This window comes from Rattus rattus, chromosome 5 (genome assembly GCF_011064425.1).
Source record: "Rattus rattus isolate New Zealand chromosome 5, Rrattus_CSIRO_v1, whole genome shotgun sequence".
Taxonomy (NCBI): domain Eukaryota; kingdom Metazoa; phylum Chordata; class Mammalia; order Rodentia; family Muridae; genus Rattus; species Rattus rattus.
Genome location: NC_046158.1, coordinates 80,842,484 through 80,986,662, shown reverse-complemented (window position 1 = coordinate 80,986,662; position 144,179 = coordinate 80,842,484). Strand labels below are relative to the sequence as shown.

The 144,179-nt window shown below is 41.1% G+C and overlaps 2 protein-coding genes and 1 non-coding gene across 4 annotated transcripts; 2 read left to right on the top strand and 1 right to left on the bottom strand.

The window, feature by feature from the left end:
* The first annotated feature begins 39,693 nt into the window (after positions 1-39,693).
* Positions 39,694-39,800, top strand: LOC116902464. Its single transcript, XR_004388082.1, has one exon. It is a non-coding gene; the product is annotated as a U6 spliceosomal RNA (small nuclear RNA).
* Positions 39,801-50,088: 10,288 nt separating this feature from the next.
* Positions 50,089-76,269, bottom strand: Apip (APAF1 interacting protein). Of its 2 annotated transcripts, XM_032903805.1 has the most exons (7): positions 76,059-76,269; positions 58,795-58,895; positions 55,393-55,441; positions 53,858-53,975; positions 53,014-53,149; positions 50,623-50,790; positions 50,089-50,268 (listed from the first exon to the last, which is right to left on the bottom strand). In XM_032903805.1, exons 1-7 carry the CDS (start codon positions 76,110-76,112, stop codon positions 50,169-50,171), a joined length of 726 nt encoding a protein of 241 aa, XP_032759696.1. In that variant the 5' UTR covers positions 76,113-76,269; the 3' UTR covers positions 50,089-50,168. The 2 variants fall into 2 exon arrangements, with proteins under 2 accessions (XP_032759696.1, XP_032759697.1); XM_032903806.1 differs by lacking the exons at positions 55,393-55,441; positions 76,059-76,269 and having other exon boundaries at positions 58,795-58,883.
* A 122-nt stretch (positions 76,270-76,391) lies between these two features.
* On the top strand, positions 76,392-130,102 carry Pdhx (pyruvate dehydrogenase complex component X). Its single transcript, XM_032903807.1, has 11 exons — positions 76,392-76,608; positions 91,084-91,161; positions 103,881-103,981; positions 107,840-108,045; positions 109,059-109,157; positions 115,209-115,383; positions 116,894-117,041; positions 119,744-119,802; positions 121,163-121,321; positions 126,974-127,038; positions 128,872-130,102. The coding sequence occupies exons 1-11, from the start codon at positions 76,449-76,451 to the stop codon at positions 129,128-129,130; spliced, it is 1,509 nt and encodes a 502-aa protein (XP_032759698.1). The 5' UTR covers positions 76,392-76,448; the 3' UTR covers positions 129,131-130,102.
* The last annotated feature ends 14,077 nt before the right edge of the window (positions 130,103-144,179 follow it).

Genomic DNA, 144,179 nt, shown 5'->3' with positions numbered 1-144,179 from the left:
ACGGCATCAAAGCCACCCCAGGAGTGTTTAGTGGGTGGTTCAAGTTAAAAGATTCTTGTTTCCTTTTTTTGTTTTTGTTTTTAAGGAAAAAAATACAACAGTGAAAGTAGCCATTCATACACAGATTCATAATGATTCTCATGAGGTTTGTCCACCAAGCAAAGAACATCCCTCCCCCTCTTTTGGAAACCTCTCCCTTCCACAGTTCCCATTGTGATTCGAGTGACCTCCCTCTGGAGCTCAAGGTATCATCTAGGCCCAGTCCATCAAGTCAACTGCATCTGGTAGACACACTGACTAGAGTCACTGTCTTGTGAACAGGCATTGTTCTAAGCTAAGCTAATGACCCTACAGTGTAGGGCTTTCACCAAAATGATTGAGGAAGGGAACTGTCTGTCTGTCAGAAGGGTTAAGCCACTGAAAGGTAGTACTAGACCAGCTAGTGACTTCCTTGCCTGGGAGGGGAATAAACTTAGAGGAATATAGAAAGAGAAACTACAGAGGAGCATATTCATGTAGACCTTAGCCAAACACCTAGTTCTGATTACATCAAAGACCAATCCAACTTCGGGCATTTAGTAACATAAAAGAAACTCCCTCCTTCCTGTATTCTTTTTGGCAGTTTGGGTTTCAGATGTAACAGAATAAGGTCGTTGTATAGCAATGACTTTCTGACAGTCCACAATAGCACCAGTCTTCAGCTAGCAGTCTTGGTCTTCTACACATGATTCTGCAAGGTTCTGGTGAACTTGGCTCAAATATGGACATTGATGTACCTATCATTTAAGTAGGGACTTCAGTGGAATAGATAGGAGGGAGGGAGAACTACAGATAAGAGAAACACTTTGATCTCCCTGGAAGAAACACACTGTAGAAACATAAGAGTCTTATATGGATGATAGTAGACTAGCAATTTTGGAATACAGAAGATTCTGGAACCTGAGCACTCACTCACAGTGAGGTATTCATACCAGCAATAAACATAGTCTAGAACTGTTCAGAAGTGTAGGACCTTAGCCATGTCCTAGGCACTAACAAGAACTTCGATTTTTCAGGTGGCCTTTAAGGGATTTGTGTGAATGTAAACAGTTTCTTCCTGTTCCAGAACCTTAGGAGCATGGGTCCTAGAGACATCACCGTCTGTTTTGTATCTGGCAGTATTGTGTATGGACCAGGGGAAAATAGGTTCCTTTACTTTCAAAACTTTTGCAAGTTAGTTGTGGGTGGTGATACACATCTATAAGTCCATTACCTGTGAGGAAGATAGAGGAAGATCTCTGTGAGTTCCTTGCTATCCAGGACTATTTGATAAGACCATGTTTCAAGAAACAGAAACAGAAACTGACAAACAAAAGCTCCCAAACCCCGCAAAGTTTGAAAATCCCTAACCTAACCAGTGTCCGTACTTCACAGGGGATGAATTAAGGGCCTGTGTAGGATGAATCAACTGACAACTCAGGACAAAAGCAGAGACTCCGGAAACCTGTGACCTTGGGCAAGATTCCTTAAAGCGATTCACAAAAAAAAGAGCAAGAAACCTGATAGCTTGCTCTACGGAAAAACCAAAAGCATTCTGAGACTAACAGAGTTTTAAACAAACTTTAAAAAAGTGTAGGGCATGAAGATTTGTTATGATGGAAGAAATCAATCTACAACAAAGACATGGATGCATGAAAATGCCCTAATGAAACCTCTTATTTTCATGTTAACAAAAGAATTTAAAACAATTTAAATCTTGTTCTTCGATATAAAGAAAAGGCAAAGTGTAGACTAGTTGAAGAAACAATAACAAAACATATTTGATAAGGGACTTTTATCTTCTCAAAACTCAACAATAATAAAGCTCATGACCTAATTAAAAGTGAGGAAAAGATTTGACTAGATACTTCACAAAAGAATTACAGGGATGGAAAAATAAACACATGAAAAGATGTTATTAGTTGTTAGTAAGGTGAAATCTAAAACCTCAAAGAGATAGCTGAGCATGGCTAGTAGGTTGGCAAACCCTAAGAAAAAAAGCCCACCATTGAGCACCATGAGATCTGAACGAGAGACGTGGTCACCCATTGCTGGGAGAAACACAGGAATAGAATGGCTGCCTTGCAAATGGCTTGGTTGTTTCTTACAAATTTCCACATATATTTATCGTATGATCTAGGGATCCCACCCCTAGGTATTTGCCGAACAGAAATCAAAACATGTACTCACACCCAAAAATTGCATACACGAGCATTTACAGAAGCATTAGTTACAATAACCAAAACCTGGACATGATCCAAATGTCCTTCAACTGGTGAATGGATAAACAAACTCTATATCTATACAATGGGATACTTCTTAGCAATGAAAATCATTGAAAAAAAATGTGTGGGCGAATCTTAAAAGGGCTACACTGTATGAAAGAAGCTAGATTCAATACTACATACAATATGTCTGTGATTTCATTCCGAACAATGCAAAAGTATAGAGTGAAAAATACAGAAGAATAACTCCCAGGTTAGAGCCAAAGGAGGTGAGTGATGACAAAGGTATTAGATGCTAGTTTCCTGGACTGTTGTAACAGAGTACCACAAACGAGGAGGTGAGGCAACAGGGATTCATAATATCATAGATCTGGAGGCTGCGAGTTCATGCTCAGTGACTTGGCTTGTGGACATTATGGGATGGTCTGTTTTAGGGCCCTCTTCTTAGCTCGTAGATCACCAAGTTTACATTTGCAAGAACTTCTTCCTTGGGTTTGGTCCCCAGCCCCGAAAAAAAAAAAAAAAAAAAAAAAAAAGAACTTCTTCCTTCATGTGTCTGTCTACAAACTTAGTTCTTCTTTCCATGTCAGGGTGTTGTTATAGAACCCACAGTAGCCTTGAACTTCCCAACCCATCTTCCCAAGGGCTTGGATTACAGACAAATCCTAATGACCTTGCTTAATTTTACTATCCCAGTATAAATTGATCCGCAAATAAAGTCATTTTCTGTCATTCTGAAGGCTAGGACTTTAACATATGAATTGGCAGTGGTGGGTGGTGGGGGAAGGTGGTGGTGTTGAGAGGGTACAGTTCAACCTGTAAGAGGCACGAGGGAATCTCAGAAGGCTAGGAATGCACTATTACAGTTCCTTCACAGTGTGGGCTCATGCACTTGAGTGGGTATGAAATGTTTCTTTCCTTCATGTAACACAGCTGAATATTTTAGCTATAAAAAAGAAAGTGGGAGGACTGTGTGGGCAGGGCATAACTCAGTGAAGTGCTTACTGGGCAAAATAAAGGCATGAGTTTGATCACCAGACTCTATTTTTAAAAACAAAACAGACAAACAACAGCAACAACCAAAACAATGGCGGTGAGTGCTGAGAGATGATGAGAGCACCGGTTTCTTCTGCAGAGAACCAAGGTTCAATTCTTAGCACTCACATGGTGGCTCAGAGCTGTACTTCCAGCTCCAGGAGATCCAACGCCCTCCTCTGGTCTCCACATATACCAAGCATGCAAATGGTGCCCAGATGGGCATGCAGGTGAAAAACACTGGCACACATAAATAATAAAATAAAATAGATAAAAAATGAAAACTGTGGAGCATGGTAATTCATACCCATAATCCCAGCTCTAAGAAGGCCAGACATGTAGATCCCAGACAGGTGGATCCCAGACAGGTGGATCCCAGACAGGTAGATCCCAATCATCAGCCAACCCAAGCTATTTGGTGAATTCCAGGTCAGTAAGAGACTCAGCCTCCAAGAAAAAGATGTATGGTGCCTTGGAAATGATAACAGAGATTGTCCCTTGACCTCCACATATAGGTGCGCACATGTGCATATACACTGGCATACAGAATGCACTGTTTCCTCAGAAACTGAGACCAACTGCAGGGTTCTATAACATATTCCCATACCCTCAGAGACACTTAGCATGTATGCTACAGCCAGGAAAGCTCAGTAGACCAGAAAAAGACAGGGTAGTCATCTGTGGAACCAAAGTTTCAAATTCCCACTCCATTTTCTGTGTGTATATGCAGGTGCACTCTGCTTTGTGAATCCATCGGTCAGCAGCATTCAGTGCTTTCATAAAGCACCTTCCCTGAGTGGGAGGAAGCACGAAAGTGAGGACTAACTGGAAGAATCCAGTTTGCGACTTGCTGAAGTTAGCTGAAGTGGGCTCAGCTCCCAGACGCTGTGTGTTTCTCCTAGGAGTCCCTGTCCTGTCAGCTCCCATCTGAGGCCACTCAGAGGTCACCTACAGAAGGAGAGAGGAGATCAAACAGCTCATCAGCCACACTCAGAAACACAGGAAAGAACTCAGGAGGTGACCTCATCCTCAGGGGAGGAGAATGAGGCGGTGAACCCGTTCCACACACTTCATGTGAGGGGTATAGGTAGGTCAGCCACTTACAGAGGTTGCTTCACCAGGGCCAGGGCGGAGACGTGTTCAAGGGGCCAAAGATAACAAAACTTTGGAGCCTCTCTCCTCCCCACTCCCATGGCAGCCTCTCCTGTCCCTAAGCTTTCTTGCCTGTCTTATTCTGCCCCCATCTGACTTATTGCCATTTTGCAGGTCACTGACTGTGCCTGCTCAAGCCAGATACAACATCTTGACCAGCAGTAAGGAGCGGAAGGAGCAGTCTGAAGCATGGGCTGGGCACATGCTGATTTTCTGACCTCTATCTTCCTTCAGGACAATATTATTTGTAGGCAGGGCCCTCTGAATTATCTAACTACATTGGTCTGCCCCGGAATGGGTGGCAAAGCCTGGAGACTAGGCGGAGAACCAACTGGGAAGAAGGGAACCACAGAATTAATCCGGTCAAAGGACCAGATAGAACGCTCTCCCCTGAGGGGGTGGGGGGCAGATAGAGCTGGCATTAAGAGCTGGTAGCACAGCTGGTGTGGGGGCAAATTGCTTGGCAAAGGCAGGAGTGGGGGCCTTTGAGGTCTTTGACTACATGGCTTGGTACTTTCCAGTTATCTGCCAGCAATGAGGTCACTGTTTTGGTAACCTTGTCACCCTTCCGATTCCTGGGGATGCTCTGTCTAGCATCTAGTCCACTTGACTCTGCTTCACTCCTACACCAAATGTTTAAAAAGAAATCTTCCCGTTAATTTAATTTCATAAACTAAAACACACACACACACACACACACACACACACACACACACACACACACACACACAACCAACCTCAACCCTTCCATTTCATGCATTAGCCTTCTTGACTATAAAGCAGAAGTAAAGGAAGACTTAGGAAGGCAAAGAGCAGGAGATACAGATTTGGGGGATCTTTGTTTTCAGGAAGTATTTCCTGTTGTTTTCTTAAAGACTTCTAAAAATACTGCTCTTGACAAGCCTCTCTCTGTCTGTCTCTGCCTGTCTCTTTCTCTGTCACTGTCTCTCTGTCTCTGTCTCTCTCTCTGTGTTTGTGTGTGTGCATGCGTGCATGCGTGTGTGTGTGTGTGTGTGTGTGTTTCTCTCTCTGTCTCTGTCTCTGTCTCTCTGCGTGTGTGTGTGTGTGTGTGTGTGTGTGTGTGTGTGTGTGTGTGCGTGTGTTTCTCTCTCTGTGTCTAATAACCCAATGAGATATAATCACTATCCCCACTTGTCTTTGGTTTTTCGAGCTGCCATAACAAAGCACTACAAGCCAGATAGATAGAGTTGTACATGGTATCAGTGAGGCAGGCATGGGGCATGCTCCCCTCCATACACAGCTAGCTCTGGGTGGCATGCAGAGCTTCTCCTCAGACATCCTGACACCGGAGTTTCCATTCTTAACTGTAACTTCCTTCTGTTTCCAAGTCAGCTATGCGACCTCCTTTTCCCTATGATGGACCCTCCGAACTTAACCCTTCTCTAGCAAATGGAGAGAGAGATGGTGAGTCACTCAGCAAGAAAGCTGTTTGGGCCAAGGAGAGGTCAGCCATGAACAGGAGCTTTGCTTTTACACTCTTCATGGGCCTCTTTCCTTGCCCCCAAACTTATGCTGCCTTTTCCAGAACATCCTAAAGAACAAAAGCTAAGACTCTGGAGAATGCATTACTTGCCCTGTGCTGCACTGAGCATGTGGCCTGTGTTGCTTCACCTGCCTTTCATTTAACCTCACAACAACATTGGAAGGCAGGTGTTACAATTATCCCCATTTGACAGGTGAAGGGGAGGCACAAAGAGGTTGAGTAACTTGCCCAAGTTCACACAGCCAGTCGGTGACTGCAAAGGTGCTAGTCAACAATGCGGCCTTTCTGATCCATTCTATTGCCCAATGCGTGCTCGGCTAAGAGAGGTGTTGGGGTAATTGTATGGCTGAAATTGGAGGCGTCTTGAAGGTGCTACCCACAAGTAAGAACAAGAATTTAAGGTAGGAGAGTACTCTTAGTTGGGGGGGGGTGTCTTTTTTTTTTCTTTTTAAAATTCAAACTTCTCATCATTTTTCCAGCCATTCATAACATTGGTCAATACAGAATGACTTTAAATATATCTTTAAATAGATGAAAGATGTCTAACATAAAACATTGAGTGTGCACATCTAGATATATGAAGATGTAAGCACAGTGAGCTGGTTGAATACTCAGACTATGGGGTATTTCAAACTCAAATGCAAAAAAGAAAAAAAAATCCCATGGCTGCTGTCATTTAGATATTGGACTGCCACTTTTAAATCTCTACTTAGCATTGTACCTGTCATAGACACAGAGTTCCTAATGAACTGTTTGAAGTAGCTGAGTATTTCCTAGACACTTTTTTCCATGGTTCACGAAGATTCTGAATTATATCCTGCAAAGGGAGGAGGAGCCCAAGAAATGAAGGGAATGGTCTGAGACTGGCTATTCTAGACTAAGAGCGAGTCCCATGATGCCAGCAGTCACAGATCCACACATCTCCAGGTAGGTAAATGCAGGAATATGAAGCAACCTCCTGACAACTGAATTGTCTAGCAGATGTAGAGACATGTTCTGCCTAGAGACAGTCACATTCCAGAGTCTGAAACCATCACTCAGGGAAATAATAAATAGCAAGTAAAACAAATGGGAACAGCTTAGCCTGGTACAACATAGTTTGTGGAATTACAACAACAACAACAACAACAACAAGACAGATAAATGGCACAATGAACCAAATGTAAGTAAAGACTGAGGCTTAGCTGTCAATAACATGAGAGGGCAACGTTAGAAGTTAGGAGGGGCGGATAGGAACACATTGTTTAATCTTTACAACTTTTTATAAATCTAAATCCTTCCAATGTAATACATTTATTTATAAACATTTTATACCTTCAGATAAAGTCAACAGTAACAGTAGCTCTCACACAGATATGGGGCTTACAATGTATAAGAATTTCCTATGTTATTCTTCATGACAACTCACTCTCAGGTATGTAGACATGTTACCTTCTTTCTGTGGATCAGGAAAAGAAAGCACAGGTCGTGTATCTTGTCCAAGGTCACATGGTCACTATGTGGCAGAACCAGATTCCCACTCTAAACCACATTGCTTCTCTTTCATCGCCACAAGTCAAAAATGAAAAGTCATATCAGGATCAGAGCTTGGCGGGTGAGGATTTGGATCAATGACTGGGCCCAGAGAGAATCAAGTGAGACCCCCCTCAGCTGCAGAATTGGAGGGACAGTACTACCTCATACTTATTAGGGTGGCTACAGAAAACAGATAAAAGGCAAGGGAAAAGACAGGAACATGTGTTGGTATAGATGGAAAAACTAGAATCCTTGCTGTCCACTGGTGAGAACATAAAATGACACAGTTGTGATAAAAAGCCATTGGAGAAAGTGAAAATATAGCAATTTCTATTTTGGGAATGAATTGAGAGCAGGATTTCAAACTGAAGCTTTTATGCTCCTGTTCATGGCAACATTATTCACTATTGGCAACAGATGGAAGCAAGAATCCTTGAGTGGATAAATGAATCACACACACACACACACACACACACACACACACACACAGAGTGGGGAAGGGGAGAGGAAGGGGGAGGGGAGGGGAGGAGCAGGGAGAAAGGGAGGAGGGAGGGAGAGAGGGAGAGAGAGGGGGGAGAACACCCACACATACACAGAAACACAGAAAACCATAATTACATAAAAAATACACACACATACATACACAGAGAGAGAACACAAAACACTCACATAAACACACAAAACATAGTTACACAAAAACACACACAAATGCATACATACTTACACACATATATAATTTTTTCATTCTTAAAAAGGAAGTAAATTCTGACATATTCTACAACATGGATAACTCTTGAGGACACTATGTTAACTAGGACAAGCCAGCCATAAAAATACCGCATGCATCTACTTATGTGAGGTACCGAGGGTTGTCACATTGGTAGAGACAGAAGTCAGAGTGGTGGTTTTTCTGAGAACCAGAAGAGTGGGAAATGGGAAGTTAGAGTTTAATGAGTGTAGAGTCGTCTTTAGGGAAGCGTTTTGAAGATGGACTGTGATGATGGTTGCATAACAATGTAAATGTACCTAATGCCTGAATGATATAAAGATGGGTAAGATTGTAGTTTATAAGTCTGTGTATTTTTTGTCACAATTCAGAATAAAATAAAATTTAAGGGACACTAAAAATCTTCATTCACCAAAATAGATATCTGAGTGATTATATATTTACACACACATGTAACTTGCTGGAAACCAAAACCAAGTCATCATCCATGTTAGAAAAGTACTCAGCTATATCCCCAGCCTAAACATTACGGTTAAAACAATCAAAATTAGGGCAAAAAGAAGTCCATGAAGAAAACATTGAAAAAATTTAGATTAAGACTATCAGGGTCAATGTCTTACCAAACAGTAATAGAGCCTAAAGCAACAGGAAAACCTGGGGCTTCGGAACTAGCACACACCCTGGAGAGTCTGTGGGGTTGTTAGGAGTGCGGACTTGGTTACTTACATCGATGATGCTCACTAGACGTTCTAATATCAGCCTCCCACTCCCAACACTGAAGCAGAACGATGCTAACACCATTGGGTAGTAGAAGCTGGGTACCACAGGGTCCTCAGCTATCCAATGACCCGGAGGAGGGATGGCTGGGAACCTCATGGCAGGGAAGGAGTTGATTGGAAGCAGGGGGCCCTGGCACCTGTTCCAGGGCAGCTCTACACCTTCACTCATTTGTAGGTGCTCCTCAATACACCAAGCCTACATCTCTCCTAACAGACTTCTCTCTCTCTCCCTCCCTCCCTCCTCCCCTCCCTCCCTCCTTTCCTCCCTTTCTTCCTTCCTTCCTTTCTTCCTTTCTTTCTTTCTCTGATTTTAAAATGAGCTTCAGACCCAATCACCCAGCAACCTGCTTCTCTTTGCCAACTGGCTTGGGCAGTTCCAGAAGGGGAGGCAGCGGCAGGACAAGTCTCTGCAGCAACACTGGAGGGCCAGGTACTACCATTAACAATGCAAATACTGGGGAGTGTCTGCTGACTTATGGAATGAAGCCCATAGAGGTTAATATGTCACCCTCTCATTGGCCCTGGGAAATGCCAGATGGATGGGCTACATGTAACCGCCCAAGGCCATTGGACATTGACGTTATTTTAGAGCTCTGGACTTAGGGATGCCTGCTTATTTTTCTAAATCCCAGTGATTCCATCCAGGAGACCCTGTCATTACAGTTGGAGATTCCCACCCTCACCCTGTCCTGTTTTCTTTTCCAGGAAGAAGGCAATTTGCTTTCTTCTTTCTCAGCCTGTGGGTCTGGCCCTTTGGTTAGCCTTACCCAGGCCATCTCTAAGCTCCAGGGACATAGCTTTCTTACCCGTGCCCTCTGCTAATACAATTTCATTATGTTTTTCCTTCCCACCCTTCTCTACTCAGGCACCTTGCCCCTTCCCCCAGCTCTGTTGAGTCCCAGCTGGATTTTGCCCCACAGGGACATTTGGCAACTAGATTGGCACAACTAGAGCTCAGGTGGGGGAACTACTGACATCTAGTGGGTAGAAGATCAAGACTGAGTCTCAAGATGCTACAGTGTATGAAATATTGCTCCTTGCCATGCACTGTCTCCCTGCTCCAAGTAATGGAGTACTTACTGAGTTTAAAAATTCTTCCAGGTGACCAGATCCATCTGCCCAAGCTCATCATGTCTTCTGGAGAAGTGGGCTTTGATATGCTTCCCTGCCACCCCACCCCCACCCTCCAAATCTACCATACCTTAAGCCATATTCTCAGAACTTCCTTTCTTTCCTTCAAGGTGCTTACTTTAGTTTGTCACTCTATCTCTGTGGCATTGCTTGAGTATTTGCTCTCATGTGCGAGGTTCATGAAGTCAGAGACAGTCTGTGCTCAGATAGCTGTCTGATGAACTCTTCTACCTTTCTCAAAAAATAAAAATATATTGAGCCTCTATTATGTGCAAGGACCTTTTATATGTCACACACTGCCATGCACAAGGTGAACTTGACTTCAACATTTAACCTTCTGAAAAACCAATAAAAGATGTTATTATAGGTGTGATAATGTTCCAAAGGGCAAGGAATGGGACTGAGTTCTGGGATCAAATTCAATTCTGTGTGTTTGCATGGTAAAGCACTTTACCAGCAGAGTCATAGCCCCAGGTATTGGTTTGAATTTTTCCTTGGGGATATGTGTGACAGTAGGTACTCTGGAAGCTGATTCTTGTATGTAATGCTGAAGGAAGATTTATTGGGGTCAGGTCTCATACGCTATACCTGCATGATCATAAGGAAGGCGGGCTGGGAGTAGAAGAGGAAGCCAGCCAATGTGTACATCCTCATCTGGGGTAGCCTTGTGTATTGGTCCTGAACCGAGGTCAAGGAGCCCAACCTTCATAGCTTGTCACAGGCTCAGGGAAACATGCTGGGAGGCTCTGAACTAGATTGAGAAGTTTCTGATCAGGAGTATAGGACTAAGGAAAGAGCATATCTACTCTAAGGAGAGCATCTAGGCAGAGCACTTCACTATGCCCACCACTAGAATTCACCCCTCCAGTAGTACATGTGAATCTCTTGAATGCAATACACGCACTCACACATACATCTCATGCCCCTAAATGTTATGTGATAAAACCAAGTCTAGTGGTGATCACCTTAGAATACGGTACCTAGTTTTAAAAAAGAAGATCCATTTTTATTTGCTCACCCCAGACTTCTGCATTATGGATTCTGTGGATTAAAACAAAACCACACATGTGTACACACAGACACACACAGACACACACACACACACACACACACACAAAGCACACAAATGATCTTCTAGACTCCTTTATCTTGCAATTAGTAAAAGTTAAAAATAATTTTGGATGAGAGGATTTAAGGAACCATCCGACCTAATCTGCTGTGCTCTTCTGACACCACTGCATTTTGGTTATGTGTGGCCAGTAGGCTTGGAGCCTTGTGCTTCAGCATCAGATCGACTTCTACTATCTGCTCATGAGAAGTTGAGCAAGCTTGCCAGTTTGTCTCATGTTTGTTTCCTCAGCTACAGGACACGGGTAGCACAGCGCTTGCTTCCTGGGATTGTTATGAGGATTAAATGAACTAAGGCGTGTAAAGTGCCTCAGACAGGCCTGAGACATAGCAAACATTTAAAAGATGTTACTCAACACCATTAGGCTCCATGAACTTTTTTTTCCCAGGGAACTGAAAAACATAGGCTTTTGAACCTGCTCCAGGGCAGCTTGTTAAATGTCACCAGCTGTTATGGCAATGCCATAGTCTTCAAAGCCCAAGAATTCTCCTAGAGTTTTATTCTGTTATCTATAACATCAAGGTCCCATCTCAAGGATCAGTATAACTTCTCCAGTCCCAGGCAGGATATGTGAATTTGCAACTCAGTGTGTGAAAGAAGCAATTACTTTACCTTTAGCATTTTATAAAATTTTTACATCTATCTCCATATCCATGGTATACCAGGATTTAGTCCTATGACTAAGTTTAGATGAAAGGAAAGTTGGAAAATGTAGTCTTTATCTAGGGCAGCCAAATACTGAGCTGAAATATGGGGGTTTTCATTGCTGAGGAAGAAGGAGAGAGGGAAGGCTAGAGACCATTGGTAGTCTAGTCCCATTAGATGTCCCAGTATAGCTGTTGAGTTAGGGAGGGCAGGAAGGTACAGTCCACCACCCAAGCGATGTCACCACTGACTGCCATGAGACATCGATTCAGAAGGATGACTGGGATATTTTTTTTCTGGTTGGCAGCTGGCAGCTTGGTCTCCAGAGCCCACCATATAGAGTCTGGAATAGGTCCTGACTGACTATGGATACTCTATCAGCAGAACTAACCTCAGCCCTTGTGGACTTTGAGCTGGCTCCCAAGTCCTTCTACATACTCGTCCATGACAACCTTTCCACCCTCATTACACTGGCTTAACCCAAGCTGTCTTTAGATTCCAATGTTCAGATTATCTGACCTGGCTGAAGGGGTAGAGGCCTCCAAGGAGCTGTGTCTCAAGGGGTGGGGCCTAGGTGAGCCAACCACTGGCATATTCAGATGCTGGTGATGTTCATCAGACAGACAGACGGAGTTATCTCTGTAAAAAGCTGCTTCCTAAAACCACTCTTATTTTACAAGAAGACTGTATTTTGAGCTTTGAGGGTTTTGTTTTTGTTTTTGATTTTGTTTATTGTTTTGTTTTTCTCTCCCCAAATTCCTCTTGTTAAACTAGCTTGGCAGAAAAAAGGGTGGAGGGTGTCTCACTTTGTCTTTGGAAAAGTTCCCTCACTTCTCCCTTCAGGGACCCTGAAGACTCCTGCTAGGAGTTTATCACTGGGCACTAGGGAGATCCAAGTTATTCAGGTAACTTTAGAGAAAACTAGCCTGCATTCTTTTAAAAGGCAAACCATTTGTTTAGCCCCTCTGAAACCTGCTACTGTAATTCTTTTCTACTGAAAGGAAGAAAGAAGACACAGTTACTAGACAAGTACCTCATGCTGGGAACTGCACTAGGGACTTAAATTGAGTCATTAAATCCCCACAGCAGCCCTGTGAGACAGAGGATTTTAGCTTCATGTTACACATGAGGAAACTAAGGTTCAGAGAGACTGGGTGACTCCCCAAGGCTATAGATTTAGAATGTGGTAAAGCAGGAACAGAACCTGGAACTGATTTTTAGAACCCATAAGCATTGCCTCCTATTAAGTACACTGAGTCATCAGGGATATGGGTAGTGAGGATATAGAGACACATCATTGTTATCATTGTCATCATCACCATCATCATCATTATCCCCACTACCAGCACCACCATCACTATAACAACAACAGCAACAATGAATCCAGCCCCTCCAGGAACATCAGATTAGCTAGAAAGACTCAGAGACACAAGTCATTTTATTTGTAAAAAAGATCCACAGCCTGCAATATTATGGAATCACAGTAGAATAATCCTTATCTAGCAAGGAAATGAAGGGGGAGTAGATATGATCACAGATGATCAAGTGTTTTTGGCTACATAGTGAGTTCAAGGTTAACCTAGGCTATATTAGACTCTGTCCCAACTAAAGAGAGGTGCTGTGACCAACACCAACTATGAATATCAAGATCTCATGCACTGAACATGACCCATTAGGTAGCCACCCTGTTTAGATGATAAGTTCTGCTGTCTCATGTTCTCCTTCATTTCACATGTGGTGAATTGATGTAGTGTGTCTAATGACAGCACAGACACAAACAGAGACCAAAATGACCATGGGTTGTTTGTGTTTGTGTGCCTGTATTAGTGCAGAATTCTATCAGACCTAATACTGATACTGTCCAAACTATTCCACAAAATAGAAACAGAAGGAACACTACACAATTCTTTCTATGGAGCCACAATTATGTTTATACCTAAACCACACAAAGAGCTGATAAAGAAAGAGAACTTTAGACCAGTTTTCCTTATGAATATTGATACAAAAATACTCAAAAAATTCTCACAAACCAAATCCAAGAACACATCAAAATAATCATCCATGATGATCAAATAGGCTTCATCCCAGGGTTGCAGGGATGGTTCAATATACAGAAATCCATCAACATAATCCACTATATAGAAAAACTCAAAGATAAAAACCACATGATCATCTCATTAGATGTTGAGAAAGCATTTGACAAAGTTCAACATCCCTTCATATTAAAAGTCTTGGAGAGACCAGGAATTCCTAAACATAGTAAAAGCAATATACAACAAATCTGTAGCCAACATCAAACTAAATGGAGAGAAACTTGAAGCAATCCCAATAAAATCAGGGACTAGACAAGGCTGCCCACTCTCTTCCTACCTATTCAATATAGTACTCAAAGGCCTAGCCAGAGAAATCAGACAATGAAAGGATGTCAAAGGGATACAAATTGGAAAGGAAGAAGTCAAAATATCACTATTTGTAGATGATATGATAGTATACTTAAGTGAGCCCAAAAATTCCACCAGAGAACTCCTAAACCCAATAAACAACTTCAGCAAAGTGGCTGGTTATACTCAAACAAATGAGTAGCCTTACTCTACTCAAAGGATAAACAGGCTGAGAAACAAATTAGGGAAACAACACCCTTCACAATAGTCACAAATAATGTAAAATACCTTGGTGTGACTCTAACCAAGCAAGTGAAAGATGTGTATGAACAGAACTTCAAGTCTCTGAAGAAAGAAATTAAAGAAGCTCTCAGAAGATGGAAAATCTCCCATGCTCATGGATTGGCAGGATTAATATGTAAAAATGGCCATCTTGCCAAAAAGAATCTATAGATTCAATGCTATCCGCATCAAAATTCCAACTCAATTCTTTATAGAGTTAGAAAGAGCAATTTGCAAATTCACTTGCAATAACAAAAAACCCAGGATAGCAAAAACTATCTTCAACAATAAAAGAACCTCTGGGGGAATCACCCTTCCTGACCTCAAGCTGTTTTACAGAGCAATAGTGATAAAAACTGTATGGTATTGGTACAGACAGGCAAGTAGATCAATGGAATAGAATTGAAGACACAGAAATGAACCCACATACCTATGGTCACTTGATCTTTGACAATGGAGCTAAAACCATCCAGTGGAAAAAAGACAGCATTTTCAACAAATGGTGCTGGTTCAACTGAAGGTCAGTATGAAGAAGACTGCAAATGGATCCATTCTTATCACCCTGTACAAAGCTCAAGTTCAAGTGGATCAAGGACCTTCACATAAAACCAGATACACTCCAACTCATAGAAGAAGTAGGGAAGAACCTCGAACACATGGGTACCAGGGAAAATGTTTTGAACGGAACACCAATGTCTTATGTTTTAAGATCAAGAATCGACAAAATGGGACTTCATAAATTGCAAAGCTTCTGTAAGGCAGAGAACACTGTCATTAGGACAAATCAGTAGCCAATAGATTGGGAAAAGATCTTTACCAATCCTACACCTGATAGACAGCTAATATCCAATATATATAAAGAATTCAAGAAGTTAGACTCCTGGGAATCAAATAACCCTATTAAAAATGGGGTACAGAGTTAAACAAAGACTTCTCAACTGAGGAATAGTGAATGACTGAGAAGCACATAAAGAAATGTTCGGCATCCTTACTCATCAGGGAAATGAAAGTCAAAATGACCCTCATATTCCACCTCACACCAGTCAGAATGGCTAAGATCAAAAACTCAGGTGACAGCAGATGCTGGCGAGGATGTGGAGAAAGAGGAACTCTCCTCCATTGTTGGTGGGATTGAAAACTGGTACAACCACTCTGGAAATCAGTCTGGAGGTTCCTCAGAAAATTGGACATTGAACTACCTGAGGACCCAGCTATACCTCTCTTGGGCATATACCCAAAAGATGCCCCAACATATAACAAAGACACGTGCTCCACTATGTTCATAGCAGCCTTATTTATTATAGCCAGGAGCTAGAAAGAACCCAGATGTCCGTCAACAGAGGAATGGATACAGAAAATGTGGTACATCTACACAATGGAGTACTACTCAGGCATTAAATACTTCGTGAAATTCATAGGCAAATGGATGGAACTAGAAAATATCATCCTGAGTGATGTAACCTGATCATAACAAAACAAAACAAAACAACCCACACACATGGTATTCACTCAATGATAAGTGGATATTAGCCCAAAAGCTTGGATTATGCAAGATACAATCCACAGACCACATGAAGTTCAAGAAGAAGGATGACTGAAGTGGGGATGCTTCAGTCCTTCTTTAAAGGGGGAACAAAAATATTCATAAGAGGAAATACTGAGACACAGTTTGGAGCAGAGACTGAAGGAAAGGCCATCCAGACACTGCCCCATGTAGGGATCTAGCCAATACCAACCAACCAGAGCTCCCAGGAACTAAACCACCATCCATAGAGACCCATGGCTCTAGCTGCATATGTAGCAGAGGATGGCCTAGTTGGGCACCAATGGGAGGAGAAGCCCTTGGTCCTGCCAAAGCTGAACCTCCCAGTGTCGAGAAATGTTAGAGTGGGGAGGCCGGAATGGATTGGGGGGCAGGTGGTGAACACCCTCATAGAAGCAGGGGGAGGGAACATGGGAGAAGGGCCTATGGACAGGAAACCCGGAAAGGGAATAACATTTGAAATATAAATAAAACATACCCAATAAAAGAAAAAAAAAGTGATAGAAACACCAATCTGCTTGGGAGCTTGTAGAGCTGTTGCAGAGGAAGGGGTTAAGAGTCAGAAAAATGAGTGTGTTAGAATGTCAGTTGCATAAGACTGGAAAGCCCATCAGATGACTGTTCCTCCATTTATCGAGGTGAAAAGGAATTTTCCAGGAGGGGTTAAGGGTGGGTACTAGAACTACTGAGAAGCTTTGCAGAGGCTGTTGTCTTTAGGTTGGGGCTGACAATAGAAGATGTGGTTCCGGAAACTGGTTCCCAGTATCAGTGAGACTAATAGAGTACTAGACAGTAGAGGCCAGGAGATAGCTCAAGCCTTGGAAGCCACATGAACAGGATTACTGTCAGCAACATTAGCACCCAGACAAATCTGACCTAACGAATCACTTAAAATGCCGAATGAGAAAGCTTGTTTCTAAGGACAAGAATGACTGTGGCCAATAAAACTATTTGCTTAGGGATGGGAAGATGGCTCAGTCATTAAAATGCTTGGCATACAAGCATGAAGACCGGAGTTTTGATTGCTAGCACCATGACAAATCTTGATATGGCCGACTATGCCTATAATCCCTCTGTTGGAAAGTAGAATGCTATGGTAAATATTATTTGGGGGTTTCTACCTTTGATCATTTATCTCCCAAATAAATGACTCAAAACCTTTATATTTACAAGAAACCTTTTAAAACACTACAGCTGAGCAAATATCAATTCTCTGTCTATCTATCTATCTATCTATCTATCTATCTATCTATCTATCTATCTATTCTGTCTACTTCGATGTTAATAATCTCAATATATCACTTGTCATGTCCCACCTAGGCCATCCCTACTCCATCAGGCTGGGCCACCCCTACTCCATCAGGCTGGGCCACCCCTACTCCATCAGGCTGGGCCACCCCTACTCCATCACACCCCTACTCCAACAGACTGGGCCACCCCTACTCTATCAGGATGGGTCACCCCTATTCCATCAGGCTGCTCTTTATGGCCATGCACTCATGATCTCCCTACTCCAAAGCAACATCTTCCTTCTTCCCCCCTCTCTTTTTCTCCTCCTTCAGGGTGTCTGCCTTAGAACTCAAGTCCAGGAATTGAAGCTTACCTATCTCTCTTCTGCCCAGTTACAGGCTGTAGACATCTTTATTCAAGCAATAGTTTTAAATTAAGGAGCAATGTTTGCACAACAAAAGCTGGAATAGATGAGAATTCACTCATCATGAGACCTTAGGATACAGATACAATACATAGCAACAGACCAGTCTTCAAAATAGATAGCATGAAGAACTCTAAGGGGTTTGTTGTCTGGCTAGTCTAGCAAAATTGGCTAACTCGATCCACTGAGACCTTCTCTCTCTCTCTCTCTCTCTCTCTCTCTCTCTCTCTCTATATATATATATATATATATATATATATATATATATACACACACACACACACACACACACACACACACACACACACACATATGTAATTAGGGAGACACTTGTCACAATCTAATCATCAGAGAGGAAGGAGCATCAATCAAGAAAATGTCTCTTTATGATCTAGCTATACTTAATTATTGATTGATGGAGGAAGAGCCAGCCTACTCTGGGTAGTACCATCCCCGGGCTAGTAGTACTGGGTTCTATAAGATAGCAAGCTGAGGAAGCCATGTGAAGCAAGCACCCCTTTATGGCCTTTGTATCAGCTCCTGCCTAATAAATTGTTTCCTACCCAACTTCTTTTTGGTCAAGGTGTTTTGTTGTAGTAATAAAAACCCCACGGCAACACTTAAAATGAACTTCTGGTCTACACACAAACACCATGTGCTGTACACACCTGTATATCACACATGCATGAACACATATACATACACACAGAACATTTGCCCACTGTGTAAGAGTAAATAAGATTGAGGATGGAGGAACAGAAGGAATAGCCACTACAGTAGAATAACCACTACAGTAGAAAATTAGGATCTCTTGCTCTTTCCAGATCCGAGTCAGTCCTCAGGTTTGGTATTTACTGAGTACAAGAATGGTTGTCTTATCCCATTTTATGTGCTGAAACATCACAGCCTATGTCTTGTCACAATTCACCCAGTTCTATGCCAATGTAAATCATAGGTATTTGCAAAAGTAGCTATGTACCAAGGAAAGAGGAATCTCTGCTTTTCCAAGTCCTATTTGACCCAAGATCCAAGATTATCCTGACCTGTGAGAGTGTCACCAGGTAGGAAGTGGAGTTCTGAGAATGTCTCAGGACTGTCCTGAATCCATGTATGCTTGCAATTATAATTAAAAGGGTTGAGGAAAATCTTCTTGCACCCATTGTTCAACACAGACTAGCAAAGGACTCTGTATCCCCAGGCAATGGCAGATTGCCGTAGTCATCATGTAGTATGTAGGAAATGACGTGCTCATAACATTCCTGTAGAGTTTATCAGAGCAGCTCATGGAAAGCTAAATGCTTAAGGGACCGGAGTATTTACTGTAAATTTAACCAGGCAGTACCCCCAGGTATAGCTACTTTTCACTAAAATAAATAGATCCCTGAATATGGAGAACTTAGCTTAATAACCAATACGCTTGCCTAGCACGGATTCATCCTCAGTTCCATAAAACAAGCAGAACCCCCAAATTACAAGACAACCATCAAAACAAAAAGTAAAACAAAACAAACAAGCAGACCTCAGAAGGAGCGGGAGTTGTTGCCATGCAGACATGATGGCCTACAGCTTAGACATCTACAGTTTTGTCTCCGGGATGCTTTTGTGTCCACTTTTCTGTGTAATCCCTAAGTATCTAAGCTACATAGTGACGGTGATACGTATCCACAGCGTGGTAATGAGGACATGTGACAAAGTGGTATGGTTTTTGGATGTCTTGGCAAGCTACAGATATTTTCAAGGCATGGAAGATGATGCCCACCGCATGATGATGTTCTTGGGAGACCAGTCAACTAGGACATGTGGAATTGTTTCACGAAGCCTCTGTTCGTGTACCTTATGCAATTAAGGGAGAAACACAATGGCTCATTTAAGTGCTGATAGCACATCTGCATCACCTCCCTTGCAAAGGCTCAGGGTCCACTGTGGAAGAGGAAGTGCAAAGGATGTATAAGCTGGAGGGTTGGAGGGTGCTGGGAAATGATGTCTTTTGGACCTGACGCAGTGATAACACTCATGAGCTCACCACAACTATTGTAACATGCCCAACATCAAGCCAATAGGATCGGCTAGCATTCCTGTGGACGTCAATGGTTAGACGCAATAGGTTTCATTAAAACAAAACAAAACAAACAAAGAGAAAAAGAAGGAGGGTGGAAGGGGATGTGCTGAGTGGGACTGTCAGGGGAAGAGTGGGATGGAGAGAGGGATATGATCAAGATACTATGTATACAGATCCGTATACATAGTATACAGATAACTGAGATCATCAAATAATGAAAGATAGAAAGGGACACAATGCTTGGTAGATGTCTCTGGGTTTAAGAAGCAGAAAGGCTGTGCTAGAGCATCAGTCTTTTTACAGACTGAAATAAGAGAAGCCTAGATGAAAAGGAGTCTAATATTCACTCTATAAATCTAAATTATCTTTCTTCTTAGGCTCTGCTTCTGGGGAAGCTGCCCTGACACAGGCACCTCAGAAGAGGTCAGGCTGTTCTGAGCTGGGAGACAACACCTGGATCTTAGAATTTCTTCCATCTGAGATCCAGACATGTTGGGCTACCTCTTCGGGCCTCCGTGTTCTCAAGTGTAAAACATGAAGTTTGTGTTGATTCAGCACTTCTTAGCCTCCTCCAATCAGATAACAGACATGACAGATAAGATTTACACACAGGACACACTCCCAAGGGTGTGCACCTTGGCACCCATAATAGAGGCTGCATGTTACGTACAATTCCCAGCAGGCAGGTAATGACCTCACCTCTCCCTCTCGGGTCAAGAAAAGATCCTCAGAGTGCAGGGCAGAAAGGTGGGACAATGAGACAGAGGACTCAGCAGTGCTGTTCCGACTTGTTAAAACATGGCTCCAATTCTGCCCTGGTTGAATGTGCTTTCACCGAGTTACTTTGAACAAACTGCACAATGGACCTATCTTTACATGGTTCAGAACCTGGAATTTAAACCTCTGGAGGAGTGGTTTCTGCTTCTAATGCATGAAGCTCTGAAAATAACTTCCTTGGGAAGGAATTCTAAAACCTTTGTCTAATGTCAGTGTCTCCATGATGCTTGACACGAACACACTTTTCGTAGATGTGTGAGTGTAAGCTATCGACAGAACTGATGGGAGCTATATCCAGTCACTCATTTTCTGTTTACTGAGAGCCCACTCCCAATGCTGTTTTCGAAGATTCTAGAGTTTTTAAATGTGGTGTGTTGGCTCCATTTTTCTGACTTCCTTTCTTGTAGAATTTTGAAGCGTTCAGGTTAACAAGTGTCAAAGAAGAGAGGGGATCTCTAGTCAAAGCAGTGTGGAGGGACTAAGCTTCATTAGCTTTCTGGGTTGCAGAATTTCTCAGGCCTTTTAATTTACTAGGGTTTCTTAAGGTTGCAAATCTCTGGCAAAGAAACTAAGTTCACAATGTTTCCCCAAGAGTTTGAACATGTAATCAGTGTGTAAAACAAATGCTTTAGAAAAACTAACCTGACAGTAAACTGCTCCAGGGAAGGCTCAATGGTTCCTGAGTAGTTTGAGATAATTCTGGGATACTATCCATGCTTGCCTTCCCACCAGCTGGAGAATTACGCTGCTGAGTGACTCGAGGTGGCATCTACTAAATATACTGCCCTTCCCTCCACTACTTCCTTCCTGGATTATTTTAGAAAAGACGGTGGCTTCACTGCAAAGAGTATACTGTTACCGCTCTGAGGCACTCACAGGTTATTTGTGAGCTTCATAGACCAACAATCAAAAGATCCATCTCTGGGCCTTCCTCTAAGTAGTAAGGTGGCATGAAGAACTGTGTTAATGAGATACAATAATCCAAACTAAAAGGAGTTATGTTTGCGATCTGAGATGATGTTTTAAAATGTTGTTTAGTCATGACTGGCAAGAGGCCTCGGCAGCCGGCAAAGATGGCTGCAGGATAACCTGGCCAAGTGGAGTTTGATCCCCAGCACCCACATGGTGCAAGGAAAGAACCAAAGAGCTGGCTTCCCTAAGTTATCCTCTGACTTCCGCATGGATGCCATGGTCCCTGTCCATGCCCACAACCTTCCCCGGTACCACAATAAATGAATTAAAAATTAAATATGTCGACTAAAATTTAAAAATAAAGCATAACACCGTTGAGAGACATTTGCAGAGTAAAATGAAGCCCTCCCACAGCTCTAAGCTCAGGGCTCATAAGCATCTTGAAGTTGAGAGCCTGGAAAGTAATACAGACGTTTCAGTTAAGCTGTCGGATCTTTGCTTATACGCCTCCTCCCCCAAAATGACTTTTATAATTATCCTATTGCGAATAAGCTGCCTGTTATCCTCTGGGCCCTAATCATGCTTTTCACAGTTCAGAATTTGTCACCACCCAACATTATTCTTTTGTTGGTTATTGTCTGTCTCCCCCGCTGGAATTTTAGTCTGTATAGTCAGAGCTTCGTATCTTTTTTGTATTTACATCTAGAACAGTGTATACAACATGCAGGTCCTTGGTAAAGTATTTTATACAGGGGAGAAATAAATGTATGATCTCAGGAAATTCTAAACGCCCTGTGAGCAAAGTCCTATTATTATCTCCATTTGGTAGGCCCAGAAGAGGCCAAGTCACTTGCTCAAGGACATGATGCTCAATTAGAAAGACAGTGTTAATTAGGCTCCTTTTGAATGAGCAAATCTGCCAGTAAAGAGAGACACAGCCTTGGCCCAGATTCTGGAATTGTCTGGGAAGGCGAGACAGCAGCAGAGAGGCCAGGGCTGTTTGCAAATCCTATGGGACACCATCTGTGCACTCACGGAAAGCCTTGAAGGGTAGGCAGAATTTGCTAGGGTGGAATGCTTTGTGAAAGTAAGCCCTGTGATAGCTGCTGACATTTGAATTGTTAATATTACAGTGTTTATAATCATTCTGTTTCCTCCCCTTGCCAGGTCCTGAGTCTCTGTGGTTTTGCTCCCTGCGTCCATGATGATGTACTGAGCATCCACACCACGGTAAGCCAGAAGGCAAGACCCAAGACCCAAGTGCAACATTTATCATTTCTTAATTTCTAAGTGTGTGTGTGTGTGTGTGTGTGTGTGTGTGTGTGTGTGTGTGTGTGTGTGTGTGTGTGTGTGTGTGATTTTGTTTTGATTTGGTTTTGTTTGGAGGGCTATGGAAGGAGGGCTAGATTCTCCCACCTATCCCATCTCTAGACATGGGTGACCACCAGAGAAAGAAAACGATTCCTTTGTCTTTCCAAGCCAAGTATCTTGTATTCCACACAGTGTCCCAGGACATGGGGTTGGGGGAGCTTTCTGGAGAGGCCCCTCTGGTCTCGCCCAGCCACTCCTTTATTTACATATGGGTTAGGTGAGGTACACCCACTCTGATTATGAAATACCATTCATTGTTTTTAGTGAGTTGCTGTTTAGGTGTGGGCAAGAAGTCTTCATTCTGAGGGCTTTCCATTCATTGAAAAGGGTTTCACAGCAATGCCAGCCTTATAGATGTGCACTTAAGTAAAACCACTGACTCAAGAATGCTCCCAATAAATGAGGTAAATAATTAAAGAAGGGGCTGTGTTTCGTTACACAAATCACAAGACACTGACTGTGAGCTAAACTCCTGTTAGCCCTTACACAGTCCTCACAGATATAATGGCTTAATCACTAAGAGTAGGTTCCAGGTCTGCAGAATAGAACACGTCTGTCCTTTACATGCCATTGGGTAACAGAAACTAGATTGCATTGGGAAAAGACAGCTTTCCCAGTCTCTAGTCATTGGAAGCTTGGCTTGGTTTCAGGCCTGGAATTCTGGTTTTCCCCCCAATTCTCCCTAGCACTGGGTTATGCAAATCTTAGGTGTAGCAAGAATTGGGCATGAAATCAGCTGCAGGTTTTAGACTGTCCGTGGCTTACCTGTGACTTGGTAAAACATATATATGCTTTCTTTTTGCCCGGCCTGTTTTCTTTATTTCTCTGGAAACAAGAGTACAAGCGTGGCTTCAGGTTCCCAGATTTGCAGAACTCCAGGAACATCATACAGACGGATGCTCAGTGTCTTCCCCTAAAGGTGGGCAAAATACCTGATTCCCTCATAGGAACACATGCATATGGTTCCTCCCAAAACGATATGTCCGGGCCTGATATTCCATGTAGACAGTCTTTTCCCAGAACTTGAGAAGTGACTTTTTCAGCCTTGATGCCAAGGACAATGACAAGCAATGTCTCACCCAGTGATAACAGAGAAAAGTTTCTACGTGGCTTCAAAATGCTAGAACATTTTTCTTGTAGAAGATGTAAGAACCAGCTTTCTGGCTGTATATGTGTTATATAGCATATTACATATCATATAATATATAATACTAATACTATAATATATAATACATAATATATAATATTAATACTATATTATATTTAATATGTCTATATTTTTTGTTGTTATTTGAAATGGAGTCTTGCTATGGAGGCCAGGCAGGCCTTGAATTCAGAATCTTCCTTCTCAGCCTCTCCATTGCTGGGATGACAGGCATTCACTACAGTGAATTTCACCCAGCTAGAAAATAGTATTTTAGGTCCCAGCCTTGGTGTCTGAAGTTGAGCTGAAATGAGGGCATGGTGTTCTTGGCAAGTGATGAGAACAGGTAGTGTGTTCCCCACATTCCCCAGCCTAAATAGGTTTGTTTGTTCTTGTACCAGGCCTCTACTTATAAAGACAGTGGGTTCCCTTAACAAGTATGTACCCAGCTAACCCTCCACATGGATTCTTGGCTTCAGCAAAGACAATGGTTTGCCACATTCAGCGTAAAACTTGATTGTACTTGCCTTCGGGCCTTTGAGCAGGCTGAGCTTGCCTTACCTGTGATCATGGCTCTGCAGGCATAGTGCCTCGGTGAAAGCCCAAGAGCATTTCAAGACCCAAAAAGGAAAGGAAAGGAAACAAAGAAATGCTTAGTTTTCACTGCACATTGTGATATGTGAACTTAAACTATGTAGGGACATAGCTACATGTTATAACATCAACTTCATCAGCTATTAAATTTAATATTCACAGACATCTCATTAGAGTTAAAAACAATTTGTGGATATGCTTTTTTTTTAAACTTAAAATTTCTCATGGGTGCCTAGTGATTGCTGAAAGAAATCATTAGCTAATTATAAAATAATTAAAATAATTTAATTATTTAGAAATAATTACATAAAAATTGTAACCAATTATGAATCAAAAAGTACTAATATTAGAATCATTTCAAAAAAGCAAGGTAGAAAATATTTGGCACCAGAGTTATGTTTTCAGTATGTTTGTTGAGACTCAAGTAGCAAAGGGCTGCCTCAAGACCTAGGAACTCCTAGGCCCTTGGGGGTTATTTCCCTTTCTGAATACTCTCTTAGGACTTCTGCTATCTCTGTTCTTTCTCTACCTTTTATATCTGTAATAAACCCTCCCACAAACTCCTTTAATTCTGCTCTACTTATCTTCCTCCTGTATTTTCTTAACAATTTAACAAATACAGACTTTGTATTTACTTGTGTTAGATACAACATACATTCCTTTTTGTTTGTTTTGGAGGCTTTTCTTAAATCTATTTTACAGAACTGTCAGGTGTAGTCTGACCCTGTATTCTAAAATATCCAAGGGCTAGAAGGACAGCCAAACCAGGTCCAACTGCCTCTCGGAAGGCAATGCTGTTGCTGAGGCTGGCACTGAGCTCAACTTGGTTACATTTAGTTGTGATCCCATTTTGTGTGTCTGACACTATTTTAGCACAGGTACTGTTTAATGCTTTAGCAAGTATTAGCTTATTTAATTTTCAAAGAAGTCCCCCAGATGCTCCTGTTCGCCTCATTTTACAGCTGAGGATACTGAAGTTCACGGTCAAAGAGCAAATACATAACAGAAGCAAGATTTGGCCTGACTTCAGCACCCTCACTGTAGAGTATGACCTGAGCTATTGAAATTAGTAAGAAGTGCTGTAGAGCTGATCAGGGCCAGCAGGGACGACAAGCAGAGAAACCTCACAAAGAAGGGCTGCATTCATTGTTTTGCATGAAATACAAACTTGCTCAACAGACACGTTTCGGCCTTGAGACTGGAAAGGTATTCCAGGCAGAACGAAGGACCCATGTCAGTCCGTGTGGGTAAAGCAGGTTCTGTGATTTGTTGTAGGAGATACAAATCACTTATATGATTGGAATTTGATTTGCTTAGAGATGATTAATAGAGACAGTAATTGAAAGGGGACCAAGGAAAATAGAGTGCTCTTAACATGATGAGCTCTTTGGCTTTTGATCAGTTTTGGCTTTGGCAGGCTGTGACTGTTGATTCTCTCTCTCTCTCTCTCTCTCTCTCTCTCTCTCTCTCTCTCTCTCTTCCTTGAGAATTATGAAGGAACATCTTGATAAATGCAGCTATGTGAATAAACAAATAAATAAATGATAAAAAAAATTGGAAAAGGAAAGAAAAAGAAAAGAAAAAGGAAAATGAATCAAAGTCTCAATTTACAGGAAATGTTTTGCTCCCTATAGGAGCAATGCAGAGAAAAACACCAAGAGATCCTTGTTACCCTATGCGTGACAAAACTCAAAGAACTCGGAACACACTGGTCTGGTCAGTGTTTGGGAAACCAGCCTCACTCCAACCTTGCTATATCGAGAGTAAGTCAGCACAGCTCTTCTGAAAACACTAGCTAACATAGACATCTAACAGAGCTGTCCTGCTCCCAGGCATATTCAGACATGGATGAGTCTTTGTGCATGTAAAGATCTCCACATCACAGCATTATAATGAAATGTTGACTGGGCTCTAAAAGTGCCTGCTCTTAAAGCATTATATTTAGCATTTATCCTATCCTTTATTGTGCATATGTGTCTGCGTGTGGGTATCTATACTTGAGTGAAGATCCTCACCAAGTCATGAATTGTTGGATCAACAGAAACTGGAGTTACAGACAATTGTGACTTGCCTGACATGAGTGCTATTTGCACTCTCTAGAAGAGGAGTTGCACACTCTCAGCCACTGAGCTACCTCTCTAGCCCCCCTAAAAGCCCCTATTGGGGAACCGGTTGCAAGTCTTCTGCAGTGTATCTATAACCTGACATTCTCTGCTGTCTTATAAAGAGCAAGTCTCCCCTGTGTACTTCAGATTAGCAGACTCTCCAACAAATGATAAAAAAGAACAACCTTTGAGTTTGTCACTTGGCGGGCGGTGTGTGTGTGTGTGTGTGTGTGTGTGTGTGTGTGTGTGTGTGTGTGTGTGTGTGCGTGTACATGCATGCCATTTGAGCTATATACACATGGGCTAAAGTTCTTCTCAACCTATCGGTCATGATCCTTTTGAATTATTATACATCAGATATCCTGCATATCAGATATTTACATTGCGATTCATAATAGTAGCAAAATTACAGTTATGAAATAGTAATAAAATAATTTATGGTTGGAAATCACCACAACATGAGGAACTGTATTAGGAAGGTTGAGAACCACTGGGATAAAGGACATTAAATAGGCCAGTGTCAGCATGAAAAAGGAGATAGAAAGAGGGTCAGAGCCAGAGAGGATGGAGGACACCAAAATCCCCCAAAGTCCTCTAAAGCAACATGACCAAAGCTCTTGTGAACTCATGGTCTGAGACAGCATACACAGGGCCTGCATGGTCTGTACCAGGTCCTCTACATGTATCATATATCATGGCTTCCAGTTTAGTGATTTTAAAGGATTCCTGAGTATTCAAAGAGTGGGTCTCAGATTCTTGTGCCTTCTCTTGGCCTCTGTCTTTTCCTTCTGTTTGTCCTGTCTAACTCTGATGTGATAGGTTTTGCTCTATCTTATTATGTTTTATTTTTATATTTTGTTGTTATCTCAAGCCTGTTTTTTTCTAACAAGAGACAGCAAAGGAGTGAATGGGGGTGGGAGGAGAGGTGGGGAGGAACTGGAAGGATAAGAGAGAGGTAATCAGGTTACCTTATGTAAGAGAAGAATCTACTTTCAATAAAAGGGAAAACACAAGCTAGTAAGTGGTTCAGTGTCAGTGTGTGGCCACTTGTACACACACACACACACACACACACACACACACACACACACACACACACACACACACACACACACAATTTCAAGGAAGACTCATTAAATAAAAAGTCCAACGCTGCGGCCTCTAATGGCAGAAATCTTATCACTGAACAGAAAGAGAAAGCAAACATCTTCTTATTGTATGTTTTGAAGGTTTATTTTTATTTTAGTTTTTTTTGCCTCATATTATCCATCTTTAGTTCTGTTTTTTCTTTTGTCATACATCATCTGGATTGAAATGTTGGCTCACCCTTGTCACATTGTTCTCTGTTTGGTAAGCAAGTCAATTAATCTATGTCTCACAGATTAAACTTCCCATGAAACTCTCAGCCAAGACAGCTTCCCATGAGAGGGAGACGGCAAAGAGCCGGAGTACAGTCCGCAAGAGTTACAGGAAGAAGGTCTAATGCTTGGTACCTTTCCATGGCCGTGGCCTTCCTATGGCACAGGCAGCTGTGGCAGACACAGTATGTCTGAGGCACGGTGCTCGGCAGAGCTCCTGGGAAGACATTGGCTTACACAACCTTCAAACACTGTCCTAGTATTTTAACTCCGAGATGGAAGCTATGAACCTTCTGACTGGCCTCAGTTTGGATGACGTCCCTGTGTATGTTCCCTGACACATTCCAGCGCAGAAGTAATTTTTTTCACTGACCTTCATCAGTGTGACGTTCCGGCTTGCTGACAGGAATGATTTTTTGGCAAGTTACCCGCTATCAATCTACTTTGGTTTAAGATGCTTGTGCAACCTCAATGAAGACTGTAAGGATAGAAACAGAACAAGCAAGAGTCGCCCTAGAGTGCACTGTGCTTGGACCTCTCAGGAGGAGCTAATAAAGGAAACCAAGCATCAAAGACCATTTCCACTCACAGGACCAGGTCTTTCTTATTGCTGAAAACTGCCTGGTCGCTGCCATGCTGTGTTTTCTCTGCCAGAGACAACTCCTATCTGAAATGTCAGAGCGACTTCTTGCTGAGCTGGTTCTGGGATTAAGCAGTGTAATTTCATCTCTCTCAGGTGTGAGACACTTGTGTGTACAGTAATACGATTCTGTACTGTCAGAGAGACAGTGTGCCTTTGTCAGCACTGTTGATTGTTGAACCCCTGAATCATGACCTTACTCACAGGCAATCCCTCTGTGGGCCTAAGCCCCTGTGGTTACTGCTTGCCCTTCTGCCAGGAGGTGCAACGCTTTGGCTCCCTGCACATGATCATGTCAGTCAGCACAGTGGAGTCAATGCATGTCTCCAGCCAAGCTGGACCTAAGAAAGGCTTTTCTTTCTAATCCATTGGAGTCAGCTCTGAGGTGCTGAGTATCTGGTAAAAATTCTTAACACAATATTATTAAGAAATGGAGAAGACCAAAAATATTCCATAATTAATTTGCATTTTTTTTAAGATTTATTCTTTTATTATATATAAGTACACTGTAGCTGTCTTCAGACACACCAGAAGAGGGCATCAGATCTCTTTACAGATGGTTGTGAGCCACCATGTGGTTGCTGGGAATTGAACTAAGGACCTTTGGAAGAGTAGTCGGGTGCTCTTAACCGCTGAGCCATCTCTCCAGCCCCAATTTGCATTTGTTTTAGCTGGTAGTTTTGTCAATCACTTTTCTAATGCTTTGGTTTCCTACTGAAAGCGTGTATCTCTAAAATGCTTTATGTACTTCAGAATATACAATTTAAGCTAGATTTGGCAATCTTAACAACTCATGTTCACTGAATTCTGAACTAGAGACATGTACTATTCTACATACTTACATATACAGTTTACCATTATTGCCAAATACCAGGGATCGAAGTCAAGGTCTTAGCTATACTAGATGAGTACACTACAATGAAGCTGTAATTTTCATCCCTTTACAGATGTTACTGCACTTAATACAAGATGTTAGCTCATGCCCATTTTACAGATTAGAAAATGAAATATGGGTGAAGTTAAGTAACTTGACCAAGGCATTCATTCAAGCAAGCAAATGATCATGATAAAGACAATAATAATAATAATAACCTCCACATGTTCTGTATTTTATAGCTTGAGGTAATCTGTTCTTAAGTGTGAAGACTTTAGTTTCTTTATCAGAAAGCTATACAGACAACCTGAACCACATTCAATTGTTCCCCTCTTACAGCCAAAGAATGAATTATCATTGATTTCTACCCAGTACTTGTATATGTGTGTTTATGCAGTGTGAGTGTTCCCATGTTTGTGAGGGTGTGTAAATCTGTGTGCCTGAGTGTGTGTGGCAAGAGAACAAGCATGTGTATGTTGGGTGTTGTCCTTTAGGTGCCATGCTTTTTTTGTTTATACTTCACCTTCAACCCCTAGCCTTCCATGTGATCGTACTCAACAAACATGTTAAACCAATGGATGAGAACCAGACTCAGAACAAAATGCAATATGCTTATGGATTCCTGGCTACCTCATCCAGTTAAGCTAATGTTGTCCTATTTTTTACATTTAAATTCAAGTAGAGATAGGTAGAAGAAACCAATTTTACTGCTTTTAGAGGAGCCAGCCCGTAGCCTATACCAGGTAGTAATTATAGTGAGAATTTTGCTTTCTTTAAACATATAAATGTTATAAGATTTTGTTTTAATTCAAGGTGTGAGATATGGCTTTAGATTGTCCACAGCAGCAGACTGTGATTTGCCTCATGCACTGGAAGGGGCGTGACTTTGCCAGCTGCATATAGTTTGTGCAAGTGCATGATGTTTGGAATTCTGGGCAGTCTTGAGAAGTATAAAAATGCTAGAGCCCAGAAAGGGGCAGAGACTGCTGCTCCCCCTGCTGCTGCTGCTGTTTCTCTTTCTCCTGCTGCTGATATCTTCTGTTGCTAGTTGTTGGTTGTTGATTGCTGGTAGGAGATATCCTGATGATGAAGACCAAACTTGCCCCAAGAAACTCAATGTCTCTATTCATCAGGAAGATGCCTAACCAGAGTGATACCCCCATTCCCGTCTAGTCTTCTTTCTCTCCTACCTAGTGTTGGAAGGTTGGAAGGGATTGGGTGGAACATGATGGTAGAAAAAGGGAACCCAATAAAGTAGCCAAAAGTCTTGTACAAGTAATGTTTTCAAGAGTGCCAAGAGTTGACATTTGTCTGGTTGCAAAGCTAGTAATTAGACTAACTTAATGTGTGTATCAAGCTTTGTGAGGGAGGACTTTAAAATCCACCAATAACATAGCATTGTAAACATGCAAACACTGACTGCTGGCACAAACACCTTGAGAACCTCTAACCTCTCTGGCCAGCACACACAGCAAGGGAAAGCCCTGTAGTGGATGTAATGATGTGGACACTTACTGATTGGGGCCTCATTTTTTTTTTTAGGCAATGGGTACAGGACTTAGAGACAGACTTCTATGAGATACTTAATTCATGGGGCTATAAGGTGTTTGTTTAGTTTGGGTTAGACCTGGAACCAACTGGGCACAGTAGAGAGTGTGCTAGGACAGACTGAGGACATCAAGGTTGTTGAGCTAAACTAGAGACTGTGACTATTGTCATTGAGCAGTTTCTAAGAGGAAATGAGTTGACTCTAAAGTTCACCCAAAGGCTAGCTTTACACAGATTAGCCAGTGGGCCTCCCCACCTGCATCTCAGGTCCTGCTATCATACCTCATGTCTTTGCAGTCACTGTGACTTCTAGTGAATTCTGTATTTGCATAACCTAATGCATAGAGTGATTCTTCTACACCTGGGACCAGAACAAAACCTGATACTTTAACTGCTGTCTACTGCCTAAACAAAGATCATTATCTGCAGGTTGGGTGTGCTACAAAGAGGAGTCTGCCCCACTGACATTGCAGCAGAGATTAAGGCATTCAAATATGTACATGAAAAAATAGCTGAGGTGGACTGCTTGCTTGGTAAACCAACTCATCAAACAGGACATAGCTTAGATAGGTGGTTTGAGCTAAGCTTGAGTTGGTGGTGGGATAGCCAGAAATGGCTTTATCTTCATGACACACTTCTTCAGGGAGTGGCCTAGGCATATTCTTTAAGGCATTACCTCGTCGGTCCTGACATTAGGTCCTCTCTCCTGCTGGATCTGAGGCTGCTAGTACTTTCTACAATTGCCTCTGATGTTTCCCAAATGGTTCACTGCTTCTATCCTCATTGCCAAAGTCCAATTCAGGCAGAATAAAGTGAGTTAGGGTCCTGAGAACTTGAGTCGAAACACTGTTCTTCCACTATAAGGACTGGGAATGACAGAGTCCTAGCCACTGACAAGTTCAGAGTTGTGAGAACTGAGATGTATACTCTATTTAAATGTGTGGTTGAACACATTGCTCAGATAAGAGATCATAGATCCGAACCCCCCCCACAAATGAGGTCCTAAATTTTTATCAGGAAAGCCCCCTTTCACTGCCCCTCCTCTACTTCTTATCAGAGGGTGCAGGGTGGAAGACTGTTGCGTTGAAGTTGTATAGACACTGGAAGATTCTGTAAGAAAGAGCATGTTGGATTTAAAAGTTTTAGGAATTTAAGTAAATGTCCTTTAGCAATTACAGCCCCCTTTTATATTCTTGATTTTTTTAAAAGCAGGGTATGATGTTCAATCTTCCACCCCTTTTGAAATTCTTCTATATTAAAGATTTATTTCTAGTTTTTATTGTTTATTCTCTGTGAATCTGAGGATGTATGTGCCTACTGTGCAGGTGTCCATGAAGCCCAAAAGACAAGTCAGACCCTTTGGAATCACAGATGGTTGTGGGTCTCCAGATGTAGACGTTGGGCCTTTGCAAAAGCAGAAAGTGCTCTTAACTACTGAGCCATCTCTCCAGCCCTGTTAAGCCCTCTCATATCTTAACCTAATCACTGTACTCTTCTGGTTTCCCATATTACCTCTTTCTCTTTTGCTATAACTGATTTTTTTCTCTCTTATGCTCCCTCATTAACTTAGAGTTTCTCTATATCTTTGGAAAAATTATCACCACTCAAGGCCTCAGTCATCTTTTATCATCCTACCAGATTCCAAATTCTAGAACAATGAGAACCCAATCTTTGCTGCTTTCTGACAAAACTATAGTATCTTGAAGAATGTCTGACATATAGTAGGTGTTCAATAAATATTATTGAGTGAACAGGTGTATAACTAGACAAGTGATTCAATGATATACTGAAAATTCTTACTTTTTCCCCAAAGTCCAGACCCATACTTCTAGAAGCTATTAGGTATTTCCAACTTAGCAACCTACCACTGTTGTGAAGTGGTATGAAGAGTTTAGTAGAATATTGAAGTTTTCCATAGTTTTTAGGGCTTCAACATTAGTTGGGCCCCCAAGGCGGGGTATGGCCTTCCTTACTGGATTCCTAGCTTGAGTCTTCCAATGATATAGATCTGAGATCTTTTATTGAGGAGGGAGGTCCCAAAGAAGCAAGCTGTGTGACATTCTTGCTAAACAGACATGGAAGGAGGCTAATAGGCACATCTGAAACAACTGGTTGCTAATTTGAGGTGACAATATCATCACATTCATTTGGGCAAATGTGCCCTTGTATTGATTGCACAGAAGAAATCTAATTCTAGGTCAAGTTTAGACATGGGAGAATAATGAGCTCATAGCCATAAAGTCTTGATGCTATCAGGGCTTCCAGATCCATCTTTTGGTTGCCTCCTCTTGCTGCTCCTGCAAATTCTTTATGTACCCATAAAACCTGACTGGAGTGTCAAAGTTGGAGGTTGTCCTTAGTTGCTAGGTGTGTGGTCCATTGACGACTTGTGTGGTTTGCAATAATTAATAAAAGGAAGAGTTGAGAGAGAGAGAGAGAGAGAGAGAGAGAGAGAGAGAGAGAGAGAGAGAGAGAGATTGAGAGATTGAGAGATTGAGAGATTGAGAGATTGTTTGGAGACTGATGGCATCTCCTAGCTGATTCATCCTATCTACCCAATTGCTTCATATCTGTTCTATAGTATATGCCCTGTGGTGAGTATTACCATGATCCCAAGATCTTCAACACTCTGCATCCATGGATGATGTATCTGTCCTCTATGCTTCTATAGCAGGCTCTTCTTATTTGCTCTAAAGAATGAATTCATACTGATTTTATTTCTGATTTCTTCTTGTTAACTACAAGAAATCATATCCTGATTTCTTCAAAGAAATGTGCCTAACAAAAGTATATATGAACACACTTACGTTCTATCTATGTCACACTAATTTACCAACATCATTCTTCTGTGTACCCACACTGTACATAATGCATACAGAAGACCATGCTTTACAACAGGAAGGCAAGTATGGGTTCCATTTCATACAAGTGCACAGCATTTGGTTTGCCACATGACCGAGCACTGCATTCATTAGTTAATGTTACATAATAGTTAATTAGGCGTTAATGTATATTGTCATAGTAGCTATGAAAATGTTTATAACCATGAAAAGTGAGGTCATATTATGAAAGAAGCCATTTCAAAACAAGTCTAGAAAGAAGGGAACTTGAACACCACAGCTGCCTTATAGACAGTGCAGGAAATCTAAAGGCCTCTGCATCTAAGTACTGAATGACGGAGTTAAAACCAAGCCTTGTGCCCCAAGGCTGGGGAGTAGAGATCCCCAGACCCTTGGAGCTTGCTGGCCAGTAGCCCAGCATATTCATTAAATTCCAGGCCTTGTCTCAAAATAAGGTACTTGAGTAAACTCAGGGGACTGTCCTTTGGCATGCACGCACATGTGCACGGGCGCGCACGCACACACACAGACACACAGACACACACACACACACACACACACACACACACACACACACGCACACCTGTAAAAGTATGTCCTTTAAATCTCCTCTTTTCTAGCAATAACCACAGTTAATTATATGGCAGCACTCACCAGTTATTTTATCCTACAATAGAATCAATTAGCTCATTTCAGTAAGCATTAATTAATGCCAACACCAGCATTCAATATGTCTCCTAGAAATGTTCCAAAGAGACTCTTTCCCTCTTTCTAAATTCTACAGCCTATTTTGATCGTCTACTTTGCCTCCTACCCACCAAAATCAGAATTAAACTCTTACTTTGAGTTGTTCACTGCCTTGCCGCACAGGAATGGCATGCCTTGCTGCCCTGCATATCAGAGGCATATCGCTATATGCTTCAGGTAGTTTGATAACTGCTGTTCAGCATATGTAGTGTCTCTGGCTCATAAGTGTGATTTGAAATAAATGTCTCCGCTGCTGCTGTTAACCTTTAAAGATTCTATGGCACTAGCATGTCCTTCAAGTGTTCTTCCTACTTAAGAAGCAGATCACTGCCTGTAGTTCTGTTATGAAATAAGATGATGTTATCTTAAAACAAACCCATAATACATCTCACCACATCTTTCTCAACTGTCATTAAGGGACTCAACTTCCTACTACTTTTCCTGATCCCCAATTTCTTTCTTCCATATCTACTTACTAAGGGAAATCGTATTCATCACCATTTCACCTTTATTCTTTAGGCACATACCTCTTTTTAAATTCTTTCGTTGTCTTATGAACTTTTATTTCTTGGCATCTTGTTTTTCAGTAAATGTTATCATTTTAAACATGTTTACAATGATCTTAAGTAGAACCATTTCACCCTCTTCTCCTTTTTGGCTGGCATTAAGGGTCTTTGTTCATTCATTCCAGTCAATCTTCTATAATCATACTTCTTCAGTTCTTGGGAATTGATATGTACTAGTGGTAAGCTGTTGTTAATGACTGACCAATTCTCCTCCACTTTGTTGCTATCTCCTGAGTATCCTGCCTAACCTCTGGCTGCAGGTATAACACAAGACCCAGGCTTACAGATTATAACACACCTCTCTCTGGCCATGGGGGATTGTTCTAAATATTAGGCTTCTGACTAGCTCCTTCTGTCCTTCCAGGACTAGAACATCTGACTGTGGCCAAAGAGAACTGAATGGACACATAAAGAGAAGCATAGAAAGAAGGGCCGACATGTGGAAATAGATGATTTGTAGTGTGTTTGTATGTGTGGGGTGACACAAGTGTATGCAGATATACAAGAACTATAGAGGGAAAGCCAGGTGTGGTGGCCACACCTTTAATCCAAGCACCTAGGAGGCAGAGGCAGGCAGATCTCTGTGAGTTTGTGGCCAGCCTAATTAAAATAGTGAGATACTGTCTCACTAGCAAGAACTAGTGAAGCACTAGAAGAAGCAAACAAAAACTGTTGAAAATAGGGAAATAGTTGCTTATTTAATAGCATCCTAGAATTCTAACACTGCTATCAACCATCTGTATGAATATTGTTAAACTATGTATGCACTTTTACTGAAAAGTCTGAGAGAATATGCCTGAACTTTACACAAAGAATGAGAACAGGTAGGTCAACATGAATATGTCTCTACATGCATATTACCTTGAATAATTTAAAAACATCACTAACAAAATACATGCATCATTTGCTGAGAGAGATTTATTTCCTTGGGCTGAGTAAATGCCAGGGAATTTGGAAGCTTAAAACAAGTTCCCAGTTCTGTGGCTTCAGAGTTTCAGACAAATTAACCCTTCTAATCCTTTGTAACATGAGGGCTACTAAGAACAAAATATTTTTAAGTAGTCAACCATGAGTGGAGTGGACTCAGGGTTGTGGAAACAGATAGGACCCAGCCTTGAATTACAGAAGTGTGTGTTCTTTGGATGCTAGTGAAGATGACCGGAGAAGTAAAAATGCTTGCTAACCTGTAAGATTTAAGGCAATGATTATTATGGTTATTAATGTATTACATGACTTATGGCTGCTAATAGGAAGACTCATAAAAGTTAAAGACATCTAACAAAGATATCAGATAAGCTCCATTAGGTCAGTCAGATTTTATAACTCTGTTTCTCCAAATTTCTCCCTTTGACTTGTAATATTTTACTGATTTAGTTATAATCCTCCTCCTAATTCTGTTCCAACTAAGGATTAAAGCCTTTTCCAGTCTATTCCATTAACCACAATGGCCAATTATGTCATCATACATAGTGACAATGTTATTTTGTCTACATAAAAGTTAATATGACATGCCTTTTTTTCTAAGCTCAATTCTCTCAGAGTAAAATTGGGAGCAAGTAAGGTTGACATTTCATTTGATTCTTCCTTCTTTAATATTGCTGGAGGGCCAAGAGTCATCCATTCAATATTTACTGGCATCTGATTCTGAATATGATTCTTGGGGAAGGTGAGGTTGGCTTTCCAAGTTCACAGCAATATCATTTCCATCCAGTCTTGGGCAGGAACATTTGATGTTGAGGATGTCTATGCCATTCTCTTGCCCGTTGTCCAGGGCTATTTCTAGATCACTTACATTAGTGATCTTAAAAATTAGACCGATGAGCTTACAGATGATCCATCAGAGCTTTGATCTGGACACTTCATTTGACTTGACTTGACTTACATATTGTGTTATCTTGGTCTAGAGTATTTTTATTGATAGTGTTTTTAGAAAATAATGCAAGCTTAAATGAGCAAAAATTATATATACATACCACCAGCTTTACACTCAGCATGAGAAATGAGTATGAACAGAAAAGTATGCATAAAGTGATAGGGCCTTTATTACTAAAATAAACATGAAGAAGGGTAAATATGAATAAATATGAAATAGGTATTCAAAAAGTATACATAAAATAGAGGCAAGATAGCATTATAGTTATATTAAATAGTTAAAATCAGTTTCACGCAGATGAATAAAAATGAAAACCCAATGAACCTTCAATAAACCATTCCTGAAGTGGTTAATTTTGGGAACTATTGGGTCTCTAGGGTCAGCATGTTTCTTTGTGAAAACATAAAACATTCTCCTGAGTCCTAAGTCCCTAAGACCTATGATTGGGAGTTGTCTTAGTTAAGGTTGATAGCTTTAAATAGATGCTATGACCACAGCAACTCTCATAAAGGAGAACATTTAACTGGGGCTGGCTTACAGTTTCATAGGTTTAGTCCATTATTGTCACGGAGAGAAGCATGGTGGCATGCAGGCAGACCCATGGAGAAGGAGCTGAGAGGTCTACACCTGGATCAGCAGGCCTGGTGGTTTGAGCTTCTAAAAGCTCAAAGCCCATTCCCCAGTGACACTTCCTCCGACAAGGCCATACCCACTCTACAAAGACACACCTCCTAATAGTCCCACTCCCTATGGGCCGGCCTGTGGGGGCCACTTCCATTCAACCTCCACAGAAGCCAACAAGCTTTCAGAGCCTATTTGTGTTTACAGCTTCTAACCATAAAGGACGAAGTGGTCCAGTGGCCATCAGCCACACCTGATGCCTGAATTATAGATAGTTAAGTGGTGCTAAGCCTGGATTTGGTTGCTTTGATAAATACCTGAGAAGACGGGCATGGTGGCACATACCTTTAATCCCATCATTAAGGAAGTCTCAGAAGGTGGTTCTTCATGAGTTCTAGGCTAACCTGGTTTACACAGTGAGTTCCAGGCCAGGAAGGACTATGTATTTCAAACAAACAAACAAACAAACAAACAAACAGGTATTTACTTGAAAGAGATTGAGTAAGAAGGTGAAAAGGTTTACTTTGGCCCAAGGTTTCTTCTGTTTCCTTCTGTGTTTGGCTTGTTTTCATCATTGTGGGCCTGATGATGAGGAAGAACATCATGGACAGGAGTGGCAGAGCAAAGCTTCTCTCCTGCCTGTTGTTGGACAGGGGGCAGAAAAAGACAAACAGGAAGGACCAGGGCAAGATACCCATCAAAGACTTGCTCCAGACGGGCCTCCAATAAAAACTTAATTTGAATGGTCTCACCATTTATCAATAGTTCATTAAATCTTGAGCCCACTAATTTATCAATCTATTGATAAATTCTGGGCTCCATGACCCAATCATTTCCCTAAATCTCCACATCTGAACATTAGCTGCATCACAGACAAAGCCCTTAACACAGGAGCTCCTTTGTGGGGAGACTCCTAATATTTAATTATTGTTTCATTTTAAAGAACTTTGAGGAGAAAGCTAATCATGTCTTGAAGTGTTACCAATATCCTACCAGCCTACTTTGACCAGACCTGGCAGCTTTCTTTCTTGAAAGGGAAATATTCGATTAAATTGAACATAAGGCAAATCATTTTTTTAAGATTCCAAACAGTTCAATAGGATTAAAGGGCTCTAAAATAATTTGAGAAACACCTGGAAATCTCTTGAGTAAAACATTTGTCTTATTCGATTGGAAAGTGAATATGTGTACCACAGTTAACCAAATAAAACTTGGGTGGATTCAGGTCTCTCATCAGCTTAGTCTTACTTATAACCAACCGTTGGCATCTTATTTGAAGACGTAGTAGGGAGAAGAGCTCAGGGCCATGGGGAAGAATGCCCGTTACTGCCTCAAAGCACTGAACGGTGCCTTGCCAACACTGGGAATGAGTGCTCCTGGGCTATAATTTCATTCAGTTCAAGAATGGGTCCTATTATTTAAAAGAAAAAGGCAAAAGTGGTGAACATTCACCAGTTCTCCAAACGCCAAACCAGATTTACTGGAGATGTGCTGTTGCAAAGTGGTTCCCATGATTTATCTGAATATCAATGACCTTGAGGAGAGCTAGGGGTTCCTGGGAAGAAGCTAATATTTGAAGAGCACACCAAATACCTGACAGGTATTATGCTGAGATGTTTACATATAGTCCTTTGTTTATATTCTGTGTATTTATTTTCTGAGCTTCAATTTAATCTTAAACAGAAGAAATACCTATCTTGAAATATTATGTTGATCCCAAACACTTAATAAAGCAGTCTAAAAGAATACACTATTCTTATATTAAGTGGGATTTACAGAAAGGAAGGTAAACAAATATTAATTGAACAGCTACCATGAATTAAGCACTATCTTCTTGATCTTGTCCTTAGTCCCACTCTAAAAATATCACAAGTTAAAGTAAGCAGAAGTGACCCAAACTATGTTTCCCCAGTGGAGAGATCACCATCAAGAATTCAGAAAATGGTGTTCACTTCGGCAGCACATATACTAAAATTGGAACGATACAGAGACGATTAACACGGCCTCTGCGCAAGGATGACATGCAAATTCATGAAGCGTTCCATATTTTTGCTAAGACTGAACCCCCCAGTGAACGGGATTGTTGGGGGGAGGGCAGTAATGGGGGGATGGGGAGGGGAACACCCATATAGAAGGGGAGGAGGAGGTGTTAGGGGGATGTTGGCCTGGAAACCGGGAAAGGGAATAACAATTGAAATGTAAATAAGAAATACCCAAGTTAATAAAGATGGAGAAAAAAAAGTGAAAAAAAATTCAGAAAATGTGCATCGAGTACTTATGATATGGCAGGCATTTTGTTTTTTTTTGTTTTGTTTATAGTGACTAAAATAGATTCTACCTCAAAAGGAATTTTAGAGTACGTTTCTAGAAAAATGTCTGGAGAAGAAGTGAGATGACGAAATACAGAGAAGGAAAGTCAATGGCGCTGTGGGTAGAGTTAAGATGGTAGCATCAGCGAGCCAAAGGATGATGCTGAGGAGGGCTAGAGTATAACTGTCTGGAGTTGAAAGGAGGGGCTGAGGCTAGTGAGAAAACAGTACATGTTCAGCAGAGAGGCACTATTGAGAGCTATTCACTGAAGGACATTGTCTAGGAGAAAAGCATAAAAGAGGGCTATGATTAGGATCAGAAGTCTGACAGGGAAGAAGCCTGACCCAAAGGTAAATAGGGCAATACAGGCATTTGGAGTTATGGAAGGCTTGAGAAACACCTCCAAGAAGAAGCCACCACTAGTAACTCTATTGAGATGTGAAATACAGATCACTGACTTCAAGTTTTGAGAAAGGTGGTTGCATTCAACAAATATTTATTATCAACTATTTACCAAATATTGCTTGAGAGAGTAGGGATACAGATACATTGAGGAACAAATGTGAAGATTCCGCTTCTGGTTTCTGCCTGCACCCAGAGCTGACTGGGTCCCACAGCTCTCTGTACCCAAATCCGTGGGGGACAGAACTGGACTTTCAGAAATGTGGACAATCCTGAGAACTCAGGGGAGACCACTACTTCTGCTCACATTCCTGGCCCAAGAGGAACCCATCTAGAGCCCTCTGGACAGAGGAACCTAGGAGCAGTCAGGGAGAGAATCCTTACAGTCTCTGCCTCTGGCGAGAGCTGGAAGCCAGTCACCAGGAGTGCTGACATACCTGAGAGCAGAGGTAAGACCAACTCTTCTACTCCAAGCGACCCAACTGGAGCCCTCAGGATACATAAACCCAGGAACAGTCTGGGATAGGACCTTTCTAGTTTCTGACTGTGCCCAGAGCTGACCCGGTCCCACAGCTCCCTGTACACAGATTCTACTGGGAGAAAACAGGTCTTCAGGAGTGATGACACACAGGCTTAGAGGAGGGTTAAGCCATTGTCAGAGAAAGCAAGACCAGCTAACACTAGAGGCAACCTGATGGCTAGAGGGAAGCCCAGGAACCAAAGCAACAGAAACCAAGACTACTTGTCATCATCAAAGCCTAGTTCTCCCACCAAAGCAAATACTGGATATCTAAACACAACAGAAAAGCAAGATTTGGATTTAAAATCACATCTCATGATGATGATAGAGGACTTTAAGAAGGACATAAATAACTCCCTTAAAGAAATACAGGACAACACAGGTAAACAAGTAGAAGTCCTTAAAGAGGGAACACAAAAATCCCTTAAAGAATTACAGGAAAACAACCAAACAGGTGAAGGAATTGAACAAAACCATGCAGGAAATAAAAATGGAAGTAGAAACAATAAAGAAATCACAAAGGGAGAAAACCCTGGAGATAGAAAAGCTAGGAAAGAGATCAGGACCATAGATGCAAGCAAGCATCACCAACAGAATACAAGAGTTAAAGAGAGACAGGGGCAGAAGATACCATAGAAAACATTGTCACAACCATCGAAGAACAATTCTAACCCAATACATTCAGGAATTCCAGGACACAATGAGAAGATCAAATCTAAGGATAATAGTTATAGAAGAGAGCTAAGATTCCCAACTTAAAGGGCCAATAAATATCTTCAACAAAATTATAGAAGAAAACTTCCCTAACCTAAAGAAAGAGACACCCATAAATGTACAAGAAGCCTACAGAACTCCAAATAGATGGGACCAGAAAAGAAATTCCTCACATCATATAATACTCAAAACACCAAAAGCACAAAACAAGAAAATAATATTAAAAGCAGTAAGGGAAAAAGGTCAAGTAACATATAAAGGCGGACCTATCAGAATTATAACAGACTTCTCACCAGAGACTATGAGTCAGAAGATCCTGGGCAGATGTCATACAGACCCTAAGAGAACACAAATGCCAGCCCAGGTTACTGTATCCAGCAAAACTATCAATTACCATAGATGGAGAAACCAAGATATTCCATGAAAAAACCAAATTTACACAATATCTTTCTACAAATCCAGCACTACAAAGGATAACAGATGGAAAACTCCAACACAGGATGGAAACTACACCCTAGAAAAAGCAAGAAAGCAATCATCTTGCAACAAACCCAAAAGAAGAGAGCCACACTAACATAATTCCACCACTAACAACAAAAATAACAATAATCACTATTCCTTAATACCTCTTAACATCAATGGACTAGATTCCCCAATAAAAAGATATAGACTAAAAAACTGGATACATAAAGAGGATCCAACATTTTGTTGCATAAAGGAAAGACAATTCAGTGACAAAGACAGATGCTACCTCAGAGTAAAAGGCTGGAAAACAATTTTCCAAGCAAATGGTCCCAAGAAACAAGCTGGAGTAGCCATTCTAATATTGAATAAAATCGACTTTCAACCAAAAGTTATCAAAAAAGATAAGGAAAAACACTTCATATTAATCAAAGGAAAAATCCACCAAGATGAACTCTCAATCCTAAATATCTATGGTACAAATACAAGGGCACCTACATTCATAAAAGAAACCTTACTAAAGCTCAAAGCACACGTTGCACCTCACACAATAATAGTAGGAGATTTCAACACCCTACTCTCATCAATGGACAGATCATGGAAACAAAAACTAAACAGAGACACAGAGAAACTAACAAAAGTTATGAACCAAATGGATTTAACATACCTATAGAACACTTCATCCTAAACAAAAGAATGTACCTTCTTCTCAGCACCTCATGGTACCTTCTCCAAAACTGACCATATAATCTGTCACAAAACAGGCCTCAACAGATACAAGAAGCTTGAAATAATCCCATGCATTGTATCAGATTACCAAGGCTAAGACTGGTCTTTGATAACAATAAAAACAACAGAAAGCCCACATACACATGGAAGTTGAACAATGCTCTACTCAATAATAACTGGGCCAAGGAAGAAATAAAGAAAAATATTAAAAAGACTTTCTAGAATTTAATGAAAATGAAGTCACAACATATCCAAACTTGAGGGACACAATGAAAGCAGTGCTTAGAGGAAAACTTACAGCTCTGTTTGCCTCCAAAAAGAAACTGGAGAAAGCATACACTAGCAGCTTGACAGTACACCTAAAAGCTGTAGAACAAAAAGAAGCAAATATACCCAAGAGGAGTAGACGGCAGGAAATAATCAAACTCAGGGCTGAAATTAACCAAGTAGAAACAAAACAAAACAAAACAAAACAAAACAAAAACTGTACAAAGAATCAACAAAACCAGGAGCTAGTTCTTTGAGAAAATCAACAAGATAGATAAACCCTTAGCCATACTAAGCAGAGGGTACAAAGAGTATCCAAATTAACAAAATCAGAAATGAAAACAGAGACATAACAACAGAAACTGAGGAAATTAAAAAAAATCATCAGATTCTACTACGAAAGTCTATATTCAACAAATCGGGAAAATCTGGAGTAAATGAACAATTTTTTAGACAGATACCAAGTTAAATCATGATCAGATAAACCATCTAAACAGTCCCATAACCCCTAAAGCAATAGAAGCAGTTATTGAAAGTCTGCCAACCAAAAAAAAAAAAAAAAGTCCAGGACCAGATGAGCTTAGTAGAGAATTCTATCAGCCTTTCATAGAAGACCTAATATTAATACTGTCCAAACTATATCACAAAATAGAAATAGAAGGAACATTACCTAGTTCCTTCTAAGAAGCCACAATTATGCTTATACCTAAACCACACAAAGCCCCAACAAAGAAAGAAAACTTCAGACCAATTTCCCTTATGAATATCGATGCAAAAATACTCAATAAAATTCTCACAAACCGAATCCAAGAACACATCAAAACGATCATCCCTCCTGATCAAGTAGGCTTCATCCCAGGGATCCAGGGATGATTCAATACATGGAACTCCATTAACATAATCCACTACATAAAAAAACTCAAAGATAAAAACCACATGATCATCTCATTAGATGCTGAGAAAACATTTGACAAAATTCAACATCCCTTCATGTTAAAAGTCTTGAAAAGATCAGGAACACAAGGCCCATACCTAAACATAGTAAAAGGAATATACAGCAAACAAGTAGCCAACATCCAACTAAATGGAGAGAAACTTGAAGCAATCCCACTAAAAATCAGGGACTAGACAAGGTTGCCCACTCTCTCCCTACCTATTCAATATAGTACTCAAAATCCTAGCCAGAGCAATCAGACAACAAAAGGAGGTTAAAGGATACAAATTGGAAAGGAAGAAGTGAAACTATCACTATTTGCAGATGATATGATAGTTCCACCAGAGAACTACTAAGCCTGTTAAACAACTTCAGCAAAGTGGCTGGGTATAAAATTAACTCAAACAAATCAGTAGCCTTCCTCTATTCAAAGGATAAACAGTATGAGAAAGAAATTTAGGAAACAATTCCCTTCACAATAGTCACCAATAATATAAAATACCTCTTGGTGTGACTCTAACCAAGCAAGTGAAAGATAAGTATGAACAGAACTTCAAGTCTCTGAAGAAAGAAATTGTAGAAGATCTCAGAAGATAGAAAAACCTCCCAGGCTCATGGATTGGCAGGATTAATATTGTAAAAATAGCCACCTTGCCAAAAGCAATCTACAGATTTCAATGCAATCCCCACCAAAATTCCAACTCAATTCTTCATAGAGTTAGAAAGAGCAATTTGCAAATTCATTTGGAATAACACAAAACCAAGGATAGCAAAAACTATCCTCAAGTATACAAGAACTTCTGGGGGAATCACCCTCCCAGACCTCAAGCAGTATTACAGAGCAACAGTGATAAAAACTGTATGGTATTGGTACAGACAGGCAGGTAGATCAATGGAATAGAATTGAAGACCCAGAAATGAACCCACACACCTATGGCCACTTGATCTTTGACAAAGGAGTTAAAACAATCCAATGGAAAAAAGATATCATTTTCAACAAATGGTGCTGGTTCAACTGGAGGTCAGCATGTAGAAGAATGCAAATTGGTCCATTCTTATCACCCCGTACAAAGCTCAAGTTCAAGTGGATCAAGGACCTCCACATCAAACTAGATACACTCAACCTATTAGAAGAAAAAGTAGGGAAGAGCCTGGAACACATGGGCACTGGAGAAAATTTCCTGAACAAAACACCAATGGCTTATGCTCTAAGATCAAGAATCGACAAATGGGACCTCTTAAAATTGCAAAGCTTCTGTAAGGCAAAGGATACTGTCATTAGGACAAAATGGCAACCAACAGATTGGGAAAAGATCTTTACTAATCCTACATCTGGTAGAGGGTAATATACAATATATACAAAGAACTCAAGAAGTTGGACTCCAGAGAGTCAAATAACCCTATTAAAAATGTGGTACAGAGCTAAACAAAGAATTCTCAGCTGAGGAATGCCGAATGGCTGAGAAACACCTAAAGAAATGTTCAACATCCTTAGTCATCAGGGAAATGCAAATCAAAACATCCCTGAGATTTAACCTCACACCAGTCAGAATGGCTAAGATCAAAAGACAACCGATGCTGTCAAGGATATGGAGAAAGTGGAACACTCCTCCATTGTTGGTGGAATTGCAAGCTGGAATAACCACTCTGGAAATCAGTCTGGAGGTTCCTCAGAGAACTGGACATAGTACTTCCTGAGAACCCAGCTATACCACTCCTGGGCATATACCCAAAGGATGCTCCAACATATAACAAGGATACATATTCCGCTATATTCATAGCAGCCATACGGAAGCTGGAAAGAGTCCAGATACCCTTCAACAGAGGAATGGGCCCAGAAAATCTGGTACATCTACACAATGGAGTACTACTCAGCTATCAAAAACAATGACTTCATGAAATTCATATGAAAATAGATAGAACTAGAAAGCATCATCCTGAGTAAGATAACTCAATCACACACAGACACACACAGACAGACAGACAGACAGACACACACACACACACACACACACACACACACACACACACCCCACATGGTATGCACTCACTGATAAGTGGATATTTGCCCAAATTCACAAATTACCCAAGATACAATCCACCGACCACATGAAGCTCAAGAAGAAGGACTGAAGTGCAGATGCTTCCGTCCTTCTTAGATGGGGGAACAAAAATATTCATAGGAGGAGATATGGAGTCAAAGTTTGGAGCAGAGAATGAAGAAATGGCCTTTCTGCGTCTGCCCCAACGGGGGATCCAGCCTATATACATAGAGCCACCAAATCCAGACAATATTGCTGATGCCAAGAAGTGCATGCTGACAGGAGCCTGATACTGCTGTCTCCTGAGAGGCTCTGCCAGAGCATGACAAATACAGAGGTGAATGCTAGCAGCAAACCATTGGACTGAGAATAGGGTCCCCACTGGAGGATTTAGCAAAAGGATTGAAGGAATTGAAGGGGCTTGCAACCCCATAAGAATAACAATACCAACCAACCAGAGCTTCTAGGGACTAAACCACTACCCAAAGAGTACACATGGACAAACCCATGGCTCCAACTGCATATGTAGCAGAGGATGGCCTAGTTGGGCACCAATGGGAGAAGAAGCCCTTGGTCCTGCCAAGGCTGGACCCCTATTGTAGGGGAATATCATGGCGGGGGTCAGGAAGGGGTGGGTCGTTGGGCAGGGCAAACATCCTCATAGAAGAGGGGGGAGGGGCATAGGATAAGGGTTTATGGGCAGGAAAGTGGGAAAGAGGATAACATTTGAAATGTAAATAAAAAATATCCAATAAAAAAAGAAAAAGAAAAATGAATGAAAGGGAAATAGCTATGTAAAATCTTTTTGGAAAATGTAAAATTTTTTCTTATGACAAATGGTTTTAAACAACTTTTACAGATTTGCTGAATAGGTAAGCATCTGCAGTCTTCAGTGCATTGGGAACTTAGAGAGAACGTTTTATATTAATTTTTTTATCATTTAAGTATTTGTTTGACTCAGTAGAGATATTTTGTTAAATATGACATGGTTCACACAAACAGTTTGGGAGAAGCAAACTAATGAGAAATATTTTAGTATTCACCACAAAATGAAGCTCCTTAAAGCAATTTTATAATACTGAACTCTTCACTGAATAAATTTTAGATATAAAATAGGCTTTGCATAGAAACATGAATACAGTGAACAAAAGATATAATGATTTCATAAGAATATAAAGACCACAGTTTACAAATATTTCAATCTAGAACAATTATTATTATGTCACTAAACTTTATTAAAGATGATAAATGTCAATTAATAATCAAATTCTGCTGTGAAGCAACTTGAGCCTGGAAATCTAATTGTGCATATCTGCTCTGGGTATTTCCTTGCAATTACCCAGGTAATTACTCTCCTCACTTATTTCACATTGCCATTTCTGAGGAATTGCTTCCTTTTCTATAAGAAGTCAGTTTCACAGAAACAGTCCATGTAAATAGTAAACACCTGACTTGATACTGTTCCCCTAAGTAAATACAGCACATTGTACATAAAATTCCATGTAGTCTCTCTGTGTTAGAAGATGAATATCACAACATCAGTGTACATGTGAATTAAAATCACTTCTCTAATAGTTCAATCATCGTGACCCAACCATACAGCCTCTGATTCCCTGACTTCATCAACTTCAAATTTTATACTAGTAGAAGACAATGTATTTGTTGAGTCTATTAAACAGTACTGGTAAGGCATCTCAGTAGGTAAAACTGTTTGCTGACAAGGCTATGACGGTCCTTTCAGTTGCGTGATATGGACAAAGGTCCAGCCAAACTCTCAAGCCTGGGAAAGAAAAAGGATTGGGCAATGAGAGCAAACTTTTCTCTTGAAAAAGTCTGAAGCAAAGAGCAGAGGAAAGGTCAGTACCCCAAGTTCAGGGATTCTGAGATATCCATCAGCTCCAATGGCCAGCTTAAGCCCTGAAGTGAAGAATTAGTAGGAAGACCAAACTGATGATGCAGGAGACAGGAAATCGCTCAGTGATGACCTTGAACATGTCTGTAGGAGACGTGGTCCAAGGGGTCAGCAGGGCCATCAATCTGCAGAGGCAGAAAGCCCATGCCAGTTCTCTCTTGATGGTGTCTATTCGTTTCAGTGAAATAGCAGTCAAGGTCGTTAGCATAGAGTATGTAGGGAAATGTTTGAAGTTTGAGAAGAAACAGCTGTCTGGAAGGGGGTGTGGTGAATGAATGGGGACAATCAAGTTCTGCAGCGGCTTCTGAGGCTCACAGCAGTGTTTCTTTTGCCTTGCTAAGATGCACACACACAGAGCATGGCTGGAACTATTAGTAAAAGTTTGTGTTTTGATGTTCAGGGGATTCTTCATCCCACATCCAGGCCCAGTGATGAGAGGAAGCAGAAAGGAGCATCACTTCAACTTGAAGGGAAAGTCTTCAGGAAGAGACTGGTTTTATTTAAGGCATGGAAGGAAGAACAGCATTCTAAGGGTGAGCACACAGGGGGCTCTGTTGGTTAGAGCTATTCCAATAGTGTGGTGGTAGCTGACTGATCCAAGTGGGAGAAGGGAAAACAAGCTGAACAGTGGATAGGTGTTAGAGCTGGCTGAAGGCTGAAGGCAAGGGAGCACATGCCTGCATATGGTGCATGTGTTTTAAGAATCCTGGCAAAGGCAAAGGCAAAGGCCTTGGGAAGGTCAGAGGACAACAAGTCCAAGGTGCAGTGGAAAGATGAGAACACCCAGTAGAAGGAAGTGAAAAAGATGGCTATAGCCTGAGGCTGGCTGGCCTGTAGTGGGACTGCCAGATAGTTCTCTCTGGGATGTCTACTTGCTCTCTCCAGGAGTGAGGGGAGAGTTGGTAATGCTGGAAATCAGATGAATGAGAAGAGTGAGGGAACAGTGATGAGGTTGGAACAACACGTTTACTAGATACTTGGAATGTCCTGTTTGTCAGTACCTAGTGCTCACCAGAGCTATGTGGTCATAGGTCTGAGATGACATCTCAACATAGCTGTTAATTTGTCTTCATCAAGCCTTCTTACTTGGGTGCAGGTGCCAAGTAGGCAGCTTAACCAAGACGAAGGTCTTCCCAGGTGAATGTGACTGAGGTCAGGGGTTAAGATGCTCCCTGTGAATCTTTTTTTCATGAAGCAAGGATTTAAAGAAAGAATGGATAGAGACAGGGTCTGGAAGTCCAGGTAAGGTGAGGGAACGGATGAAGGGAATAATCCGGAAGCTGATGACCTGACAGGCTGGATAATGGTGGTGGTCATCTTCTCTCATAAGAAGCAGGATGGGGTGTGTAGTTCAGCAGTAGATTATTTGCCTACTCCACTGGAAACTCTGCACTGGGTATCATTCAATTTGAATCTTATAACTGATAGCAATGTACAGTAAGTGCCCTATATCATGTTGAGTGCTGAGATATAGGGATATTTGCAATATACAATGAGGTATCTCGGGGATGGGAACCAAGGATAAACATAGACTTCATTTGCTAGTTATTCAGACAACTTAGACTGGAGGGAATTTCACACAATGCTCTTATTGTTTTTGATGATGGGTACTCACTAAGCCTGTGTAGAAGAAGTACTACAGTATGTAAGGGAAATCAATACAATTATCTTTACATCAAGTAAGAAGGACACACTAATTTTAAATAGTTCATGTACATTTTATGCATCAACTTAAAATAAAATGGTTATCCCATAAATAAGTGGAAAATTTCAAGGAAATTCTATGATTACCAGTGCTTTAAAGATAAAAAAGAATTCTCTGAGAATGCACACAAAAGGAATTAACTTGAAGGCAAACATTTCTCTTATAATCTTTAAAATGAGAAAACACTAAATAAAATAAGTTTTTATTCCCCCCTTCCTGTCCCCTAAAACTGTAAGAATTTAAGCAAATATTTAAAGTTATGGGAGATTATCTGTAGTATTCAGTATATGAGACCATTGGTAGTATTCTGTGACAAATTAGTGACATCAAGAGAATTCCAACTCATTTAAAAGCAGCAGAGTTTTATTTAAGGCATAATTGAGTTTGTTTTATTGTTGGAGATACTTAGGCATCCACTTGGCTTACACGATTCCATGTTCTCCAACTGGGAACTGCGTTGGATCCAGCCCCATCTTCTTCATGGAGACAGCAATGTCAAACAGGTAATCATAACACTCACACCTGTAGAAGAAAGAGCAAAAGGCCTGCATGTGTGTGTCTGGACGGAGCTCTTTTGATCCCCATATCTCCCTACGTGAGCTTTGCCCTGCTCTTCTTACATTTTTCTCTTATCTTATACCAAAGGTTTTCTGTTTTGACCCCAACAATTTTCTAACTGAAAGCTGATTCAGTCACTACTCTTCAATGATTCAACAGAGTGAAAATCAGCTCTCCATAAACATAGATTACTGAAGTTGAAACATGTTAACCAACAATATGTAAAAGACTCATATTTCATTCTAAATCCTAAACCTGTTGAGTTCTTTCCACATTCTGAGTGTGATTTGTACCAAATATCCTCAGATTCGGTCTTACATGGTTTTTGCTTTCTCCCATGTTTCTCCCCACACGTACACCCCGTGACGCCTGACTAGAACTGCACAGGAGTCTGGGTACTCATTCATGGCACGAGCCATCCGTTCTTTGAGGTCCTTCTCTTCAGGAGTGTTCTCAATAATGGGTACCACTAATATATCATCGTATCTGTAAGACAGAACAAGACATTTTGCCCCATTAAAGTATCAATAATCTATTTCTGATTTTTCCCGTTAGTAACCAGTCAGAAACTCTTTATCTCTAAACAGCACTCCGATTTCTCCAACTTCAAAACAAGATGTTGCAAGAGTCCTGTATATCTTGTATAAACATCTATACCAAAAGACACCTTTGGAATTTGGCAGGCAGCCCTAAGTTTAGATGGCAGGAACTTGTACAGTATACCAGAACCTAACAAAGAAATCAAGATCATACAAGTATTTCCTTGAAGGGAAGATAATCATAACATTTTAAACATGAGATAGGAAATGATATACCTCACACACAGAAGTGCAGAAGGGAAGAGACACTGAACTGTCTATTAAACAACAGGAACATTTCCCAACAGTATAAAAAGAAATCATTATATTTCATCTCGGCAGAATCCTAAAATGTCTTGACAGGCAAACCAATCAATAGAGGTGTGGTTTGTGGCACCAGATTAGAAAGATCCTTCTAGCAACAATTACCACGGTTACGATAATCCTTTCAGAATAATCTCAAATCTGCTGTATTAGAACTTTCTACCTTTTTCCTCAATAAATACATGAAATAAAGTCAGAATATAACAAAGTTCAAGCAAGCAACTTTGCTATAAATAAAACTAAGCCTTTTCTTCAGTTCCCTTGTAACCAACGACAACTCAGACAAGTGTTCGTTTAGTCATGGATTTCTTTCAGGCTGCCTTCTCATCGAAGCAGTGAGTAAACTTAATAAGCATTCAAAGTGTTATCAGAAATGACCACTTTCAGGCTGGCACAGACTAGGGAGCTGTTGTGTGATTAATAATTTGGGCAACCATTATCATGGTAGTATAGACTTGCCCATGACTCCATTGTAGTTCAGACAGAAGTAATTATACAATATTCATTGTATAATTGGAAGGAGAGAATTGCTGGCCTTACATCTTTCCTGAAACTACCCAGAAGACTGGCAGACTTGTATTTTCCCATAGCATACACCACACAGTCAGAAATATTTCCAGGCACAAAATAATTTCAAAGCACAGTGAGACCAGAAAATAATTCAAGCCCATCCCTCACTTCACCAAGAGGATATCGATCCTCACAAGTTAAATACATGTGAAACAGAGCCACACAAGTCCTTTGACTGGCCCTCAGTATCCTTTGCACTCTAGCAAAGCACAGTGTTTCCACCGTGGACAGCAGCTACATTAACGCATGCGTACCTCACCTGGTAACAGGAAGTGTTTAATGCTGACTTTGTTTTGCTTGGCTCTGCTGCTGAGGACTGAACCCTGGGCCTTGTGAGTCCTCAGCTCGTACACCACTGCTTTAACTTTTACCTTTTCTACATAATTTTCAGAATGTCAAGGATGGCTTTAGGCACACAACAAATAGTCAAGGAAATCAAATCAAATGAATTTCCCAGCACACTGGTTTGAACAAGTCCAACCTGTTCCCTGTAGTCACAGTAAGACATATCACCTTCTTTACTTTAGTAACAGGGAGGACTCTCCTCTAAAGGGGAGGGGGAACAGGGTCTGTAGGAAATTAAGAAGAGTGAAGGTTCAGAAGAATGCTACCAACCAACAGCATGGCTCGACTTGTACCTGGGTTCCGGGAACCTGCTTCTTCAAGCCCCTCCAGTCTAGATTAATATATGATGACTACATTTTTGTAGACTGGTAGATTTATTTAAATTTAGAAAGTCATTGTTCTACAATTTTATGTTGGTTACATCACAAATTTTGAAATATAGTCATTTAATTAAAATGAATAGAAAGTTATTTTCTTTCTTTTCTTTTTTTTCAATGACCAGGAGCATATTCTAGAACTACATTAAGTCAATATGAACTCTAATGGTGGTCCCAGTTCAAGCTTCCTGAAGATAAAGTGGAGGTGAGGAGATCTTGCTTTCTTTTTCGGTGCTGAAACAGGCTACCCCACCCGTTTTGACAGACATTTCAGACCAGACTTTTGTTCACGTTAATAGAGCAAACGCTCCATAATTCATGTTGCTAATAATTCTCCAAGGGTGGGGAAGGGAGGAGGAGTCTGTCACTGAGAATGCGTGTGGACATAAAATGCTCAGTGGGGTATTACTGAATACAGATCCCACTGCAGCTCATTAGAAGCATAAGAGGATCACGGTCTGACTTATCAAAGAGAAGGAGAAACGCATGCCAAATAATTTAATAAGAAAGTATACCTGTAATACCCTCCAGAGGTACATTTCCTTATTCCTTTGATCATCTCTTGATGTGTAATTTTAAACTCCGGTCCTGGAAACAGAAGTGTGGCCATCACAGCAGCTTTAGAGTGGGTATGAATCACTGCGCCTGCTCCTGCAGGATGAAGGGGCAGATGCTCAGCGGAGAGAACTTCGGTCTTAGGAGAAAAATCATGCAGCTCTATGTACGCGTGTTTGGTTATGGACTTTTTCTATCTTAGGAACTGGTGGTAGATAAGACGGTCTCCCAGTTAGTTTCTGTTGCTATGATAAAATGCTGACCAAAGCCAACATAGGAGAGGAAAGAGTTTACTTGGCTTATATGTCCTGGGACACTGAGGGAAGTCAGAGCAGGAACTCAAGGCAGGAACCTGGAGGCTAGAACCAAAGCAAAGGCCATAGAAGAATGCTGCTGACTGCCTGGCCCTCATGGCCTGCTTGGCCTGCTTCCTTTTACAATCGGGGACTACCTGCCCAGGAGAGGCATCACCCACAGTGGGCTGGGCTCTCCCACATCAGTCACTGATCACAAAAATGTCCCCGCAGATCTGCCTACAGGCCAGTCTGACTGCAGCAATTCCTCCACTGAGGTTCCACTTTCCAGACGATTCTAGCTTGTGTCAAGTAGACAAGAACTAACTAGTAGGGAAGTGGCATAACACTGGACCCTCTTCACAGGCTGATGAGAGAGTGAGACAGGTTGAAACATTTCAAATTCTTGCATACAATGGCTACTCGGGAGCTGTTAACTGAAGTCATAATTACTTTGATTTAGGGAGGCCGACTCTGCAAGTGTTCTTTATACTGATTCCTTTCTGCATACCTCTCAGGGTGTAAGCGTTCATGAAAAGAGGCGTACACTGGCTTTTCTTAAGATTCTTAGATGGTGGAGGCCCACTTATGTCCTGCTCATTGATGTCACAAACAAACATGTCTTCTGGCTATTTACAGAGAGAGAAAAAGAAAAGAAGGGATTTGTTTGTTTACTTTTTAAAAAAGAACAATGCTTAAAATGTCTCTCCTGTGTACATTTATATATGCATATGCAAATGTGCTTAACATTCAAATTAAATGTTCATGTTTGTTTTCTACAACTTTAGTACTGGGAAAACGTTTTTTTAAAGTTTTATGCTGTGGCCAGAGTGGTGGCTCAGTGGTTAAGAGTACGGACGGCCCTTTCAATGGACCTAGATGCTGTTTTTGGCACCCACACTGGACTTTCAACCATCTAACTCCAGTCCCAGCAGGCCAGATGCCCTTTTCTGGTCTACATGGGAATTGCACACATACAGGGTGCACAGATATACATGCAGGAAAAAACACTGATACACGCAAACCAATAAAATTAAAAAATAAAGTTTTATACCATCAAAAACTTCTGAGTGTTAAAAATCATTTATTTTAGATTTTGAAGGATAAAATCAGATGTAAAAACCATTAGATAATGAATGATATTGCTGCTAGTTCAGGGGCTTAGGCCTGATGTTTCGCAACTATTTTTCAGAAAAAGCATATGAAGAAATCAACATTTGCAGGTGGGTGTCAGAATTTTCTTATCCCCTGAGAAACTTGGTAATGACATTATTCTTCAAGTATTCAGGAATGTATTAATCCAGCTTTCTAGAGTGATGTCTGCATATTTCTGATTTGAACTTTCAAACCCCAGGGCTTATCACAGACCACAGTATAAACTTTCATTAAGAAAGAAACTCTTCTTTTTTCTTGCCTTAAATCAATGTTTTATGTATTTGGTTTGATTTGAAGGGTATTATTATTCTAGCATTGATATTGAATGCCAGTTTTTAAAAATGAAACAAAATTTCCTCTCTTTAAATTGGAATAGCTTTGCCACTGAAAATATGAACCAGTTAGTGTGACCTGAGCCCCTCAGTGGCCTCACTAGTCTGATAAAGGTGGGATGACACCGTGTTTGCATGCATGTATACCCCATGAATTCCTGCTCCCCCGAGAGGTCAGAAGAGTGGCTTTAGATCCCCTGAAACTAGAGTCACAGGTAGTTGGGAGCCACTGCACAGGTGCTGTGAGCCAAACCCGGGTCTTCTGCAAGAGCAGAGGCTATGAGCCAGTGCTCCTAACCAGTAAGCAACTTCTCCAGCCCTGAAGAGATTTTAAAATTCACGCTGGTTATGTGGAACATACTGGCCACTTTACAAAAAAAAGGTCATAATTACTTAACAAATATTTAATAGTTATTTAGCAAATGTTTGTTGATTAGTTGTTTAAATGATTACAACAGAGCTACCCTTCCAAAGTAACACGACCTTTTAGAAGCAATTCTGCTTCATGGAGCAGCGGTTAAGGAGAGGGGGAGGGCTTACGAAAGATCCTTTAGCATACCTGAATGCGCTCCTTTTGCACGCCTGAGGGAGCAATGTAGATTTCATTGCTGGTAACAGAAATATAGAAATTGGTTTTTGTTTAGCTAAACTTTTGGTTTTGCACAAATAAAGTGTAGCCTTGCAGTCTAACCATTAATGTTCTTTATACACCCATGGCTGCTTGGTTGAGTGAAGGAGCTAGGTGCACAGAGTGAGTCCAAGACACTATAAACACTGGAAGCCAGAGCAAACCTGTGTTACCTACTTCTGTCCTTCCTGCTTTCACATATGTGTGTTTCTTTTCATGGCAGGTGCACACACACCACCACCACCACCACCACCACCACCACCACCACCACCACCACCACCACCACCACCACCACCACCACCAACAACATAAGGAGACAACTATCTAGTGGAAAGATAGATAAATCTGAATATGTAGTATTTAGCACTTTTTGGCATGGATGAACAGAATGTCAGTATCCTATGCAAAATATATTAACTCTGAAATTCAATTAGGCAAAATATATGTCTGATTAAGAACATTTCTGCATTGCAAAGAATGAGGTTTAAATTTTTTGCTTGAAGTCATGAAGTGCAGAGCCATCTGCTGGACAGTTTGCTAAATTACAGCATTAACACTGGGTAACTTTGTAGAAGCCTTTCCTATGACAAGCTTGTAAATCTTGGAGATTATTTGACAGTGAGAAATGCAGAAAGGGTATTGAATGAGTTGCATATGTCAATAATCACAGCACTTAGGAGGCTGCGCAAGGAGATCATGAGTTCAAGACTAGCTCGGGATATACAGTGAACAAATATCTGAAACAAAACGCACGTGTACACACACAAATGCACACACACACGAATGCACACATGAATGCACACACACAAATGCATACACACACAAATGCATACACACACACAAATGCATACACACACAAATGCACACACACACAAATGTACACACATACACCAACAACCTATACCAGAAGATAGACAGAGAGAGAGAGAGAGAGAGAGAGAGAGAGAGAGAGAGAGAGAGAGAGAGAGAGATTGAGATTGAGGAGGGAAGAAATGGCTTTTGTTATGGGTGTTAGATCTATCCTGCACCATTTTCCACAAAGACCTCTACGGTGCTTTCAAATCTGACTGGCAACATCTTTTCCAAATTGCCCCTACTTTCTCCATTCACAGAACGGTCCTCTGGCTCACATCAGTTTCAGTCGTCAGACCATATACATGAGCTGCCACAGAATGGAAACCATGGAGCCTGAGCACGGGACACGAGCTTCTGCCGTGGAGGCAGAGAGGCACTGTGGGCAGGAACCGCAGGCTCCCTAGTGAAGACGAGGATGGTCTATGGAGACTTGGGGCTGACAGGCACGTGGGTGAAATGAGTTTCTCGGTAAATTACAGTCTAGACAACAGAGGCCTGACAGGCCAGCAGAATCGGGGAGCTCATGTGTGCGTTAGGTTCCTGAAGCAGCCGAAGCACTCAGTCTCTGCTGCCAGAGGCGACAGTGTGGCAGCTCCCGCTCTGGAGCCACAGTAAGGGCAGGGACCACACTGCCCGGCCCTAGAGATCAGCTCGCCAGACCTGTGGACACAGAGACGTTCTAGCCGTGCTAAATCTGACTGTATTGTTGTCTTTGTAAATGGGAATTCATTTAGACTTTGATCAACTCTGAGTAATTCTAGGCCAAACTAAGTAAATTTTTGACATGTCAGTACCAACACAAAAGGAGAAATACGGAAAGAATAAAAACGGCAGGTTTTGCTTTAGGGGGTAACATATGCTTGGTTTTATAAGCCACAAATAAAACAAAATTTGAGGTTCCAGAGAATGAGTTCTGGAGTTTTCTTCTCTATACTTTTCCCGCTCTCTCATTCTCAACAAGAAAACAACAACAATAAACAAACAAACAAACAAACAAAAAAACCAACCAACAAAAACAGGAGTCCATACTACATCTGTGTCCAGGTTTGTCTGTTTTTATTCATTAAGATCACTGAAATATTGCACCTACATAGCTCATCTACAATATGTGCTAATCAAATATGATTCTAACAGCATGCAACTTGCTTAGTGTGGCTGGCACACATTGAGGAAAACAGGAAATGCTAAATCTAAACGTTACAGACCAAGTCAAAAGACACCGGCTACTGAGTGTCATGGACTTACTTTGATGACTCCTATGCCGGTGCTCAGTTTCAATCCCTATGTGTATCTTTGCTGTCACACACACACACACACACACACACACACACACACACACACACACACAATTAGTCAGGTAAGCTGAAGTGGTATTATCAGCCAAACTTTGAAACCTCCCAGCATTTCTATATTACTAACGAATCTACTGTTTGTTAACCTGTCAGTATTTCTTTATTCCCAAAGAATTTAGTTTGCATGATTCTAATACAATAACAACTATATTTAACATGTCTTTTCAACTTTATTTGCACCAAAAGTCTGACAGAGAAGACAAAACCATCACCAGAAACATGAAGATGAGTGGGTGAATAAAGTCACTTAAATATTAGGGATAAGATTCAAGGCCTTATTAAAAATGGCCATTTTAGTCTGTAAAGCAAACGAAGCCAAAGAAAGCCTTTCAATTCTGACTCTTCCCACTTGTGGCCCCTAGGGGGAGCTCCTTGCCTATTAAAAATATCAAAAAAACCCTACATATGATGCAACTTTCCTATAAATTGATTGTAGTGCTATAAAATTCATTACATATTAAGAGATGTGCCAATAAATGGTTTATGTTGGCCACACATAATCAGTTTGTAGAATAGTAAAGTTATTCTAGAAAGGAGTCCTGTACAATTTCTTGCTTTAAAAAATTCTCTTGAGTTTGCATTGTACTCTTTTTAACTTTGCTGTATACATTTTTTAAAAAGCCAGAAATGAGTATTTTAGCTCAGTTTGGTAGGAGCTCTATTATATACAAAGCCATTTTCTGCACTTGCAAATAAACAGTACTTAACTAAAGGCAGCATTTAGAAATAAATCATACATCAGGGAAATTAAATTACAGGCACTTGATTTCTTAAATAAAAACAAATTATGATAGTTTCAGGTATATTGTGCATAAGAAAACTTGAAAGTTTAGGCAAAACAATCTGAACTTTTGCACAAAGCTGAAGTGACACGTTAGTCATTAGGTGCATGGGGCACAGGAAGGGGAAGGTGCTGGGGGAGAGACACACATGGACATGCAGGCCATTGGGGAACATGCTTATCTGTGCTGAGAGAATTCTCATAGCCATGGTTGCATAAGCTGTTGACTAAGTCAAGTATAGAGCTTCAGTACCACATTAAACTGATTATCAGCTGGGTTTGGACACACCACCTGTGCCTGCTGAAACAGAGAACTCCCAGAGCTGAGATCAGCCAGAAACTTACCCATGCTTCAAGCTGATTCCTCCTCCAGTGCCAGTGACCCAGCCCAGATGGTAAAACTGTTTGCAAAGTTCTGGGATCAGGAATCTGGGATGTTCCTTGTCCTTAAACAGAAGATAGTGATTTTTAAATAGACTTTTTAAGTTGTGTATTCCAGCTGGCATTTCTCAAATAGTTAGAAAATGGACTTAATTATTTGACAACCTGGAATTGGTCAGTAAAGGGGGTCTAACTCTATGGAATGGGCTGTAAGAAGCAGAGACTGGAGGAAAGGCCATCTAGAGCCTGCCCCACCCAGGGATCCAGCCCATATGCATACAGCCACGAAACCTAGACAATATTGCTGATGCCAAGAAGTGCATGCTGACAGGAGCCCGATATGGATGTCTCCTGAGAGGATTTGGCAGAGCATGACAAATACAGATGCTAATCCTCACAGGCAACCATTGGAGTGAGAACTGGGTCCCCAATGGAGGAGTTAGAGAAAGGATTGAAGGAGCTGAAGGGGTTTGCAACTCCATAAGAACATTACCAACCAACCAGAGCTCCCAGGGACTAAACCACCATCCAAAGAGTACACATGCACAGACCCATGGCTTCAGCTGCATATGTAGCAGAGGATGGTCTTGTTGAAAACCAATGGGAGGAGAAGCCCTTGGTCCTGCCAAGGGTGCCTTCCCCCTAGTGTAGGGGAATGTCAGGGCAGGGAGGAGGGAAGAGGTGGGTGGGGGAACACTGCCATAGATGCAGAGGGAGGGGGGATGGGATAGGGGGTTTATGGATGGGAAACTGGGAAAGGGGATAACATTTGAAATATAAATTTAAAAAATTCCAATAAAAAAAAAAAAAAAACAGAACAAGGCAGGGAAATGCCAGGGGTCTATGGCAGTGTGAACAGAAAGGTAATAGACCCCAGTAGTAAAGAGAACACACAGCTAAGTGTGTTTGGCTACACAGCCAAGTGCTTTCCACACACACCCTGCTGTAACTGCACGTGAGACTTCGCTATAGGTATGTTCAATACAGTCTGCTGGGAGTTTCAATTTTATCTTAAAAATGGTCTATTTTCCAAAGTGATTTAAATATCTTCTTATTCAATTATAATAATTACTAAGACCACTAAAATCAAGCAAATAAGTCAATATTCAGATCCTACTCAAAAGCAGTCACAATCCTTTCCTATGAAGGCATTTTACGGGGCCATGTGAATAAAGGCCAGGAGGAACATCGAGCTCATCTACATGTCTAACGCCAATAACTACCTCTTAGGGAAAACGATGTTGTTGGCTTCCCCTGATTTCTCTTAGGAATTTAAACTAAAGGAAACGAGAAAAACCAGGAGCTAGTAATTCAAGTTCACAAACATTTCAAAAGAGAAAGTACAACTTCAGGGGCGTCCTCAGGCAAGTAAGGGATGTCTTGGGAGTATGGCGCTCCAAAGCCGACATTCACTTCCAGACACCTGCCAAAAAGTTCTGGGGTCTCTGAGCTTCGTTCTGACTATCTGGATGAGCATCAGAACTCTGAGATAAACACCACACAGGAAATCCCCGTATAAACTCAAGACTTGATGGGCTGCAGTCTCAAGGAAAATGCAAACAAGAAACCCTTGCTACAGAGAAAAGCACAGCAAATGACTGAGTACAGACGGTGGCCCTGGGTAGAGGGGGAAAATCAAGAGTCCAGAGGAAAATCATTATTTCAACAGACTTGATCCACCCCCTCCCTCCCTCCCTCCCTCTCCTTCCCTCACTGTTTGAATATGTGTGTCTCTCTCCGTGTGTATGTATATGGTTTTAGTAGTTGAATGATAGTTTGATGCAGTAGCCTTCAAAATATAAAATTCAGAGAATGAGAGAAAGGCAGACATTTTGTAAAGATCAACACAGGTGTAGGAGTTAGCAAAGAAGTCCAAACTACATTAATCCAATTCACTGTTTACAAGGTGCCCAACAGGTTGGCTAGTTTTTACATCAACTTGACACAAGCGAGAGTCATCTTGGAAGAGTGTATCTCAACTGAGAAACTGTCCCACCTGTGGGCTGTGGGCAGGCCTGTGGCGCATTTTCCTGATTGATGATTGCCATGGGCCTAGCTCACTTTGGGCAGTGCTGGCCCTGAGCTGGTAGTTCTGGGTTATCTAAGCCACGAGGAGCACAGCAGTAAGCAGCACACCTCCACAGTCTCTGCTTCAGATCCTGCCTTGGTTCTTGCCTTGTACTCTTACCCTGACTTGTCCGGATGATGGACTACAAGTTGTAAGCTGAAATTAATCCTGTCCCCTTGGTGCTTTTGCCCAGTGTTCTGCCACAGCAACAGAAATCTTAACTAAGACATTGAGCCTCACTTTTACTCAACTATTAAATAAGAACACTTTGAGGAGTAAATGAGATGAAATGAAGATAAAACACACGGCACAAAGCTTAAGAGATGGTTCAGCAGAACAGCATGTACTGTTCTGGGGAGAACCAAAGTTCAATTCCCAGCATTCACATCAAGTGGTTCACTACTATCTATAGCTCCAGCTCCAGGGTGTACCGAAGCCTCTGGTCTTCTTAGGCACCTGCATGTGCACCTACCTATTACCTACCCACCACCCATCTACTGCCCCCCCCCACCCACCACCCATCTACTACCCACCCACCTACTACCCACCCACCCACCACCACCTACCTACCTACCCACCTACCCACCACCTACCAACCTGCTACTACCTACCTACCTACCAACACACACACACACACATACACACACACACACACACACTATAAAATAAAAGTTGGGCTGGAGGGATGGTTCAGAGATTAAGGTTAGTACCGTCTTGCAGAAGCCTGGAGTTCAGTTCCTAACACCTACGTCAGACAGTTCACAATCAGTGCTACTCAGGCTCCAGAGGACCCAACGCCTCTGCTGGGGAGACCTTGGGCACCTACACTCATGTGCACACATCACACAAAGCTGCACACATATATACATATTTAAAAATAAAACTTAAAAGTCTCTACAGCGAAAACACTCCACAGAAAACCATGTGGCACAATACAAACTTCCTTCCACTTGGAAGAGTTAAAGGTTTTGAACACAAATTAATTACTTAAAGTTAATAATAAAATGGACTTCTTAACTTTTCTCAAGGAATCTAGCCAAAAAAAATTCTATGCCCCATATAATTTGCTATTTCCTTTTTGGGGGAACATAAATGATATTTTAATTACATATTAAATACAGCTAATGGGAAGACTCCTGCAGTGTTCCAATCATTAAGATCAATTTGCGCAACAAATTGCAAACATTACTGAAAATGGTCTATTATTATAGATCCCCTTTCCTTTTGTCTTTCCCCAGTATTGAGGTATTGGAACAATTAGCCAGCTTCCTGCTACAGCATAACAATGGTAGGGCAGTGCGCCATGATCTTCCTGTCATTCGGATCAGCAAGATACCAGTTGCAGGGAAGTAATGAGCCCTGGCAGCCGCACGTCTGCTGATTTTTTGGGTGCAGTCATTCAACCTTGCCGCCCAAGAGTGTACACATGTTATCTTCCGAACTGGCAAGGAGGAAGGCTTTTACCCACTGCACCCCTGGATGCCCATGGTATCTTTCAGCTGTTGTTACGCCTTGGCCCTCAGTGAGCATGACCCTATGACATGAAGCTAAAGACTCCACAATGAATAGAAGGGAAGCATGGTATGGTAGAGACAGACTCGGTGACATTCAGAACTCATCACAGACATGGAAGTGGGAATAGCTATCATCCCACTTTGAAGACATTTCCCCTTTGTCACAGAAATGCGAACTTATGACTAACAGTGGCTTCGAAGTCCTTTTCTTTCACCCTAAAATACCAGCATGTACCTGGACCCAGGCTTTCCTCTAGGAGGACTCTGACACAAACATAAAATAAACTTTCATGCAATGGGTGACATTCAGTGGTAAAGCGTATGTTTATTAGCATAAACAAGAGTCCACATCTGATCCTCAATACTGGCTCCAAAGGAGAAAGTGTTGAAGGCATTTAATTTAGCCAATTCGGAAAGCAGTAAAGGTGTGTTAGAATTTTTTCAAAACAGAATTCAACACACTAGGGCATGAATAATTAGGAACTCTGAATTTTCAAATAAAGCCAAATTGGACAAAATCCAAAGGGTAATGCTAAATAGAATGTGCAGTAGATACAACGTTCCAGTGCTGTGACTACTCCACAGTTTGCATAGCTGTGAACCGGCCTACAACCCTAGAACAGGCTTCCAGACAACCCTAGGACAGGCTTCCAGACAACCCTAGGACAGGCTTCCAGACAACCCTAGGACAGGCTTCCAGACAACCCAAGGACAGGCTTACAGACAACCCTAGGACAGGCTTACAGACAACCCAAGGACAGGCTTACAGACAACCCTAGGACAGGCTTACAGACAACCCTAGGACAGGCTTACAGACAACCCTAGGACAGCCCATCAAGGTGTGTGCTTGCCTCAGTCTTCCGCACTCTCCCCGAGGAGACTGGATCCAGGAAGAGAGAAGGTCCAGCAGCGTGACTTTACCTGCCTTCTGCCTGCGGTTTCGCCCGGTTCGGTTCTTTGCTGGTTTCTGTGCAATGGCACCTTCCCTCAAAGCCCTTTCAGAGGTTTCACCACCTTGGGAGGCTTCTTTCCATCACTCATACACTGACAGGAGTTCAAGGCAGAGCTCGCTCTCAGCTTTGTCCCCACTGGCAGGTCAGAGGTACTTTCTGGGGGTCAGTTTTCTTATATGGATCAGTGACTCCTAGACTTCTGAATCTCATTCCAGTTTTCATTATCATCAGGGCGAGGGCACAGTTGTGGAGGTCAAAGGACCACTTGGTGGAGTCAGTCTTCCCACCCCATTTCTAGTGGGCTCCCAAGAACAGGCTCAGGTCAACAGGCTTATGCAGCGGTGGCTTTGCCCACTGTCTCAGCTCACAGGCCCATGGGTAGTTTTATTAATTATAGGGAATGACCTATGGCTATTTTAACTATCTACTATCACTGTCTTCATTAAATCGTAAAAATGGTAAGGGAAATAACGTCAGTATAAATGGTAATCTTTTAACTTCTATGCAGTTAACTTGGGGAAATTTACATTTTCACTGCTTTCTCTTTGTAATTCCAGTAAGTGTTCCCAAGACTGACACTGGAGATAAGTTAGTTTTTCCTGTTTGATGTCCTTACTTGCATTTTCTTCTCCCCCAGTTCGTCCTCCATTCTACCATGATCACTAAACTAACACAGTACTTTGATCATTGAGCTGGGATCCTCAAACCAACAAATGTCCAAATACCACTTCCTTCATCTGTTATGTCCCTTTATGTCCTATTTACTTTTTAAGAATCTTTTTACTATTAGTTTATATAAATCTTGTCAAACTCTGTATTGGGTCAATTACAAGATGGTTCTCAGGGACCCCTGGACCCTGACAGTGCTGGGGTTGGACCATGTGTCAAGAGTCTCCGGCAGAAGTGGTGCTTGTGCTACTTCTCAGATGAGGCCGAGAGGTGTGCAGTTTCAATGTTGGATCTCGGAAATCTCTCTCTGGGATCACTTGTTCTTTTCTGAGCCAGCCCAGGCAGAAGGTCACCATGGCCTGAGAAGTCATGTGGGTGAGCAGACCTCCTTGTGCAGCCCATCCTTGAGGTGACTGTTGCTCTGGCAACAGCCTGCATGGCTGCCTCATGAGTCCTTGGGCCAGAACTTAGCCCAGCTGCTCCTCAATTCCTAATCTGAGCATCTATGGGACACAATCTGTTCTGTTTTCAGCTGTTCAATTTTGGGATGGTTTGCTGTGTATCGATAGGTAACTAAGTTATGTCTCTCTTCCAGGCAAGAGGACAGTTTTGTTTGCACTGTTGTTGGATCTCCAACTGTTACAATTCTCTCAAATCCTGCTAGGCAGCTTTTATTCCAGCACGGTGTGGCCACTCTCCTTCCAATTCTATGTGACAACATTAGCTCTTTGCACTTGTCTCCTGGCACTTATCATATAATTCACTCGTTCACTCAGCAAACCGTCAGTTTTGTTAGGCCCTGAAGAAAGAATGATCAGTACGATCCGATCCGCTCTGAGGAGCTGATCTTGTAAAGAACTTCACAGTTATACAGTGGTTGGGGCGGCGCAGAAGTAGAAGTTGGAGACTGGTGCTTGAGCTCATGAAGGGTGGAGACAATGTGCTGTGCAGGTGATAGGAAAATTCAGGAAACAGGACTGTTTACAGATTAGGTTCTGTGGGTGAAGGTAGAGATGCAGGATACATTTTTAACTTTGGAAATTTACATCCCTTGATGAGCATAGTTGTAGAATATTCCCGAACAGTATTCAACTCCTTGGCAGAAGCACAAGGAAGGTGGACAGCAGAGTTCTGGCTGAGGGTTGTATTAGGCAAGGGTGTCTATAAATTAAGTGAGCCTTAAGTAACATTTTAAAAAACTGTTTAGTTGTGTGTGTGTGTGTGTGTGTGCGGGTGTGTGTGTGTGTGTGTGTGTGTGTGTGTGTGTGTGTGTGTCTCTGTCTGTCTGTCTGTATGTGGTTGGTCAGAGGACAACTTGCAGAAGTTGGTTTTGTCTTACCATGTGGGTCCTGAGGATAGAACACAGGTTGTCAGGCTTGGTAATAAGCACTTTTCCCTGCTGAGCCATCTCACTGCCCTTTTAAGTAACAAATGCTTTCAAGAATTGTATTTGGAAGCTGGACCAAAGTGGGTTTCACCCGCTTCATTTAGAAGTAAATGAAATTTGCAGGCATAAAATCCTAAAGCCTCTTTCAGTAATGTTGCTATGGCAGCGAGTCCTAGATAAGGAAACAGAAAAACTGTCCAATAAAAACATTTCCTATTGCATATAGTAGTAGTCATTTTCCAGACACTATAACAAAGTACCTGAGATAATTAACGTAAGACAAAGTTTACTTGGGCTCAGTTTTATAGGTTCCAGCCACGATCAGCTGGGTCTAACACTTTTAGGCCTTTGGTGGGGTTCAGGGTGTTAATGGTAAAGGGTACATGGTCGCACAAATGGCTCACCTAATGGCCATGAAGCAAAGGATAAAAGGCACATGGGGTGTTCCATGCCTTTTGGGGGGTCACATGCCCAATGATGTAAGGATCTCTCGATAGTCCCCGTCTGTACAGGTGCTTCTACTTCCAAATGGTGCAAACCTGGACGACGAGCTTTTATCATATAGGCCTTTGGGACATTCATATCCAAATGATAGCATATGCTATGAGGCAGACTTAGAGCACAAGAAGAGATGGAAGGTGTGGGAGAGCTATGGCCTAATAAATAGGTTCTCTTCCGCTAGGAAGCAGAGACAGATTAGGAGAACAGGGAGGTAACTACCTAAACAGGAGGAAGAACAAAGGTGCCGGTAAATATGGACACTATCAACAACAGGAATTGCCACGTGCTTGTTCTGGGTCAGGCACTACTGTTAAAGCTATGTGGACGACTTTATCCTATTATGCCAAAAGATTAACTTGTCTAAAACTACCTAATAACTGACAGCAGGGCCAGGATTTGAACCCAGGCAATACAGCTACACACGCCTACTCCTTTACTTTTAAATTATACTGTAGATGGAAAGAGGGAGACATTGAGGCTGCCTCTGCCTCCAGCTCCTAGTTGCTAGCAGACACCCTTCAGTGACACTGTCATCCTCACTGCCAAAGTGAACTGACAAGCAGGCTGCTGGGATTCTGCAGTCAGAAAGAGACAAATGTTTTCCCTTTCCTCAGTCCAGAGAATCAGAGGCAAACTGACTCTAAACACCTGCTATTCATGAACTAAACGGGCCTTCTGTGTTTCTCAGAAGCCCTCGAGGGGGAATCCTGCTGTGTTTTCTGGAACTTGGCTCTGTTCAGAATCCCAGCTATGCTCTGTGTGCTGGGAATAATGTGTTAATAATCTCTAACACACAGGACAATCCGAGTCAGACCAAATCAAATCGCACTCTAGTCACTGTATATAGGACACCATGATAGGTGAGGCAAAAAAAAATAAATAAATAAAAATAAAAATAAATAAATAAATAAATAAATAAAAAGCAAGCAAGCCAGCCAGCCAGCCTTCCTGGGTGTTCTCCCCTAGGCATGGTTTTCTAAGGAGTGAGAGACATGCTCTTGGTTAGTGATACCTACCACAGTGCTTTGCTCAATAAACACTGGCTGTACTATGATCGTATTTCTTACATTAAGAAAGGATATCAGCTCCAACTGATATCCTGTGGACTGTGCTGGGCTATTTTATGCACTCTTGGGGAAGCCTTCAAGGCAGGTAACACATAGCTAAGTCTTAAAGGTTACATATAAGTTAACAAAGAACAAAAGTGGTAAGGTGCCCAAGCTCGCTAGTTTTATGCCAACTGGACACGAGCCATTGTCACCTGAGAGGCAAGAACTTCAGTTGAGAAAATGCCTCCATAAGATGGCTTAAAGGCTTGCCTATAGAGGAGCTTCTTAGTGATTGATGAAGACTCGGCCCACAGTGAGTGGTGCCACCCCTGAACTTGTCCTGGGTTCTTTAAGAAAGCAGGCTGAGCAAGCCAGAGAGAGCAAGTCTGTGAGTAGCACCCCTCCATGCATCTGCATCAGATCCTGCCTCCATGGTCCCGCTCTGCTTGCACTCCTGTCCTGGCTTCCTTCTATGATGAGCAGTGAAGCACGAGTGGAAGGAACATAAACATTTCCTCCCCAAGTTGCTTTGGTCATGGTGTTTCATCACAGCAGTAGTAACTCCTGGAACATAGACCAAATCAGGCTTACAGAAAGTCATTTATTTGATCTGTACAATATTTAGAACTCAAGCTGCTTCCAGTTTTTGCCTGTGCCCAGAGCTGGCCCTGAAACACAGCTCTCTGTACCCAGATCCTGTGGGGAGAGAGCTGGATTTTCAGGAGTGTGGACAATCCTGAGAGCACAGGTGAGACGACCGCTTCTGCTTATATTCCTGGCCCAAGAGGAACCTGCCTGGAGCCCTCTAAAAGCAGCAGCCTGGGACAGGATCCTTCTGGTTTCTGCCTACAACCAGAGTTGACTCTGGGACACAGCTCTCTGTACCCAGATACTGCTGGGAGAAAAAGGTCTCCAGGAGTGTTGACACATAGGGTTACAGGAGGGTCAAGCTACTGTCAGAGACAACAAGACCAGCTAACACCAGAGATAAGCACATGGTGAGAAGCCAAAGCAAGAACCTAAGCAACAGAAACCAAGACTACTTGGCATCATCAGAACCCAGTTCTCCCACCAAAGCAACTACTGGACATCCAAACACACCAGAAAAGCAAGAATTTGATTTAAAGTCACAACTCATGATGATGTTAGAAGACTTTAGGAAGGACATAAATAACTCCCTTAAAGAAATACAGGACGACACAGGTAAACAGGTAGAAGATCTTAAAGAGAAAATACAAAAATCACTTAAAGAATTACAGGAAAACACGACCAAACAGGTGAAGGAATTGAACAAAACCATCCAGAATCTAAAAATTGAAATAGAAACAATAAAGAAATCACAAAGGGAGATGACCCTGGATTTAAAAAACCTAGGAAAGAGATCAGGAGACATAGATGCAAGCATCACCAACAGAATGCAAGAGTTAAAGAGACTCTCAGGGCAGAAGATACCATAGAAAACATTGATACAACCTTCAAAGAAAATGCAAAACACAAAAAATTTCTAACCCAAAAACATCCAGGAAATCCAGGATACAATGAGAAGATCAAACCTAAGGATAAGGTATAGAAGAGAGCTAAGATTCCCAACTTAAGGGGCCAATAAATATCTTCAACAAAATTATAGAAGAAAACTTCCCTAACCTAAAGAAAGAGATGCCCATAAACATGTAAGACGCCTACAGAATTCCAAATAGATGGGATCAGAAAAGAAATTTCTCCTGTCACATAATAGTCAAAACACCAAATGTACAAAACAGAGAAAGAATATTAAAAGTAGTAAGGGAAAAAGGTCAAATAACATATGAAGGCAGACCTCTCAGAATTACATCAGACTTCTCACCAGAAACTATGAAAGCCAGAAGATCCTCGGCAGATGACATACAGACCCTAAGAGAACACAAATGCCAGCCTAGACTACTATATCCAACAAAACTCTCAATTAACATAGATGGAGAAACCAAGATATTCCATGACAAAACCAAAGTACACAATATCTTTCCATAAATCCAGTCTACAAAGGATAATAGATGGAAAACTCCAACCCAAGGAGGGAAACTACACTCTGGAAAAAGCAAGAACGTAATCTAATTTCAACTGACCCAAGAGAAGATAGCCACACAAATGTAATTCCACCTCTAACAACAAAAATAACAGGAAACAACAATCATTGGTCCCTAATATCTCTCAATATCAATGGACTCAATTCCCCAGTAAAACGATATAGACTAACAGACTGGATACGTAAACAAGACCAAGCATTTTGCTGCATACAGGAAACACACCTTAGTGACAAAGACAGATACTACCGCAGAGTAAAAGGCTGGAAAACAATATCCCAAGCAAATGGTTCCAAGAAACAAGCTGGAGTAGCCATTCTAATATTGAATAAAATTGAATTTTGACCAAAAAATCTCAAAAAAAGATAAAGAAGGACACTTCATTTTCATCAAAGAAAAATCCACCAAGATGAATTCTCAATCTTGAGTATCTATGCTCAAAATGCAAGGGCACCTATATTCATAAAAGAAACCTTACTAAAGCTCAAAGCACATATTGCACCTCACACAATGATAGTGGGAGACATCAATAACCCACTTTCATCAATGGACAGATCATGGAAACAGAAACTAAACAAAGACACAGAGAAACTAACAGAAGTTATGAACCAAATTCTGGTTTAACAGATATCTATAGAACATTTCATCCTAAAACAAAAGAATATACCTTCTTCTCAGCACTTCATGGTATCTTCTCCAAAACTGACCATATAAACGGTCACAAAACAAGCCTCAACAGATACAAGAAGATAGAAATAATCCTATGCATCCTATCAGATCACCACAGACTAAGGCTGATCTTCAATAACAACAAAAACAATAGAAAGCCCACAAACACACAGAAGATGAACAATGCTCTACTCAATAACTTGTTCAAGGTAGAAATATAGAAAGAAATAAATCACTTCTTAGAATTTAATGAAAATGAAGGCAGTACATACCCAAACTTATGGGACACAATGAAAGCAGTGTTAAGAGGAAAACTCGTAGCTTTGAGTGCCTCCAAAAAGAAACAGGAGAGAGCATAGACTAGCAGCTTGATAGCACACTTGAAAGCTCTAGAACAAAAAGAAGCAAATATCCCCAAGAGGAGTAGATAGCCAGAAATAATCAAACTTAGGGCTGAAGTCAACCAAGTAGAAACTAAAAGAACTATACAAAAAAAAAAATCAGCAAAACTAGGAGCTGCTTATTTGAGAAAATCAACAAGATAGATAAACCCTTAGCCAGGCTAACCACAGGGCACAGAGAGAGTATCCAAGTTAACAAAATCAGAAATGAAAACAGAGACATAACAACAGAAACTGAGGAAATTAAAAAAAAAAATCATCAGATCCTACTACAAAAGACTATACTCAACAAAACTAGAAAGTCTGGATGAAATGGACAATTTTCTAAACAGGTACAAGGCAACAAAGTTAAATCAGATAAATCATGTAAACAGTCCCATAACTCCTAAAGAAATAAAAGTAGTCATTAAAAGTCTCCCAACCAAAAAAGGCCCAGGACCAGATGGGTTTAGAGCAGAATTCTATCTGACCTTCAAAGAGGACTTAATACCAATACTGTCCAAACTTTCCACAAGGGACACTACCCAATTCCTTCTATGAAGCCACAATTACATTTATACCTAAATAACACAAAGACCCAACAAAGAAAGTAATTTCAGACCAATTTCCCTTATGATTATCGATGCAAAAATAGTCAATAAAATTCTTGAAAACCTAATCCATGATCACATCAAAACAGTTATTCATCATGATCAAGTAGGCTTCATCCCAGGAATGTAGGGATGGTTCAATATACAGAAATCCATCAACATAATCCACTATATAAACAAATTAAAAGAAAAAAACCACAAGATCATCTCATTAGATGATGAAAAAGCATTCAACAAAATTCAACATCCCTTTATGTTAAAAGTCTTGGAAAGATCAGGAATTCAAGGCCCATACCTAAACATAGTAAAAGCAACATATAGCAAACCAGTAGCCAACATTAAACTACATGGAGAGAAACTTGAAGCAATCCCACTAAAATCAGGGAGTAGACAAGGCTGCCCACTCTCTCCTTACCTATTCAATATAGTACTTCAAGTCCTAGCGAGAGCAATCAGACAACAAAAGGAGGTCATAGGGATAGTAACAGGAAAGGAAGAAGTTAAAATACACATTTTGCAGATGATATGATAGTATACATAAGTGACCCCAAAATTTCCACCAGAGAACTCCTAATCCTGATAAACAACTTCGGCAAAGTGGCTGGATATAAAATCAATTCAAACAAATCAGTAGCCTTCCTCTACTCAAAGGATAAACAGTCTGAGAAAGAAATTAGAGAAACAACACCCTTCACAATAGTCACAAATAATATAAAAATACCTTGGTGTGACTCTAACCAAGCAAATGAAAGATCTGTATGACAAGAACTTCAAGTCTCTGAAGAAAGAAATTGTAGAAGATCTCAGAAGATAGAAAAACCTCCCAGGCTCATGGATTGGCAGGATTAATATTGTAAAAATAGCCACCTTGCCAAAAGCAATCTACAGATTTCAATGCAATCCCCACCAAAATTCCAACTCAATTTTTCATAGAGTTAGAAAGAGCAATTTGCAAATTCATTTGGAGTAACACAAAACCAAGGATAGAGAAAATAATCCTTAACAATAAAAGAACTTCTGGGGGAATCACCCTCCCTGACCTCAAGCTGTAGTACAGAGCAACAGTGATAAAAACTGTATGGTATTGGCACAGAGACAGGCAGGTAGATCAATGGAATAGAATTGAAGACCCAGAAATGAACCCACATACCTATGGTCACTTGATCTTTGACAAAGGAGCTAAAACCATCCAGTGGAAAAAAGACAGCATTTTCAACAAATGGTGCTGGTTCAACTGGAGGTCAGCATGTAGAAGAATGCAAATTGATCCATTCTTAGCACCCTGTACAAAGCTCAAGTTCAAGTGGATCAAGGACCTCCACATAAATCCAGATACAATCAAACTATTAGAAGAAAAAGCAGGGAAAGCCTCAAACACATGGGCACTGGGGAAAATTTCCTGAACAGAACACCAATGGCTTATGCTTTAAGATCAAGAATCGACAAATGGGACTTCATAAAATTGCAAAGCTTCTGTAAGGCAAAGGGCACTGTCATTAGGATAAAATGGCAAGCAACAGACTGGGAAAAGATCTTTACCAAACCTACATTCGATAGAGGGCTAATATCCAATATATACAAAGAAAAAGAAGTTAGACTCCAGAGAATCAAAAACCCTATTAAAAAATGGGGTACAGATTTTAACAGAATTCTCAACTGAGGAATATCAAATGGCTGAGAAGCACCTAAAGAAATGTTCAACATCCTTAGTCATCAGGGAAATGCAAATCAAAAGAACCCTGAGATTCCACCTCACACCAGTCAGAATGGCTAAGATAAAAAACTCAGGTGACAGCAGATGCTGGCAAGGGTGTAGAGAAAGAGGAACTCTCCTCCATTGTTGGTGGGATTGCAAGCTGGTACAACCATTCTGGAAATCAGTCTGGAGGTTCCTCAGAAATTTGACACAGTACCTGAGGACCCAGCTATACTACTACTGGGCATATACCCAAAAGATGCTCCAACATACAACAAAGACACATGCTCCACTATGTTCATAGCAGCCTTATTTATAATAGTCAGAAGCTGGAAAGACCAGATGTCCCTCAACAGAGGAATGGATATAGAAAATGTACATTTACACAATGGAGTACTACTCAGCCATTAAACACAATGACTTCATGAAATTCATAAGCAAATGGGTGGATCTAGAAAATATCATCTTGAGTGAGGTAACCCAATCACAAAAAAGCACACATGGTATGTACTCACTGGTAAGTGGATATTAGCCCAAAAGCTCGGACTACCCAAGATGCAATACACAGACCACAAGAAGCTCAAGAAGAAGGATGACCAAGGTATGGATACTTCAGTCCTTCTTAGAAGGGGGAACAAAAATATTCATACGATATGGAGACAAAGTTTGAAGCAGAAATTGAAGGATAGACCATTCAGAGCCTGCCCCACCTTGGGATCCATCCCATATACATACAGCTACCAAACCCAGACAATATTGCTGATGCCAAGAAGTGCATGTTGACCAGAGCCTGATATAGATGTCTCCTTAGAGGCTCAGCCAGAGCTTGACAAATATAGAGGTGAATTCTCGCAGCAAACCATTGGACTGAGAATGGAATCCCCATTGGAAGAGTCAGAGAAAGGATTGAAGGAGATGAAGGGGTTTGTAACCCCATAAGAACAACAATATCAACCAACCAGAGCTCCCAGGGACTAAACCACCATCCAAAGATTACACTTGGACAGACCCATGGCTCCAGCTGCATATGTAGCAGAAGATGACCTTGTTGGGCACCAACGGGAGGAGAAGCCCTTGGTCCTGCCGAGGCTGGCCACCTCAGTGTAAGGTAATGTTAGGGAGGGGAGGTGGCAAGGGGTGTGGATATGTTGGGGAACACACTCATGGCATGGAAGAAGAGTGAGGAGGGATGGGATAGGGGGTTTGTGGTTGGGGAACCTGGAAAGGGGATAACATTTGAAATGTAAATAAATAAAAAAAATCCAATAAAAAAAAGCCTTGAAAAAAAAACTCCAGCAGATTTTTTTTTGAATGTGAAAGTAAGTATATTTGTAATTTTTATATAAGGAAAGAACCCAGAAGTTTCATCATTTTAACAGTCCATAACCTCACATAACCTCAACAAAAGGTTATAACCACCTGCCATTTTACACTGTGCTTTTTTCTCTCCATCTTTATTAAATTGGGTATTTTTTATTTACATTTCAATTGTTATTCCCTTTCCCGGTTTCCAGGCCAACGTCCCCCTAACCCCTCCCCCTCCCCTTCTATATGGGTGTTCCCCTCCCCATCCTCCCTCCATTACCGTCCTCCCCACAACAATCCTGTTCACTGGGGGTTCAGTCTTGGCAGGACCAAGGGCTTCCCCTTCCACTGGTGCCCTTACTAGGCTATTCATTGCTACCTATGAATTTGGAGCCCAGGGTCAGTCCAGGTATAGTCTTTAGGTAGTGACTTAGTCCCTGGAAAATCTGGTTGGTTGGCATTGTTGTTCACATGGAGTCTTCAAGCTCTTTCAGTTCTTTCTCTGATTCCTTCAACGGGGGTCCAGTTCTCAGTTCCGTGATTTGCTGCTGGCATTCGCTTATGTATTTGCTATATTCTGGCTGTGTCTCTCAGAAGAGATCTACATCCAGTTCCTGTCAGCCTGCACTTCTTTGATTCATCCATCTTATCTAGTTTGGTGGCTGTATATGTATGGGCCACATGTGGGGCAGGCTCTGAATGGGTGTTCCTTCAGCCTCTGTTCTAAACTTTGCCTCCCTATCCTCTCCCAAAGGTATTCTTGTTCCCCTTTTAAAGAAGGAGTGAAGCATTCACATTTTGGTCATCCTTCTTGAGTTTAATGTGTTCTGTGCATCTAGGGTAATTCGAGCATTTGGGCTAATATCTACTTATCAATGAGTGCATACCATGTGTGTTTTTCTGTGATTGGGTTACCTCACTCAGGATGATATTTTCCAGTTCCATCCATTTGCCTATGAATTTCGTAAAGTCATTGTTTTTGATAGCTGAGTAGTATTCCATTGTATAGATGTACCACATTTTCTGTATCCATTCCTCTGTTGAAGGGCATCTGGGTTCTTTCCAGCTTCTGGCTATTATAAATAAGGCTTCTATGAACATAGTGGAGCATGTGTCTTTGTTATATGTTGGGCCATCTTTTGGGCATATGCCCAAGAGAAGTATAGCTGGGTCCTCAGGTAGTGCAATGTCTAATTTTCTGAGGAACCTCCAGACTGATTTCCAGAATGGTTGTACCAGTCTCCAGCAGATATTTTTAAATCAAGAGATTTCACACAGTATATGACTTTCTGAGTTTCCCTCAAAAAAACAAAAAAACAAAAAAACAAGAAAACAAAACAGAATTTGACAATGAGTCTATACTTCCACACAACCAGAAAAGGCTAGAGACATGTAATGGGATCTCTAGTCAAGAAGGTATTTGGTGGTCTTAGAGTTTTCTTTTGCGTTTCCTCAAAATATGAGCCAATCTAAAATGCTTGGTATTTAAAATCCTTCGGCAAATCACTATGTGAAACTACCCATGTCTTCTGCATTGAAAAACACCTTCAGCTTCTTTTCTGTGTGTGGTTATTTTCTAACGGTAAATTCAATCACAGCTCTCGGTTCATAGGTTATTATCCTGATCTGGCACAATACTTAGTATGAAAAAATTCTGTATTTTTATGATAACTTCCACCAAGAGTTACTAAAAAGGGGTGCCAAACATTTCTGCTATCAATTCATCTCGATTCTGATACATTGCTTTTACTTTTCTCATTCTCCATATATAGGGATGGCCAACAGGGACCTGTGTCCCATATAGAAAATCTCCCTCTCAGTCTTGCCTAATTTCAATGTTTTCTGTATAAATGTGGGGAAAGCCACTTATTCAAAAACAGTAATGGCTCACACATGCTCTGCATTAAAAATTTCCTGTCTTTAATTCTTAATTGAGACCTTCGGCTCAAAGGAAGGCTAGTAAAGGTAGGTAATTTTGTGGACTTCTCCTGAGTCTTCTGCATGGCTTATCAGTTAGTATCGAAACTGTTTATTCTTCTAGTTCTCTAGTTCACCATTTTCTTAGAACTAAAAAGCATTCCGTAAGACTGCGGCATGTTTAACTGAAAGAAAAACCCATGTACACCGAATGCTCATTTTCCTTAAAGAAGAATCATTTCCATGATCTCCCACCACAGTCAAGGAAAGCACACAAAAACAACTGCCCAAAAGAATGCTGTCTTTGCGTTGCCTGACAATTCCTGTAGAGCAGCCCTACTAGGGTAGAAAGAGACCTCTGATTGGCACCCATGGGCAGCCGCCTAGAGCTCCTGGCCCACCCCGCGGCCCATGACCCCAACCCGCGTGCGGTGGACCGCTGTCCTTACCTGCGCGCCATATGGCCGCGAGCAACAGTCTCCTTGCTCCTGACAGCCAGACATGGTTCTAACTCCGCTCAGTTACCCACCCCGAGCACGTTCTACGTCTAAGTGGTCCACAAGAACGCTATTAGTCTGCAAAGCGGGCAGTCTGGGGGCGGAGCAAGAGCGATAGGCAAGATCTGAGAGGGCCTCGCCCATTGGGAGAACCTGCGGCGGCGCAGACCAGTCGGTGGGCGTGCCCGTGAGGGTTGGAGGCGGTGCTAGAAGGCCTAGCTCTCCAGTCAGGTGAGGAGCGTGCACTATGGGCGGAGCCATCTCATGCAAGGCGGGGCCTGGACGGGCCTTGAGGCGGGTGATCTAGTCTAGTTGCGAGCTTTCCCGGAGAAAGCCGGGAAGATGGCGGCCTCCTGGAGGCTTCGCTGTAACCTGCCGCTGGTACGTTACTTCCTGGGCTTCGGCAGCGGTCGAAGCCTGGGACTGGCTCAAGATGCTGCTGCATGGACTGTCGGCCGTGGAGCGAATTGGAGGTGGTTTCACGGTACTCAGCTGATGCAGGGTGAGTGGCTTGCGGTCGCTCAACTTCTCTCTTTAGCTGAGCAATGGGCCTGGGTCAGGGGCTTTCTTGATTGGGGACCCGGGTTTGTGAGGGTAGGTGGGGAGTCTCCCTGTTCCTTTCAATACCCAGAAACGGGCCTGCCGACTTAGCCTATGGCTTGCGGCAAAGGACAGTCTTCAGACTTGGGAGAGAGCCTGACTCCGTCCTTGGCCTGCCTGCTGGGCTACATGGCTTCTCTGTGACCTTGCTTTAGAATTTGAGCAATTTCGATGTCATCTAGAGAGGGTCTGTTTTAAATCCCCCTATTTTAGACCCTTAGAAAGGAATCACGTCAAATTCCTTTATTTTTATCATGCATATCTAAGGTAATAAAGCTGCCCATACATTCAAAGCCACTATTACCCATACTTATTCATTCAAAAGACCTGTCCTTATTGGGAAACCTTAAATATTACTGCACTTAATGGTGCCTGTGCAACATATAAGACGTAGTTCATAAAATACAGAATTACAGACATGGCAAGAATGTTTTAGGCAACACATGTAGCATGAGTTTCATAGAGCCTGTTACATAAAATTACTCTTAAGCAATGATATTGGACTCAGAGATATACCCACTGTCCTTCCATTATTTAACATACAGTATATAATAAAATGGCAGGCCTGGCATTATTCTTCCTTACATGTATGAATATGGGATGGGGGTTAGGATGGGGACAGAAAAGACAGTTTTTTAAATCACTAGACATTTAAGTAATCATTCTTACCACCATCTGGTACAGTAGGCCTAGCCCACACTTTCTGAGCTGTCTGAGGCCAAAACCCAAAACAAAACCAAAAAATAAAAACAATAAAATGGGTGTGCCGAGGTTTCTAAAGAGCTAATAGGGACAATTTGCCTAAGTCATATTTGGAGTAATGTTAATAAATACTCCCTGGATATTGTCTTTAACAGTATAGTATATAATATCTTCTCTGCCCCGTCCTCGCCCCCATGCGTTAGAACTGAATGTTCCTACATTTAGCAGAAACTCTGACTCAGGACTCTGCACCCTACACTCTTGTGAGTTGGATGGACCACACTTTTGAAACTCCCTGCCTCAAAACATCATGGAATAAGAAAGCTTAGAACTGTGAAAAAATACCTATGAAGGGCCCTGTCCTTGCTGGTGAGATCTTTTTGAGAGTCTGAATGCCCTAAACTCTGTACAAAAAGGAAAGAGTGTATGCGCTTAGACACAAAAATGGGTACGGTACTTTCCAAGATTTTTCTTAGAGTCAGTTGCTTCTGCCTTTAGACATCCACATGGGTAGTTTTCATTGGCTCAATCCTGGTGTTTTACCTGTGACTTATCCTACCTTTGGATATATACCTTGAACACCTCGTCTCTAAACATCATCTGTAAGGAAGATGGTACTGAGTTCCAAGGCAAACTGAGTAGTTTTATCATCACTACCACTATCCACTTAAAGTACAAATTCCTTCTTCCTTCCTTCCATTAGGAGGATGAAATCTTGTTGCTGTGTTGGGCCCACCAAGATAATGGACTTTTCCCCATCTCAAGATCAGTTGATAACAACCTTAATCCGCCTTCATCTTAATTCTTTGTTGTTCTGTGATATAACATATTTGTAGGTTTTGGACATTAGGACAGAGACTTCCATTAGAGGCGGTATGCTACATGTGGAGCCCAAATTTTTCTACCAATAGACTTTTGTTATGCTACTTGAGTACATATTCGCTCTTTTAGAAAACATGAACTTACAGGGTTGTTTTTATCATCTTCATGTATGATAAGGAGTTTCTCCATGAGATGGATAGAAATAGTACTTTAATAAAACTAAGCTGCTTTTTGGATAATCAGAGACCGAATGATTTTGGCACATTTAGTGAACCCATTTCTCTTTGACATACTAATGTAGGATTTTAAAATCTGTAAATTTGGAAGTACTCTGTTTAGTTTTCCCTAAAGGGAATTCGTTGGCTGCCTTTGTAAGCTGTGGCATGGGCTGTGTGCTTAGCACTTCTTAGAATCTTTTATTGACTTCCAATGATCTAAAACTTCAGTATTATTGCTGTTTATTTGTGGAAAACTACAAAAATTGAGAGAAATGAAGCCTTGTAGCTGGATTGTAAGTGAGCGAATCAATGCTCTGTGTTTATGTTTAACAAATCCCTTTCAGTTTTTCAACTGAAGTGTTTATTGAGAAAGCAGTGCTACTTGTCTCTTGCCTGATCTCGTAAAGGAACAAATGTCTATCAGGTGGTGGGCATGTGACAGCCTACTCACAGAGGGTGATCTCCTGACCGGAAGACATTCTCAGAATTCTGTCACATGGCCCATTCAGTCACGCAGTTACATTTAGTTCTGTACATGAATTGTTTGACACCTTTTTTCAGTATTTATAGACTACTTGGGAGGGATTAACATTGAAGATGGGATTTCACTGGTATATCAGTGAACCCTGGGAAGTAAGTCCATGATGAGGCAAGGAGTACGTAGAGGAAGAAGTGTCAGTCCTTCAGGCTGAAGGCACAACAGGGACTCCAGAAGCCACATGTGTTGGTTACAGAATGACACAGCATTGCAATTTCTCTGTTGTAATGCTTTTAGAAAAGATAGAGGATTTGGATTACATTTTTATATATTTATCCTTTTATTTGGGTAGGGATAGGAGTGCCACAGCATGTATTGGAGGTCAGAGGACAAGTTGTGAGATTCTGTTCTCTCCTGGTTGGGTTCCAGGGACTGAACTCAGGCCATCATTCTTGGCTAAAAGCTCCTTTACCTGTTGAGCCGTCTCATCAGCCCAGGGCTTGGATTTTATAAGGCATTAAGCATTACCCCAGGCATCAAGGCAGAACATTTCTGGTGTTTTGCACTCATCTCTACTCATTCTATTCATGTACACTGCTAGAATTCTAAAATGTTTTCCAAAAACTTATGTGTTGGAAACTAAAATGGAAATCCACTTGATAATGGTATTTGGGGTAGAGTCTCTGGGAAGGTTAGAATTAGGTGAAACCAGAAGAGTAGTGCCTCTATGATGTGTATCGTTAATGTCTTAAAAAGAGGAAGTCAAACCCAAACCCAAGCTAGCATACTTGGTTACTATTATACCCTTTGTGTTGTATTGGGCAGAACTGACTCATGAACCAATTACTGATTTGGTAATAATTGGATTTACTTTGATTAAAAAGTCACCAACTTTGAGCTCTTTCTTGTTCACTAAAAGCATACAAATGAGCCTTGGTGGGAAATGATTATGAATCAGAAAGGATTGGGTTAAAACAGGGTCCAAGAAGACCACTGTACTCCTGAAGTCATAGCCCAATCTAGGTCAGGCCAGTCAGCATTCCAGTCTGAGTGGGGGTCACTCAGTTACTATTGTTAGTTGATGGCTGTTAGGTGAGCAGAATCCTTTAGGGTTTAGTTCTTGGTAGGTTGCCCTCAATCCATTGGATGGCCCCATCCCAAGTAGTATATGGACAGCACAATTGGACTCCATGGGTGAAAAGAGAAGTGCCTGAGGTTAGGAGTGGATAGAGAGTGAGGGGAGGATTACCAAGGAATTAAGAGGGAGGAGTAGGAGGTGACTATATTGGAAATATGTTTTATGCATGTATGAAATTGCCAAAAAATTTAATACAAAATACATTTTTAAAATGAGCTTTGGATAGCAAAAACAGTTGGGAAGTGGGTTCAGAAGTAATAATATTCACTGAGAGCTTCCCTTACACTGTACAGTCTTCCCAATAATTAACATCTCTGTCCATGGAATATGCTCTAGGGATAACCAATTTCAACTTGTGTGCCTGGCACCAACACTATCATACAGCAGAGTGGCTGTGGCAGGCTGACATTTCAGTCACTTTGTTTATCCTGAGTTAATATTTGTGCCTTTTGTATGTATTGGGAGTGAGACATAGAAACTACATTGTGTAATAGTACTTTGGTAACAGTCCTGAGGTAATGATGATTTAACTTGCTTTTGGAAAAACGCAACTTTATACTGCAGGAGCAGTAGCAGAATTACTCAGCATAGTTTGGAAATGTTTATGTCTTGCTTGGCAGGTTCATTTTCCTTCTACCTTTCTCCATCCCTTCTCGACACTTTCAACACCCTAACACTAGATAGGAGAGAAAAAGAGGATAGAGGAAAGGAAAGAGATCTCTGAGCAAAATCAGGAATCAGGAATTGGAAAGGGTATGACATTGTTAGAGTACTTCCTGCTGATTAAGGATGTTCAATTTCCTTGGGGCAAGTTTGATCTTCACCGTCAAGATATCTAATCTTCTTCATTTTTTTTTTTCTTCTTTGTGCAGCTACTACTTATCCAACCATGGCCAACACCAGCCAACAACCCACCTGCCTCTCAGGACCCTAGCATTTATGTATCCTCTGAAAAGTCTCCAGAATTCCAAATGTCACACAGTTGCAGAAACTATCTGCAGCTGTCAAAATCACACTTCTGCTAGAGCAGGAGGCAAATCACAGGCAGTCGCTGCTGCTTCAGGCAGCCCCCTGTCACACACCTGGGATTAAATGAAAGCATATTCTTATAATACTACTGTGTCTTCTAAGAAACCAAACTCCAAAATCGTCACTACAATATAGTTTTCTAATTTGCCTCTTCAGTGTTCCCTTGAGCTTTACTTGCTTTTGACAAAGTATGTTGACCCTTGACTCTGACACTCGTGTCCATTTCTTTTGCTAAAGTTAGTGGGGTGGTGATTTCTTTTTGCCCTTGCTGCAAGAGTGCAGAATAAACTGGGATCCTTTTAAAATTTTACTTTTCTTGATTTAATGCTAAGCAGTCCATCCCAGCCAGTGGAAGCTCTTCTAAAGCCTTTGGAGTATTCAGTGTGAGGACATACATTCTGTATGAAACTGTGTAACCCTTTCTAGCAGCCTTCTTTTTTTTTTTTTGGTTCTTTTTTTCCGGAGCTGGGGACCGAACCCAGGGCCGCAGCCTTCTTTAAAATGTGCATTGGCTACTTTGCAAACATGTGTGAAACAGTCAGGCTGGTGATGGAGGCAGGAGGGCGAAGGACGGAGTTCGAGGCCAGCCTGAAGTACATAGTGAAATTCTCTCTCAACACAAGGCCCTGGGTTCAGTTTCTCCTACCCAGCGATGGCGCCAGGGCATCAACAGATTGTCTACAGGAAATGGGCTGTATTGATGACCCTGGGGTAGGCAGTATGTGTACTGTGGCTGGTTATCTGTCACCGCATAGGAACTTTCTTCCATTACAGAAACTTCTAGGCCAGCAAATACCCAAGCAGTTTTGTAGGGGGATTTACTGGCACTGGTTTTGAGAGGGGCACATGTCTTTGAAAACTGACACAAATCTACCCCACACACACCTTTTTCAGAAAAAAAAAATGCATATTTGCAAAATTTTGTATTTCTAAGGAACTTGGATCCTACCCACAATTTACTGTTTGCAGGATCACCTTGGTTATTTTCTATAGAGTATTTCTGCTACTTTGCATACCTACCAAATAAATCTGAGAACAAGAAAGATGATTTTAATATAGAAATTTCAGCTAGAAATAAATGGCTAATTGATCCACGTACATAGGTGACTCCAGTATAGCCAGTAATTGGAAGTCTTGACTCAGATCCGGGTGTGGGTTAAGGTCACTCATGCATTTAGGATCATGAGACCATCTGTCCCTAAACATAAACATTTCACCTCTGCTTTCTTTTGCTCAGACTCTTTCCTCGAGTGGAAAAACTTTCCTCATCGTTTAAATGCCTTTCTCCCAAGTCTTTCCATATAATTGAGAGAATCCAAATGGGAAATAGCAGATTCTAAAAGGTAATTGGAGGAGAATTTAGTGTGTGACATTTTTGCGAATTCAGGTGCCATTTAGAACAAGGTACTGTCCCCACTGTCTAGAGCAGTGGTTGTCAACCCTTTGGGTTGAGACTCCTTTGGGGGTTGAACAAATCTTTCACAGGGGTTGCCAGAGACCACTGGAAAACACAGATATTTACATTATGATTCATAACAGTAGCAAAATTACAATTATGAAGTAGAGTTAACAATATTTTTATGGTTGGAGTCACCACAACATAAGGAACACATTAAAGGGCACAGCATTGACCTAAAGGGAGCCTGCTGGGAAGATCTCTGACATGCTGCGTCCTACAGTAAAGGACTTAGTGACCCCTCAGGAAGCAGAGAGCTGGGGAAGAACCACCCTGAATTCACTCTTCTCTCCCTTCAGTGTCCTGACTGTACTGCCCACAGGCTGAGCTCAGCTGAAGACCATATGCAGGGAAGCCAGTTGATGGAACCCACTCAGTGTAGTGTGGAGAGAGACAAGTGGAAGACAGCCCCATGTCACTGGCTTCTTCCCTTCAGCTGTTCCACTGTGTTTCTTCCACCATTTTAATATTTGAACTAATAGCCACCGTATGACATATGTATAAGAGTTTCCATGCTAAAGAGTAGAATAATTAAAATACAATGTCTACACTGGGAGAAGCCACGTGTAGCTTAGCTCCTGATGATGTGTCTGTAGAACTGTAAGGTAGACAAGGTTTCCTCTGCAAACCTTGAACTGAAGATGTCTGTCAGATAATCGTTAATGTTAAAAGACGCACATCTGTCTTCTATGAAAATACCAATCCTCTGTCAGAGAAACAGCAAAGATTCTTTCCCGTTCTCTGGGCTTCCTCCTCACTTGGTGACTGTTTCTTCAGCTTTTTAGTTTTCTGAGGTCCTGTTTGTCAATTGTCGACCTTAAATCCTGGGCAAATGGTTTCCAGTCAGGAAGCCCGTCCTTACACCTGTATCATGTAGGGCACTGCCTGTATTTTCTTTCACAGTTTGTATTTCAGGTTTTACAGTTAGCTCTTTGATCCATTTGGAGTTAGTCTTTGTCCAAAGTGTTAGACGTGGGTTTAGTTTCATGTGGACATCTGGTTTTCCCAGCACCACTTGTTAGAGATACTTGTCTTTTCTCTAGCTTATGTTTTTGGCACCTTTGTCAGATGTGAAATGTCTGGGATTACATGTGGCCATGTGTGGGTCTTCAGCATTGGCCTGTCTTTTTGTGCTGGTACACTTTTTATTACTATGGCTCTGAAATATATACCCAGATCTGGAAATGGCAGTCCCTCCAGCATTGCTGTTTATGCTCAGGATTACTTTATCCAGCGGGGGTCTTTTGTGGTTCCATGTGAATTTTATTTCTGTGTAAAATGAGATGGAGAAATCTCAGTCAGATGATTGGTGTTGTATTGAATCTGTAAATCTGTTCTGGTAAAATGGTCATTTTTACAATATTAATTCTGCCAATCCATGAGTGGGATGTCTTTCCATTTTTTTAGGTCTTTATCTCTTTTTTAGTGGTTTAAAGTTTTCATTGTAGAGGTCCTTTATTTACTTGGTTAGGTTTATTTCTGTTTTAGTTTCCTTGAGGCTGTTGTGAATGGGAGTGTGTCAGTGACCTTTTCCTCTGTATGTTGGTGGTATATAGCAAAGCTATGGATTTGTGCAAGCTGATTCCATATCCTGCCACATTGCTGGATTTATCATTTCTACAAGTTTTCTGGTAGAAGTTTGGGGATCTCTAATGTATAGTCTCATGACCTCTGCAGATAGGGATGGTTTGACTCCTTCTTTCCTATTTGTATTCCTTTCATTTCCATCCTTTGCCTTACTGCTCCAGCCACCACTTCAAGTATATTATTTAAAAGAAGTGGGGGTACACCCTGTCTCACTCTGGACTTAAGTAGAATGGCTTCAAACTTGTTTCTGTTTATGATGATATCAGCTGTGGGTTTCTCATATATAGCCTTTATTATGTTGAGTTATATTCCCTGTAGTCTTAAATTCTCTTAATAATTTTGTTATGAAGGCATATTGGATTTTGTCAACGGATTCGTCTGTGTCTATTAAGTCCATTTATGTGGTTTATTACATTCGTTGACTTGCATATATTGGGGCATCCCGGCATTTCAGGGATAAAGCTGACTTGGTTATAGCGAATGGTCTTTTTTTAATATATGTTTTCTTTCTGTTTGTAAGTATCTTATCAACCATTTTTAATCTCTTTTTATCAGGGATATTGATTTAGCGTTTTCTTTTTGTTGCTGTGTCTTTACCGGGTTTTGATATTAGAATGACCTGGCTTTAACAGGAGTTTGAGAGTGCGCCTTCTGTTGCTGATTTTTTAAATAGTTAAGAAGAACTGGCTGCAGATCTTTGAGTGGTTGGTAGAATTCTTCTGCGAATTCATCTGGCTCTGACTTACTTTATTATTATTATTACTATTACTATTATTATTATTATTATTATTATTATTATTATTATTATTCCAGTCTCCTCATTTGACTTTTTGGTGGTTCAGCTGAGTCCAGAAATTTATTCATTTAAGGTTTTCCTGTTTACTAGAGTACAGATTTTTAAAGTATTCCCTAGGAATATTCAGAAAAAATTCCATTTAAAATATATATAATCTCTTTGAGGTCAAAACTCTGGTTTTGCCTAGGCCCACTCCATGGGCATTTGTCAAACTCCAAATTTGGCTTTAGCCCTGGTAACACTGAAGGTAAAACATTTGTCAGTGATTTTAATGAGAGGCACAGCATTGAGATGAAATAGAGCAGATACAGGGATTAATGTAGCTTAGCTGAGTGACTATGGCTGGAGGAGGGAAGAGTTTAGGCTGGGAAGGTGAAAGACACCTGTGACTCCATCTCTCGTTACTCCAGGAAGGAATTGTGATGGTCTAGAATACCAGAGTATTTCAGTGCACTTGGGCAACTATGTGGATACCCTGGAATCCATATTCTAAGTGCCTATCATAAATATGCTGCCTGTCAATAGATAGTTGGAACTTAGTCCTCTCAGAGCCCATCATAATGACTTTGTATGCATTACGTCATTTCTTTATAAAGATGTGCATTGTGGTTCTATAGAAGAGGAAGCTGAAATACAGAATAATAATAACACAACTTACAGATAATGGAGCTGTAATTTGACCCAGATAGTTTAGTCCTACAGTTATATATACTTGTTAAATAAGAAAATGTACACATAGTATCTGGCCAAATAACCATAGAGGTTTATAACCCTGTAGTAGATCTCTCCCCGTCTTCCACTTCTCCAGTCATCTTCCTTACAAGCCAAGGGTTTTGACTCTCAGCTTTCTTCTGGCATTAGCCAGTCCTCTTGCTTGCATTTTAGACATTGTCTGGATGATTTCTGGTCACTAGAGTTCTTGTTTTTCAGTACTTGGCGTATTTATTTTGTATACTCATTATTTCATAGACACTGCTTGTACTAAACATATACTGTGTGCCTCAGAGAACTAGGATCCATCCCATATTTTAAAAGCTTTTTACCCTTGTTTTTCATCTCCTTAGAAATTGCTGTCCTGTACAATGTTTCTACTCCACAAATGGAATCTCAGTCAATCAGCTGATGTTTCAGTTGACTTCAGTTTATCATTTCTGTAAATCCCAAGACAAATAGGATGAGCCTAACTTCTAAGTTCCCTCTAGAGAGAAGAGTCTGGTATGCTGTTGAATGGGATGGGGTTGGTCGTTACCTAGCTCCTGGCTGAGACACCTGGGCACTCACCCTCAACCAAACCCCACCCCAGTTTACCTCACTCTTCCCTGACTTAGGATGCAGCTTTGTAGGGTCTTTTTAGTTTATTTTTGGGCAACTGTTACTTTTCTACTTCCAAAGTTGTGTGCCATTGTTCTCCACTTTCTGATTGGTTTCTGTTTTAAAAATGAAAAATCGAGGACGTTTCCCCCTCAGTGTTAGATAAGTTTGGTGGCAAGAAGTGAAATTCCATAAATTTATTCCAAAACTTACTAGAATTGAATAGCTGTTGTCATTTTAGGTGTGTTGTTTTTACCCTTTGCCTATATGCAAACAGTAGGTAGCAACTAGATATCATGTATCATCTTTGGAATGTTTGTTAGCATGCCAGGCAAGACCTATGATCTCTCAGTAATTCTACTAGCACCTCAGCAAAATAGCATGGAGCAAAGAAAGCCTGCAAGCAGTCCTCTAAAGAGACACTGAAATCGCCTTGATTCACTGCTGCAGTGTTACGATTCTGTGGCCTGGTGCAGGGTTTAAGTCACCTGTCCTTTATTCTGCTGTATTCCATTCAGCCTGCAGATGGCAGGATTGCTTTATTTGTATAGCAATTTTAAAGATGTATTTTATCAGAGTTCCTGCTTTGGAGCTGAGAGTACTGGGCAGTTTACTTTTGTCTTTGCCTATTCATTTCATGGTTTTTGTGTGCTTAGGTTACAGTTCAGTGCCACTTGGCTGTACTGTATGTCCTTAATTACTTTCCTTATTGTAATGAGATTAGATCTATTTCACACTAATACCATGAAGCAATTTGTTCTGCATTTGTATTTTAAGAGTTTGTTTATATTAATTTCTCTGTTAATCCACTGACCTTTTAGAATGCTTATAAATGTTAGGAACTTAAATCTGCAATATAATTGATTTGCTGAAATATGAGTTTTGTTGTCAGGATAAAAATTTACATTAGAGAAAAAAATTAGAGTCAGATTATTGTGCCACATATAAAATTAAAGTCAGAATTTTGCTGTAGGGAAAACGACAGAATAGATTTAAAAGAACTGTAGAAATTACTTGAATTTGGTAATAAATTGTTCATACAGTTCATACTGTATATCAAGCAACAGCATCCCAAAGTCATTTATTGTGTTGTTCTTATGAGACAGACAGTAAAATTGTTGTAATGGTTTGTGAGACATTTACTCTTAAAGTTAATGTTTCAAAATAAACACTAAAATCCCACAACGCTGTGGTCGTCTTATTTTGAATGTTCTGTATATTTCTGTGCATTGGCGTACTTGCAGTTTGGAATAATCTAACTGCTTTGTAAAAATGAACAAGCAATGAGCTACTACAAAATTGTTAAATTCTAGCAAAATGCAAATATTATTTTATGTCAACTCGTCTAACCAGTTGAGCATATTTCCTCTGCTCTCATGCACAGTTAGGAGTGGATATGAGTAGGAAGTAGTGGGTGCCCATCACAGCCTTCTGGCTGTACAGCAGTGTGGAGTGAACTGCGCACGGGCATGAAGAGGGGTCTGTAAGTACTGTCTAAGCAGATGAAAAGCTTGGCACAGCTAATCCCAACCAGGGGCTAAGGAAGCAGGCACTCCTCAAGCATGGATAGCAGCTACAAAGGGCGGGTAGGCTTGATACGGAAAGCCTAGTTTATGATTGTATACTTTCTTTATCAAGAAAAAATACATCTGGGAAAGAAGTGTACAATATTCCCATCCTCAGAGGAACTATTAGGATGAATCTTGTCTCTTGTTAATAAGTTAGTGCTCATGATTTGAAATGGCATTTCTAGCAGGAGGTCTGTGGAGTGGTCAGAGCATACGGCACATCTCACGCTCTGTAATAAGGTAGCCCAATCACTCAAGAGAGCACACTGGGTAATGGCAACGTCCAATATATCTTTGTTTGGGTTTTGTCACCTTCATGGAGAGTAAAGATAGTGATCTACTGCAGGGTTTTTACATTTTATTGTCATTATTCAGGAAGGCAATTCTAATTCACCCGTAAAGGGTGACTGTGTGGAGAGTGGTTATGAGTTGTTTTACGTTTAAAATAAAAATTTTGGAGTTCTTAGGTTATTCTTTGGAATATAGTGCTTAATAAATGCAGACATTTCATAATATAGTCTTTGATGTCAGGAGTATTGGAAATGTGACGGTCTCTTGGGGGACAGATTATCATAGGAAATTAATAGTGTGAGTTGTACAATGGCATCTGAACCAAATGTAAAAATACAGGAGAGTCTCTTTTGAGAGAACTGATTTAAAATTTGTCACAAATCGAGATCTGATTGTGGGAGCACAGTGTCCTTTTATTTCACCTCTCTGAAGTGGAGTTCTATTTGGCAGAATAATATATGTATGATCATGACACATTCTTTCCCATAATGCCAGGCTTGAGCTTTTTAATAAGAGCAACATACTGAGACTTTAAAAAGCTGTGCTTTTACAGTGAAGCTTGCTTCTTACCTGTTGAGGAAGAGTTTGCTGCCTTCTTATATTTCCAAGCACATTCGTCTCTTGTATATTGAGATGGTCGTGTCATTTCCACTTATCTAGAATCCTAATTCTTTTAATGCACAAAGATTTGTTTGACTAAGAAAAAAAAAAGACTTAGAGCTGTTTTATAGTTGTAATTTACACATCAACTTGAGTTCAGTTTGGAATTAAATGAAATTATTGGTGATAGTCAATGAATGCCAGAGTAGACAAGAGCTGAATGCCTGTGTTCTCCAGTCTATTTGCTAATAACTTAGGAGTTAGGATACACATTGAATTTATTTTCCCCCTCATTTTTTAAATTGAAATTGTTTATTTTGTATGTATGGAAGTTCTAACTGCATGTATGTCTGCATACCACATTTATGCTTGGACCATGGAGGCCAGAAGAGCTCCTCACATATCCTGGAACTAGAGTTACATGTTGGTATAAGATGTCATGTGGGTTCTGGGACTCAAACCCAGGTCTTCTGGAAGAGCAGCAAGTACTCCTAAGCCCTAAGCTAGCGCTCCAGTACATGTCTTTATCTGTTCTCTGGAGGTAGCTTGAGATTAGTTGCTCTCTAGTGCATTTGAAACACTCGTCGTCATTTGGAAAAGTGCTTTCCTAATGCTGCAGCTCTATATGCCCAGGTAAAGGTATACTAGGTATTTGTTAGACTTATAAAGAGTGCTCATGTGGAGTCGTTATGTCTGGTTTGCTGTGGTTAGTCCATGGGTAAGGTATACTAGGTATTTTGTTAGACTTATAAAGAGTGCTCATGTGGAGTTGTTATGTCTGGTTTGCTGTGGTTAGTCCATGGGCTACCAATAACCAGTGGTTAAATGATGAGTTGCATTTAACGGGCATTAAGAGACAGACAGACTCAAAGTACCATAGCAGAGGCTAGCCTTGAGTTAGGCAGGAAGTCTGAACTGCAGTCTTTTCATTGAAAATGTGAATGCTAATAGGACATGTAGTTTTAGACTCTCATTGTTGAGCCATTATGAGTGGCCATTCTACTTTTCTAGCCTTTTAAGACTGGCACCCACTGAAAGTCAGGAGAATAGAGATCAAATGAGTAGGTAGAGTCTAAACACTGATGGCTTGGTTGGAGTAGTGAATGCCTTAATATCTGTGGCTATTTGTGGTTGGACTTCTCAGTTCAGCCCTTTATTTATTAGGCTTCGGGCCTTTGGTTGCGGGTGGGAAGTAGTGTGTGAATTGAGCCTCAGTGATTGGAGCAGAAAGAAATGGACCTGCGGACCTGCCTTTGGAAGGAAATTGGTTAGCACTCAGACCATGGAAGACCTGAGAAGACACACATTTTCCATTAACAAAATATTATTTTTAAAAAAGTGAGGACATGGCATAGTGCTGTTGCTGGTTTTCAGGCAGAAGTGGAGAGCAGACAGAAGGTTTCCTCTGACTATTGTATATTTGAAAGGACTGAAAATGCCTTTACCATGAAGCTGTAGCCATTTTCCATTTGAAATTACAGTAAAATCAGTCGGTTTCCAAAAGGAAATATCTAGCTTCCTTAAACATTCTCGTTAAATCCTGCTTTTAACCCTGAAACATTAACAAAGAAAAGGAAAGCGTAGTCTATCCTCTTCATGTTTGGAATGTGTGCAGCCTGTGCTGCAGTCCCTGGGAGTCCATTAGGACAGAAGACATTCTGTGGAAGACTCTGGAAATGGCATTTGTTGCTCTGGTATTCTGCCAGAATAACTTTTATATAAGTTGTAATGTAAAAGACTCATGCACTTCTAATGAGGTCCTAAACAGTAAAGACTCTTGGGAAGGATGCTGGATGATTATGAAGTATCTCCTTTTAGATATCTAAGGAGAAAGTGGTTTCTTATGCATAACCAAAGGTCTCATGAGTCAGGGGATGTTTTTACAGTACATATTGGGATTTAAGGTCTGCTTAACTCCTAGGTTTTCCTGCCCAATCACCTTTGACAAGGCCAGTGTTCCTGCTTGTTCCTACTGGCAAGAACAGTTGTACGTTGAATAGCATAGGATTAGAAGTTTAAGTTTTTATATTTGATCCTGATTATTTTGCTGTAGGACATAGAACCCTGTCTTGATTTTGTTTTGTGTCTTTTAGCCATGAAAAGGGATCTGAAAGTATTCTAAATATTTAAGTATTTAAGTATTAGCTTAATCTTTTATTTTTGTTTTTTATAGTCACTTCCAGTTTGGTGTGTCCTTTCTCAATGAGGAACATTGTATGTGTGTGTTAGTACATGAGTGTGTATAATATGAATGTGTGTATGTATAGTGTCTCACTGTGTGTATTTGTGTGTGTGTAATGTTTGTGTTGGTATGTGAGTATGGGTTTGTAGTATTTTTGTGTGCATGTTTAGTTAATCTTTTCTGTTTTTAATTTCAGCGGATCCTATTAAAATCCTAATGCCGTCACTGTCTCCTACGATGGAACAAGGGAACATCGTGAAATGGCTGAAAAAGGAAGGTGAGCAGCTGTGTTTCTGATGTCTTCCCTGCTCGATGATCTGGTCATTTCGTTCCTGTCATGTCGTGTATTGTACATAATTCATGATAGAAAGCAAGCAGATGTGTTTCTTTACTGGTTGGTGTGGATTTATGAAAATAAGCACTATATTGGGCATCAGAATTTTCTGGGTTAAAACATGCCTTTTCACTGTCACATAATGGTGAACTCTTTAAGGCTTTCCCTTCCAACATTTAGTTCTTTTCGTGGCTTTTAGAATCAAAATCATGATCATGTTGCTTAACCTATAACCTTATTGTGCTTGTGTGTGTCTGCATGTTTTCCTGGAACTAGGGAAGTGCTTTCAATAGAAAGGACAAATAAATAAGATAGAATATAAGGGAAATTCTTAAAAGAGAAACAACAGCAGCAGTGGGGGACTAGACTGTTTTGCTAGTTATTGGACCCTACAGTTAAAACTGTGGGGTGCTTCAAAACACAGACTGGTGGAATTGAAGAAAACAGGGCAGTAAATACTCATGGATGTTCTAAGTATGAAAACGCACAGTAGTAGATTCATCGTTTGTGTTGTGTCAAGACTAAATTATCAATAAGTCAGATACCGTATAATAATAAAAACATTTGTCACAAGTAATAGGAAAATTTTTGATAGATTCCTGTACAGCTGACAGTGTGGTGAATTCCCTGCCTCTCAGAATCTACAATCAAGAAGGCAATAAGTGTTAAATTTGATGAGAAAATATTTTGTAGGGCTTGAGAAAATGCTCTGCAGTTAGGAGCACTGGCTGTTCTTCCAGGAGACCCAGGTTTGAATCTAAGTGTTCAAAGGGTAGTTCCCAACCGTCAGGGACTTCAGTTCTGGGGATGCAGCACTTTCTTCTGGCCAGGGCACCAGGCACACAAGCAGTATACTCGAATATGTGCATGTGAAACACATACACATAAAACAAAGTAATAATGATAATAAATTTGTATAACAGAAAACATGGTAACCAAATAAAAAGAATCTAGAGACAAACTGAAAAAAGGAGCTTGTACCACAAAATAGGACTATTCCTAAAACGTTCAATATATGAATAGGTGGGTTACAGAAAAAAGATGTGGAATGGCTCTTAGATATAGAGGAAAAAGACACTTAATCTATGTACTGATAAATAAATTAGCAAACAAGTGCTATCTAAATATCATGTTTCAATATCATATACAGAAATGTGGACGTTTGACCAGCTGACCAGTGGATGGAGTGGGGGAAGTGAGCGCTCTCAAATACTCAGAGTGGAAAATAATCTAAATGCAGAGACTGCAGCATCTAGAAAAGTTACTTCCATATTTACTCTTTGGCCCAGTAGCTCTATTCCCAGAGACTTGTCTCTGTGATACACTGGTAAAAATAAGACAAAATGCACCACACGTGAGACTAGTTATTGCCTGTTTAGTAGAAAGGCAGCCCAGCTGCTGGTCAGAGTGAGCAGAGTGCTGTTGTAACTTTTAAAATGGCTGTAACTAAAGAAGTAAGCAGTGTCCCCTGTTGATGTGAGAGATGTTCAGTGAAAACTAGCAGGGCAGTGACAAGGGTAGTGTGTTCATAAAGAGGAAGGGCAGTGCCCAGGCCTCAGCAGCCAAGGGCTGTAGGTGCAGTCAGTGATAGAGCACTTACCTAGCAGGTGAGAGGCCATGGAATCAGCACCCAGAAAAGGTAAGAGAAAAGCTTAAAAATGACTTAAAAATGGAGAGGATAGGATGGGGGAGACAGAAAGGCCAGAAAGGTAGATGTCAGGTTCATATATGTATTTTACAGAACACATCAAAGGAGTAGTTGAGGTGGATGGATCTGGGTAACCTGGACTTTGGCAAGAGTCACAGACAAAACAGATGAATGATAGCAGAAGTTAAACAAAGACCCCACAACAATAATTGTCATGGCCTTTCCTGGAAATGTGTAGAAACAAAGACCAACGAGCATCCACACTTCAGTCTCTTAAGTCCCAGCTCCCACTGAAGTGAGTGAAACTCTGGAGATTGGCTACTGCTAGAACAGGACGTACGCCTGTGAACCTAGAATATTTATTAGTTTAGAAGCAAGGACAAGATCCAAAACCTAAGAGGGCATTTTATAGACTTCTGGAGCCAAAGATAGGGTCATTTAAGGATCAGTAAGGACGATGAATGGTGTTCGGGTGTACACAAAGTGTATTGAACCCTAAGTTCTTAGTACTGAAAACTAATAGTAATTGAAAAATTTGAGAGGATTCTAGGAAATGAAATCATTTTGAAACTATTAATAAATGCAAAGCCTCAACTACTTTTCCCCATCTTTTCTCCAAACTGTAGCTTAGGGTAACCAAATAATCAATGAATGTCTCATCGTCAGCATACCTCAGCTGTTAAAAGTGTAAAAGTCATTCTAATGTCAGGGTATCACTGTCGTACAGTCTGGTATGAAGTAATAGACGTAGCTAGTGATTGTCTGACTGCTAGCATCATGGTAAGAGAGGCAACCAGGCAATTCGCTTCCTGCCATTAAAACACCTCACTGTGGAGTAGTCCTACCAGAAAGGGAACTGAATGTACTTAATTTAATCCTGCCATGTTCCTGTATACAAGCGAGAAGTGGAACCTGTTTCGTGATGCCATGAGGAGAGGTCAACAAGCCACAGACTAGGGAATGCTACAGGCCAGCCTCTTGAACACATAATTTCAAGAGGAGCACACAGGCCATAACAGACTTTAGAGACTAAAGCCTGTGTGTAGACTTCATAGAGTGTGATCCAAGCAAACTGAAAAGAAGTTTTGAAAGTGGTTAGAATTTTAATGCTCTGAAGGGACCATTTTCTTTAGAAGTTTAATGATGCTGTAGTTATCTCCAGGAGCTAGGATTTGAAATGATGCTACGTCTGTGGTTGGGTTTGAAATAGCACTGGTGGGAGCTTTAGGTTAAGGATGGGATGGATGCAGTGAGACTGGCTATGAGTCTCGTGATGCTGTGACTTCGTTAGCTTTCCTTGCCACTTCTGTGTGTTTGAAGTTATATGTATACTTTAGAAGCTATATTTAGTCCCTTTGCAGTATACCTAAAGTGAGAAACCATTCTTTAGTTTTATTCAAATCACCAGTGATTTTGATTGTTGATGTTACTAAGAATACTTGATACAAACCTGTCTGTAAAGTTGTGCTTGTTTACTGTGTATAGCAGCCATTTCACCAGACCTCAAGTGTCTAGTACGGTGCTTAGAAAAGACTGACTATCCAGGTGAAAGAGGTGAATGGGCTGTGGTTCTATGTCAGAGAAGGAAAAGCAGTAACATTGGTGTAAAGGAAGGTGGGAAGGGCCCCCTGTGTTCTGGGTTCTGTTTCCGTTTGTTTTTCCATCTTTTGGTCACTGTAAGAGTAACCATCCAGATACTGTCCACTGACCAACGTCTTATTGCACACGCTAACCAAACTTCCATCCTCTTTGTTCATGGTGTGTAACTTTGAAGGAAAGAGGACAGAGTTTCAGTCTGTATTCAGAGTCACTAGATACATGGAGAAATTGTAGGGCAGCAGGTGCGTGCTCCCTGATGTTTATCTTGGGGGCTGGTTGAGCAAGTGTTTAAAAAGGACAGGGAAGAGCAAGGGACTAGCCCTGGCCAGGGCTTGGAGGGTGCCCGCATGTGACTGATGCACTGAGCACAGGTGTCTTTAAAGTAAACCCTGCTATCAAATGGTACAATCTAGTGTTCAGCAAATAGCACATGCAGCGTTTAGGCCATGGGCAAGATTTCTAATTCTCACAGAGTTATATTCTGGCTCCAGGAGGCCGAGCTATTTGTGGCGTCACTTTCAGTAATGATGACAGATACGGAGACCAGGAAGAGAGCTGGCAGGCATTTAGTTGAGAACCCTGACCAAATGAGTTTGGTGGTTTAGGACAGGACTGCCTTTCTTTGAGGGAATCTGGGTACTAGGAAAGCAAAAGGAGCCTCAGATTAGAAGTTTGGTCATGTGGACTGGGCTTGCGTGGGGGTGAAGGGTATAATACATTATGGCTGGTGAGTCTTAGAAGTTTCATTTGACTGGTAGTGTTGCTTAGCTCCCTTCCTTTGTGGGGAATGTGTTAGTATGTTTTCTTCCCTGGTTATAAGCAGTTAATTCGTGAGGATTTGGTTAGATCCAAAAGTGTGTAATGTGACAGAGACCCTGGAAAGCTTTACAGATTAACTAGTCCCTGTAGAATAAATGGACTTAAAACGTGAGAGAATTCAGCCAGAGTGGAGTGGAGAGTGAAGCCATGTGCCCCTCTGGCCCTGAGACTGCTGAGAAAGGGGCAGAGATGTGAGCTGGTCGAGAGGCAGGAAAAGGAAACCATGATTAAATTCAGGTTTGGGCCTGGTCCATTATGAGATGCATTAGGCATCGAAGGCAGGAGGCTCAGCCTGCTACAGGAAGTGGAGTCTGGGCACAGTGTGGGTTGCTGATAGAGTATGAGCTATGGGTATGAGTAGAACTCAGTGCTGTGTGACAGCAGAGTTATTGTTGGTCTGTCAATCTCTGTGGAGTAACAGTGCCCATTTCCTTGAAGCTTCTCTCATGGGCTTCAGGTTTATATATAGTACTTGCTACTTTGTGAGTGAGAAGTCCCTGGCTGAGGAAAAGGTATTCAACTCTTAATACTTTTGAAGCTATCCTGGTGGGACTCATCCTGTAACCCATGCAGGATTCCAACCAAGGTCAAGTCCCATTTGCTGAGCACTCAGTTCCAGACTTAGTGATGTGCTCAGAAGCAGTTGTCTGGGAGTGTGATTCAGGAAGCATAGCCAGCAGCAAGTAGACTCCCAGGATCTGCCATTGGTTAGAATTACTAAACTCAAACACAAATATGTGAATGTGAACTTATTTAACATATAAAAGAAAGAATTAAAGATGATAGCATAGACTCAGCTTAAAAACACCAGGCAGAGAAAAGGGCCAAATGGAAGCCCTATCATGAAAAGTGTTGCCCATAAAGTTAAAAATGGTGCTGAAGGTTAGGTGAGGACGTTATAAGACATGAGCAGATTTGTGTGAGGAGACCCTGCTTATGAAGGTTGAAGTCTGCCATGACAGGATAGTTCATCTGAGTTCTCAAAATGGAGGACTCCCTTTACCTGCAGGGCCTCTCCTTCTCTGACATTGTCTGGGAATACTGACTCCCCACACCCTCTACCTGGGAAGGCTGAGTAGTCCTTGGCAGACCTGCAGACTTCCTCTTTTCCTGATAAGGATCTGCCCAGGCAGCACCTGAGATTCCTGGAATGCCTCCTCATACAAATGAGGCACTCAGGAGCTTTAAACTGCAGCCAGTCATTTTCATTACCCTGAAAACTCCTTCCTGGTCTCCAACGTCCATAGACACTTCTGCTCACCCTGAGTAAAGTGCATGCACTCAGGCCCACTCTGAGTAAAAGTATGTGCACAAGCTAAGATCGTCTGAGAGAGCTGTTTTACTGAAGACTGTGGGAGAAGGCCTTTGTGTAAAAGAACTGTAGCCCTAACCCCCCCCTCCCACACACACACACATAGATCCCCTCCTTGATGCAGCCCCCTGGTGTGCAGCAGTGTCAGGACACCCTGAGAGGGAGGAAGCAGAGGCTATGGAACCACAGCTGCCCTCCCCCAAACACACAGATTTGTGAACTGCAGAACAAGAGTAAGGGAAGGGAAGGTAAAGGGATGGGAGATGAGAAAGAGAAGTTGGGACTGAGAAGAATAAAATGAAACATATCCACCAGGACTAAAGGAGAAGATGGAAGATGGCATATTCAAAGAAACAGCTAACAGTGCTTTCCAAAATTCTCAGAGGCATATAAACCAACGCCAGTGCTTCACTGAAGCACTCTGAGGACGGGCTCTGTATGGCTAATGACATCTTTTAAAATAATTATCAGTGGCTGAGAAAGTTCTGCATTTCTAAGTAATATGATCCATGGGAGTCATTTTAGCCTTTTCTCCTCATGGCTTAGAGCTTTGGCTTTTTCATATTCATTCAGCAGGATGTTTGCACCCCTAAATATTGACTTGAAAAGTTAAGTTCCACCCCACTTTGTGAAGTTACAGGCCGGTGGATGTAGTGAGCCTGCAGCCCCTCAGCTGTGTGGTGAGGTACGCACTGGGACTGGACAGTGCGCTCAGGAGCAGGAAGCGAGCGCTTCAGCCATGTGCTCTGCTTCTCACCAGTGCAGACATTTTAATCTTCTGGAGCTTATTTCCCTTCAGTTTGCTCTTTAAATTTTGTGTTAACCCAGCTTTGGGGCAGGGGGTGGTATTTAGTAATATATTGGAAGTAACTGAGGCCATTCTTAATTCTTGTTCTTGGTAATTCATGATCCCTTTAAAGACTGTTGCCACTGTGATCTAAAATGGTGAACAATATATCTTTAATGGTTTGGTTAATTTTTGTGTTAAAAATAGTTTTATATTCTAACAGGTAGTTTTTAATACACTGTTTTTGTTTAGATAGTGAAGTCTTTATTGATGCCTAGTCCCTGATTTAAAACATTTATTTTAGAACTTGGAACATGTAAGAAGGTAGAAATTGCAAGGAAAGACTAGATAGTGATTTGATTCCCTGTGACAGAGTGCAGTCTTCATAAGCTTTAAGGGTTCCTAAAAGTCTGAGGCTTTGCAATTACAGCCACGTCAGACGATGCTGGGAGTACATGTGTGTTGGATGTTAGAAGCTAAGATGGTCAGAGTGCAGCGAATCCTGCTGTCAGGTTCATCCCGTCGTCTGTCCACCGGGCTGCCCACCCTGGGAGTGAGCCGACTGAGTGAATCTGTGTCTTGGATTTAGAGTTCTAGCAGAGCTCCTCTTCATCCCATTCTCTAAATCGCAGAAGTAAGAGAACAGCATATCGTTATTTCTAGCTCTTGAATGAGTCAAATAATAGCTTTGTATTCAGTATTATATTTTATTTCAGTCTAAGAATTAACTAAAAATACCATAAAATTAGAGAAGGTGTTTTGAAACCTCTAGGCTGTATCCTCATGTCCAGTCTCTTGAAAGGTGAGTTGAGCTGTAATTCCACCCTTACTGAAAGTTTCCTATTCGGGGGTATATTCCAGTGCTTCCCATTTAAAGTGAGCACAGTTTGTTATTCCTCAACCAAAAAGTCGTGCGTATTTTAGAAGATTCAGGTTTCCCACTGTTTGCAAAGTCTGTTTTCTACTCTGTAGAACAGCCAGGCTGAGATGATGGTGCACAGGGTGGGCAGGATGTGGATGGAGCAGGCAGTGAGTGGGGAGTGTGTCTGCTCAGAACCTGCCCTCGTGCCTGCCCTTCCCTGCCTCATGCAGCTGAGAACCGTGAGTGTTCACACCACTTTCATGTAACCAGTGTAGTGTTACTCTGAAGGGCGCTTCATGCTGTGTGAGTAGGTGCCCCTGGTCTGAGTAGGCCAGCTATAGCAGAGGCCTTGGCTTCGATTGTGTATGGCCATGTGTCTGTGATGCTAAAATTTGATAAGGAAGTAAATTTCACAGTTTGTTCAGTACAGGACTATTTTGACAGTTTTATCAAGGTAATAATTTGCATAATTTCCATTGGTTTTCAGTGCCTAATGATGTGACTGCCACCTCAGTTCAGTTGTAGCACATTTCTCTCAGCTGTCTGAGGTAGCTACTCCCTTCTCAGCCCCCAGCTCCTGCCAACCTGATTGTCCTATCTTTAAACGTTGCATTTCTCAACATTTCTTGTAAAACAGAAGACAGGCTTTTCTGTGTGGCTTCTTTTGTCAGTGTGTTGGTCGCCATGACTCACTGTAGCACGAGAAGCACATTTTCCTGCTCTCTGTACAGCTCTGACCTACTTGCTGAACAGACAACAGCTGGCCGTCCTCTGCAGCATCTTTGAAACAGATGTCTAGTCCTCACTGTCAGTAGAATAAAGTTGTTGTGTAAGAGGCAGGGGATTACTTTAATACAGCCAACATTGCCATTAACTGTGTTTGAGACATGATCAGGAGAGGGGAAGTCTCTGTGGAGCTCATCCTCAGTTCTGACAGCTGTTCACCAGGACTGTGCTGCTGGCTTTGGTGCAGAGCTCTGGGCAGGCCTCTGCTCTGGGCCCTGCTGGCACCCACACTCTTGCTCCAGCCTGCTCCACCCCCAACACTGACACGGGCCAGGAGGACATGGTGCAGGTAGCAGAGGAGCCGCCATCTTCTGCAGCCAGCCACGTGATGCTGAGAGCCCACCAGGGAGCCTCAGCTAAGAATGACCCGCTAGACCCTTGTGGAGTAGGGTAGGCTTTCGTAGTACTGTCCATTCTTCTGTGTGTGTGCCTCGTGCATGAATGTTAGCTAAATGACCTGTTTACATGACAGAGTGCAGAACAGGGAGGCTGATTTCTGATTATTAGTGGCTTATTAGCTAGAAATATATCTGAAACTTTATTTTTAACAGGAAATGTTGCAAAATGTTTTTTTAAAGGTGTATGTGAAGCATAAACATAGAACTTTTAGGTCCATGGTGTTTTTTATAGCTACACATTTAAAATCTTCCTGAAAGTTGGAAAGATAAGTAACTTAGCGGAGCTCATTTGTATCTGGGATTGGCATCCTCATTACCACTCTGCCGAGCGGCTCAGCGCTAATCAGTACTGGAGCTGTGGGTTTGGGTCTTTGGGAGCCATTACACAGTCTCAACTGTCCTGGGTGCAGTGCCAGTGATAACAGGTACAGCTTCAGTCTCCTAATTCTTACGGGCAGTGCTTCCTCATGGAATAATTCTGTTTTAAACTCTGGTTCGACAAGACTTGTTTCCTGTGTCCTGCTCCGTTGATCACGTGCTCTGGCTCCCTCAGCATGCTCATATTGCTAACATAGTGTTCAGTGTGAATAGAGAGACGTGGCTTTAGAAAGAAGAAGAACGTCTTTTTCAGATGTTACAAATGTGCTGCAAATCAAATGCTATAACCAAGTAAATGTAAAGAGCAAATGTGCGTCCCGTATGGAAACGAGGGATTTCTGAAGTCTCTGCCTCTCAGAGCATTTCCACCTAACGTGAGGAAGCCCTGGCCTGAAACTGGGGGAATGGTAGACTACACACAGTGGAGTCTCTAATGCAGGAGCTGGTGACTAGTGACTGGGATAGACCAACAGTAGCAGCAAAGCATTTCCTGATGCACTTTGTGATTTTTTTTCAAGTTAGCAGAGGAATTCAGAAACAGCAGAAGTGTGCCAGTTGAGTAACTCAGAAACTTATATGGCCAAAGTAACAATACATGTTCTTTAAAAAGTAGTTGAAATTTAAATGTGCATGAAAAATAATCACACAGTATTTTTTCTTTATGGCCAGAGTTTATCGTCTGTGCATCTAAGAAGTATTGGGAAAGTTGCCTAGTCGAGCAGGCTCTCCCATTGCTCCAACAGAAGCATTGGGGTGGGGGTTCTGCCGAAATTAGTGTCAGGTCCCTCCTGAAGTATCTGTGGTGAAAGGTGCGCAAGGAAGGCAGGCTGGAGCAGCAACTCTCCTGCTGACGGGGTCTCCATCCTGGTCTTGCCTTTCTGCATTCTAGTCTCCACTGCGTCCCTTGGTCTGTTTGCCACTTGCCTAAAGCATCCCGCTGTGGTCAGGGCTCTGGCTGTCCATCTTCTTGCCTGGTGCACTGCTCACTCATATTCTCAGGCTTGGGGAGCTGTCCTCTTGTTCTTGGAAGCTTCTTTTCCCTTCTAGAGACCAATTTAGAGGACCTCCTGAATAACCCCAGAGCATGCTGACTTCTTACCCTGCTGACTTTTTACTGGGGATACAGGGAGTTTCTTGAGTCAGAAAGTCAAACAAATCAACCCACTCTTATTTCCCACTCCTGCAACCTTGGTGCACAATGTGTTAATAAGTGTTTGTTGGCCAGAAGCATCTTGTTGGGGATAAAGGAGGTAGCTACCTTTTAGGTGTTTGGTAAATACCATCTAACAGCTAAATTTTCTTTATTAAAATGTTAATATTAGTAGTCCTGAGCTCCTGTAACTAAGGTAAAATCACCTGGTTGTTCATTCCGGTGTACTGAGAAGTTTCCATACACTGAGCTTTCAATGGCATATTTACTAATGTTGGTTTTCTTTGGTATCTCTCACAGCACCGCCGGTTAATGGCTCTGGCATCCATAGGAGCTGTATATGAGTAGGTGTGTGTATGTCTCATGTTTTCTACTTCAATGAATTTCTCATTCAGCTTTGTTTGTTGTCTGTCTCTTAGAAGACACATTTGCAAAGGTTTTAGTTTTGTGTTCATTTTGATAATTTTGTAGTAGATGGTTTTAATCTATTCATCTGTACAGTGATTACTCATACCCTAGGCCAATTCTATAATTTTTTAGACATTTCTGTTTTCATTCTTTTTACTTCTTATACTCTCTCTTTGTTTTAGATGATCATTTTGTTGTTTTTTGCTTTTCCTGAGTTTTGAATGCTATAGATCTTATTTGTATTTTTAAATCCCCAAACTTTGCCAGTTGGATCTAGTATTAATTCAGTTTTTCTTCTAACTGTACCATAGTTGTGAGCACAGTTAGCCCTCACAAAGCCTTCTTGTTATCTATGCTGTTGTAGAGTTCATTTCACCTTTTAATCTTTAGGTGTTACATTGTAAATGGGTGACACACGTGTGTTAGTGCCTTCAGTGGGGACTTGCTCGTGTGTCCGTCCCTTCTGTTTGCGTCTGCTTGTCTTCAGCTGCATTTTGTAGGAGCTCTTTAAAGTAATCACTATTAGTAAAATTCCCTACACTTTGTATACCTTGAAATACTTGACAATTCATCCTTAATTGGCTGTCTGGCTGTGTATAGTGTTCCAGACAATGTTTTTCTTTGGTGTTGTGTTATTTCACTGTCCTCTTACTGCTGAAGTGTGCTCTGACTCTGTCATTCCACTGAGATGATCTGCTTTTTCCTGATAACGTTTTAAAGTATATTTCCTATTGTCGATAGTGTCGATACTGGTCATCAAATGTGGATTCATGTTTACACTGTCTAATACTCTTGTTTTCACCAAAGCTAACTAATAATGTTCATGTGTACACATCCCCTTGTCACCAGCACCTACATAAAAGTCAGAGCCTCCCTCCAAGTCACAAGACTCCTCTGTGTACCCATTTTAGTCAGTACGGCGTTCAGAACTCTTCACCTGCTTCCTGCCTCCTGGGAACTTCTCAGCAGTGGTCTGTCTCTACAGCTGCCTCTCCACTGGTCCCTCCAGCCACCATCCCTGAACCGCTCGCCTGTGGAGAGGTGCTCTCAGGCTGTCACTTGTCTCCGTTTGCCCTTCCAGTGCTATTGGTGCTTGGTCCATTGTCGTGTTCTTCTGTGTCTTACTTCAGAATCTTGAGTTTCTCTCCCTACAGCTTTAATTGTTTTCCTTTCTTCTTGACACTATTTTGTTTCATTTCTGTAATTTTTAAAAATGTCTTGTGTTTGTGATGACTATTTACCTCAAAATAGTGACTTGAAAAAGATTTGCTATAGTAATTTTCTCAAAATTCAGTTTCTGTTGTAATTATTGATTGTATTTTGTTTTTATAACATTAGATTTCTTTGTGATGGGGAACCTCGTTATGGGGTTTGCTTTGAGTGGACAGTGGTGTGGGGTCTTGTTTCCATGTCTTCCCTCCTGCCTATCCCCTACGCCCTGGGATATGGTCATCTTTTGTCCTCAAAGGTAATTTGCCACAGTTTCTGTTGCTGAGAGATGTTTTAGTCCTCTCATTTCTTATCCTTTGGCTCCTGAAGCCTTGACTGGTTGTTCTCTCAGCCCCACATCTTTCCCTTGGCCTCTAGACTCAGAAACCTGCACGTCTGTAGTGTCGCTCCTGTGCACATTTTAAGTTTTGTATTTTTTCTGTTGCATAGAAATGGGTCATAGTTGGCTTCACGGATGTATTTTATTTTCTGTTTATACTATATTCATTCTGTGTTGTGTAGTGCTAACAAGGTTTCTGAATTTGTCCCAAACACTTAACAGGAAAGTATTGCAATTGATACAGTTTCTCACTTAATGGAATAGTCAAATTGTCCTTTAAAGGTGGGGGTGGGATGGGGGCTGAGAGGCAGAAGGATTAGGAAGCCAAGACTGTCCTTGTCTACTGAAGCCTAGCATGGACTGTATGAAATTTCATTTCAAAAACAAAAATAAAAATCAAGAGACAAAAAAATAAAAGTAAAATAAAATAAAGAGACAAGGAATCTTTATCTATCCCAGAAAATAAATACATTTGTTGTTATTATCTCTATGAGTATGGATTTATTTTTAAAATTTCATCTATCTTTGTAATAATTTTTATTGTGGTAAATATATCCACTGTATAGCTTTAGGAAAACATAAAATATCCACACACATGTGCAAACACATTGAGAAGTAATTGTATTTCTAATGCTTTCTTATTCACTCATGCTATATATATGTTCATACTAATTTTCATACTTAAAAGAATAAAGCAGGGCTGGTAAGAGGCTCAGTACCTGCCTCCCAGCTCGATGACTTGAGTTCGGCCCATGAGACCCATGTGGTTGAAAGAGAAAACCAACTCCCATGAATTATCTTCTGACTTCCACACATGAGCCATGTATTATGTGCATGTATACACACACACACACACACACACACACACACACACACACACACACACCACACACACCAGTAAATCAATAAATAATAAAATGTAATTTTAAAACAGACCAACCAACCAAACCCACTGTTGTTTTCTAGGTGAAGCTGTGAGTGCTGGAGACTCGCTGTGTGAAATTGAGACTGACAAGGCCGTGGTCACCTTAGATGCAAATGACGATGGCATCTTGGCCAAGATAGTGGTAAGACGTGGATTCTTTCTTTATGTAAACTCCTTGAATAAAATCCCTCTGTGTGTCTTGTTATCTACTATATAATACATTTTAATTCACATCTTAATATTTTAGTGTCAAAATTTAGTAATTACCTTTTCCCCATAGGTTTTTTATATGGTGGCTTAGGATAACATTTTAGACCATTTATAAAGAGCAAATAATATAACCAATTTAAAGCTGTGTGGGGGTAAAGCATGGCTGTTGGGCTGTGCCACGTGCTCACTGTGGAGCCCACCAGCAGTCTGTCCCTGGAGCAGACAGAATGGTGTTGGTGGGGCAGCTGAGACTGTGGGCCCCATAGTCTCTGCCAGGTTGACGGTAAGTGGGAAGTGTTGTTCTACATGACGTCGAATAAGTAGCAGATTCATTTTGCTGCTGTCTTTCCCTTAGATGCAGAGGAGGTTAAGTCATGCGGGGAAGATTAAGTAAGGGATGCATAAACATCACTCTAGGACTTGGTTCTGTTGCTGTGCCTATCAGAGCTGCTGGGCACTCAGCCCTTGGGACATCAGCTCCACCATTAGTCATGGTTGGTTGTGACTGGGCACTGAGTATCCAGATTGCCCTCTCTCTACCACTTGAATTGCAGAAGCAGGCTGTCCGTCCGATGGCCGTCCTTTGTGAATGGGTGTTTGTGTCTTTAGGTGAAGCTTAGGTACGCCTACTCCCAACCCCCTTTGTCTATTCTGTCCACATACACAGTTCATTAGGACTCTATCCTCTGGCTGGATGTGGACCTCTCTCTGTTCTGTCCACATGCACAGTACTTTAGGAGTTAATACTCTAGTTCCATGTAGACCTTCTTCCTGTCATTTGTTTCCTACTATGAAATGATCTTGTTGGGTGTTTTGTTTTCTTAGCTCCTGATCTTTTATTCTCAACGCTCTAATATTTCCAACATCCACTTAAAACACACCAGTGAATATACAATTAATGTACTTGAGCGAAATATGAATTGAAGGGTACATTTTTTTCTGTCTTTATAGCTGGAAAAATCTATACCAAAAGTAGTTTGCTTGAACTACCATATGCCACAAACTCAACTACATTTTCCTGTGTGTGTTTTGGCAACCTGTTCTTGGCTGCAGCTTTGGCTTGCCCGGCTGTGCAAATCTCCCACAATAATAGCATTCTCCACTTAACTGCTCAGTAATGCATTTCAGTGCTAGCCATTCCAGTGGCCAGGAGTGTTTATCCTTCTGCTCCTAACCTCTGAAAAGAGGTGGGAAATGGATATAGTTGGTGGCTGCTTTAGTGACAGTTACTTCCCCACCAGAGGAAAGACTGTATATACTAGGCCTTGGTGATTTTACTAGTATCCTAATACCTTCTGAGTAATAGGATTAAGCAGTGTGTTCCTGCCAGTTGGTATGCAGTTTTACCAGGCAGAATGGGGCAGAAGGCATGAAGGTGCTATTTCTGGTCTTCTTCCCTCCCATCTCTCTCTGTCCAAGCAGTAGCTATGCCTTTGCTTTTCATTGTGGAGTAATCCTTGTATTTGTAAATATAATAATGATTTGCTAAGAAGATGTATGACAGATTTTTATTCTCAGAGTCAGGCAGTTAGTTGTGCTTATTAAACATAGGGGTTCTATAAAACTGCATCCTGCATCTATCATCACTGAGGCATTAATGCGTAGTTGGAATTCACATTTTTAAGAAGGTTATGAATTACACTCTTGGTGATCTAATTCTGTGGTCACTGTGTTCAATCTTTGTAAGAAGTGTTGCCTACGTAGCATGCTATAGATGCCAGATAGGAGGGCTGTATGAAACCCTGGCCTAAAACAAACGTCTGTGGATAGTAAAGCAATTAAGACAAGACTTGGTCATCTGGATACTGAGAACTGAACAGTTATTCTCAGTTAGTCTAGTGTCATGGTGTATCTGTTACTGCTAGTAACAGCTGGCTATGTGAGCGTAGTAATGATCAGTTTTTGAGGCAGTTTGTCTCACTATATTCCTGAGTATGTGCTAGGCTATTAGGCATGAATTTCCAAACCTTACCAAATGTACTCGGTAATCTAATATTAATCCCTGTTGAGTGTATTTGTTTTGATTTAGTATCTTGAAGGCAAACACAGAAATTATAATTATATTTTTACTGTATATGTCAAGTGACAGGCATTGTTCAAAGTTCCTTATATCAGGAACTCCTTTATCCCTCCCAACAAATCTTTGAGAGCTACTGTTGCTATTTTCACTTGGCAGATGAAACAGATAGGGCAAAATACTCATTCCTATGCTCATCTACCATTGTTACTAGCTATAGTAACAGACAGTGTTGAAACTCAGGAGGCTATACGAGTGGGAGGGAAAACAGCTCACTTGAACCACAGACTGTAAGTAGAGCAGAGAGTGAAAAGACTTCGTTGTTTTTTGTTTTTATTGAAACACATTGGTATAAGAGCTGTAGAGGTTTTTGATTGAGTAAGACAGTGTATGGGAACATCTTGGATGCTTATTGTCCCAGACTCTTGGTTTTCGTAGAGTGACATCATGGAGAGGGGGTGTTGCAAAGGCCTGCTAGGTTTCTAGGTGTGATTTTTGCAGATTATTTATGCCTCTGTTAATGTGTTTGCACCAGCTTTGATTATTTGCTAACTACAATAGAAGTAAAATGTCTACACCAAACTAGCATGCCTAGAAAAGACTTAATTCACTTGAAGGTTTTAATGATTGTAAGTAGAACTGTAAGGGCCATTCCCTTCTTTAACTTACGTTGTATGGTCAGGTTGTAGCCTGGTGTGTCGTGTTCCTTCTCCACTCTAGTCTGTTTCCCACTGATAAGCACTAAGCTTGAAAAGCTCCCTAACCCATAGAGTACGTTTATTTTAAACTTCAGGATAGTGTCCATACCAATGAACATCAACTAATAACATAGCCTACTGTTCCATAAGTCAAGTTCTTCATGGCGATTGTCACATTAGTGAGCATCTTGTACCCTGTCATTAGTCATTAAACCAATCGGCAATGAATGTTAGTAGTTGAGAGGAAGTAAGAGGAAATCATAAAGAAACAGCATTGTCTCCCACTACCAAAACTAAATGATTAAAGATTTGCTCAAAACTTATTTTAATAAATAAATTACAATTATTATTTTGAAAAACAAATTTGTGCTACTGGCATGTTTAAAATATTTTTGTTTTAAAAAAATCTTTATCTTGTTTAGATTTTTAGTTGACAGATGCCCACTGAAAACAGTATCTTTTTGACTAGGACTCCACTGTATCACTGATGCACTTACGAAAAGCTCCTGAGATATTTCCTGGGTTTTTAGGTAGATGTTCCAGGAAAAACTTAATAGGGATAGACATGAACTATCCTTAAAATAGCCAGAATTGTTAACCAGCTCTCTCTGCATTATGGGACAGTTTTCCCTCCAGAGACTAAATTTACTGAGAAAGTTTTACTTAAAATTAATTCGTATTATTTACTTAAGAGTAAGTAGGTAGGATGAGTTAATTTGGATGAGTTAATCCCTCATGAGCTGTTAGAATTCTGAACCATGTAGAAACTAGTGACGACAGGTAGTTGACGTCTGCACCCACAGCCTCCGTGGATAGGAAATATTGGTATCAGAGAAGAAGTAAGGGGAACTCTAGCTGGCAGAAAATCCTGGGTCTTGCTCATTTCTGGAGGCAACATTAGTACTTGGGAGAGCTAGAGGAGTATCGGGGACAGAATGCATTCAGGTGGCAGCTGAAAGAGGAGAGTCCTCTGTCTTCAACGCCTTTTGGCTCAGGTCGTCCTTGCACCTGTAGACTTAGTGACCTCATGTGACCCTGCGTTTTCTATCCCAACCTTTGTCTTTTTAAAATGCAGGTTGAAGAAGGTGCTAAAAATATAAAGCTGGGTTCGCTCATTGCTTTGATGGTTGAAGAAGGGGAAGATTGGAAACACGTGGAAATTCCCAAGGATGTCAGTGCTCCACCTCCAGTTCCAAAGCCACCAGCGCCTCCTCAGCCCTCTCCACAGACGCAGACTCCTTGCCCTGCCAGGAAGGAGCGCACAGTAGGGACACCACCACGGTGAGTGCATTTATGTGAATATGTATGTCTATCAAACATGGTTATTGTGTAAAAAGGGTTGTGACTATTCTAGGGTTTGAAGTAAGTATCATGTTCAAAGCATCTTCCACTTTTCTCTTCGGATACTGAAACATAAGATGATTATTTTACATCCTCCTTCATTTGATAAACAGTCAGTGAATGCCTGTTTTGTTTGGGCCTTCTAAAAGCATTGCTTGCCCAGTATAGAATAAAATTATCTGTATCTTTGTTGAACCTCAATTAGGTTCTAAAATTGCAGCTGTTCATGAGAATAAACATAATTTTTGTTTTTCCATTCACAGAATTCAGATTACTAAAATGTAAATTCAAGTGTCCAGAGTTAGAATTGATACAAAATGGAAATTTCATTTTATTATATGTTCCTGTTCAGACAGTTCAGTATTTGAGATTCTGACATGGGTAAATTTTTTCCAACTGTTCTATAATAGTACAGGTACTTGTGGACATTGTCCCCAGCTCCCCAGTGCCATTGTTACAGATAGGTACCTCTGCACATGGCTTTTATGTAGGTACTGGAGATCCAAACTCGGTACTCATGCCCTATTAGTGTTTACAAAGCATACTGTGATAATTTGATCAGAGAGTACAGATGATGTTCCGATCTGGATAATCATAATGACCTTTTAGTTCCTAAACCACAGAGCGTTTCTCATCCCCATGTTGGACTCCCTGTATTTTCTCCTCTCTGACTCACACTGACAGTCAGAAGCCATCTTACCTGTGTTCTGAACATTTACTCTTATTAAAAGGTTATTTATAGTTGGTAACTACTCATCTGGTTTATAAGTGTTTTGACGCTAAAATAGATGGATACAGATTAGTTTATGTGACTGTGATCATCCTGAGACTCACTTTAGCTTCAGTATTAGGAGCTCACTGTCCTGATTATCAGCAAAGCTGGTGACATTTAGATCTGTTCAGATCAATGTAAGTGTTAAGTATTTCATTCGTCTCCATGTTTTTATTCTTAGGCTCCGCTTAAGTCCAGCTGCCCGCAACATTCTGGAAAAACATTCATTGGACGCCAGCCAGGGCACAGCCACAGGCCCTCGAGGGGTCTTCACTAAAGAGTATGTGTGCTTGTGTAATCCCCAGTCCCTTCACTTACCTTTTTCTGAAAGGATTTTTAAACAACCTTGTTTAAGAACAAGACACACTGTTCTTTTGTGGTTTTAATTGCTTTTGTTAGTGTAAGTTATATTCTTTGCGAGGGTTTTCTGAATAATTGCACCATTATTAAGATTTAAGTTTAATTTAGTAACCAAGCAACATCCTTAGAAATGGTGATGATGCAGAAAATTAGAGTATCAGGCAGGGAAACGTACTTCAACTTGTATAAAATCATCCCAATCGCTTGGATTTCCCAGGTATGGAGGTGCACCTTTAAAATAATTCAATTCTTAGCTCTTCAGACTTTGCTCACTTCATTCAGAGGAGTCTCCATCTGCAGTTAACTCTCTTAAGGATATCCTTTTCTCTTTCATTGATATGCCTGTGAGTTAATACCAGTTTAATTATAAATGTTTTATAGTATGCTTTAGAATCGGATAGGCATTGCGGATTTCCCTTGTTTATTTCTTCAGCAAAGTAGCTTTATTGATGTGTGCTTCTTTTAAATCCTCACCAGTGCCAGGGTCTGCAGATGGCAGAGAGCAGGGTTAGCTCAGTAAGAGCTGACCTGACATCTTTGTGTAGGCAGGTCTCTCCAGTCAAGACATTGATGCATCTTTGCCTTTGTTTAAAATCATCTCTCAATAGTCTGTTAAAACAATGGGCCTTTCTCTAGGAACTTAGCCCAATAAAGGTACAACAAAGACCAGTCCGATGGGCTGTGACCCGTGTGAAATCCTCACAGCAGTGTGTGACTCCAGTTCTGGTTAGATTGACGGTGGTGCTGGAAGTTTTAGGATGTAGGTAGAATGGATGGATGTAAAGTGTGGTTCTGCCCAGGGAAGCTGGTTTTTTTTTTCTACTGGTTTATAATTACTTACCAGTCTGTGCTTTAGAACTCTGCAAAAATGGAATACAACAACTATCTTCATAATAAGATGGATTTGCCTTGTCTGTTATCTGAGGGACAGAATAAACGGTCTGTTTAGTTCATTAACCACTGAAGATTTGAAGAAATGCAAAATAATTATAGCTATACTGAGAAGGATCAGCTCGGCAAGTCCATGCAGCATAAATTGCAGCAGATGATGGCCTCTGAGGTAAAGAGAGCAGTGAGGTAAAGCTCATAAAGTAGTGCAGGTAGGAGATAATGAATACTGCCCTTAACGTGCATGAAAACCATGCAAGTGGCACCAAGAGTGTCTGTGATCCTCAAATAAGGAATTTGAGGAAGCGTTTGCCAAGGCAGAGTAACTGATGACTGAGCTTTCTGTCACATTGCAAAGCTGTCTGGGAATCGTGTGATAAAGATGAGAGAGACAGTGTGTATAGGTCATGAAGCAAAGATTGTCATTGAGATCAGCAGCAGAACATCATTTAGAAAACTTGATTTCTGTGCTAGGATATTGGGAAGTGGTCACAAGTCAAGAAATATAGGGTCTGAGGAAAGGTGCTTGAACTTAGTTACTAGGTGCCCTTTGGAAGGCAGCTTAGTGGTTGGTAGTAGTGGTGGGACAGCAAAGACTGACACGGAACTATATGCTCCCCACCCCCATGCCCACCCCACCCCTCACTCTATGCCCCACCCCCTTAGGGTTTCTCCACATAGACTACTCCGGCTTTGAATGTGCTGCAGTGTCGCAGTGCTTATCCTGCCTGCTAAATGTATGTTTGATTCTTGCATAAATATTTTAAGAACTTGTTTAAATTACAATAGCATAGTTATCCTTTTGATACCTTAAGAAAACAGTGTTACAAGTTACCTTCATGATGCTCTCCCATTCTTCCACTTTTTCTCAGTTCTTTCCTTGGCCTTTATGCCTTCTCTACCATATAAGGAAGTCAACTTTATTCTTTTAAGTATTAACCATTCCAGAAGACTTAATGAGAAAAAGTGATCCTTAACAATGACTTTATGAAATTCATAGGCAAATGGATGGAACTGGAAAATATCATCCTGAGTGAGGTAACCCAATCACAGAAAAAAACACATGGTGTGCACTCATTGATAAGTGGCTATTAGCCCAAATGCTTGAATTACCCTAGATGCACAGAACACATGAAACTGAAGAAGAATGACCAAAATGCGAATGCTTCACTCCTTCTTTAAAAGGGGAACAAGAATACCCTTGGGAGGGAATAGGGAGGCAAAGTTTAGAACAGAGGCAGAAGTAACACCCATTCAGAGCCTGCCCCACATGTGGCCCATACATATACAGCCACCAAACTAGATAAGATGGATGAATCAAAGAAGTGCAGGCCGACAGGAACCAGATGTAGATCTCTCCTGAGAGACACAGCCAGAATACAGCAAATACATAAGTGAATGCCAGCAGCAATCCACTGAGCTGAGAACGGGACCCCCGTTGAAGGAATCAGAGAAAGGACTGGAAGAGCTTGAAGGGGCTTGAGACCCCATATGAACAACAATGCCCACCAACCAGAGCTTTCAGGGACTAAGCCACTACCCAAAGACTGGACTGACCCTGGGCTCCAACCTCATAGGTAGCAATGAATAGCCTAGTAAGAGCACCAGTGGAAGGGGAAGCCCTTGGTCCTGCCAAGACTGAACCCCCAGTGAACGTGATTGTTGGAGGGAGGGTGGTAATGGTGGGAGGGTGGGGAGGGGAAGCCCATATAGAAGGGGAGGGGGAGAGGTTAGGGGGATGTTGGCCCGGAGACTGGGAAGGGGAATAACATTAGAAATGTAAAAAGAAATACTCAAGTTAATAAAGATAAAAAAACAAAACAAAAAAAAAAAACAAGTTTTGTTTTTGTATGTTAAGTTTAACATTAAGGTGAAGTTTGGAGAGAGGATTGCCCCAGTGGCTTCTACAGAAATGCTGTCCTATACAACAGTTGTAGAGCGAGAGGCTTTAGCTTAGGCCTCTCCCAGGATGCCTTAGCAGTGTGCTCTGGAAATGATGAGCACTGTCTTCTTTCCACTGTTGTCAGCTCAGAGTGCAGGTGGGTGGTGTGACAGCCGTTCTGATCAAAGAGCAGCAGCCCGAGCCACTGTTTCTCTGGAGAAGAACACAGGCTCAGAGCTGGTGTTCAGATTTCATGTTAAAACAGAGGTAGTGCTCCAGGTGCATGTTGTACAGAAGCACAGTCATGAGTTAGCCTGCCTGCCTGACAAGTGCCAGGCCACGGTCAGAGGCTCATTAGCACCATCAGCCTTAATATCCTTGCTGTATCTAATTATTAACCAGAGTTGCACTTAATGTCTTTGTTCCTTGTTGACCACAGCATCAGAACTTGGCATCTTAGGCAGTTATCTAGTTTAAGGAGTAGTTTTCAGAATTAGTTGGTGAGCACTGGAGTGAGTTACCTTCTGAGGCATGGAAAGGCTCTACTTGAGCTAATTTCCCAAGCACCCTCTGCTTTCCTACCAGTACATGCTTCATTTGTTTTTCTCCCACGTTTTAGAGTTCTTAATGCCTAGCAGTGCTTCCAGTTCAATCTAATTATTTAATGGGCAGAAATCATTAAAATCATCTCTGCATTATAGCTAAATTGTTGGCTGTTATTAAACAACACTTAACATTTACACTTTATGGGCTATATAATTATAAAGTCAATAATAAAAGTTTATTCCAAATCAATGGTTAGAATTATTTTCTACTTGGTTTTTATGAATAATGGCTCCTCTTTGCTTTTTTTTTTCTCATGAAGCTCTAGCTTGCCCAGTAATCTTATTTATTTTAGGCATAAAACCAAATCACATCTTTTTTGACAAAGCAGTCATGCAAACAGGGAGGTGTGGCTATGTTTAAGCTCCATAGCTTGTAGATCGATGAGTTACAATACTAGCCATTAGATTTTTATTATCTCTGTGTTTTGATCTGATGACTGAGTAAGCAAGAAATCTCTGCAAGGAAATGTATTTGGTATTTGCTGATAATACACTTTGCTAGATAATTATCTAAGTACCTCACATGAAATGGGAAGGAACTAGAATGCTGGGCTGTAACTTCTAAGTGCCCTAGAAAGGGAGATTTCCTGTTTTGGAGGTACCGTTCGGAGTCAGTAGCCTTATTTTATATCAGTACTAGAATTTTCATGTAGCTGGCCTTTGGGCTCATAACAGAAGTCTCCAGGAATCATGTCAGCTGTCATTGACCTTGACACATAAAGTCATAATTTAGGTTTGGGTTATAAATATTATGGGTAAAAATTGATCTTCAAGTAGAAGTAAGCTGGTTAAAAGCCTTACAGGTCCACAGATCATTCCCTGGGACATGTGTCCCGTTCACTCCCTCAGCTACTCTGTCAGTATCTCCAGGCTGTGGTCCACTCTTTGAGAAGCTATACTGCCTCCAGCTAGTCTCCTGTGACTTTGTGTATGGTGAGTAAAGGGCCCTTGTCAGAAAGTCCTGCTAGTAGCTGTAGATTAGGCATATCCCATTCCTTGTTCAGTCCCAGTGTTTGGCTCATCGTGGATTCATTTTTAGCTAGTCTATTCTTAGGAGAAAATTGCTTTCACTTTATTTGATTTGCATAGCATGTCCACAGCTATTAGAAAGGTAGAAAACACAGACTTTGCAGCTAGCTCTGAACCTCAGTGTACCCCAGTGTTCTCAACCCTGGCTGTACTCGGCTCCCAGCCTCACCACCCTGGTTGCTACACTTCTATTCTGGCCTTTCTTTTCTTAGAAACCTCATCTTGGAAGCCACATGTTTTCTGCCTAGATAGACCTTTCTCCCAGCCCTTTGCCCTGCCCCTCCACACCATTCCGTGTGATGTCCATCTGCCCAGGCCTCCCCCAGCTGTCTTCTCACTCATTGCTCTCTAGCTCATTACCTTGCTTTATTCCTTTTTAAAGATGCAGCCACATGACTCTAGTTTGTGTGACTGGTGGGTGACTCCCTTTGTAGACTACAGCTTGGTGGGAGGAAGTGCGTATAGTGTTTTCTGCAGCTCCTGGAGTGGAGTGGGTGCTTGGGACAGACTGACTTAGATACTGAGCTTAACCTTTTTGAGTACATGTGTGTCTAAATTAGGAGTAATAGCAACACCTCTTCCACCTGGATGATGTCAGTTATTAACACACGTGACACTTGGTAGGCTCTTTTCTTCTCTACCCACTCTTCAGTGTTGGGAATCCGGAATGTTGTAGCATTTCTATTGTTCTGTTAGTTTGTTCTCTAAAATAGTCCAAGAACACATGTTCAAAAACACCTGTACAGGGAAGGTGACACTACAGCAGGCTGGGCCCTCCTATGTCAACTAACAGTCCAGACAATCACCCGTAAACATGCCAATCCAGTCAGAACAGTACTTTAATTAAGACTCCCTTCTCAGATGACTCTAGGCCGTGTAAAGTTGATAGCTACTATAACCTACCAAACTGAAGTGAGGACTTGACGTATCTTATAGTCTTAGTCATATCCCTGTGTGAACAAATGCATCTTTGTTTTATAGAGTAGTACAAAAGACAGGTCTGTAAGTAGTTTATTTTTCATTTTAAGTGATAATAGTTTGGGTAATATTCCAATGAAAACCATAGGGATTATGAACTTGGCACTCTCTGAATGCCATGTGAGAATTACTTCATGAACATACAGTAAAATGTTTCAATTACTACATTATCCATCTAGCTAATGACACTTGTTTCCCAATAAAAGACAAGTTTATTTTTTTAAAAGAAATTACTATCTTTACTCAATATTGAGGTGTTTTATGGGTCAAGTAGATTAGACCTGTCATAAAATTCTGCTTCTCATGTTGCCATAAGATACCAAGAGGTTTTTCACCCTAGAGAAAATTGTCATCTCAAATATGACCAAAAGGTTCTAATTATTAGAAATTCAAATTATTAATTAGGTTTTGTAAATGTAGGAGTAGCCGTTGGATACCTAATAAGAATCAGAAGACCGTGCAGGGGAGGCTTGCTTAGATTTTGTAGCATTTGCTTTAGTGTTTCTCTTCCTCTCACCTCAGCATTACTTTCTACGACTGTTTGTAATCCTTGTTGCTTCATGGTTACCCAGTTTCCTTTCATTTCCAGAGATGCACTCAGGTTAGTCGAGCTGAAACAGATGGGCAAGATTGCCGAATTCAGACCAGCTCCAGGTCCTCCAAGCACTCTCTCAGCACCTGTGCCTCCTCAGGCCACAGCTGGGCTGTCGTACCCTCGGCCAATGATCCCACCAATCTCCATCCCTGGGCAGCCTAATGCCCCGGTAAGGTTTTCTCAGTAAGACCGTTACGGTCGATATGTGAGAAAGGAAATAAAACAAGTACTGCGTGCTTTATAAGTATCTTTAATAAGTCCATTTTAACAAGAACTTAAAGCTGTAAATAGAGAGAGTGCCCCCATTTAGTTTTCTTTTAGATTTCACAGCAGAAACAAAGTGTTTGTATGGCAGTCTCTTCCAAGTAGGATGGTGATTTGGCTTCATTTTACCACATGTACGTGTGCTGTAATCATGGCACTTTTCCTTGGATGCAAGAAGAATCCCGCAGCCCCTTTTTATGGGTGTATTTGTTTGTTGTTAGAGGAATTAAGAGCTATTTAGAATTTGCCATACGTGGTGCACTTTCTTCCTCAGAGATGGCTGTATTCCAGCTGTTTTGTTCTTCTGCTTAACCCACTTTTCTTCCCTGTGTGTCGTTAAAATAAGGGAAATAAACATACACTGCTTCCATTAATAGAGAAGATTATTCATTATCATGCTTGCAAAGGACTGGGAACTAAGAGTCTCCCACGCAGCATTTCTTATGACCATTAAGAGTATACTGTCTACATAAAATTGGTGTGCCAAATCTTCCTTAAAGTAGGCTGTAGAGGATTAATCAAAGTAGGAGGAAGATAAACCTTTCAAATGCTCCCAGCATATAGAGAGCAGCTGTTCCATGCAATCAGAACGTTTTGCTAACAGAAATGTCCTTCAAATATCATTTGTCAGAGGAAAAATAAATTATAGGGTTTTTTTTTCTTTTATTATCCTTTGGTGAATGTGATTCCGTCCAAGAATAGAATAAAATATGAGAACAGGATTAAGTGTAATTGTATGTCCATGCCTTTACAAAAAATTTTATATTAAAATGAAAGGAAGATTTTTCTTATCTCATAGTTTGAACTTTGAATTCCTAGCAAATAAGCTATTCATGATTTTTTTAAATCACAGAAATGCACAGTCATTGACTGATTATCCCTTTGTAGTATGTTGCCTTTTTGAACACTATGCAGTCTTTCTAAGACTTGCCTGTAGTCCGCATTTGCAGCAAAAACAGCTTGCAGGCTGTCTGAATGGAGAGCTAGGTACTTCTTTCTGTGCTTTCGTCATCATCATACCTGCACATGATCATATATGCATTTTACATATGTACATAGTAAAACGTTTCTTCCATACTCAACATGCCTGTGTATATGTGCTTGGTACACACAGTATATATGTATATAGTGATGATAGGCTAGTTTCCTTTTAGTTACCTTAAACATGCTAATATGAAATGTCTCATTCAGAGCCAAAATTTAAATTTTGCTATTTTTTCTATAGTTGTGTAAACTCAAACCAGATTTCTTATATTCTCCCTTTGCATAAAGAATTTTAATAGTGCTTTTCTCAAATAAATCTTTTATATAATTACTAGGTTTCTTAGATTGGATTTCAGATAGGTAGTCCATTTATGCTTTATGTTTTAACGGACAAATTGCCTCTTTTTTTTTTTTTTTTTTTTTTCCCCCAGGGTACATTCACTGAAATTCCTACCAGCAATATTCGAAAAGTTATTGCTAAGAGGTTAACTGAATCAAAAAGTACTGTGCCTCACACCTATGCTACTGCTAACTGTGACCTTGGAGCAGTTTTAAAGGTTAGACGAGATCTGGTCAAAGGTCAGTAAAGTTGAATTTACTTACTGCAGAAAGCATGCTAATCTGATGGTCATGAACGTCTTTGTCAAATGCACCTTGTGTTGCCTTTAATCTCATTTTATAACCTGACTATGCTCTACTCTGGCTCGTTCTAGCACAGGAGAGAGAATGGTTTTTCCCCTACATGAAATAGACTGGGTGCATAACCTTGGGTTAATCACAGTTCACTACTTTATATACAACAAGGATTTTGTTCTTCCATGCTTCCTCTCATTCCAGTATCTTCTCTGTGTTGTTTCCACCTCGTCATTCAGTTCACATTCATTCACCCTCTGCACACACAGAACCTGCCAATAGTCTTGTGGGGTCACAGACGGCCCCGTGGTTTTTTTCCTAAGTAAAAGTAGGCTTTATATTTTTGTCTCCCTTGGCTTGGGTTTTCTCTTTGTTTGTTTGGCTGTTTGGTTGGTTGGTTGGTTGGTTGGTTGTTTGGTTGGTTTTGAAAAGAACAGATGAATGCTCAGGCTAAATGCTTATTATCTCAAATACCTTTTGATAGCAATAGCTGGGCAAGCAAAGGTCTTAACAACGCTCTTAACTGATTAGAGAGTGCATGGATCATAAGTATGTCTTAGACAGCACTTGAATAACACTCTTCTTTACACACTTTTAGTTGTATATTCAAAACACATTTTCAGATTATTAAATTGAATTGTCTCTCCAAACACAATTCAAAATAAAGTTTCAGAGAGGTGTGGTTTGTAAGCAGGAAGATCTTGTTTCAGCCTTACCCATCCTTCTGCCTTTCTTGCCTTTGCACTGACTGTCAATGCCAGACGTGTAGATATGTGCTCCTTGTGTGTTCTGGATTTTGAGTGGGGAAAAGCATTCAGTCTGTAAGTTTTCTATAGATATTTTTCAGGTTGAGGAAATCCCCATTCTCTGATTTTGAGAATTTTAAGCGTGAACAGATGCTGAATTTTTGTCAAAAAGTTTTTTTTTCATCTTTTGAGATACTCTTTCTCTTTTGGTTAAGATGACAGATTACATTGGCTGAATGTCAGTTGTTGAATCAGCCTGATATTCCTCATACAAAGCTTTTCCATGTATTGCTTGAATTTATTAACATTTCATTAAGATTCTTTACGTATGCTGAGGTAGTGGTCTCAGGGGGCTGGGACAGAGCATTGTGTCCCAGGCAGGTCTGGACTATGTGTAATTGCATGTGATCCTGTAAGAAATACTGCCCTTCCCCGTTCTTTCCTTGGGCTCCTTCGTGCTCCCAGTGTTTGTCTTCAGACCTTATAGAAAAGTTAGGAAATGTATCTTCCTCCTGTACTCTATGGAGTGTTTAGTAGAGTAGGATTCTCTTTTTAATGTTGATAGCGTTTAAGAGGGAAACTGTCTATGTCTGGGATTTTAATTGATACTTGGGGTTTGGTTGGTTCTTTGGTTGGTTAGTTGGTTGGTTGGATGTTCCGGTAAGTTCTGTCTGTGTAGCCCAGATAGATTCATGATCGTCCTGTTCCTGCTCTCAAGTGCTAGCATTATAGGTGTACATTACCATATTCAGTGTCTTAATTATGTGTTAATTACTATTATCAGGACTTGAAATTTCCCACAGTAAGGAATGTTGTAAAAGTACTTGAGATGAAGCCACCTTTGCATACATTAGATTTGAGAGGTCTTGTTTTGGAGGTGGGAACATTTTATGTGAAACTGGATGTATAGTCCTGAAGCTCTGATGTGTGAGGTTAGAAATAAAATTTCGGGGGTAAGGTAACCGTCTTGTAAATGGCATCAGAACCACCAATCTTAACATTCCCATCTGGGGCCCAGGAACATGGAGGGGGGCAGGGAGAGTAAATGAGTAGGACAGAAGGGAGAAGAAAACGGGGTGAGCCTGGGCAATTGAGAAAGCCAGTGAGTCTAAATGTTAAAGGGGAAGAAAGTGATGAAGTGCAGGGAGCTTCCAAGGGCGGCAGTCCAAAGAGGACAGAATTGTAGGTGAGGGAGATGGACTTGTGCTGCTAGAGGCTGGCATATGGCTGCGGTGGCACTGAGTTAAGAAGTAGCTCCCATTTAGTGACCCTGTTTGATTCTTAAAGATGCTTGTGTTTGTCCTAAATTCTTCTTGTCATGCACTCTGTTAGATACAAGGGATGTTTAAGCACCCTTTACAAATACAGTCGTCTATTTAATATGTTCACATACTCTGCTCTTCTAATATTATCAATGGATTATAAAATGTGCACAGAACACAGACATTTGAAAATGAAGACTGACCGGTTCACAAGTGCAGAGACTGTTTGCCCTGCAGAGCTGTGTAGCTGGGACTTCTGTTCAGTTGTAGTTGTACTGTGCTCTTTCTTCACTTCATGTGCATGATTGCTGAATGCCTCACAAAGTACTAATCAGAGCTTAGAAGTGAACTTTTGATAGGAAGAATCCTGAAAATTGAATGCAAGGCCTGAGCATGATAAGCACTGGTTGCCCATGGGCCGTACCCCACCCTTCAAGTAAGCTGTGCACGTCCTTAGCACGTGTGTAGGGCTTTATGCAGTCCATGTTTTGCTAAGCAAGAAAACTTGTTTCACAAAGCAAACAGACTGGTGTTTCTTATCAAAGTGTGCCGACTTATCCATAGTCTCCAAGTTTGATATCACAAGGATCAGTGTTCAAGTATTACAGTACTGGTTTTAATATACTTATTCTTCTTTCAGATGACATTAAAGTCTCAGTTAATGACTTTATCATCAGAGCAGCAGCTGTTACTCTTCAGGTAAGTGGTCAAACCAAAGTAATTTTGGCTTTTAAATGTCTGTTGGCTTAAGATCTGTATAATGTCATTGTTATTGCTAAAGTATCCTGTTATTTAGTTTAGATGCTTTACAGGTAAGGAAACTGAGAATCAAGAGTTCCCAAAGTAACTAGCAGAATAAAGAGCATGGACCCAGTCCACACTGATTGGTCCCTTGTACTCAGAGAAGAGCCAGCCAGCACTGGAGATGAGGGAAGTCAGCAGAAGTCTGTGTCGCCTCTGCTGCGGCTTCACAGTTACTCGGGGCCTGGTCAGAGTGAATTCTAGCTCTCTTCCAGATCTGATTGATTTTGATGAGATCTTGGTGCCTTCTCCTTTACCTTCATAGATATTGCTGTGCCTGAATTTGCAGTCTTCTCTTCATTTTTAAAGCGTGTATTTCCCAGAAAGTTGCTTACTTCATGCAGTTTCCATGTAGCCAGGACCTCTGGCTGTTGTGGTTGACCATGTTGACGTTGCCTGAGATGCTCTAAGCGCCACCTTGCTTGTATCATTGCCAGCTTATTTTCCCCAGTTACTTATTATATGTTTCTTCCTTTTCTTAGGTCTATTTGATTAGAAAACTTGAGTGTGGAATTCATTTTAATTCTCTAAAAGGGTTAAGAGTTTGAATATTGTTATGAATCTAACTTAGATCATATCTCATGGCTGTTCATTATGTAGTCATTAGTTAAATGTCATTTCAAAATAGTCTTCCCTATTGGGGGTGGTTTAGGATTTTATCTTTGGTGTGTTTGTGTCTATGTTTGTACATGTGTGCGTGGTCACGAACTCCAGAAGAATGCTGCAGATCCCTTAGAGCTGGAATTACAGGCAGCTGTGAGGTGCCTGATTCAGATGAGTCAAACACCGATCCTCTGCAAGAGCAATGTCTGCTCTCAACCTGGCAGTCTGTACCTGTGTGTGTAATGTCTGTCTCCTGTTTGTGTTGCTTGAGAAATTGGTTTTAAATAGAAGACTCATTTACTGAGGGCTTGTTAATATGCATTTCAGAATTGTGCTAAAAAGCTGAGTTTTCATGCCAAAGGAAAGTAGTTGAGTGTCACTATTGTTTTCTGCTGCACTGTCCCCTACAAGTTCATATTGGTCATGTAGTTCAAACTCTATATATCATCGCTATTTTCTTGGTCATGCATGTGCTGAAAAGTGTTTGTTCTTCCCAGACATGAACAATAATCAATGTTCGTTTTTTCCTCCACACCAAAGTTCTATGTATTTCCTTCTGTCTAGCTGCATTCACATGAAGAATAATGTAGGTCACATCTCTCTGACTATAGTCTCAGGCTGCTTCCTTCATAGCATGTTTTCTTTCTGCTTACAGCAAATGCCTGGAGTTAATGTCACCTGGGATGGAGAAGGCCCAAAGCATCTGCCCTCTGTTGACATTTCAGTGGCTGTGGCAACAGATAAAGGTTTAATTACACCAATCATAAAAGATGCAGCTGCTAAGGACATACGGGAGATCGCTGACTCTGTAAAGGTATGAGTCCAGAAGAAGACTGCTTCCAAACTGTTGGCTCTATGTTCATCTTAACACCTGCCGAGAGGGCTCTGTGTGTGTGTGTGTGTGTGTGTGTGTGTGTGTGTGTGTGTGTGTGTGTGTGTGTGTTTTCTCTGCAGAAGAGGGGTGATCCCAGGTACTTATTAAGGTTTTCAGTTTTTATTGAGGCACCTATAAGGATATTTAGTATTCAAAAATTCTAAAATTAATATGTATGCAAATTACAGGCCAGCTTCGTTCATGTTCTAGGCAAGAACTTAATTTCCAAAGTCTGAAATTCACTCTTAAAATTTGTCTTAGGGTTTCTGTTTGCTGGGACCAAACACCATGACCAAAAAGCAAGCTGGGGAGGAAAGGATTTATTTGGGTTATACTTCCACAGCACTGTTCATCATTGAAAGAAATCAGGACAGTTCAAACAGGAGAGGATCCTTGAAGCAGAAGATGATGTAAAGATCATGGAAAGGTGCTGTTTATGGCTTGCCTCCCATGGCTTGCTCAGCCTGCTTTCTTATAGAACTTAGGACACAAGCCCAGGGATGGCGCCTCCCACATCAATAACTGATTAGGAAAAGCCTTACAGCTGGACTATGGAGGTTCCTTCAATTCAGGTTCTTTCTTTTCAGATAACTCCAGTGTGTGTCAAGCTGACATAACACTAGCCAGTGTGATGTTATTTCTGGTAGATTTTAAAGTTGCAAACTACTGAAAGTAATTAGCATTCCCAAGGATTCCTGAATCTCTTGAAAAGCAATTTTGAAGACCCAGTATGAAGGCTTTTTTTTTTTTTTTCTTTTTTCTTTTGTCACTAGCACATAACCACATTACAAAGTAGGGATGCATACCAGTCAACTTTGACAGCCACTGTAATTCCCAAGACCATTTTTTGGCAGAACTATTACACTAAAGTGTATTGAAACTTTAATATCTTTAATGATTAAAATGCAACAATTTTTCTTAATTGAAAGGTTGTACTAATTAGATCAGTTGAAAAGTCAAACTTCATAGTTTGCTTTTCTGGGATATAGCATAAGTCATTTTTTTTTGGCCCACAAGGGATACATTCCAAAGAACCCTCAGAGATATTGGAAAACACTCTATATGTACTTTTCCCTGTACATATAGACCTGTGCAGAGCTCAATTTATGAATCAGGCACATTACAAGTTTAACACAATAAGAAAGTGGAACAGTTATAACCAAGCAGTATACTGGAAACATATTTAAGTGCAGTATGCATTAGGTGAACATGAGCACTGTGGTGATGCCAGGAGAGTTGATCTGGTAGAGAGAGAGCTGTTCAGTGTCTTATGGGTTGGTAGTGAATATAGCATGAGAAAACTGGACCAGGAGACAGTCCATGCTCTCATCATGCTACTCAGGAAAGCATATAATTTCAAATTTACTATTCATATCTAGAATTTTCCATTTAATATTGCCAGCCTGGGGTTGACCACAGGGTAACTGAAATACCACAAAGTGAAGCTACAGGTTCAGGGGACACTGTTCATGAATTTTATGTGTGGAGGATTTTTAGCACTACTGAGAAACATGTACTTGAGTGTTGTGAAGGTGAAAGGAGTCTAAATGTTGAAGTGACATTTTTAAAATGTTAGGTGAAAGTTACTGATCTATAGAGCAGCAGGAATTTCCTAATCTTGGTGTGCATTAAATTTTACTATTACAAGTTTCAAAGTTCTAAGCAGTTTTTACCACTCTAACACCACATCATTTTTTTTTTTTTACAACATTTCTTTTTTTTTATTATTTATTTATTTTTTTTTTTTATTAACTTGAATATTTCTTATATACATTTCGAGTATTATTCCCTTTCCCGGTTTCCGGGCAAACATCCCCCTCCCCCCTCCCCTTCCTTATGGGTGTTCCCCTCCCCACCCTCCCCCCATTGCCGCCCTCCCCCCAACAGTCTAGTTCACTGGGGGTTCAGTCTTAGCAGGACCCAGGGCTTCCCCTTCCACTGGTGCTCTTACTAGGATATTCATTGCTACCTATGAGGTCAGAGTCCAGGGTCAGTCCATGGATAGTCTTTAGGTAGTGGCTTAGTCCCTGGAAGCTCTGGTGGCTTGGCATTGTTGTACATATAGGGTCTCGAGCCCCTTCAAGCTCTTCCAGTTCTTTCTCTGATTCCTTCAACGGGGGTCCTATTCTCAGTTCAGAGGTTTGCTGCTGACATTCGCCTCTGTATTTGCTGTATTCTGGCTGTGTCTCTCAGGAGCGATCTGCACTTCTGCACTTCTTTGCTTCATCCATCTTGTCTAATTGGGTGGCTGTATATATATGGGCCACATGTGGGGCAGGCTCTGAATGGATGTTCCTTCAGTCTCTGTTTTAATCTTTGCCTCTCTCTTCCCTGCCAAGGGTATTCTTGTTCCCCTTTTAAAGAAGGAGTGAAGCATTCACATTTTGATCCTCCGTCTTGAGTTTCATTTGTTCTAGACATCTAGGGTAATTCAGGCATTTGGGCTAATAGCCACTTATCAATGAGTGCATACCATGTATGTCTTTCTGTGATTGGGTTAGCTCACTCAGGATGATATTTTCCAGTTCCAACCATTTGCCTACAAATTTCATAAACTCGTTGTTTTTGATAGCTGAGTAATATTCCATTGTGTAGATATACCACATTTTCTGTATCCATTCCTCTGTTGAAGGGCATCTGGGTTCTTTCCAGCTTCTGGCTATTATAAATAAGGCTGCGATGAACATAGTGGAGCACGTGTCTTTTTTATATGTTGGGGCATCTTTTGGGTATATGCCCAAGAGAGGGATAGCTGGATCCTCAGGCAGTTTAATGTCCAATTTTCTGAGGAACCTCAGACTGATTTCAGAATGGTTGTACCAGTCTGCAATCCCACCAACAATGGAGGAGTGTTCCTCTTTCTCCACATCCTCGCCAGCATTTGCTGTCACCTGAGTTTTTGATCTTAGCCATTCTCACTGGTGTGAGGTGAAATCTCAGGGTTGTTTTTGATTTGCATTTCCTGATGACTAAAGATGTTGAACATTTCTTTAGGTGTTTCTCAGCCATTCGGCATTCCTCAGCTGTGAATTCTTTGTTTAGCTCTGAACCCCATTTTTTTAATAGGGTTATTTGTCTCCCTGCAGTCTAACTTCTTGAGTTCTTTGTATATTTTGGATATAAGGCCTCTATCTGTTGTAGGATTGGTAAAGATCTTTCCCAATCTGTTGGTTGCCGTTTGTCCTAACCACAGTGTCCTTTGCCTTACAGAAGCTTTGCAGTTTTATGAGATCCCATTTGTGATTCTTGATCTTAGAGCATACGCCATTGGTGTTTTGTTCAGGAAATTTTTTCCAGCTAACACCACATCATTAAAATTGCTATGTTAGCATTCTCTGGTCCTTGCATTTGAAAGAACGTTGGTTTAAAAGATGAGGAAGCAGTGCCCACAGCCTCCCAGCACCTAACAGGCTTGTTGAGCACCAGCTCAGGGTCCTGCTGCCCTAGCCCAGACCAGCATGCCACTCTGGGTCTATGGAGCATAAACTGGGCATAAGCTGGGTGCTGTGTTTAATCTCATTGGTCACTGTGCTTCAGCTGCTGCTCTTTTGATAGCAAGTGTCCTCCTCTGTGCTTTCTTCATGAACTTGACTCCTTACCCTAGGAAAGGTAAGCCAGCCATGTCCAAGTTTTAGAAGAAAGTCCCTGTATAGATACTATTTTGTTATTTATACATGAAGGTTTTATACTGTGTCTTATTCAAAAGTATAATGCTTTGAACAGTGTTCGAACAGAAAAACATTAGAGTGATTTTTAATTCTAGAAGTAAAACCATTTTGTGACTATGTGGACTGATATGTCTATCTCTTAAATGAATGTTTTGTGAGCCTGTTAAAGAATTCTAAAGGTGTTTGTAACAGTAACAAGGGCTGTAATGAACAGCAGCAGGCATCATATGTAACAGCTGTTTGTCTGTCTGTCTGAAAAAGGTCTTTCTGTGTAGTAGCTGTCTTAGAACTTGATTTGTACACCAGGCTGACCTTAGGCTCACTGAGATCTACCTACTTCTGCCTCCCAAGTGTTGGGACTGACAATATGTACACCATGCTTGCCCTGTGTGTCAGCTTTTGCTGTAAGCCGATCATATATGTTAGGCCTCTTCAGTCCTCTTTAAAGATACCCTATCAGGGACAAAATAATAATTTCATAGAATTGATAACCCGATAAAGAAAACACTTCAGTAATTTGTGTAAGCTTCTGTGCTGTTAAGTGGTGAATCTCTTGTTCAGTCCTGTCACCCGGACTCCAGAGTAGAGCATGTGCCCCGAACAGCCAAGCATTACCCCTCCCACTGAGTCTTTTAGTGGTAGTAGTGAGGCTGCTATTCCTCCAAATCAGTGATGTTTTCTAAAACAAACAAACAGAACCCCACATTCCATACTTAAGGAATGAACCAGTGGAGGACAGCTGAAGAATTAACAGTTAGACCACACACATGGCAGTGACCTGATTGACCACAAAGAAGCAAAGGAATGGAGCTTTGCAGCTGTGGTGCTCTGGCAAATCTGTAGGTAAGGATTAGGGTGACTGAGACAAAGTTAAGAACAGAGAGGTCTGAGTTCCAGTAATCCACCAGGGGTGCAGTACAGGCCTTGCAGGAATGTGAGAGCAGGTCTTCAGGCAGCTAGTGCACAAACTGTAAGGAGGCTAATGCTTGGGCCGGCCAGAGGGGAAACAGATTTTGGAGTGAGCCCAGGATTTGTGCTGGCAATGCACGCTTCTCCTGGAGCCTTGCTTGGCCGTCTCCTCGGTGTTTTGTCTCAGTTCAAGCTCTACCTTCACAGGCCTTCTGTATCTTCCATGACTTGTACATTCCCCTATCCTGTGTTCTCGGGATATCCCTTGCTGCCTCTCTCTCAAGTAATTAGTTCACTTCTGTGTCCTGTGTTCTGCCTGATGTTAACTACCTTGTTCATCAACGTGAATCCAGTTCTAGGAGGGCTTGGAATGCACTGACTGTTCAGAGAATTTGTATTTTAGTAAAACTTGCTGGTAAATTCTGTGGATCCCTGGCTAAGTCACTTCTTGACCCTTAGTAATCTCAAAGACATCAGTATTGGGTTAAAGGCAAGTTATAGCCAAAAATCAAATCTGTGGAATATTGATTTACATCATTTATATGTGTTTTACAGAGTTACTATATAAATTATATATAATTAATTTTACAGTACATCATAATATTTATACTTAATAGCAAACCCTAGGTCTTGTACTATCCTTATTTCTTCATTAAAAGGCAGAAGGAGGCTTATCCTGTAATTGACGAGACATGTGCAATGCTGTATTTTTCAGACTTACTGGGTTGACGAGAGACCTCCTGTAGGCCTTACGGGGACGTGTGCAGTGCTGTGTAGAAGGCATGGGAGGCTTGGTTGCTCAGTGTTGGTGCGTGTCTAACCGAGAGCTCCTAAGCTCTTCAGGGGACTTCGTAGTGCTTTAACCTCTGAGAGTGTCTGTTCTCCAGTTTCCTGTAATTAGTTAGACGACCGTTTAAATATCTTGGACCTGTCCTGAGAGAGGGTATGCCCTGCACAGTATGTCCATGACTCTGACACAATTGTGTTAAGTTACTGTACTCTGTCCTTTCTTCAGGTTCTGTCAAAGAAAGCAAGAGATGGAAAATTGTTGCCGGAGGAGTACCAAGGAGGATCTTTTAGGTAAGATTTAAATTTTTAATTGTCAGTAACATCAAGCAAGTAGAGTAAGATTTACTTAGTCCATGTCAACCTCTTCTCATGAACTTGTTGAAGACATTTTTAAAATGTAGGCTCAGTACCATGTACCTTAATTTAGATAGCAGGACATGAGAAAGTATAGTTCTTAGTAGTTAGGCCTTCCTATCACTGCTAGAGGAGCCTGTTGGTTCTAAAATGGGTATTCTTTGTATTAGCTGTTAGCTATCCTAAAATGACATCCACATTCTTAAGCTTTTATTTTTTACTTACTTTATAAAGAAGGTAGCTTTATAAACCTCAATCATTTCCTTTTTTGTGATTGTTATTAGCAGTATTTTATCATTATGTTACGTAATCTCTGTGTTAACGTGCCCACGTTGGTCTTACTCGTAGGTGTCACAGTCCTTTCCCACTGGAGCTATTGCAGTATTACAGCTATGGCACATGCACATGCTTGCCATTGTCTTGGGGGCCTATTTTTGGTGTGTGGTCCTAAAAGTAGAATTCCTCCTGGATTCAAAGTTTTGACAAATATTGCCAATGAGTTCCAAAATGATTGCAATGATTTTCACTTCTCATTATATGGAGTTGATGGCATTTTAATAGTATGTTTCAAATTTGACCATTTCTTGGGGTTTCACGATCAGGAACATGCCAAGGAATAGTGTTGGACACCTTTTTAATTCTTCAGTTATTTGGTTGTGGTAGTTCATCAGATGATGGCAGTGTTAGAGTCTGGGATCTGCTCTGTAGAACCTGCTCATAGGCCTTAGCATGTGCAGACACACAGCTCCTGTAGGTTGTATGTTCAGGTGGCTCTCGACCCCTTGTCCTTGCTTCTGCTCTCCTGATGATGTTTTAATTGGTAGAAACTCTGCAAATGAGTTTCTGTTCACCCGAGTTTGTCCTCCTGGTTGGTGACGTTGTGCTCTGTCAGGAGCTCCGGCCTTCCCAGTGCAGCTCTTCTGGGTTGTCGTGGAGGCCTTGCCATTCTGTTCTCTGACAGAGATTGCCATGTGCTGTAAAGCAGGAGTCCAGGATCTTTCTTTCCCATAAAGACATGAAGTCAGCCCAGGGCCATTACTGGAAGGTGTCTGTCTCCCATAGCAAGGGGAAGGTGACGTGGCTGTCTCGGTCAGCTTCCGTGTCACGTTTTGCATTGTGTCTGGCTCCTGCTCAGTCAGCACTGAGACCGGACTGTCGGATGGCTCCAAGGAGACCTTCCAGCTTGTTCATACTCAGGAGTATCTTTTCTGACTCCACGTATTCCAACACATTTTAGAGTCTATTTGTTCTTCAGACACAGACACACAGCATACGCCTAGCTGAGATTTTGATTGGGATTCTGCAACTCATTTGTTTTAGACCTTTGTTCATAACAGTCATAGACCTTTAAATCTCCTGCCTAATAACTATCTTTTGGCATGGTGCTAAATGATACTGTTTTCAGGTTTCATAGATGTTAATAACTTACATAAAACATAATTATCTTGACCTTTTACCTGGCAACATAAAGTTACCACTGAGTGTCTGTGTAGAGCTCTAGCTCTCATGTTCATCTGTCAACCCTGACAGCGCCATTCCTCGTCTTCACTAGCCACACCTCTTACATTTCCTCTTCTAGCCGTGTGTCACTGTTGAGGCCCTCCAGTTGAGGATTACCGAACAGTGGTTCAGTAATAGTTATGATATTTATATGTGTGCTGGTAGACATGTTCTTTGGCCCTTGAGTAGCATAGCAGAAGGTTCAGTACTAAAGTACGCAAACCTAACTGGGACCGTGCCGCCTTCAGCAGTGTTTTCTCCCCTCTCCAGTATTTCCAACTTGGGCATGTTTGGCATCGATGAGTTCACTGCAGTGATTAACCCGCCTCAGGCCTGTATCTTGGCAGTTGGAAGATTCCGTCCAGTGCTGAAGCTCACTAAGGATGAAGAGGGGAACCCCCAAGTGCGGCAGTACCAGCTTATAACTGTCACGATGTCAAGTGACAGCCGAGTGGTTGATGATGAACTAGCTACCAAGTTTCTTGAAACTTTCAAAGCAAACTTAGAGAACCCCATGCGACTTGCATAGCCTTCAGGACCGGGCGCTTGGTTGGGTGTTCATATGGAGTAGGTGAAGTGCGTATTTATCTAAGGCGAAAGCTTTTGGCCGGAGCTGTCTTCCTCTCCCTTGTATGTTTACTGTAGAAATAAATGTGATGACAAACTGTGACTAATAAAAAACATTTGCTTACTCAGATCCACTTTTAACCTCTGGTGCTGTACAGAAGGCATTAAACTGATGTAAATCACATCCTGTGTTTGATTCATTTGAAATTTTGAAATAATTGTGAATGTATGATACTGTAAAATTTAAAAAAAATATATGTACTGTCCCTTAATCCTATTGAAGTTATAACTGGGCTTCAAAGAGATGTCTATCTATATTGGGTCCTCTCTTTTTATAAGCAGTGCTCTTGATATACTTGAACAATTTAATATGTACAGTTAGTTAATTCTGAATTAGTACATAAGTACATTTTATTAGGGGTTGTGACAACATTATTAAACTTTTGTGTACATAAACCCAGGTGTCTTAGCTATATATATTTCCAGTCTTAATTTTCATTTCTATGACACTGTGAAACTAAGAAAACAATAGAAATGAAGACAGGAAGAAGAACAAAAGAGTTGTTTGTTCAGAGACCTGACCTTCTAAAGTTGGGGGAGCAGCTGGGTTTGTACCTGCAGCCTCAGCACTTGAGAGACTGAGAAAGGAGGCCCCCTTTGAGGCTGGCGGGGCTGCACAGTGAGGCCTGTCTCACAGAGGGGGCAGGAGAGCGTTTCACTTGAAAAGCTGCCGTTGATCTCAACCTCAGCAGTGAGCACTTCGCTTCCACGCCGAGTCGGAATATATTGAAATAAATTGTTCTCTTACCACACACTGTGAGTGTGTATTGTTTTACATACAGTGTTGCTTGCTGAAGCATTGTGCTCACATGTGTACTGTACAATCAAATGTGAGGAAATAAAAGATAAATAATAAAGTCTACTTTAATATGTACTCACATGTGTACTGTACAATCAAATGTGAGGAAATAAAAGAAGTTCTCGTCCACTTTAATATGACATGAAAATAGAAACGTGGTAAATAGGCTCACCGTGGTGGTTCACACCTATAATCTTAGTACTTGGAGTCTAAGGCAAGAGGATTCCCATGAGTTCAAGGCTAGCCAGAGCTACAGAGTAAGACCCTCCGTTTCATAAGAGTAGACCTAGGAAGGAGAGCAGGTGGGAAATAGTCTTCATCTAGTCCCTCAGTTGAACCAAATTGTCCCTCATTATCAGTAGTGTTAGAACTGCTTCTCTGTTGGCAGCTCTGGCAAGATAACGATATTCAAATGGATGATAATGAATGGTAATTTAATTCACCAGTCGCAGAAAGTTTCTCCTTAGTGTCAGTTGACATAAATCACCAGAAGAAAGACTCCATGGTACAAGTTGTATTGAGTATGACATGATGAACTATAGCCCTAACAAAAGAGCCATCAAAAATAATTAGTGCCCCAGTATATCTCTTGTTAAGAAAATACTTAATTCAGTTTTTCAGTTTTAACAAGCCATTTTAAAATGGACTCCTTAAACTTTTGTCAGATTAACTTAAAATTATTACCAAGCACCATTTTCAAAATAGCTTTTATACTTGCACTATTTTCAAGGTCAGTTTGGCTAAAATGTTTTTAATATTGTGTGAGTGTATGTGTGTGCTTGGTTGTGTGGGGGTGAACACATGTTCCCAGGTGTGTAAGGCAGAAAACAACCTTGGATTGTGGATTCATGCTTTCCACTATGTTTGACGCATGATCTCTTGTTCACTGCTGTGTATACCAGGCTAGCTCCGGATACTTCCCTTGTCTCTGTCTCCCATCTCCCTGTGAGAACAGGTTATGGTGTCTGTCTTTACATGGGTCCTGGGGATCCACACTCAGGCTGTTAGGTTTGCATGACAAGGGTTTTTACCCACTGAACCCTCTCCTTAGCGCCCTGAAGACTTGAACATGAGACAGCCATAAATAATTTTTCCCTTGCCCGCTGTCTTCTGTGGGTTGGTATCATTAGCAATAGTGCCTCCATTTCCTGTAGATATGGAGGAAGTTGATCTCCATCCAGCTTGGACAGAGGCACTGTTTCATCTGAGGCCATTTCACTTCATGGGCAACACAAACCTAGTTGCCTCTCATGGTTTCTTTAAAATTAGGTAGTAATCAGTGTAGATGCTTTCCCCATTTGATCAAAAAATAATTTCTCTAGTATCTCTAGCAATTAGATTCATGTAAGCAAGTTGTCATTTGTGGAAATAATTTTTCACATTACAGTATGAGATCAAAGAATGACCTTGATTTGAAGGAGCGTGGGTACATGGTCTGAGCTATGTGTGCACCAGCAAGCCCTTCCTCCACCACACAGTTGTTTATAAATATACTGAGAGGATTAAAAAAGGGAGAGAGAGAGAGAGGTTGCTACCTTGCCACTTTTTTCCCTACTTAGACAAGGAAAACAACCTAACCATGAATTGTGAGGGGAAGCAGCATTCATCTTAGTTAATGTTTAGCCATTAATCATGAAAATATTAATGAACATTTATCTCTGCTGGTCAAAACCAGGCTGTTCTCCTTCACTACAGTTCCTACTAAGGTAGCTAAAAAAATAATAATAATTTGTCCATTATTTTGTGTTGCATTAAAATCGACTGAATGCTGCTGGCCAGACTTGAGTGAAACATTGCCATGTAATTTATAAATACTAAGAGTGTTCACATACTATCAAGTGGAACTGTTTTTTTGTTTTGTTTTCACTTTTTTTGCATTTTGAACCTACCTTAACTATTGTTTAAGCAAAACACAAGTTCTGGAAAATAAGCCTTGTTTCTCTACTTTCTCTGAAAGGTAGGTGGTGCTATGAGTTCACGTATTGTCATACGAATAGGAGAGAAATTGTATGGCTTTCGGTCTCAGATTTCAAAGGAATTCTGTTCTCATGACGGGTTGCATCATGATGGGTTGGGCTCCCTTTGCAAAGTGAAGAAATGAGTGAACTGTTTGATGCAGATCAAAAATTACACTTTAAACAAGGGCCGTGAATGGGAAACACGGTATTTTTAGAGTAGTAACGATACAGAGCGACTTTAAAATTAATCTGGCCTTGATGCCAAATGGGTTACGACAGGACACCAGGCAGCAGGAAACAGCTGCAAGGTTTGTACTAACTGAAGCGTGACTGAATCTGGATCAGCACCACCTCCTGGCTTTTAATGACGGAGGACAAGGAAGTGTGTCCACCATGTCGGGCTGCCGCGTGTATTGTGAATATCAAAGGCATGCACTTTTGTGACAGCGCCGTAAGATGGGTGGGATTCTTCCCGAGCAGTTTCTGGAGGCTCACCATTGCCAGGCGAAAAGGAGTGAGGTGCTTATACAGTAGCGTATGGTTTCGGGACACACTCAAACTTGTAAAGGAGAAGAGCATTTCTCTAATAAAGCCACTTGGAATAGTTCTGCATGGGCATTTGCTTTTCTGGTACCTGCACTGGTTTTGGAAGGAGAAAATTGGAACAAAGTGGTTTATCTTCTAAGTTATAGGAGCCTTTTTAGTTAAAAATATTTTAGATACACGTTTGGTGCCCACAGAGGCCAGCAAAGGCCATCGGGTCACCCGGAACTGGAGTTGTGGGCACTTGTGAGCTGCCATGTGAGTGTTGAGAACTGAACTTGGGACCTTGCAAGAGCAGCTAACCACTGAGCCATTTCTTAAGCACTCTGAGTTGAAATTTTCTAAAGTCCTGTGCAGATGAACCTTGGGAAGTTACGGTTAGTTTGTTTCTTTGATCATATAGTTTATTTTCACATTTTTAAAAAGTCACTTCCCTGGTTTTCCAAGAAGTCCGAGAAAGTGAGTGTTGTCAATGCTCCTTGATTTAAACTACACCACAGAGGACATAAATATAAGGGAAATACAGGTTTCTGTTAAAAGTTGAGAAAACATTAGGACAATCTGCCAAGATTTTCAAGTCTAAATGTTTTTAAATTTTTTCTTTATGAAATTCATATTTATTCCTTTAAAAAGATTTGGCTGTTGTGTCCAAATGACATAATTAGCAGAGTCTCTTTCTAAAGCATAAACTCTGTGAACACAAGGTTAAGTTTTTATTTGAATATTATACTTAAACTTTTTATGGAGTCTCACTATATGTAGCCCTGGCCATCCAGGAACTTGCTCTGTAGACCAAGCAGGCCTCAAACTCAGATCTGCCTGCCTCTGCCTCCCAAGTGCTGAGATTAAAGTGTGCACCGTCACCACCTGGCCTCCATTTAAACTTTCTGTCCCTGGCTTCTCAGTCCACTTGGCAGAGAATGCTACTTACCAGGAAGCTACAGGATGGAGCTTGGTAGCTAATCACCCTTTCCCAGTGCCATAGCCTCTGCTCTGTGGAAGCATCCTCTAAGAATGCATTTAAGTTTGCATGCTTGTTCATTGGGAGTATTTTACATCTAGGGTCAGCCTAGCTTAAAAATCACTACATTTTTGGCAGTAAGATTTTCCTGTGTCTTAATTCTTATCTGTGAGGATGGGAAAGCTCATCTGTGTGGCAACTGCTTATCTTGCATCATCCCTTCAGTGCATGCTGCTCTATAGCAGCCCTCCTTCAGAGTCTTAGACAACACTTACAGACTCAGAGATTATATGAATTGATCAAAGCTCCAAGAGCTGCATCTGGGATTGAGCCTATGTCCATGAGGTATAAAGCTTAAATGTTCCATTCTCAGTTCCCATTGGCTGAGCTGGTTCTACTGAAGTTCTTCAGCGATGTCACTTCATGTACTTCCCATATTAACCTCTCTTAGCTCGTATTTTCTTTGTAGTTCTTTCTGCATCCTGGTTAGGTTGCACAAGAGGCACTGAGGGATTTTTTGTTTTGTTTCCCTTAAAAATACATCTGGGAAGTGTTAAAATTAAGTATCATGACTTATATTTAACTCCCAATGAAAGCCTTAGAAAAACTGAAGCTTAAAACATTTAAGGTAGTGGCTCTCAACCTTCCTAATGCTGCAGTTCCTTAGGTTGTGGTGACCTCCCAACCATGAAGTTACTTTGTTGTTATTTAATAACTGTAATCTTACTACTGTCATGAATCATAATGTAAAGATCTGATATGTGAAACATCTGAAATGTGATCCCCAAAGGGTTTGTGACCCACAGTTTGAGAACCATTGGTTTAAGTCTTGGTGCCTCTAGGGATAAAATTTGATGGAGATGAGCTGATGGGTCTTGCGTGTGGTCCCAGCTACAGTGGATCCAGATGCAGGAAGGTCATCGGAGTGCTCTTCTTAGAGACCAATCTAGGCAACAAGATGGGAGTGACAACAAAAGAACTCATCCAGCCATAATGGCATGAAGCACTTGGAAGAGGTGGCAAGAGGATCATGTCTTGAAGGCCAATCTGGGCCCCATAGCATGTACCATCCTGTTTTGTCTTCAAAAGGAAAAGCAATTAAAACATAAATTTAATAAAGAACACTTTAGTTTTGAATCTGGTTCATGTTCAGAACTCAAAAATCATTACCTTAGTTTCAATCCCAGTTGCTCCCATTCTTCTACATGAATAACTACATCAGCCTTCAATCCTAGTCAAGGGTTAGTAGTGGATGAGAGAGTTCATTGGCTTACCCAGACCAGATATATGGACAGCCACCAAATAAGTAAGCAATCCTCTAGGACACAAGTGAGGGCAGGCCTGGAGCACGTGGTGTGTATATTGGGTAGAGCATTAATGAGTGATCACCAGGCATTGCCTGGTTGCCTTTCAGGGCTTTGAAGAACCAGCATCACTTTCTCTACTAATGAGTCATGCAGCAGTTGGATCCTGCAGTCATCCTTCTGCTGTCTTCTATTGAAGTTTAGCTCATGTTTATTGTAAAGGAGAAACGACAGATAATACACTTGAGAATTATAAAGCAGACAGAACTTCAGGGTAAATTTAAGGCTGAGTGACTGTTGTTGATTCAGAGAAATGAAATGTCATTAATTTGGAATAAGGCATAATGGTAAAATGATTGTGGATCTATCACATAAATGTGATGGTTTTGTCAACTTGAGACAATCTAGAATTATCTGGGAAGGAAGTCTCCATGAGGAGTCATCCAGACTTGGTAGCCCCATCGGTATGCCTTTGAGGGATTTTTGTAGTTGGTTCACTGAGGTTGGAAGACCCTACTCTAAACCCAACCTTTCATCTGCTAAGCCCTAAACTGAATGAAAAAAGAGCAAACTGACCACTAGCATTCATTAGTTCCTCTTACTGTGCTCTTGACTGTGGACATCACCCTTGTGGTTTGAATAAGAATGGCCCCATAGCTCATGTATTTGAATGCTTTGTCACCAGGGAGTGGAACTCTCTAATAGAATTAGTATTAGGAAATGTGGTCTTGTTGGAACAAGTGGAACTAGGGATGGGCCTTAAGGTTTCAGAAAGTCCATGCCAGGCTCAGCGTCACATTCTGTCGCCTATAGATCAGGATGTAGCACTCGGCTATTACTCCATGACTGCCTGTTGCATGCCACCTACTCCCACCATTGATGATAATGGACTAAACCTCTAAAACTAAGCAAGCCCCCATCGAATGCTTTCTCTCATAAGAGTTGCCTTGGTCATGGTGTCTCTTTAGCAATAGAGCACTGACTAAGACATCATCTGACCAGCCTTTCCCAGCCCCTTCTGGTGTGTCATCCCTGCTGTGCTGGATATAACCTGAGATCGTGGGCCAAGTAACACTTTCCTTCCTTAAATCATTTTGGTCAGAGTATTTTATTATAGCAACGGGAAAAGACTAAAGCAGCTTACTATTGGGGACATAACAAATAAATGTCATTTGTTTCAATATGGTAAATGATCTGATATTTGTCAAATGATGAGTAAAATGTGAATGTTAAAAGACATTCTTCGTTCACATCTGTGAACATCTATGTGCCTTGCTAAAACCCTTAACTGCAGTCAGCTTAAACACTAGGCAGTATTTATGGAGACAGTCTGGCAGGTTCTGTAAACAGAGCGCTGTGCAGCTGAGAAGATTTTATAGGGAAGGACAGTGACATTTGAGACAGGTTATTTAATTACTGGTTACAATAAGCCTCAGCCCTCCCCTACTTTTCTTGTCTCTCTAATTTTAGTAACCAAATATACCAGTTTGTTTTCTAAGACTTTGTTAGTATCTGTTCAATAACTTAAATTCCAGGGGGGCTGAGTTTTATGCCATACCAATTACAATGAAAATGTCCTTGGCCAGGTCAGAAGCCTAAAGAAAGGTACATTCATCTAGGAATAAGCATTCCTCCTTCTCGGTTTAATTGAAATGTGTTTTTACTTTCTCCATGCCCCTGTCTCATCTCTAATCCCTAAATTGCTTATACATATACATATATATGCAATTGTTTATATATATACACACATAAATATATATGCAATTATTGTTATATATAGTATAGATAGATAGATAGATAGATAGATAGATAGATATAGATAGATAGATAGATAGATAGATAGATAGATAGATAGATAGGTAGATAGATAGATAGATAGATAGATAGATAGATAGATAGATAGATAGATAGATAGATGGATAGATAGATAGATATGGGTTGGGGGTTTTGCTTTTTGAGGTTGACTCACTAAGTAACCCAGCCTTTCTTGCTCCTCCCAGGTTCTAGGGTTACAGTAACACCCCAGCCTACATTTGTTTTCAAGCAGTCATAATTACTGGGTTTTCATCTCTGAGCAATCTGTCTAGGCAAGTAAAAATTAAGTTTATTTTAACATTTATTTATTCATTCAGGAGATGGGACACATGCAAGCCTTGACACTTGTCTGGAGGTCAGAGGACAACTTTGAGGAGTCAGTCCTCTCCTCCCATCATGTGGGTCCTGGGGATGAAACTCAGTCTTTAGGATTAGTGGCCCCGGCTTTCAAGTTTGAGTTTTAGCCTTTGCTATCCTCATTGATAAATGTTATGTTCTTTAATGCTAAAGGTCACGTTGGGGTTGTGTCAGAATGAGCTTTTACCATGTGGAGGTCAAGTTGAGGCGGTTTGCTCTGGTTATCAGTTACATCTGCACTTCATCATGAAACTAGTATGTTATTCATGGGTGTTCCGTGTGACACCGGACCATCAGTAACATAGTAAGAATGCATTTTGTCTTATTAAATAATAATCTAAATATCACGATGCATTCCAGGCTTTTGTGGTTTGCTACAACTCAGAAGATTGAGAACAGATTTTAAGTTGTACGGATGAGCCTGTTTCTGAAGCAGGCTGCCATCCTTTTAGGCATTGTATGTTTAGCACCCCACCTCCTTTTCCAGAGATAGAGTAAGTCATTGCTACCCTGGGCTGTTGATGCCTGAGCCTATGAACCGGGAAAAGCAGAAACTCAGCATTTAGGATAAAGGCGTCTCAGATGTAGAAAACCTATGGTGCTCATTTTTAACGTACCATTTGTGGGAATTATAGGAGTTTTTGTCTTCCAAGCCTGTAGTTATAGATAGATAGATAGATAGATAGATAGATAGATAGATAGATAGATAGATAGATAGATAGAGAGGTAGAGAGATAGAGAGATAGAGAGATAGAGATAGATATATTTAAGTTTCTATGTGCTTAGTTCTCCTTAAGTGGAATCAGATCTCTTCACTCTGCCCTGTGCTTTTTTTTTTTTTTTAAAGATTTATTTATTATGTTTGCAGTATTCTGCCTGCATGTATGCTTGCAGCCCAGAAGAGGGCACCAGATCTCATTATAGATGGTTGTGAGCCACCATGTGGTTGCTGAGAATTGAAATCAGGACCTCTGGAAGAGCAGCCAGTGCTCTTAACCTCTGGGGCATTTCTCCAGCCCCATGTGCTAGTTTTAAAACACAGCAGTTTAGTTCTAACTTACTGAGCTCATAGCACTGCTGCAGACACTGTGTATACACTGTCGACTCAGAAGTCCTCACCACAGCCTGTAACATAGGTATTACCAGCATGCCACAGAAGGGAGGTAATTTGTTCAGGGTGACACAGATTAGAACAGCAGGGCTCCAGCTCATAGCCTGGCCCTAGAGCCTCATAACAGGTTCCCCTTTAAAGCATAGAACTGTTAGAAAATGTGGGAGTTTACACTAGTATGGGAACAAGATTTTTATAAGTTGGGGTCTTGGAAGGTAGAAACAGTGTGTTGATTTTTCCCAGTAGCATCTCCTATGGAAATCTCTGGATTTTATAGTCACTAATGGTGTGTTTCTTCTTTAACACTCTGTTAATTGAAAGGGAGATCATTAGTATAGGTTATAAACTGTCAAGTGGGCAGGATAGCCCAGTGGGTAAGAGCACTTTCTTTTCCTGCAGAATATACAAGTTTGGTTCCCAGCACTTCCATGACGGCTTCAACCATCTGTAAGCCCAGTTCCAGGGGATCTGATTTCCTCCTCTAGCGTTTAAAGTACACATGTATAGCATATAATACAGACATACAAATATGTATGCTCACATGAGGCAAAACACTCGTGCTTAGTTTTTATAATAATGTTTTTAATAAGTTTAGGGTCAAACGGGAATGCGTTGTCTCTATTTAGGAGATAAATTGCTGGGCAATGGCCAAAGTTTTTCTTTTTGTTTTTGTTTTAAGTTTTGCTCAGGGATATCATGGTGCAGAAAAAGAACTTTAACATTTAAAAACTAAGACAGGCATTGTGTAGACACCTCAGCACATGGGAGTTTACATTGTTTTGCACACATACAAGATATAAGCACAAGGCTCACTCCCTGCAGATTCCAGGCTACTTAGGTTGTTCTGACTACCCCACCCTAGGACTCCTCAGTTTGTCAGATGTCCTTCAAGCATACTTTTCCTAAAGATGGGGGACTTCTGTTAGAGCAATTCCGCCCAGAATTTAAACACACACACACACACACACACACACACACACACACACACACACACACACAGCATACATGTTAAAACACTATTTGCTAATGTGGATTTTAGAACTTTGGAGACTGGTTTCTCTTTACTAGTGGTTTGATATGTGGATATTTAAAGTGGTAACATGAATTTATATCTTCCTAGGAAGCCAGAAAGATCTTTGTGTAATATTATTTGAAAAACTTGACAGCAGACTGACTCCTTTTTATCTCTAGCAGTTGTGGGTTTTTTTTTTTTTTCAAATAAATGAAAATGTTTGCTTTTACCTTCTTTAGCCAGAGAATGACTTTTTAATCTGAGGTTTCTACTTTAATGCTCAGATATTAGCAAGCTATTCCGCAGACGTGGGGGTGGGTGGGCACTGAGACACGCACATGCACAGGCCAGAGCAGCTTTCATTGCTCTCCACTGTACTTTTTTGAGAGAGGGTTACTCACTGACTCAGGAACAAACGCTAGCTGTTTTAGCTTTTCGTGTTTGGCCAGTGAATTCTAAGGGAGATTGTTGCTTCCTCCCAAGACCCCACTCAGTGCTAGAGTAACAGCCCTGCACACTGTGCCTGGACTTTATTGAGTGCTGTGATCTGAAGGCAGGTCCTCTTGCTTGAACATTAAGCAATTACTCACTGAGATTTCTCTTTAGCTCCTGTCAGAGGAGGAGGAGGAGGAGGAAGAGGAGGAGGAGGAGGAGGAGGAGGAGGAGGAGGAGGAGGAGGAGGAGGAGCCGCCAGATCACAAAGGAGAAAGTTAAGAAGAAAAAGATGAATAAAATGGATAATGCTCATCAAAAACACTGAATGAAAATTTTTCTGTTACCCTGACTATATTACACACTGTTGCGTAGGCACGTGGACACGGACTGAGAGTGATGTGAGCAGTCCGTAACTGATTAGTGGCAGCACTAGCTACTTAAAGGCAAGTGCTAGCTTGCATTCATCCCCCACTGCAGGAAACTCTATAGTTACTATTGGTTATTGGCATTTGCATGAAGTTATCAAACAAGACATTAATTAACAGGATTTTAAAGTTTCTATTCTTCTTTGCCTGATAATTATATTTTATTTTAACCTTAAAAATAATTTCAAATCACAAGCAATAAGGATTTTTAAAATAAATGTGGGGGCTGGAGAGATGGCTCAGTAATTAAGAGTACCCACTGCTCTTTCAGAAGACCTGAGTACACTTGTAGCCACCCACACTGGGCAGCTCGCAGCTACCCATGTCTCCAGCCCCAGTGAAGCTGATGCTCTCTTTCCTGGCATCAAAGGTCACCCACACTCATGTGGACATACTTCCATACATGTACATACAAATTAAAGTATTTCTTAAATATAAACAATGTGTTGAAGATCGCGGAGTACACCTGCACTCCGGTGGAAGGTGGAGAGTTCACTTTTCTGAACCACAAACAAATTGAAGATTTGACTGGGATTCAGACTCCTCTGGATTCTTCCACCCCACAGTCCTCCAACAGCCAGCATCAATTTTCTGGCAGCAAGAACATCCTAGGAATGGAAGGGTTAGTTTGGCTCCTGACTTTAAGGCTGTGGTGGGGAAGTCATAGCAGCAGGGGCATGAAGTATTTGTTCCCATTGCATCTTTGGTCAAGAAGCAATGGTGGATACTCAGCTAGCTTTCTTCTCTGTGTTAGCCCAGGACACCAGCTGTAGATTGGTTCCACTCACAAATGCTGGGTTGTTTTTTTTTCCCTATACGGAGGGTGTGGTCAGATCAAGCCAAAGCCATTCTTGCTTGACAGACAGCCTCAGAAAGAAGGGCTGGATTATCAGATTAAGTTGTCTGCTTTGAGTCTTCAGGAGAACTTTTCCTTTTGATGTCGTTGTTTTGTGTTTTTCTCAATGGAGAGTTGAGGTGAAGGTGAAAGTCTAGAGGACAGAAGCAGCCCAGGCAGCCTAGACTTGTTTCTCTTCTTAGCTTAGCGGACTGGTGCCAAGTGTGTAGCAAGCAGCATTCCAGGGAAGAAAGATGCTGACACTACAATACACGAATAGCAGAGCAAGCAAGTCTCTTTATTGTACATTTTACATAGGTCGACCTCACAGAATGTTTCCCTGATTTTACAGAACTCAGGTTCAGAACTCAGCCCAGCCAGAGTTGCATCTGCTGAGTGACCAGTGACTCTTGGCAGGAACATCTGTCAGTGTTTTCCTTTATATGGAACAAGAAAGACTGATAGACTTCTCCTTCTCCATGGAGAAATTAGAATTAGAAATTCTGAATTAGACAATGAAGACAATTTCTACGAATGCTGGGCTATGTACAGTGGAGTAGCTATGGGTGCCATCTTCAAGTTTAAGCTGCAACTTTCAGTTGCTCCATGGATTTCAAGTGTGAAGGTAATTGATGTTTCAAGTCGTGATGTGCTCCCTCCATTGGCTCACGTCCATATTATAAATGTTTGCCTTCAAAATCCCACCATGGCATCATTGAATGTATAAATGGGGAAATAAATTAGGAATAGCACACAAGTAAAGATCCAATAGTTGTGAAACTGCTCAAGAACAGAGGCAATGTTAAATGATTAAAATGTGAGCTTTGAATGTTTATTTTTGTATAATTCGATGAGCTCTAAATTCCTATCATTCACAGAATGTTTCCCTGACATTGAATGAGGCTGACATTTTTCATAAAAATGTCATTTAACCACCAGCTTCCCTGTGGTGCTAACCTTTACCCACCTATCAGTGGTTTCTAATAGGACTAGGGAAACAATTTCAGGAAGTTTGCTTCTGTGCTGTTCTCTTTAACATAAGGGCTCCTGGGTAAGGCAGAGGAGACACATAGAACTACCTTTCAAAATAAAAGCCGAACTCTGCAGAGAGTCATGTTGGGTGACCACACTTAGTGCTTCCAGCCAGGCCTACTCACCACAGTGCACTTAGAGGATTTGAGAGAGGAGCCCTGTTAATGACAGGCTCTTTCTTCTGGTCTTGTTGTTTGCACACATTGCATCCTTTGGGACATCGTGGGTTAGAGAGTGGAAAGGGATTGACTTGGAAAGGGTTCTGGGTAGCAGGCCCTGGGACTCTGCTGCATGTTCTGTTACGGTTGGCACAGGATGTGTTTGCTGGCATCACTAGAATCCTACAGAAGTAAAAATCAATCAAATTTCAGTTCCTAATGAGAAGTCAGGTGCAGAAACCACCAAGGAAGCAAACAGAATGAGAAGGGCTGCGGCTGCGGGCTGCTTAGCTGGAACCCGAGGCCTTTGGTTGAGGCTGGTTAGTGACTCATGGGGAAAGTTTTTTTTTTTTTATAAGCAGCCCACATTTTTCTGTCATTGTTTAATAATGCTCAAGAGCAAAGCATGACTGACTCTTGTATTAGTGTGGATCTTGTTCAACAAACTAAAAAGAAATGGTGGCCTCCATAATTGCCTAAAATTAACACACAGCCATCTAAAATCAGAAGATACGAAATAAGGATAATGTTTGCTTTTGCTTTTCTCTAGAGAGTATTTTCTTTTTTTTTAAATTTTTTATTAGATATATTTCTTTACTTACATTTCAAATGCTATTCCCTTTCCTGGTTTCCTGTCCATAAGCCCCCGTCCTCTCTCCCTCCTCCATACAGGAATTACCCCCACCCATCCTCCTTACTGCCCCTCAATATTCCCCTATACCGGGGGTCCAACCTTGGCAGGACCAAGGGCTTCCCCTTCCGATGGTGCCCCAACAAGGCTATTCTCTGCTCCCTGGGTCAGTCCATGTATATATAGTCTTTCGGTAGTGGTTTAGTCCCTGAAAGCTCTGGTTGGTTGGCATTGTTGTTCTTATGGGGTTGCAAGCCCCTTCAGCTCTTTTAATCCTTCCTCTAATTCCCCACCAAGGGGGTCCTGTTCTCAGTTCAGTAGTTTGCTGTTAGCATTGACCTCTGTATTGGACGTGCTCTGGCTGTGTCTCTCAGGAGAGATCTATATCTGGTCCCTTTCAGCATGCATTTTTTTACTATGAAAATATTCAGAGAAAGTTTCTTAGAGGCTACCCTTTAGGTAGTTTTTGGTGTTGCTTAAAAATCTTGCATGGGGCACATGCCATTGATCCTAGCATTTTCTAAGCAGAGGCAGGTGGATCTCTATTAGTTTGAGACAAGTCTAGTCTATACAGAAAGTTCAAGGGCAGCCAAGGGTACCTAGTCTTGAATGTTTTCAGAAATGTGTGTGTCACAATAAACCTGTATTCAAAACACAGAATCTTGAGCCTGTGTACAGCAACATACCAGGTAAGCATAGCTCTTTGAGAACTTGGAAGTCAGTGCTCTGTCTCTTAAGGATGTTGGGTGACTCCATGATTTGGCATCAAGTTTCAACCAGTCTGCTCAGGCTCTCCCTGTGCTGGGCTGCTGTCATTGAGATCAGGAAGCAATATAAGATAGTGCTAACAGGGACTCCCAATCGTTCTTTAGTTAACTTGACAGGGGTGTTTTGTCTTTTTCTGTCACAATACCAAGCATTCTAGTTCTCTTTCTGTTGTGATAAACATCATGACCAAAAGCAACTTTCAGAAGGAAAATAATCTTATTTCAGCTCTACAGTTTTATAGTCCATCATGAAGAGAAGTTAGACAGGAACTCAAGGCAGGAGCTGAAGCAGAAGCCATGGAGGAGAACGTCCCACTGGCCTATTTTCCTCATGTCTGGTTCAGCCACTTTCTTATACCATCGAGGACTCCACCTATCTATGGTTGGTACTATCCACCCAGTAGCTGGGTCCTCCCACATCCCACATCAATCATTAACCATAAAATGCCCTATATGTACGTCCTTAGGTTCCCTCTTCCCATATGACTGTAGTTTGTATCAAGTTGAAAATATTAACCAGCACATCACACTATGATAGAACTCTGGTGTTTTTTCCTTTGGCAAACTCCTTTCTGTTTTAAGATAAAATTCAAATTTCCGTGGCCAAAGAGTAAAACACATCGTGGCCTGGCTTCAACTCCCTCTTTAGTTATGTTCCCCTTCTGCACTCACATCAGCTCATCCACTGTTTCACCTGTGCCCCAGCCCCAGGACTTCTACATTTAGGTTCGGGTCAGTTATAACCCCTTTTGGCTTTGGGTTTAGTTTTTTTCTGGTATTTTCTAGTGGGACCAGACATTTCTCTGCC

Bases quoted from the DNA above. Each gene is read 5' to 3' on its own strand.
- Apip (XM_032903805.1), bottom strand. From the start codon at position 76,112: ATGTCTGGCTGTCAGGAGCAAGGAGACTGTTGCTCGCGGCCATATGGC. The intron at 58,896-76,058 runs GTAAGGACAGCG...CTTCTGTTTAAG, and splicing joins CGCGGCCATATGGCGCGCAG to GACAAGGAACATCCCAGATT. The intron at 50,269-50,622 runs GTAAGACCGAAT...TTTCTTCTACAG, and splicing joins TGGGAGAAAGCAAAAACCAT to GTGTGAGTGTTATGATTACC.
- Pdhx (XM_032903807.1), top strand. From the start codon at position 76,449: ATGGCGGCCTCCTGGAGGCTTCGCTGTAACCTGCCGCTGGTACGTTAC. The intron at 108,046-109,058 runs GTGAGTGCATTT...TTTTATTCTTAG, and splicing joins ACAGTAGGGACACCACCACG to GCTCCGCTTAAGTCCAGCTG. The intron at 115,384-116,893 runs GTAAGGTTTTCT...TTTTTCCCCCAG, and splicing joins CTGGGCAGCCTAATGCCCCG to GGTACATTCACTGAAATTCC.